General features: G+C 42.5%; 1 protein-coding gene across 3 annotated transcripts; it reads right to left on the bottom strand.

The window, feature by feature from the left end:
- Window positions 1-78,637: 78,637 nt before the first annotated feature.
- On the bottom strand, window positions 78,638-142,853 carry STAC3 (SH3 and cysteine rich domain 3). 3 transcript variants are annotated; one of them, XM_033939716.1, is made up of 13 exons: window positions 142,653-142,853; window positions 128,116-128,182; window positions 121,738-122,027; window positions 120,336-120,600; window positions 118,343-118,440; window positions 112,633-112,714; window positions 112,430-112,527; window positions 112,233-112,296; window positions 99,419-99,468; window positions 96,962-97,053; window positions 95,956-96,007; window positions 95,074-95,211; window positions 78,638-80,178 (listed from the first exon to the last, which is right to left on the bottom strand). In XM_033939716.1, exons 3-13 carry the CDS (start codon window positions 121,738-121,740, stop codon window positions 80,080-80,082), a joined length of 1,041 nt encoding a protein of 346 aa, XP_033795607.1. In that variant the 5' UTR covers window positions 121,741-122,027; window positions 128,116-128,182; window positions 142,653-142,853; the 3' UTR covers window positions 78,638-80,079. The 3 variants fall into 3 exon arrangements, with proteins under 3 accessions (XP_033795607.1, XP_033795606.1, XP_033795605.1); XM_033939715.1 differs by lacking the exon at window positions 121,738-122,027 and having other exon boundaries at window positions 120,336-120,631; XM_033939714.1 differs by lacking the exon at window positions 121,738-122,027.
- Window positions 142,854-144,179: the final 1,326 nt, after the last annotated feature.

The following is a 144,179-nucleotide window of genomic DNA, read 5'->3' as shown; positions in this document are numbered from 1 at the left end:
AAAGAAATTTATGAGGGGTACACACCTTTTAGCAGACTTGCCTAAAGATAAGAAGATAAGGGATCAGAGCTGGGTTACCATGGCAACATGATAATTGATAGCCAGGGATGTTACCCTGAAAGTAAGCACATAAGTTCACAGAATGGAAGCAGTGTAAAGAAAAAGGGCTATTTAAGAGCAGAAGGAATTTTTTTTTATTTGGCCGAAAGAGGCTGGCAGGCTGCTTTTTAAGTCTACATACTTTTCTTTTTGACCCACTTAAGAGTCTTTTTTCTCTGGCCCTCAGGAGCTTTTTTTTTTTTTTTTTGCATGTGCTTACTTTATACACTTCCCTCTCCCTATTCGCGGTTTCGACGTTTGCGGTTTCGATTCTTCACAGAGTTTTTCCTCAATCCCCCCCCCCTAAGAATTGCTTGTTGGCAGCCCGCATTAAAAAAAATGGCCCCGGGATTTGGATCGGGGCGAGGAGGGGGGCGATCGAAAGAGGAGGAGGGGGGCGATCAGAGGAGGCAATCGGAGGCGGAGGGGGGCGATCGGAAGCGGAGGGGGGCAATCGGAGGCAGAGGAGATGAGCAGCTGCCCCAGGAGCATGGATCTTATCTGGTGGTCTAGCGGTGACACGGAGCAGGAGCGATCTTCCTACACTCCTGCCCCGTGCAGAGCCGTGCTGTGAGTTCCTGTGGTCTCACAAGGGAGTTCCTGTTGTAGTCGCGTGAGACCACGGGAACTCAAAGCACGGCTCTGCACGGGGCAGGAGTGTAGGAAGATTGCTCCTGTCCCACGTCACCGCTAGACCAACAGATAAGGTCCGGGGGTGGGTCAGAGCCGGGCCAAAAGTTATTCGCGAATGTTCCCTATTCGCGGGCCGGCGTCTGCCCCTAACCCTCACGAATAGGGAGGGAGAAGTGTATTGCATTTATTTTAAAAGGTACATTTGCATGACTATATTAATTTGTGATTAAGGCCCCCTTTTATCAAGCTTCATTAGAGTTTTTTTAACGCCCACCGCTGTGGTAAAAGCTTCGCTGCTCATGAGCATCGGAGCTTTTACAACAGCAGCCAGCGATAAAAAACCCCTAACACGTCTTGATAAAACGTGGCCTAAGTGATTAATACCACAGTGGCTAGTGATTAAAAAAAGCCCAATGTGGCTTCATAAAAGGGGGAGTGGGGTAAGTGAATAATGTTTGAAAAATACTACAAAATTTAAAATTAAAATTAAATTTTATAAAGCTGATCAATGACCAGTGCAGAGCATCAATAAGCATAATAGACTGATATGAAGTATAGTGCATTACTCCTAATGGTGCAAGAATAACTATACGGAGAGCACATCTGAATGTTTTATATATATTTCTAAGATTGTGATTGGAGGCTACACTAGGGGCTCCTTTTACTAAACTGCGATAGCATTTTTAGCGCATGCAAAATTTTAGCATGCGCTAAACCCGCGCTCCATGGCTAGAACTAACGCCAGCTCAATGCTGGCGTTAAGGTCTAGCGCGCGTGACAATTCAGCGCGTGCTAAAACCGTTATCGCAGCTTAGTAAAAGGAGCCCTAAGAATATTCTTCATATTTTATGTTAAGTGTAACCAGAAATTACAGCCAGTGGAGCAGCCATATATTAATTTGTATTCATTCTAAATGCTGATTTAACAAAGAAAGGTAAAATTTAAAAAAATTATTATTGATAAAAGACTATCATGTGTTTTAAGTTTTATGGGACAAACACTTGTGACCAAAGCAAGATGGTCAATAGCCAGGCCAGAAAGGAGCCTATTTCTACTTACTTTAGGAGTATGTTGCTTCGAAGGGTACCACTATGGCATTAAGGCCGTCCTTTGCTCCTCTTCTTAACTCTTGACCTCTGACAATTCTCTTCCACCCCCTCCCCTCAAGTATTCTCTGGGATATGCCATCTGGTCACTAATCTGTTTATGGATGCCATTGCCAACATCTTATATCCTGCCCTGGGTGGCAGGATATAAGATCTGGGTGGCAGGAAAAAGATAAAAGCCTGTTTTCCCTCCAAAATTCTCATTTACAATGACCTCTGGAACTGCTTAGCAACTCTGCTGGTTTCTCCTTTCAGAGAATCCAGCTACAAAATCCCTGGGTGGGCATATCTTAAGTTATCCTGCTACCAGGGTTTGTAACAACCTGAATGGTCAGTAAAGTGCAAGAAAAATGATCACTTCTAGTGAGTTACTGCCATCTGGATCACAGAACAAAAAAAATGAGACAGGAAGAGAAAAAGAAAGAAAAACAGGAGCAAAAGAGGGAGGGAGACAAAGAAAACTGGCCGAGAGAGAGAGATAAAGCAGTCCCAAAGGACAAAGGTAATCCAAATCCATATCATTTTATGCTGACAGCGAAATCAGACCCAGTCAAACCCCACACAGGCAATAATTGCACTGACAGAACTTGTTATGGGCTGTTGTTCCCTGTGGAGCAAGAGCTGGAGAACTGCAATCTTCAAATCCTTCTTGGCAAGCTTAAAGGGGAGATCTTGACAAAATGTTGGTTTTCCACTGCACAAAGTATACCTGACATTTAAAGAGGATCACCATTACCCTTGTGGCATGTCACATATTTAGATAAGCAAGAGTTTTTAGGGGCATGTATTTTCTAGTGTGAATTTGGATTTATTAGCACACTTTAAAAAATATATATATATTTATTGAAGGAACATTGCACAGAAGAAATATACAAAAGCCATACAAGAAAGATTAGTAGGCAGTACAGCTAACCCACAGTAAACAGTATAGACCAGGGGTGCCCAAATGGTCGATCGCAAAGGCAACGCGAGTCGATCAGGTTGCCTTTGCGATCTTTTTTTCCCTGCTGCTTCCCCAAGCCAGGCCTGGCGCATACAAGCGCTGGACTTACAAAACTTCACCAACGTCGGAGAGGAAGTTCTGGGCCAGCCAATCGCTGCATGGCTGGCCTGGAACTTCCTCTCCAAAGTTAGAATTGATGTCGGAAGTGAAGTCTTGTGGGCCCGGCGCTTGTACGCGCCAGGCCTGGCTCGGGGAAGCAGCAGGGAGAAATCGTGTTGGTGGCTTGGGGGTAGGGAAAGAATCGGGGAATTGGAGAAATTGGCATGATGGCTTGGGGGGGGCAGGGGGAGAGAGAAAGAAAGGTGGGGCCAGGGGGAGAGAAAGAAAGAAAGGCAGAAATAAAGAGGGGGGCCAGGGGGAGAGAGAAAGAAAGGCAGAAATAAAGAGGGAGGCCTCTGATAAAAACACCAAGTACAAATGATAATTAACATTTTCTCTGTGTACAGTGTGCTGTGTGTTTTTTTTTTAATTTTATTGTTGGTAGATCATTTTGACTTGGTCATTTTAAAAGTAGCTCACAAGCCAAAAAAGTGTGGGCACCCCTGGTATAGACAAACTGAGATACAAATGTGAACAACTTCCAGGCAAGGTCCAATATTTAGTAATACGAAATTCCACCGCCCCCCAGACCCCTCCAACTCCCCCCTCCCCCTCTGCAGTATTAATTTGTTGAGGGCCCCTAGGCATACAAATATACTGGGCCCCCCTGTCCCGCCCCACCCCACCATGTGCCCAGGATGAAACAGGAAGCTGTGTCAGAGGGAAGCTTTGGGCAAGCAGCACCGCTTGCACAATTACAGTTATAAGAACATAAGAAGTTGCCTCAACTGGGTCAGACCAGAGGTCCATTGCGCCCAGCGGTCCGCTCCCGCGGCAGCCCATCAGGTCTATGACCTGTGAAGTGTTCCTGACCATTTCTATAACCTACCTCTACTTCTATCTGTACCCCTCAATTCCCTTATCCTTTAGGAATCTATCTAAACCTTCCTTGAACCCCTGTAATGTGCTCTGGCTTATCACAACCTCCGGAAGCGCGTTCCATGTGTCAACCACCCTCTGGGTAAAAGAGAACTTCCTAGCATTTGTTTTAAACCTGTCCCCTCTCAGTTTCTCCGAGTGATCCCTTGTACTTGTGGTTCCCCACAGTCTGAAGAATCTGTCCCTGTCTACCTTCTCTATGCCCTTCAGGATTTTGAAGGTTTCTATCATGTCTCCTCTAAGTCTCCACTTTTCCAGGGAGAACAACCCCAGCATTTTCAACCTGTCAGCGTATGAAAAGTTTTCCATACCTTTTATCAGTTTAGTCGCTCTTCTCTGGACCCCCTCAAGTACTGCCATGTCCTTCTTGAGGTACGGCGACCAGTACTGGACACAGTACTCCAGATGTGGGCGCACCATTGCACGATACAGCGGCATGATGACTTCCTTCGTCCTGGTTGTGATACCCTTTTTAATAATACCCAGCATTCTGTTCGCTTTCTTTGAGGCTGTCGCACACTGTGCTGATGCTTTCAGTGTTGTGTCCACTATCACCCCCAGGTCTCTTTCAAGGTTGCTCACCCCGTTGCCTTTCTTACCCGCGTTGCTTGCTTGTCTTACTTTCCGTCGATGGGGGGGGGGGCCGCGTTGCCGATCGATGCTGGAGGGGCCCATCGCCATTTGGAAAAAACAATGTTGATGCCCTCCTTCATTGGACCCCCCTGACCTTTTCGGGCCCTAGGCACGTGCCTACTTGGCCTATTGGTTAATCCTGCCCTGTCTGCGTCCCAGGACTCTGACCCATTCTAGAAAGAACACCAACACTCTAAATAGGTCGCAGAGTTACAACTAGTCGCACTCTAAAATATTTTAGCGCATGCAAAATGAAGTTAACAAGCGTTAACCTACAAAAACAGTCAAGAGTAATATCAATGTGTGTAACTTAAAACATATCTATTAACATGAATGTGTGAAATAAACCAAAAGGGGGCCTGGAAATTTGGGGGAATTTTTAAAAAACTGTTTTTTTTTCCTTTTCCATATTCCTAGCACTCTCTAAAGTTAAAGGGGGATAGATTCGGTACAAATGTAAGGAAGTTCTTCTTCACCCAGAGAGTGATAGAAAACTGGAACGCTCTTCCGGAGGCTGTTATAGGGGAAAACATCTTCCAGGGATTCAAGACAAAGTTAGACAAGTTCCTGCTGAACCAGAACGTACGCAGGTAAGGCTAGGCTCAATTAGGGCACTGGTCTTTGACCTAAGTGCCGCCTCGTGAGCAGACTGCTGGGCACAATGGACCACTGGTCTGACCCAGCAGCGGCAATTCTTATGTTCTTATGCTTCTGACTCTACACCTTATTTGGTAGTCCGGGGGGGGGGGGGGGGAGGAGGACAAAAATGTAAGGAAGTGGGACCATTTCAGCATTAGCACATACAATGTTTAGAGGGAGGCACTACCCACCCAGAACTACACATCTTTCAGGAACGCGTGTACCTCCAGTCCACCTTGCCCCCAAATATTACAACCCCTCCACACACACACACACATATACACACAAATACAACTGCCATACTACTCAAAACTGTCTCCCTGTAACTGATATCACCGCCCCATAATCAATCCCCCAAAACGACCCACCCACGGCTTTCACTACCCCTGAAAACTGCCTCACCCCAAAAACTATCCCACAACCCTACAAATATTCCCCCTGCAAACTAGCCAACCACCCCACCCCAGCTAACCTTTTCACACACACAAACACATTCATGCCATACATGGAAGGTGTAGGGAAGAGTTAAAGTGGTGATACTAGATGGTGGGGAGAAGGGAGAGAGGGATGAATAATTCCCTAGCTACAATGTACAGCATTTTAAGTTATTCAGATATATATTTCCATTTTTGTTGTTATTTCTGCTGTGAAATTTTTTGACTAAAACGTACTGGGGGTTTTCTGGTTACTATGGGGCTCATTTTCAAAAAAAGATAGATGTCAAAAAGACAGAATAAACCAGCACTTGGATGTCATACTAGTCAAAATGTCCAAGTGGGCATTCTCAAAACAAACTTTCCAGACATCTTTCTGGTTGTTTTGTCCCCCAACGCATCTAAATCTTAAGGGGGGGGTGTTAGAGTCATGTTATGAGTGGGCTTAGGACTTGGATGTCCTGCAGGGACACCATGTAGACGTTTGGGGCAAGACCTGTTTTAAAAATGAATAAGGATCAAAAAAGTGCCCAAACTGATCAGAAGTCAACTGGAGGGATTAAGGCATGCCTCCCCCTTACTCCCTCAGTGGTCACCGACCCCCCTCCCACCACCCAAAAATATTTTTAAAAAACCAAATACTTTCCAGCATGTATGACAGATTCACATGGCTCATATACAACTCCAGAGCAGAGGGGCACTCTAAGGATTACTGCAGTGAATGTCACATTAAAAGTCCCAGACGTCACTATAACTTGTTTATATTGTATGGTGAGCCCTCCAAAACTTACTGTACCTACATAAAGATGACATCTGCAGGCATAAGGGCTATTGTTGTGGTGTACAGGTGGGTACAGTAATTTTTGAGTGGGTTTTGAAGGGTTCACCATACAATATATATAAGCAGTTTATAGTGGCATATGTACCTTGGACTTTTTATGTGACATTCATTACAGTGGAGATATTTTTAGGATTCATTACAGTACCTCTTAAGAGTGCTGCTCTGCTGTGCTCAGCTGTCTATGAACAGTTTGCTAAGAATGCTGGCTGCTTGGACGTTTGAAAAGCTTGCTTTTGTACGTTTTTTCATGTGGACGTCTTTATAGATGTACTAAGGGCCAAAACGTCTAGATAAGCTATTTTTTTAAAAAAAAAGATAGATGTCTTGCAGTTTTGAAAATGAACATTTTCTCTACTAGATTTCTGGACGTCTTTCCCCCAAATGCCCAAACTCAGACTTTGATGTCCTATTGAAAATGACCTCATGTAATATCTGTTACCATGAGCAAGATTAAATTAAGACATGGGTAAACTAATCTCAACCCTCCGGTGGTGAAGCAAGGAATTAAACTTAAATAATTTGATGCTGGATATGTCACATGTTAAGTGGGGTTCCCCAAATAACTTAATACCAACCAGGAAGTTCTGTAAGAAAATGAGTTGTTTTATTAAGTAACAGTAAGTAGAAGGTAATTGCCCCTCACCTGCTTTCCATAGACATTACTCAGAATGGCAGTGGGCCTAAGAAGAGGTCCAGTGAATGGGGGGAGGGGCAAGGAAAGAGTATAATACTGAATGGTGGGGGGAGAGAGACACAGGGGCAATGCTAGATGAAGGGAAACAGAGAAGGAGATAACACCTGGATCTGGAATGTCCCAGTTCCCCCCCCCCCATCTCTTTTTACTCTTCCATCCTCACACCCCATTCTGCACTTGACATTGTAAAAACCTTGGCATACTTTTTAATCAGTTGATTATAGTAAATCAGACAATGGACACTTTTTGATGGCATAAACCAAGCCGTAGCTCTATTTATTAGAAAACACAATTTGTGCAAACATTAACAAAACCACATCTCCCGAGCCACCAACATGTATAATATCAAAGAACCCAAAGTATAGTCCCCTGGCCCCGCCATGTCAGCTAGGACCTCCATGCCCTTTATTAGGATCACCTGACCCAAATTGCCTCTGCTCTGTAAGCTTACATCCAATTAGCTGCTCATCACTTCATGAGCCCAATACCCAGTTGCTCAGGATTACCACCACCACTGTGACAATCTCCAGTCCCCCTATAATCTTAACCAACCTCAATTACCAGGAAGAGAAGGAGGGAAAGCCACCTCCGAGGAACAGGAAAGGGTCCTGTGCCTTGGGGGCAACAACCTTTATATCTCCTCCCATGATCCATTGCTCCCCTGCCTCTGCCCAAACAAATTAAAGTTTGTCAGGCGGAAAGCCACATTTTCCTATAGCCTCCCCCACCTCTACCTGGACTACCTACCCCTTTCAGTCCTCATGCTACTCTCCCTGTTTCTATGCTATCGCCCTCCCCCCCCCCCGAACCTTTCTAGAAAAAGGTATTGAAGGGTGACTAACTTGGGCCCTCTAGCCCATAGTTAAAGTCACCCATCAAGACCAACTCTTGGGCTCAGTCATGCAGGATAGTGGGGGAGAAACAAGGAAAGAGAGATGGGGCAATGCTGGGTCATGCTGGGGTGAAGAGAGAAAAGTAAAGTAGTATTGGATGGTGGGGAGAGAGATCCAAAGGGTGATGCTGGAAAGTGGAGGGATAGAGTCAGGGTAATTCTAGATAATGGGAGGAAAACAGAGACACATGACAATGCTGGATGGTGGTGGAGGAGAAAAGAGAAGAATAGGTGATGCGAGATAAGGGGGAGAAACAAAGGGACAATGCACAATGGTGGTGGAGATAGAAAGATGAATCAAAGCTGAATGGTGTGGATGAAAGTCAAAGTGGTGATGCTACATGTGGGGGGAAAGAGAGAAAAAGAGAGAGACAGAGGGGTAATGGATGGCAGAGAGAGAGAAGGGTGATAGACAGCAGAGAGAGACAGAGAGACTTTGGGGTGATGGATGGCAGAGAGGCAGAGAGATGATGTTTGATGGCAGAGACAGATAGAGGATGATGGATGGCAGAGAGAGTGGTGATATTGGATGGCAGGGAGAGAGACAGGCAGAGGGATGATGTTGGATGGCAGAGACAGGCAGAGGGATGATATTAAATGGCAGGGACAAAAACATATGGTGATGTTGAATGGCAGAAAGAAAGAGAGAGGAGTGATGGATAGTAGTGAGAAAGGAGAGAGAGGCAGAAGGGTGATGGATGGCAGAAGGGAGAGGGAAGAGTTAGTGAAAGGCTGGGGAATATAAGAAGGGGAATGGGAGTGCCTGGGTCAGGGAAGGAGATGGAAAGTAAGTAGATGCAGCAGTAAAAAAGAGGGGATTGAAGATTAGATAGTAAGAATAATGAAGTCTGAGTGGACAGAGGCCGATATATAGAAGAAAGCTGAAAGGAAAAGACCAATGTCAAGGATGGATGAAGAGGTGAAGAAGATATGAGGAGACAGAAGAATGCCAAATAAACAGGAGACCATGGAGAAAGAGTTAAGAGAAGATAAGAAAGCAATAATTGGAGTCTGAGACCAACATGATTAGAAACATGAAATGGCCAGACAACAAAGGTAGAAAACAGAATTTTAATGTAGGGTAAAGTAGTGTTGCAGGAGTCTTAGGGCTCCTTTTACAAAGGTGCGTTAGGGCCTTAATGCGCGGAATAGCGTGTGCTAAATTGCCCCGCACACTAGCCGCTACCGCCTCCTCTTGAGCAGGCGGTAGTTTTTCGGGTAGTGCGCGCTATAGTGCGCGCTAATCCGGTGTGTGTACTAAAAACGCTAGCGCACCTTTGTAAAAGGAGCCCTTAGTCCACTTTAAAGATTAAAAAGAAAACAAGATGATATCTTTATATTGGACTAATTTAATACATTTTTAATTATCTTTAGGAGGCTAAAACATCATTCCTCAGGTTAATTAGCAGATTTAGGCCTCCAAGTAGTCAAATAAAGTATTAACCCCTTCTTTTATAAAGCCCAATAGCACAGGCCACTGCGGTAACTGCCCCCAAATCAATAGGGATTTAAAGGACTTTGGGGCTTATGTTGGACAGCCGACGCTAGCGCAGCTTTGTTAAAGGAGAGGGGGGGATAAATTCGTCCAATAGGTAGTACCTTATTTTCCATTTTTGCTTTCTTTTTATTAACCTGTAAAATGAACTAATGCTCCTACAACACTCCTTTACCCCAAAATGAAAATAAAATTCTATTTTCTACTTTTGCTGTCTGTTTAATTTTTCTAAATCACAGTAACAAAATCCCTAATCCACTCATCTGGAAAAGTGCATTCTATATAGGAAGAAACTTCTCCCCTTATCACAGGAAAGGCCTCAGAAATGGAGCCTACGCATAGTCATAATATCATAGAGTGAGTTGGTCGGCATAGTTTACCAGCTCCTTGCTCCAGTCATTGGCCAAAAACCTGTTTAGTGAAACTCTTCCTTTTAATTCAACTGCTTTTTCAATTCGAAGAGTTCACTCAGACAAACATTACTTTTTCAAAAACTTTTTTCAAACTTTTTCTCACACTTTCTTTAAGTACAGTGTTTAAACTATTAACTTTTCATGATTATGCGTACACTAATCCACTCAACTGAAAAAAGTGACCCCAAAATCATTCTCAATAAAGCGATGTAAAATCTTAGAAAAACGCCACTTATCTGAAAGCAGTTGTAGCCTGGAAAAATGCCGACGCGGTCAGCGTTTCTCGGAAATATATTCTTATCTGTTTCACTAAACAGGTTTTTGGCCAATGACTGGAGCAAGGAGCTGGTAAACTACGCCGACCAACTCAGTCTATGATATTATGACTGTGCGTAGGCTCCATTTCTGAGGCCTTTCTTGTGATAAAGGGGAGAAGTTTCTTCCTATATAGAATGCACTTTTCCAGATGAGTGGATTAGGGATTTTGTTACTGTGATTTGGATCAGAAATACCTCTCGGGATCGTTTATTTAGTGTTTAATTTTACTAATCATGTTGGACTTCTCTCTGGTTACTGCATTCCTGTCTTCTCATAACTCTTCCAACACTACACAATAACTTCCCTATTCCCCAAATTAATCTCTACTATTAACTTGCATCACCCCCAACTATGCCCCCCTCAACAACCCTCCGAACACTCTCTCTACCTTTTTCCCAAAAAAGTACCCCCACCTATTCCACCTCACTACCCAAAAAAATTACTTTACAAAACTAACCCCTTTCACCTCAGTGCTGGAAAGGCGACTAAGATGGTTAAGGGGTTGGAGGAGCTGACGTACGGTGACAGATTAGAGAAACTGGGCCTCTTCTCCCTAGAACAGAGGAGATTGAGAGGGGACATGATCGAAACTGAAGGGGATAGACTTAGTAGATAAGGACAGGTTGTTCACCCTCTCCAAGGTAAGGAGAACAAGAGGGCACTCTTTAAAGTTGAAAGGGGATAGATTCCGTACAAACGTAAGGAAGTTCTTCTTCACCCAGAGAGTGGTGGAAAACTGGAACGCTCTCCCGGAGGCTATCATAGGGGAAAACAATCTCCAGGGATTCAAGACAAAGTTAGACAAGTTCCTACTGAACAAGGTCGTACGCTAGTAAGGCTAGTCTCAGTTAGGGTACTGGACTTTGACAAAAAGGGCCGCCACGTGAGCGGACTGCTGGGCGCGATGGACCACTGGTCTGACCCAGCAGCGGCATCTCTTATGTTCTTATGGTCACTGAAACGATAACTTGTTTACATTTTGGAATATTCCTGGTCCTAAAGAAGCTTTGCTTTTATTATTAATGTAGTTGATGATTCTTTTTATGCGTTTGTTTAAATAATTTGGATGTTTTTATTGTAAGTTGCCTAGGTTTTTAGGCAAATAATAAATATTTTAAATAAAATATAGAAACCTGTGAGCCATATTCCTCATGCTTTTCCAGTTTGTATGTGTATAACTGGGAAGTATACTGTATGTATCTTTGTCATTGTAACACCATTACAGAAGATCATGTAAACCGCTCTGAATTGACTCCCCAGTCATTAGTAGCGGTATAAAAGCTTTCAATAAACATAAACATTTCAACAGTTTCTTGACATTTTCCTAATTAAAATTTAATAAAGTACTAGTGGATTCAGAGACCTATCAAAAGTGAAAGAGGGAGGGAGGTGAGGAAGGACTGAAACAGAATATGCTTGCATAGAGTTACCAGAAGTCCAGGAAAACCTGGACATGTCCTCTTTTTAGAGGACTGTTGGGGCTCCCATACGGACTTTCCAAAACCTGACATTTGTCTGGGTTTTGGAAAGCTCCGATGAGCTCTGGATGCATCTAGAGAACTTCTGAGCATGCTCGGATGATCTCACACACATCCGTGCATGCTCCAGGCCCTCCAGACATGGCTGGAGCTTGTCCAGAAGAAGAGAGGCGGTTTTATGGGGGTGGGGCTTGGGGCAGAACAGGATGGAGCCGGAGGCGGAACTGGGCGGGACCAGAGGTGGAACTGGGCAGGGATGGGACAGAATGGGGTGGAGATGGAACAGGGTAGGGTCATGTGTCCGGGGTTTCCCGGAGAAAAATATGGTAACCCTATGCTTGCATCATGCACATTCTCTTTCTCTCATATACAGGCATTCATTCAGTCGTTCTTTCACATATTGTCTCTCATTTTCCCATATGCTTACATGCTGTCTCTCTCTGTTAACATTCACTGTCAGAGAATGAGTCACATCCTCTCTGTGTAACTTACACAATTCTCCCTGTATTGTGGTTATATTTTTGTAGTTATACAACTACACTCAAAGTAGTTTACATACAGAATTTTCAATCATTTTCCCTATCTGTCCCAATGGGCTCTCAATCTATCTAATGTACCTGGGGCAGTGGAGGATTAAGTGACTTGCCCAGGGTCACAGGGAGCATTGCGGGGTTTGAACCCACAATCTCAGGGTGCTAAGGCTTTAGCTCTAACCACTATGCCACACTCTAAACCAGTGGTCTCAGACTCGCGGCCCGGGAACCACATGTGGCCCGCCAGGTACTATTTTGAGGCCCTCGGTATGTTTATCATAATCACAAAAGTCAAATAAAACAGTTTCTTGATCCTATGTCTCTTTAGCTATAAATTACAATATTATTATTAAGACTTAGCCAAAAGGAAAGATTTATAAACTATAAAGAGTTTTACCTCATGCAAAATTGTCATTTCTTTAAGAAGACATTAACTTTTTTTTTCTGAGGCCCTCCAAGTACCTACAAATCCAAAATGTGGCCCTGCAAAGGGTTTGAGTTTGAGACCACTGCTCTAAACTTGCTCTATCACACAGATTCATGCTGTCTCTCTCCGTGACTCAAACACAGTTTTGCTATTGTGCATGCTGTTTTCCTTTGTGTATGGTAGGAGCTGATGCTGCATCATTCCCCCTTTCCAGGACCTGAGGCCTCACCCACAAGGTCTATGCACAAACCACTAGGGGGAAAGTGGTCAGCTGTGGAGCAGCCACTGACCCCAACACCCTGAGAAAAAAAGGAAGGGGAATTAGCGCTTGGTTTCTTTTCCCTTCCTGTCAATCCAGTGCACAGCAACTGACCGCAGTGCCAAGCCTCTCTAGCCTGCAAAGGCCACTATGCCCTAATTAAAGTGACGATTGGTTCCCTCTAGTGTCAACAGCCCCATAGTGTCTGTGCTGACATTTTGAACAGGGTCAAAGCTTATGCCCCAGTGCTGGTGCCAGTACAGATGCTACAGATCAATTGGTAGAGAAAGAGCAGGCCCCTTTACTCATCTTTGAACCTTAAAGGGATACATTGCCAGATGGCAGGGCAAATTATTTAATTCCCCAGTTGGATTGACGCAACTAGTACACCCTCCGTTTACATTCCTTATCTAATTCTTATCAGTAACTGGTCACCTTCATAGGAGCTAACTCTGTGGGTGCTGTAGGTGCTTGTTGACCAAATTTTTTGACTGTGTGTAGGGAGAGGCAATATCTATTGGGCTTAGCATGTCTAACAATTTTGAAATGCCAGCTCATAGGGTCACCTTCAGGTCCTCGCCCTGGACAACACATAAGAACATAGGAACATAAGAATTGCCGCTGATGGGTCAGACCAGTGGTCCATCGTGCCCAGCAGTCCACTCACGCGGTGGCCCTCTGGTCAAAGACCAGTGCCCTGAGACTAGCCCTACCTGCATATGTTCTGGTTCAGCAGGAACTTGTCTAACTTAGTCTTGAATCCCTGGAGGGTGTTTTCCCCTATGACAGACTCCGGAAGAGCGTTCCAGTTTTCCACTACTCTCTGGGTGAAGAAGAACTTCCTTACGTTTGTACGGAATCTATCCCCTTTCAATTTTAGAGAGTGCCCTCTCATTCTCCCTACCTTGGAGAGGGTGAACAACCTGTCCTTATCTACTAAGTCTATTCCCTTCAGTACCTTGAATGTTTCGATCATGTCCCCTCTCAATCTCCTCTATTCGAGGGAGAAAAGACCCAGTTTCTCTAATCTTTCACTGTACGGCAACTCCTCCAGCCCCTTAACCATGTTAGTCGCTCTTCTCTGGACCCTTTCAAGTAGTACCATGTCCTTCTTCATGTACGGTGACCAGTGCTGGACGCAGTACTCCAGGTGAAGGCGCACCATGGCCCGGTGATATGGCCCATGATAACCTTCTCTGATCTGTTCGTGATCCCCTTCTTTATCATTCCTAGCATTCTGTTCGCCCTTTTCCCCGCTGCCACGCTTTGCATGGATGGCTTCATCGACTTGTCAGTCATAACTCCCAAGTCTCTTTCCTGGGAGGTCTCTCCAAGTACCGCCCCTGACATCCTGAATTTGTGCCTCCTTCAGGGAATCATTCGGAGCCTGCTAACATTCGCTGTCTTAACATCACAAATCATGTTGTCAAGAAGTAGACTTCTGTTTACCTTTGGCAATCTAGTTTCAGGGCTACGAAAGCACAAAAAACCCCAAAACATAAAAGGAAACCTGCCAAATGTTTTCACATACGGACAGAAAATCCAGTTAATATGTGTCATAATTTCCAGAATACAAGGGAAATCTGTCAATCGAGGTGAGGTCTCATGAAAAATAAGAAAAAAAAAAATCAATTAAATACACTGAGTTTGGATTAAAATATTAAGGTTAAATAGATATAAACCTTTGGTTCCCGGCAGCAAGGATCAGGTGGGCTATGCAAATATATTTCTTGGACTGGTTTTAGGCAGAGCTAGGGGGAAAGCTGGCACTCAATCCACACGCTTACCCCCCTCTTTTGCTAGGGCACGGTAGCCTATTTAGCACGTGCTAAAGATTAGCGCACGCTAAATGCTAATGCGTCCATTATATTCTATGGACGCGTTAGCATTTAGCGCGCGCTAATCGTTAGCGTGCACTAAATCGGTTAAAGCACCTTAGTAAGAGGACCCCTTAGTACGCTCTTTACAATCAATAAAGCAGACCGTACAGATATGTTCGACTGAAAAGTTTACTTCTTTAACATGGGACAATTGCTTCAGAGAAACTATTTACATCCCTTGTATATGCCAGTAAGTTTAAGCACTGAAAAATAATAACAGGTACATTCCTCAGTATCCCCCTTTTTCTAGATATAGCCCTTAGCGTAGTGGTGTTCACTCATTTTTATGTTGGGGCCACTTGACATTCAAATCAGCTGAAGGAGAGCCACCAAATATCTCGCTGACCAGTGGCGTAGTGAGAGAGGATGGTGCCCAGGAGAGTTGGACCCAGCATCAATGCGCCATGTGCCCCCTACTCTTACTTGCCGCTTGAGTGCCCCCTCCCCCAGTATTCCCCACTGCTTGAGTGCCCCCTCCCCTGCGTACCTCTTGATATTCGCTGGCATGAACTGAATCTTCCACCTGCTGCTCGGGCTGGCCTCAGCTCCCTTCTGATGTCACGTCCTGGTCCCGCGACCAGGAAGTGATGTCAGAAGGGAGCCGAAGCCGGTGTGAGCTGCAAGTGGAAGATGATGCTCATGCCGATGAACATTTAAAGAGGTATGCGGGGGTGTTGGAGAGGAGGACAGTCATCGGCGCCCCTCGCAAAGATGGTGCCCAGGGCAGTCCATCCCCCCTTTACTACGCCATAGGGTGAGACCCCATTTAGAGTACTGTGTACAATTCTGGAGACTGCACCTTTGAAAGGATATAAATCTACTGCTTTTGGTTTAGAGCACATGTATCAAACACAAGGCCCAGGGGCCGCATCCAACCCACCTCGTCTTTTTATGTGGCCCGTGGCAATGCTCCTGAACTTCCCCTTCTCACAGCCCACCGTGTCTTCCCTCCCGTGCTGGTCTGATGTTGCTGTCACGCTAGAAAGTCTGCTGGCCTCGGCAACGATTCGGCGGTATTGTCCATGGTTCCCCTTCCTGCTTTCCGTCTGCTGTGGTTCCACCCGGGCGGAAACAGGAAGTTGCACGTCATTGGAGATGGACCGTGCAAGGCGAAAAGCAGGAGGGGGAGCCCCGTATAACATTGCTGAATTGCTGAGGCTGGCAGATTTTTCAGCTTGGCGGCAACATTGGACCAGCGCTGGAGGGAAAGGCAAGCTGGGCTGTGAGGAGAGAGAGAGAGAGAGAGAGATAAAGGGAGAGAAGTTGGACCTAGGGTGGTGTGGAGGAAGAGGAGAAAAGATACTTGAAGGGGAACCATTGGGAAGAGAAAGGGAGAAATGGTGGACCAGGTGGGAGGGAGGAAGGTAGGCAGACACGGGGAGAGATGGAATGGGAGGCAGTTGGGAAGAGAAAGGAAGAGAAGTTGGATCTGGAAATGGGAGGGAGAAATGTTAGATGTGGGGGTGGAAGGGAGAGAGATATGAAACATCTCTTATTTTCCCTTCCATCTCATTGTTCAGCATCAAGGGGGGAGGGAAGAAGAGCAACAGAAAAGAGAGGGAGCAAAATGTTGGGCCAGGAGGAGAGATAGAAAGAAATAGAAGGCCGGGAAAGGAGTGAGATGGGAAATGGGAGAGCTACAGAATAAGAGAAGATGGAAAATTGATAGGTAGCTGAAAATTTAAAAAGAAGGATGAGAAAGAGGGTGAGATTTGAGTGGACAGAGGCAGAAAAGAAAAAAGGAGAAAAGTTGAAAGGATAAAATCAATGTTGGAGACAGGGACTGGAGCAAGAGAGAAGAGGAGATAAAAATGGACAGCAGACACTGGAAAGAGAATTAGAAGATAGACAAAATCAGAAAGAGAAACTGGGACCAGAAGCAAAATGACTAGACAACAGAAGGTAGAAAAAATAATTATATTTTCTATTTTATGATTACAATATGTCAGATTTGAAATGGCAGTTAGGGAGGCAAAACTTCGAGTGGAAGAAATTCTGGCAAAAAACATTAAAAAGGGGGACAAATCCTTCTTCAGGTATATTAGTGACAGAAAAAGGAACACAGGCGGGATAGTATGCCTTAGAAGACCAGACGGAAGTTACGTGGAAGCAGATTCCGATAAAGCCAAACTACTGAATGAATACTTCTGCTCAGTCTTCACCTGTGAGACACCGGGACACGGTCCGCAGTTGAAGGCAACACAAAGCACAGAAGACCCGTTTCAGAATTTTGAGTTCACACCAGGTGAAGTTTACAGTGAACTGGCAAGACTCAAGGTGAACAAAGCCATGGGACCAGACAATTTGCACCCAAGAGTGCTCAGAGAATTGAGCGATGTCCTGGCGAAACCATTGGCTGAGCTATTCAATCTCTCCCTAAGTAAGGGGAAAGTTCCCCTGGACTGGAAATTAGCTAATGTCGTTCCTCTGCATAAAAAGGGTTGCAGGGCAGAGGCTGCGAATTATAGACCGGTGAGTCTCACATCAATAGTGTGCAAACTCATGGAAACACTAATTAAAAGCAAATTGGACACGATGAATGAAGGGAATCTTCGGGATCTCAGTCAGCATGGATTCACCAAGGGTAGGTCCTGCCAATCCAATCTCATCAGCTTCTTTGACTGGGTAACAAGAAAGTTGGACTTGGGAGAGTCTTTGGACGTCGTGTACCTGGACTTCAGTAAAGCTTTTGACAGTGTCCCACACCGTAGGCTGCTAAGCAAGATGGAATCGATGGGGTTAGGAGAGACACTAACTGCATGGGTCAATGATTGGCTGAGTGGCAGACTTCAGAGGGTGGTGGTTAATGGTACCCTCTCTAAAACATTGGAGGTGACTAGTGGAGTGCCGCAGGGCTCGGTCCTGGGTCCACTCCTTTTCAACATATTCATAGGGGATCTGACTCAAGGGCTTCAAGGTAAAATAACACTATTCGCCGATGACGCCAAACTATGTAATATAGTAAGTGAATGCAGTTTACAGAATTATATGGCGCAGGACCTGCTTACATTGGAAAGTTGGTGCTTAACCTGGCAGTTAGGCTTCAATGCTAAGAAATGTAAGGTCATACATCTCGGAAGCGGAAATCCATGCAGGACGTACTTCTTGAACGGAGAAACTTTAACTAGGACTTCAGCAGAACGAGATTTAGGAGTAATCATCAGTGCAGACATGAAAACTGCCAATCAAGTGGAGAAGGCTTCATCTAAGGCAAGGCAGATATTGGGTTGTATCAATAGAAGTTTCGTCAGCCGAAAGCCTGAAGTCATAATGCCATTGAACAGGGCCATGGTGAAACCTCATCTGGAGTACTGTGTGCAATTCTGGAGGCCACATTACAGTAAAGATGTGCACAGAATTGAATCGGTTCAGCGGACGGCCACCAGGATGATCTTGGGGCTCAAGGGTCTCTCGTACGAAGAGAGACTGAACAAATTGCAGCTCTACACTCTTGAGGAACGTAGGGAGAGGGGAGACATGATCGAAACATTTAAGTACCTCACGGGACGTGTCGAAGTGGAAGATGATATTTTCTTTCTCAAGGGACCCTCGGCCACAAGAGGGCACCCGCTCAAACTCAGGGGCGGAAAATTTCATGGCGACACCAGAAAGTATTTCTTTACAGAGAGAGTGGTTGATCATTGGAACAAGCTTCCAGTGTAGGTGATCGAGGCAGACAGCGTGCCAGACTTTAAGAATAAATGGGATACCCATGTGGGATCTCTACGAGGGTCAAGATAAGGAAATTGGGTCATTAGGGCATAGACAGGGGGTGGGTAAGCAGAGTGGGCAGACTTGATGGGCTGTAGCCCTTTTCTGCCGTCATCTTCTATGTTTCTATCCTGGCAGAGCTGGTGTTAGACAGCAAGCGTGAACTAGGACCTAAAAGAGAGAGGAAAAGTCTTTTTTATTTATTTTGTATGTAACACATAGCCGGCGTGGGGTTGGAGAAGTTGTATCCCTATACTTCTACTAAGACTAACCCCCTCCTTTCCTGGCATGTAGCATGGGTTTTGGCGTCGCTGCTGGCGTTGATTGATCCGATGCTCATAGAAGTCCTGTGAGTGTCAGAGCAATTGCCACCCACATTGTGCGTTAGTAAAGGAGGGGGTAAGTATCTTAATAATAAAAAAAATTGGCCCCCCTTTAGCCTGTGTTTTAGATTTCGGCCCTTTATGTGTTTTGAGTTTGACACCCCTGCTTTAGAGGTTGACTACAAAAATGGTGCATGGTGTATTGGGACTGAGTTAAGATCTCAATATGTATACTTTGGAAAAAAGATGGGGGAGGAGAGATATGGCAGGAACACTTAAATATCTCCATGGTATAAACACATAGAATGCGAGACTCTGAGCCGAAAGGAAACTCTGGAATGAGGGAGCATAGAATGATGGTGATGGGGGGGAGAGAATTAAGAGTATGTAATTTAAGAAATACTTCCTCACAGAAAGGGTGATGAATGCATGTAGCAGTCTTCTGGTGGAGGTGGAAGAGATGAGGATTTTAACAAGCACAGAGCTCTCTGAGGGCGAGGAAGGGATTAGAGTTTGGTAGCTGGTATGGAAGTGTACAATGGTCTTTATCTGCCATCAATTTCTTTCTTTCTATGTTTTCAAGATTATTGTTTCCATGTCTGCATGAACTGTGAATGTCTCCAGGCTAATGTTTAGAGTAAATGATCCTCTTAAAATCTTTTCTAGCCCCATATTTCTATGATTCAATTTAGATAACATCTCAAGGTCATTTCCAGCCCTGTTTTTCTACGATTCAGTGATCTCCCAGCACTGTTTCACTTAAAGAGACGGCATATCAGCTTCCTTCCAGTATTACTGAAAATGCCTCATTTTTAGTTTCAAGAAAGCATAAAAGGGAGAAGGGAACCCCACAACAACAACAACAACAAAAAATGAGGATAAATAGTGGGGGTGAACAACAGACTTCCAGCTAGACGAGAAAGAAACCCCAGGTGTACCCAGAAACAGTTTATTGCAAAACTCTTCAAACCGATGAGAAGTCCAAACAGTTATCTCAAGAAACACACGTAAAAGACCCGACACGGCACTGTGTTTCTGCGAAAATCGCGCCTGCCGCAGGGATCAAAAACATCTGCATCACAATGTGTCTCTAAATTTAAAAAAAAAAAAAAAATTGCTTAGAAATTTTGAATATGATGTACAAATATAAAAACTGTTTCCGAGTTCAAATTAATCACACAGGTGAAATAAGCCTAAACCAAATTTCTCCCTTAATTTTATCATCTACTGCCCTACTGTGGCTTGTGGGTCTAGGGCAGTGTCTCTCAAACTGTGTGCCCCGTAATCCCGGCAAGAGTCTGTCAATGTTATGAACGTCTGTGTGCATAAGGCTACAACCGCCCAAACAAGCATCGTTCTTTGATGTGATTGGTCTTTGAAAACTAACGGCAAGATTTTTTGTTTGACCAAAAATTATAATTTAATCTATTCCAATTTTTCCAATTATATGTAATTTGTTGAATGGCAACCCCAGTCATTATAAGTAATAATTTGTTATTATTTGTAGATATCTGACTTTTTGCTCTCATTGCCATACCAAACAGCACAGTATCATATGATAATATCAAAGGGTTATCTAATAAACAGTTAATTTGGTCCCATATTTATAAAATGGAGAGACTTATTGCAATACAACAGAGTTGTTTCAGGAAATTTCAAGATATTTGGGAGCCATTATCAAAATATTGTAATGATTAGAAAAATCTTGTTTCCCTTAAATTTACAAGTTCAATTATGGGGTGGGAGGGTATTTTTATTGTTACATGTTGTATAAGTATTGATTATATGATAGATATGGGTGGGGAGGGGGGGAGATAAGAGAATATTATATGTATCATTGTTGATTATTAAGTGATATATTTATGGTTATTTGTATGGATATGTTATCACACTTATTATAAGTTTAAAAATGAATAAAGATTTTTTTAAAAAAAAAAGTTTTTTTGTTTGTTTTTTAATGCAACAGTTATCCTAACATCCTAACTTGAGCAACAAAGCAATCAACGCTTTGTTATTATTTGGATCTTCTTATCTTTGCGAACTTGGATTTTCAGTTCTGACAGAAATTAAATCAAAGAAAGAGAACAACTGCAGATGGTGGATGACGAAATGTGTGTTTGCTTCTAGACCCACACTTTTTTGTCTTGTGAGCTACTTTTAAAATGACCAAGTCAAAATGATCTACCAACAATAAAATTTTAAAAAACACAAAGCACACTGTACGGAGATAAAATGTTAATTATCATTTACATTCTAGGTTTTTTTCAAAAAGGTCAAGGCAGATGACTCTATGCAATGTCACCTCAGTAACAACTATACAAAAATAAACAAATATACCCCCTCCCCTTTTACTAAACCACGATAGCGGTTTTTAGCACAGGGAGCTACACTAAATGCCCCATGCTGTTCCCAACGCTCATAGACTCCCTGCGCTAAAAACCTCTATTGCAGTTTAGTAAAAGGAGGCCATAGTGCATAATATAGACAGCAGATATAAATTCTCAAAACGGACACATTTTAATCACTAAATTGAAAATAAAATCATTTTTCCTACCTTTGTTGTCTAGTGATTTCAAGAGTCTCTGGTTGCACTTCCTTCTGACTGTGCATCCTTTCTTTCTTTCTTTGTTCCTTTCTTTATTTCTTCCTCCTGCATGTTTCCTATCCTCCAGACCTCATTCCATTCCCCAACCAACATCTCTCTCTGTCCTTCCATGACTCCAACTTTTTCTTCCTCTCTCACTGTCCCCTCCCCTTTCTTTCTCTCTCTCTCTCTCCCTGCCCCCTTCTTTCTTTCTTTCTGTCTGTCTCTCTGTCCCCCTTTCTTTCTCCCTGCCCCTTTCTTTCCTGTCTTTCTTTCTTTTTCTCTCCCTGCCCCCCCCTTTCTTTCTGTCATTCTTTCTCTCTCCCTGCCCCCTTTCTTTCTTTCTCTCTCCCTGCCCCCCAAGCCACCGTCACTGATTTCTCCCTGCTTCCCCGATGCCACAAAAGCCAGGCCTCCGCTGGGCCCACAAGCCTCCCCACTCCCGACATCAATTCTGACATCGGAGAGGAAGTTTAGGGCCAGCCAGGCAGCGATTTGCTGGCCCGGAACTTCCTCTCCAATGTCAGAAATGATGTTGGGGAGAAAGAGGCTTGTGGGCACGGCGCGGGCCTGGCTTTTGCAGCATTGGGGAAGCAGGGAGAATGCAAAAGCAACGCGAGTCTTTTGCAGAGCCCAGGATAGGCTCTGCGATCGACTCGCATTTCCCTTGCGATCTACTGGTTGATCGCGATCGACCTTGTGGGCACCCCTGTTCTAAACTATCAAACTGTATTTTGAGTTAATTTGCACTTAAGAACATAAGAATAGCCTTAATGGGTCAGACCAATGGTCCATCATGCCCAGTAGCCTGTTCTCACGGTGGCCAATCCAGGTCACTAGTACCTGGCCAAAACCCAAGGTGTATCAATATTCCATGCTATCAATACAGGGCAAGCAGTGGCTTCCCCTTGTCTTTCTCAATAGCCGACTATAGACTTTTCCTCCAGGAACTTGTCCAAACCTTTCTTAAAATCAGCCACATCCTCTGGCAACGCTTTCCAGAGCTTAACTATTCTCTGAGTGAAAAATATTTCCTCCTATTGGTTTTAAAAGTATTTCCGTATAAATGTTTGTAATTTTTGACGGAGTGAAAAATCGATCCACTTGTACCCGTTCTACTCCACTCAGGATTTTGTAGACTTTAATCATATCTCCCCTCAGCCGTCTCTTTTTCAAGCTGAAGAGACCTAACCCATTTGGCCTTTCCTCATACATGAGGAGTTCCATCCCCTTTACAATCTTGGTCGCTCTTCTATGGCGATACTCGAGAGGGTTCAGAGAAGAGCGACGCGATTGATAAAGGGTATGGAAAACCTATCGTATGCCGAAAGATTGGAGAAACTGGGCCTCTTTTCCCTGGAGAAGCGGAGGCTTAGAGGGGACATGATAGAGACTTACAAGATCATGAAGGGCATGGAGAAAGTGGAGAGGGACAGATTTTTCAAACTTTCGAAAACTACAAGAACGAGAGGGCATTCGAATAAGTTAAGAGGGGACAGATTCAGAACCAATGCTAGGAAGTTCTTCTTCACCCAAAGAGTGGTGGACACCTGGAATGCGCTTCCAGAGGGTGTGATATGACAGAGTACGCTACTGGGTTTCAAGAAGGGATTGGATGATTTCCTGAAGGAAAAGGGGATTGAAGAATACTGATAGAGGATTGCTATGCAGGTCCTGGACCTGATGGGCCGCCAAGTGAGCGGACTGCTGGGCGGGATGGACCTCTGGTCTGACCCAGCAGAGGCACTGCTTATGTCCTTATATATCCCATGACTCTTTAATTTTCTCAGGAGCCTCTCATGAGGAACTTTATCAAAAGCTTTCTGAAAATCTAAATACACTATATCAACCAGCTCACCTTTATCCACGTTTATTCACACCTTCAAAGAAGTCAAGTAAATTGGTGAGGCAAGATCTCCCTTGCCTGAACTCATGCTGACTCCATCTCATTAAATCATGTTTGTCTATATGTTCCACAATTTTATTTTTTATAACCATTTCTACCATTTTGCCCGGCACCAAAGTGAGGTTTACCGGTCTGTAATTTCCCGGATCTCCCCTGGAGCCCTTTTTAAAAATCAGTGTAACATTGGCCATCTCCAATCTTCAGGTACTACAGACAATTTTAGCGACAGGTTACAGATCACTAACAGCAGGTCAGCAATTTTATGTTTGAGTTCTTTTAGTACACTGGGATGTATACCATCCGGTCCTGGTGATTTATCACTTTTTAACTTGTTGATTTGGCTCAGCACATCTTCCAAATTCACCGAGATTTCTTTCAGTTCCTCCGCATCATCACCCCTGAAAACCATTTCTGGTTCAGGTAGATCTCTTACATCTTCTTCCGTAAAGACCGAAGCAAAGAATTCATTCAGTCTTTCCACTATGGCCTTATCCTCCCTGAGCACCCCTTTCACTCCTTGGCCATCCAACGGTCCCACAGATTCCCTCACAGGTTTTCTGCTTTAGGGGTCCTTTTACTAAGGCATGCTAAATGCTAAGGAGCCCATTAGGTTCTATGGGCGCCATAGCATTTAGTGCGCTATAAATCAGTTAGAGCGCCTTAGTAAAAGGACCCCTTAGTTTCACCACTGTTACAATTACCCATACATAGCTTAAAGAACTTTAAACAAGCTCTCAAATTTAATTTTTTGTTGGTTTTGCAATTTTATAATTTCAACTATAATGTGCCATGAAAACATTTGCTCCATTTAGTGTGCTAGAGCTAAAAAGGTTTATGAGACACTGGTTTAGAGGGGTGATTCTTGCTAAGGGTGCAAGATGTCCTAGGTTCACCTCCCGAATGAGCCCTCTTGAGTTTTTAACTGTAAGAGGGGGTTGAAGCTACAGCCTCAGCATCCTGGGGTTGTAGGTTTACTTAATCCCCCCATTGCACCAGGTGCATTAGATAGATTGTAAACCTGCCAGGATATACAGGGAAAAATGCTTGAGTACCTGAATACATTCATATAAACCGTTCTGAGCTCCCCTAGGAGAACAGTATAGAAAATTGAATAAATACATAGTGTGAAATATTTCAGCCTCTGATAACCAGAGCTGGTATTGTGACGTCATAATGCCTCATTCCACCAATAACAGTCAACTTCATCAGTGATGTCACAATGGTTTCATTGTCCTATACTTGGCTTACTTCTGCTACATTATGATTTCTAGAGTAGCACAGTGGTTAAAACTACAGCCTCAGCACCCTGAGGTTGTGGGTTCAAACTCACATTGCTCCTTGTCACTTCATCCTCCCCCCCAATTGCCCCAGGTATATTAGATAGATTGTGAGCCCACTGTTCTGTGCTCCCTCAGGAGAATGGTATAGAAAATTGAATAAATAAATCTGCAGCAACTACTTTTTAAATTCACTAACGTGACTCAGTCCCACTACGCACATCACTCTGGCAGAGGAAGTGCAAGATTGTGGGGTGGGGCACGGACTCTCAGCTCCATCTGGCGCTGTATGCCCCACAGAATTCTGTACGGTTCTCATGATGATTAGTCAAAGCATGAGGATAATAGGTACAGCATGCAGCTCCATTTTAGTAGCTGCCATGCAGACCAAAACCAGTTGATTTATATCCTTTCAAAGGTGATCTTTAAGAGACCATGGCATGGGAGTGAATGTGCAGTACTAGACTTTTTATATCAACCTATACATTAGGGGGCTTATAATCTAAACAGACAAACATCTAAAAACCGTCCTAAATCGGTACTTGGACGATCAATGACACATGTCGTCCAAGTACCGATAATCGAACTTGGTTTTAGACGTATTTAAAAACAACCTAGGCCTTCACAGTGCTGCTGAATGACCAGAGCTAAAAGGAGAGTTTCAAGAGGAGTGTCGAGGGCAGGATTTGGGCGGGTCATGGGCTGTCCTAGACTTAGTCGTACTGCATGTATAACCGAAAGTTTAACAACACTGCCTATACGGAACTTGAGCATTGTGACTTAGGCCATCTAAAACCAGGTCTAAGTCACAAGAAGGTATCCAAAGTGACCAGATAAGCACTGCAGACACAAAGTACAGACCCCCACACACACTACCCCAGTGATCACTGACACCCCCCCATAAAAATCGTAATAACATCTTTACATATCTGCCTCCAAAATATCAGCACCTGGCAGCCTGGCATAGGAAAGCCTAGTAGAGCTGCACAGAGGTGGCTTACGTGGTCTTGGGGGTGGTTTAGTGAACCATGGAGAGGAGGCCCCAGGCCCATAAGCCACTCTAATCACTGCATTTATGGTGAAACATGCGCACCCCCCATAAAACCCCAAACCCTTTTGTACTGCCATATAAGTGGTTCCTGCAGCCATAATGACTATTGGGGTAGTAGATAAGTGGGTCTAGTAGATTCTGGGGGTGTTTTGGGGGGCTCACTATGACCTATAAGGGAGCTGTAGTGAGATGTTTATGTGGGACCCCTTTTGTGAAGTTCACAGCAGTGCCCTTTAAGGTACCCTACTACTCTGGTGCCATGTCTGGGTGTCTAGTCCATCACTTTTCTGGCCCCTCCCATGCCCAAAAGGTCTTTTTCTAGGCGTTTGTGACTTGGACAAATTTTTGGCCAAACATGGGGTATAAAGATGGATGACTTAGCGGTCTGGGCGATCAGACGGCTGGATGTACAGTTGGATGATATTCGAGGAAAAAAAATATGTTGGACATATTTTTCGCAAATGGACCTTTTCCCGTGTCCGACTTTGGGCGACTTGCGACTTGGGCCCAAAATGGACTTAGACATTTCTTTTGATTATGCCCCTCCACTCTTCTATACACAGAATAAATGTCTAAGAGTATAAAGAAAAGTGTATTTTCATATGCAGGTCCCATAGAGTGGAACAAGTTGCCTGTGAATTTACGACATCTGAAAAACTTGCAGGAATTTAAGAAATTGTTAAATAAACATTTGTTTTGCATTATGAAATATGGCATTCGGTGATACTATGCTAGTACAAACTATTGTACAAAATGAGATACGCTCTGCAACACACATCCCCCCCCCCCTCCGCCCCCGTTTATAAAACCATAGCACGGTTTTTTAGCACTAGCCACTGCGGTAACTGCTCCGATGCTCATAGGAATTCTATGAGCATTTGAGCTGTTACCGCCACAGCCGGCGCTAAAAAGCGCACTATGGTTTTGTAAACGGGGAAGGGGTGATGTAAATGAAATATGCTACCTGGTAATATGTTGGGTCTTATGGGTCAGCGGATTTTTGTTATTTGTTTAACCTTATTCAGTGTGCATTCTGTTTTTCTTGTGTACATTTACTTTGTAATCCACTTTGGATAAAGACGGGCTAGAAATAAACTAAACTAAACCATTAGCTTTAGTATTGTTGAAACAATAAAGTTGTAGGCCTCCTTATACAAAGCCATGGTAGAGATATCTACCACAGACTGGTGAGATAAATGCTCCGAAGCTCATAGAAATTCTATGAGTGTCGGAGCTTTACCTCATTGGCCCGCAGTAGAAACCTCTAGTGCAGCTTTGTAAAAGCCAGCGTTAATGATTTTAAGAAAACCGCAGTAAGAGGACTTTTCCTGGTAATTTTCCAGCCAAAGTTCCACAGAACAGATCCAAAATTTTAAAAAAAATCCGTTTCTGGCCCATGAAAACTTGATAATATCCAGTCCTGGTAATGAGACTTTTCACCATCGCCTTGCTTTGTGTTTATGTTATATCTTATTGTTTTCATGGCTTTATTTGTGTATGTTTTTTGTGCACCTGTGGAGGGTTTAATAAATGTATTTATTTTTATCATTTATACACCACCTCAAACCTAGGTGGTTCCAAGTAACAATGCATATTCCATATCACAAACAAAACATTAACCCCCCCCTTTTTACAAAGCGTAGTGCATTTCTTAGCGCCGCCTATGAGTGTCGGAGCTGTTAAGGCTGCGGCCGGCACTAAAAACCGTGTTACACTTTTGTAAAGGGGGGGGCGAAACACAATACACAAAAAAATGGCTATTTTTACATAAATCCTTTTCAGCCTCCTTTATTTATTTTCTCATTGTGGGTTGCTTGTGCTTATCCAGAGCAGGACAGGGGCCCATCTAGCAGTACTCTGTACAAGGGTCTTGGCATCTGCTGTTCTCCTTTGGGGGGTGGGGAAATACTTAATAAATCTAGTATTGCGATGCTTTATGTAGTATACCGCCCAGATTTGTAGATGTGCAGCATATAAGAAATTTTTAAATAAACAGTGCATGATTCTGTATATGACGTCTAATTACTCCCATTTCATACTAAGCTGCTGGAATCAACTTCCCGTACTGGTCAGATCCATCGAAGGGCTTCTGAACTTTAGGAAATCAGTAAAAACTTACCTCTTCACTTAACCCCTTTGCCTAATGTCGAATGATTTAAAACAAAAAAAGGAATGTATACTAACGGCCTCTTTTACTAAGGTGCGCCAGCGTTTTTAGTGCACGCGGCAGCTAACCCCCGTGCTACGCGGCTAGAACTAACGCCAGCTCAATGCTGGCATTAGCGTCTAGCACGCACAGCATCGCTGCGCGTGCTATTCCATGCGTTAATGCCCTAACGCAGCTTAGTAAAAGGAGCCCTAAATGTATGTTGAACTAGATCCCCTGTATATGTCAAGTTAGGATAAACACATTGCATTACAAGTATGTCAGATTGAAACCAGTTCAACCATATATTATCTATATTATCTATGTAACCCGTTCTGAGCTCGTTGGGGAGAACAGGATATAAAACAAATGAAATATATACCTTCTCCACTGGGTATATTATTTGCATAACTGGAACATCATGGCCCCCTTTTTAAGGACGGATGTTTTCTGTTATACTAGGCTAGTGTTGTGGGGGAATTGGATTCATGATCATCCACTGTCTTTTTAGCAGCAGTGTAATCCGTTTTATGCTGTAATGCTATGGGATCAACTAGAGAATGACACGGTGGCAAAATTCATCACCGTCCCCGTCCCCGCGGATAACCGCGGGAAATAATCCCATGCCATTTTCTAGTGTCTATTTCAACCTCAGTCCTTCTACACCAGCATTCTTCAAAGCAAAGCTTGCAGGTCAGTGGTTGTAGCCGTTCATACTCTGGTTCTTATGTGAACCAAGGATAATGAAGCCATTGTGACATCACTGATTTGATTGGCTCTTAGGCACTGGTGGAATGAGGCATTATGACATCACAATATCTGCTTCTACACCAGCATTCTTCAAAGCAAAGCTTGAGGGTCAGTGGTTGTGGCCATTCGTACTCCGATTCTTCCCTCTCTCCTTAAAGAATGACATGAATTTCCCGCGGTTATCCGGGGGGACAGGAACGGTGATGAATTTTGTCACCGTGTCATTCTCTAGGATCAACCCTTGAATTAATAGTCCTCAGTAATACTAGTGCTTAGCCATAATCTTTCAGCTTCACAGAAAATAGCGCCTTAATTGTCAAAGGTCTGGAAAAATAAGAGATCTTTCCCCCAGTTAAATTCTTTTAAGATTGATGCTCTAATGGGAAATAAATGATAAGATGCTATCCTTATGTTTTTCATAGAAAGAACAACTAGGGGATCGTTTTCCGACATAGATTCTATGTTTCGCTATGCTGTACTTAGTCATTTGTTCCAACTATGTGGTGAACATATCTCCAGATATGAAGAAAGTGAAGCCGAAAGTTTATGGCAATTCAGGCATCTGTTACTTTTTAAAAAAAATTATATCTTTAATAATTTTCAACTTAAATTTCAAGTATTAAACTTGTACAGAAAGCAATAATAATACATGTAATTTGATTTTACAAACAAAGAAAATAGTATTTAACTATTTATGCTCAAGTCCTCCTTTGTATCCAAGACTTTAGAAACAGCAAAAATAAGCAAAAGAAAAATACAAAATGTATAATAAAAGGATGCTGTAAGCAATAGCACTGAAAACAAGGTTCCATATTTAAATCAAATTCTATAGGGCTCAAGATTTTTCTCCATCCAGACGAGACATTGCCACAAAAGTTGTCAATTGATATGGTTCAAAGAACACATATTTAACAGCGAGGCATCTGTTTCAACATGGCTATAAAACCAAACTATTTTACTTTAACAGATTTCAAACCTTTACCTCATCCAAATTCAGATTCATTTTTTGTTGTTCTTTTACAAACGTAAGACGTAGCAACTTCTATCCCCCCTCCCCTCTCACCTCACTAACAATTGTTAATTGAATTCCTTTTCTCCTAACACCGTGTAGGGGAGCTCTTGATTCTAGTATCTGCTCTCTGATCCATGTGATAATCCCTTATTTATTTTCTGTCAAGATCTGCCTCCAGCACCTGCATCATTTCTTCTCCAAGGATTCACTTTGTTGACTCAAACATTCGCAGCATTGCAATGGGTCTAACAAAAGGTGGCATGTCCTTTTCCAGAGAGCTTATAACTAAAATTAGGAACGGGGCACAGGGGTGGACACAGGGAGAGCAGCAGATGGCAAATAGCGGGGGGGGGGGGGGGGGCTTTAAGACAGTTTAGTTTCCCATTGTGCATCACCTGTGGTTCTGACCAGGCCGAAACACTTAATGTCATGGCCCGAAAATGGGCTTGTTGTTCAGTCAGGACCTCCAAACAATTTTCAGGTTAATAGTTCAATTTCAGGACCATGTGTGCAGCTACCTCTATGGAAGACGGGGCCCAAGAGAGACCAGCCTTCGCAACCTGCCGTTTGCATCTGCACTGACTGCCAGCCTCCCCTCCAAGGCATGACCACAATGGCCAAAAAAAGGATGAGGAGATGTCACATCAGTTCCCCCAGGAACTGAAACCAAAGATTTAATCTTGAATGGCAACAACTTGTGATTTTATTCTCCATGCTTCTCTATTTTTTTTTTTTTTTTTAGGTCTAATAAAGCATCATCCGAGTTGTCAGCATGGAGACAGCAGCTCCGCTCCGGGCAGATTTATGTAGGGATGGGGAAAGGAGAGAGGAGGAGGAACATGGAGATGGGGGGAGGGGGTTGGTAGTGAAAGTAGAATGCTGCATTGCTTTCTGAAAATTACTTCAGAGCCCCGGAGAGACCGAGAGAGGCCCACATTCCATTTTCTATTCATTTATTACAATGGTGTGTCCAGGAGGCCTCATGCATTCCAGGGAACAGTTTTTATTATTTCAACACCCACCTGCCTGCATGCTTCTCAACCTTCTCTGCCCTCATTCCCACCCCTACTCCCTTGCTACCAGGCCCCTGCAGTTATATTATTGAATAATAATGCACAACACCCTCTCATTCACCCCCGCCTCAACAAGAGCACACACATACACTCAAAATCAGAACAGACTAATCCAGAACAGCCTAATCCAAAATTTGACCCCCATGCCTGTGTAAAATCAACAGCAGAGAGATTAAACACCAGCAAAAGTTATCAAAAGGACTGAGCAGCAATAAATAGCAGAGATACCAAGTTACCCAGTTCCAGGCTGGAGATTTGGGGCCAATCCTGGTTTTGAATTTACAGTCCAAACCAGTATGGAATTTGTAGCACCTGATCCTGCCCATTGAAATCCAGGATGGGGTTGTTGGAAATCCGGGTCTGTCCCAACAGCTCCAGTCTGGAGCTGGGAAACTTGGCATTCCTAAAACAGGAGTGCAGCACCCCAAAATATTAGTTTCATATCATTTCCCATGATGTTTGAGAAATTTATTTTCATTAGTAGAGCAATATCGAAAGAGTGCACTATTTGCAAAAGAGGAACATGCACACACCAATTGAAAAGAGCAGGCCTTCTTTGCTAAAAAACACAAACCAAAAAAAACAACTCTTTTTTGAGAAGAGTGCGAACGACATATTTATGATACATGAAATAACTTGAAATGTCCGGTTTTGTCCTATCATTTCAGGGAAAAAAAAAAAAAATAGCGTGTGAATATTTCCCACGTGATTTCAAAAGAAATGTACATCAACAGCATTAAGCACCTCCTTCTTGGAGGTTTGGTGACATTAATTCCTGTGATACAGGTGACTAAGTAATAGTGGGTTAGGGAGATAGAGAGTATCCTGTTTTTGACAGACACCGGTTACAGAATCCAGCTTTTAGGCGAAGGACTGGCTCCTCCTTCGCCTAAAAGCCCATGTTTTGGGCATTTGAGACTTAGGCTTTTTTAGGTTGATTATATGGTGTTAATGTAGAAGTAGTGGTGGTCTGGGCGTTTAAACAACTGAACGTAGAGGCAGGCCATTATCAAAAAAAACCTCCTTTTTGGATGTTTTTTTTTTTTATAATGGACATTTTCCCTGCTTCTACTTTCAGCATTTAGGGCCTTAGGCCAAAAGGGGACTTAGATATTTTTTTTTATTATGCCCCTCCACGTATTCAGTGCATGAACCATCTTTATTCAAAGCCTTTACAAATTGTTTCATCAGGCCTAGCTTTATATGTAGTGGTGGCAGTATGATTCCATCTCATGCTACTAAAGGTCATTATACTTAAGATAAGTACTTTTTTCTGTCGGTTCTGTGTTCCAAAATGAATTGTTAGGTGATTGATTAGTGAATCTAGCATGAATTAGAAGATTTAAATCAAATGAATTCCAAGTTGAAACATTTTTAAAAATAATAAGTAATGAATTAAATGAATGAATTAAAGTTTTGTAGTTTAAAAGGTAGGGAGGATGGGCTCAAGCCAGTGATGTAGACAGGAGCAAGAGAACAGTGTGGCTTGTCTCTTTGAGAAAACCCAAAATGGGTGTAGCTCCATAATCTGAGGCTTGTTCCCTTATTTACAAAATCTCTTCAGTATCATTGCGGCAACTGCTGGTTTATACATTTTTGAATTTAATTTAAATTCATAAAATTCCCTTTAAAAAAAAGAACGCTTATTATGACATCCTGATTCTGCAGAAGAGATCTTTTAAATAGTGGTAAAAAAAATTAATAAATTCAACCATATCTAAGAAACTAGAGCTGATGTGGTCTATCCAGTGCAATTGCCCCAAATAACCCCAGGAACAGGTCAAAAAAACCCAAGGCACAAAAAAACCCAACCCTCTTTTGTTGGCCTGTGCAATTGGTGTCAATATATGTAACTGCCCAAAGCTGGTATTCTATAAATTGCACACTCAAATTCCAGCTTTAAGGAGGGCCTGGACCTGGGAGGGGCATAGTTGTGTCAGGCAGTTACATCCATACTAGTATTTACATACTAAACTGCCTCTAGTTGGGCATGAGCATTTACCTTAGCCACCGAGCTTGTCAAAGTGCTTGCATCTAAAATTACGCACACAACCACCATTAAAGAATTTGTGCGTGGCACATTTCAGCTCAGCATCTAACCTTAGGCAATCTGTAGAGAATCACCCACATGGTGTAGAAAGAAGAGAGAGAAACAACATACTTGGCAGATGAAGTACCATCTATTGCAGTGTCTTTCAAACTCTGCGAAGCCGCAGCCCATTACACGTGGTAGCCGTAGGTTGAGGGCATCTGGAAGTGTGCGGACGTTGACACGATGATGTCACGTGCATGGGTGACATCATTATGTCGATGTCCATACATGTGTGAAGATCCCTCGCCACCAGGGGGGGGGGGAAAGCTGGAAGAGAAGAAGCGAGGAGAGAAGGAGAGGCCCTGGCTGACTGCCTACAGGATGTGCCTCTCGTCATGAGAGGCACATCCTGTACGCAATCAGCCCGTGCCTCTCTTACTCCCCGGCATCTCACAGCACACCAGGAATCTCAGGCACACAGTTTGTGATACACTGATCTACTGAATGGTTGGCATGTACTTGAGTTTAATAGATATAAGAAGATAAGATTAGCCATACTGGGTCAAACCAATGGTCCCATCTAATCCAGTATCCTGTTTTTACAGTGGCCAATCCAAGTCAGAAATACTTGGCAGAAACCCAAATCCAAAGGCAAGCAGTGGCTTCTCCCCTATGTCTGTCTCAATAGCAGACTATGGACTTTTCTTCCATTCTCGATCATTCCTAACATTCTATTTGCTTTCTTAGCTGTCATCACACACTGAGCTAAAGGTTTCATTATATCCTCAATGATAGCATCCTTTTCTTGGGTGGTGACACCCAGTGGTGTAGTGAGGGTGAGCGGCTGGTGCCCTTCCCCCCCTTCCCCCCCATGCAGTGCGCTCTCCCCCCCCCCCAATAACTTTTTAATTTTGGCACGAGCGTCCACCAACTTACTACCCATGTTGGCTTTGACGCTCTCTCTGACATCACTTCCTAGGCACGGGTCCTGGAAGTGATGTCAGAGAGCGTGCTGAAGCCAACCACGGGCAGTAAATTGGTGGCTGCTCATGCCAAAGTGAAAAAGGTACGGGGAAGGGAAGGAGCGGAGTGGGAAGGGGGGGCTCGAGAGGAGGAGGGGTGCCCCAAACAAGATGGTACCTGGAGTGGACCCCCCCCCTTGCCCCACCTAACGTGAAGCCAAACTATAGCTACACGATTCAGGGTTCCACACTAGGAGTCACCACCCAGGAAAAGGATCTAGGTCTCGTTGTTGGGGGATACGATGAAACACTCAGCTCAATGTGTGGCGGCAGTGACAGCTAAGAAAGCAAAATGTGAGGAATTATCAGGAAAGGAATGGAAAACAAAGATAAATGTTATAATGTCTTTGCGTCGTTCCATGGTGCAGCCGCACTGTGTGCAATTCTGGTCACTGCATCACAAGAAAGATGTAGCAGAATTAGCAAAAGTACAGAGAAGGGCAACAAAAATGTTCAAAGGAATGCCACATCTTCCCTATGAGGAAAGGCTAAAGCAGCTAGGACTCTTCAGCCTGGAGAAGAGCCGGCTCGGGAGATATGTCAGAGGTCTATAAAATTCTAAGTGGAGTGGAGTGGGTAGATGTGAGTCGCTTGTTTATGCTTTCCAAAAACACTAGCACTAGGGGGCATGTAATGAAGCTACTTAGGCCTAGATTCACAAAACTTACCGATCGTGTACCATTGGTTTTGCGATCATTTCCCAGCCCAATTTACTAAACAGCTGTGCGATCAATATCCGATCCACCCATGCAAATTAAGGGAAATGACATGCATAAGTAGGAAGGCAGCGATTCACTAAACAGAAGAAGGAACACCGATTGGGGTTACCAATCCAAACTGAAGCAACTGCTGAGGACCAGTCGCTCATGTCCTTGCTAACTGTCCTGCTCTCTGCCGCCCTGAAATCCCAGCATCAAAATAAAAAATAAAACTGTACATATGCATCTCCCTTTTTATAGATTGTGCAAAAAGCGCAGTGCGAGCCCATGGTTTTAACCCGCGAGTTTAAAGCGGGGCTGCACAAGGCTTGTTCTGTTCCATGTTGTTCCGTAGTGTGGCTGCAAAGTGTGTTCTGTTCCATTCTGGCTGCACAATTTAAAAAAATTGAAAGGATTCCTGAAGTCCACTCGTGGGGCCAGCGAGCGTAGCCACCCCTCCCCCCCTTTAGTTTTGACCTCAAGCTTGTGCGGAGAGCAAGCGCATGCGCGGATCACATCCACAGGCAAAGAGGATGGTCTGTGCATACGTCTGGATCGCTCTGTAGCAATCTGTGGGGTCGCTTTGGGACGTGCGTCCGATCACATAATTTGCATGAGGACTCTGTAGTGAATCGGTCGCCCTGCAAGACTCGGCCACGGATCGCCCAGCAACGTGAGTTAAGTGAATCTAGGCCTAAGTAGTAGATTTAAAACAAACTGTAGAAAATATTTCTTCACTTGTCTGACTCTGCATGTCTCCTGGTACCTGTTTAACCACTCACCCAGCTTGATGTGTATCTTAAATGACATTAGTGTTCTTAATCTCTATTCTTTCAAGCCCTAGAGATGATAGGTTCTGTGACCCTGTGTCTATCCCCTGAGCCATCCAGTCCTCCTGAGATGGTTAATTAATAATTGAGGCTTTGCTTCATTCACTGACCTAAGGCAGTATGCATTAGGTTTACTAATATTACATTTCATAAGGGATACAGCCTGAGGTTATAGCAGGAGTATCAACAGCAGTCATTTGAAATAACATGTCAACTAAGTATCAGACTGTGAGTACACATTATCCAAGCCACCTCAATCTTGTCCCAGAATTCATTTCACCTAATTAAGGATAACCTGTCAATTCTTGGCTGCTGCAATCAATGTGAAAATCCATAGACCAGAGCCAAGCATGGAATGAACATGAGCCTCTATTTATCATTACAGAGAAAGCGATAGGGAAGAGGGAGGAGGAAAAGATATAAAGAGAAACAGGGTAAGAGAAGTGAAACAATAAATGAAGAGGTCGAACAAGCAGAGAGAGAGAAAGGGAGGGAATGTGAATTTGAAAAAAGGGCAATTAGAGCGATGAAAGAAAGGAAAAGCAAATGTTTCAAAATGAGAGGTAAAAATTAAAACTGAAGACTTGATTTGAGCCAGGGTAATTAAAAATTGGTGATTTACAAAAAACAAAACCCCCCAAAAAACATAACAACCCAAAAACAGATTGTTTAAAATTTCACTCAATCAAATTTTTGTGAAACAAACTTACTTCAAAGAAATCACCAATGGTTATTACAACTTCTAATTACTTTCCATAAACATGGAGATAAGGGATCCAAGATGGCCGACGGTCTCGGAGGCTGAGTAGTACGCCGGAGGAGACTGTTTGAAATTTTCCCTGGAGCGGAATTACTTACTTGAAAATGCCGAAGAGGAGAGGCCGCAGCGCCGCTGGAGCCTCGTGGCGTTCAGTGGTCTCCTCTTTCGGCAATATCGAAGAACTCCTGCGTTGGATGCAGGATATCCCGGCAGCGTCGGCACCCCCGCTGGAGACGCCTCAGAGGGGCGGAAATGAGGTGATCTCCTTGGGGCTAGAGACTACGCTGAGCCCTGACGCTAGGGCACCTCCCCCACCTCCTCAGGTTACCAGCTCCCCACGAGTGGAGGAGCTGCCGGAAGAAGGCAAGCACCTATCCTCGGAGGCTAGGAAGAACAGGGAGAGGAGCGAGGAAATGGACTCCCTGAGTTCTCAGGTGAGTCCAAGAAGTACCGAGGACTTGGAAACATCAGGGATTATCCCAACCCAGCAGAAGGATTGCCAGGAACAGCTAACAATTGGTGAGACTATTCAAATTTCTAATCTTTCATATGTTATAGAAAAACCCAGAGAAGTAACACTGGATTCAATTTGGGACCTAGTTGCTGACCTAGCCAAGTCTGTTAAGCCCCAGCTTTTGCAGCTGGAAAATAAAATCATTCTTCAAGAAACTGAGATAAAAAATATAAAGGTTAAAATTGACGAATCCAAGAATTCTATTGTGAATATACAACAGGAGTTAAAAGCATCAAAACAGCTTAGTGATGCATTAGTAAAAGATAACACAAATTTGCACAGAAAACTGGAAACTTTGGAGAACTTTTCTCGTAATAATAATCTCCGACTGATTAATTTTCCTAGGATAGCCTCGGTGACACCTAGGGATATGTTGAAACGTTATATGTTGGAGATTTTAGGTATTCCAGAGGATACATTACCACCACTTACTCAAGTATATTACTTGCCAGTGAAAGTTATTAAATCACCATCTAAACAACTGGAGGATAATCAACCACTTAATGTTTCAGCAATGCTGGAACTTTCGAACAGAGAGGCTGCATCTCCGGCAACATTGCTTCTCACTGTGGCTCTTGCACCAGATAAAAATTGGTTGTTTAGATTGTTCTTTAGAAATAAAATGAAAGAATTTCTTGGATATAAAATATTAATGTTTCCAGATTTGGCACGGGACACTCAAAGAAGAAGGCGAGAATTTCTTTTGATGAAGCCAGGGGTTACATCTCTTGGAGGGACTTTTTTTCTACGACACCCTTGTAAATGTGTAATACAATACCATATGAAAAAATATATATTCTTTGAGCCATTCCAGTTGACAGCCTTTCTGGCAGGAACTCAACTGGATGAAGGGAAATTAAAGTGAAGTGCAATTGAATAAATGATATCCTTCCTCAGCCAAGGGATCTTGTTTTCCTATATATTTTAATTAATATCTGTTAATATTTGTTAATATGTTCGCCTAATCCTTCTTGGATCTAATTAGAGGACTTGAGCTAAATTTAAGCTAAACATTTATTTTATTTGATTATTATGTATTCTACTTTTGAGTATTATTTTCCTGCTTTTCTTCAACTTTCTGTACAAGTGGATACTTGATTTATAAAATGTGAAAACTTGATAAATAAATAATAAAAAAAAAACAAAAAAACATGGAGATAAGAACACACCTGACTAGCCCTTTCAGGAGGTGTATGTTCACACAAACAGCCAAGCATTCACATCTTTCTAAAAATGCACAGAGACGGTCAATGAACAAAACATGCAGGGAGGGGGGGGGGCCTATGCACTGGCGGCAGCAGTAGCCCAAGGAAAGTTCCCTCGATTGCCATGCCACTGTTGCAAGACTTCTTTGGCTGGTGGGGCTTAGGGATACCCACCAGCTATAGCATCAGACACCCAGTGCTGCAATTTTAGGGGCCTGAATCAGTGGCCTAGTGAGGGTAGGGGGCGCCTGGCGCGTTAAGGCTTTAACACACGGAATAACACGCGCTGAATTGCCGCACGCACTAGACTTTAGAAACATAGAAACATAGAAAGATGACGGCAGAAAAGGGCTACAGCCCACCAAGTCTGCCCACTCTACTGACCCACCCCATTAAGCCCGAGTGCTAATGACCCAGCTCCTTAACTCGACCCTCGCAGGGATCCCACGTGGATGTCCCATTTATTCTTAAAGTCGAGCACGCTGGTGGCTCTGATCACCTGCTCCGGAAGTTTGTTCCACTGATCCACCACCCTTTCTGTGAAGAAATACTTCCTGGTGTCACCACTAAATTTCCCTCCTCTAAGTTTGAGCGGGTGCCCCCTTGTGACCGAGGGTCCCTTGGGAAAGAATATGTCATTTTCCACCTCGACACGACCTGTGACGTACTTAAATGAGCTGGCGTTAGTTCTAGAAGCCTAGCGCGGGTTTAGTGCATGCTAAAATCCTGCGTGTGCTAAAAACGATAGCGCACCTTAGTAAAAGGAGCCCTAAATTTGCGAACGAGAAAGGAAATTCTGCTTCACCCTTTTTATGCAATTCTGCACAGTATGGCATATGAGCAAAGTTACAATCTTTCACCTGGCCTTCCAGAAGTATCAGCTTTGCTTTGAATGCCTTGATATGAGTTAACTAGTATTTTAGCCCGTTACATTAACGGGTGCTAGAATATATGTCTGTCTGTCTTTATTTCTGTCTCTCTCTCTCTGTCCCGCTGTCTTTCTTTCTGTCTGTCTCTCACCCTGGCCCCCTCTGTCTTTCTGTGTCTTTCCCTGTCCCTGTGTCTTTGTTCTTTTCTTTCTGTCTCCCTTCCTCCCGGTGGTGCTAGAATATATGTATGTCTTTCTGTTTCACTCCCTACCCCTGTCTTTTTCTTTCTGTCTCTCTTCCTCCTGCTGTCTTTCTTTCTGTCTCTCTCCCTCCCTGGCCCCCTTTGTCTGTCTGTCTTTCTGTCTCTCTCCCTGCCCCTGTCCCTGTGTCTTTCTTCCTATCTCCTTCCCTATTTCCCTGTGCAGCAGCCGCAGCATTCCCTCTCCCTCCCATTTCCCTGTGCATCATCATTTTTCCCCTCAGTCTAGCTTCTCCTGCCCCTCCTACACTCAGTACTTTAAACTTCGGCCCGGCCTGTAAGTCAGGGGTTTCTCGGGCTGACCGCCACCCGCTGCTGGTGGCTCCGTGCTCCGTGCTCGGCCGCCATGGCCTGCAGCCACCGCCAGCCACCGCGACCTACAGTTGCCGGCAGCCGCCGACATCCACCGCGGCCTACAGCCACCGCAGCCTGGAGCCACCGACATCCACCGCGGCCTACAGCCACCGACAGCCGCCGTGGCCGACATCCGCCTCGGGGGGAAGAGAGAAAGAGAGAGAGATTTGCGCGCATGCTCATTCCTACCTGCGGTGCCCTACAGCTCACAGAAAACGGGAGCACGCAGGTGGGAGTGCGCATGCGCGGCTTAGGGTTTTATTATATTAGATAAATCACAAACTAACCCCCTCTTCTACAAAGCCATGCGGTAACAGCCCTGAAATCCATAGAGATTTAAAGGGCTTCGGGGCTATTGCCGCGGGGCAGCCGCTAGCGCGGCTTTGTAGAAGAGGGGGTAAGTTATTTTCACCCTGCAACTTTAAATTAAAATTGTTCATGTGGTTCACCAGATCTGCAAAAAATGCCAATTTCCAAAGCCACTCGGTATCTGATAAAAGTGGTTCATAATAGGTTTTCTCGGTAAGAAATATATCAATTTCATTCATGAGAAGAAAAAAAGCATGAAAGAGCCTTCACATCCATGTTAAAACTGTAAAAGAGAATAAATTTATAAATAATTATGAAATTATTAAAATCCTGAGAACTCCATACAAGCAAATACTTGAATACATGAATACGCATCTTTAAATATAAATTTATGTAATTGCAAATTGAGTATTACACTTCACCACTGCAAGTATTCTTATGGACAATTAACCGTAACAACTAGTAACAAACTTCCAGATTCAATTTAAAGATTAGCCAGCGCCAGAGCTATCTACAACGCCGCCAATCGAGACCATATAAGTACGAAGAAATACCGCAAAGTATACAATTATGATTCAGTATTAAATAAAGTTGTGGATAATATGAATATTAACATAATATGGAATATCAGTATATTTTGAACACAATCTAAATTAATGCATTTGAAATCTATCAACACCATGTGGGTTTTTTTGGTTTATGGGTTTGCGACTTCTCATTGGAAAATTAGTCCAATTGGCACATTTTCACAGAATTCTTCCGCATGCTGGATAAAATCACATCGCGAGCTGGATGTGGCCCACGGGCCGTACTCTGGAGACCCCTGCCATATACAAAAACATTGTAGCCAGAGATACTTAAAAAGGTAAAATTCTCTATATTTGCTTGAGCCGTTGATAGATAAGACAATATAGATAAACACGGTAGCCAGAGATATTTGAGAAAATAAAAATTCTCTTGATGAAAGACTGTTTTATCAACTCTGTAATTAATACATACTTGTTTAATCTAATCTAATCTTCTATTTGTGCGTCGCTCATACCTATACAGGCTCAAGGCGACTGTAAAGAGAGGTAAGAGAGGATAGAAAGAGGAGGGAGAGAGAGGAGGTGGATAGGTAAGAGGGAGAGGAAGGGGAGGGGGAGAGAGGAGGTGGAAAGGTAAGAGGGAGAGGAAAGGTAGGGGGAGAGAGGAGGAAGGGAAAGGGAGAGAAGAGAGGGTAAAAGGAGATTAAGTATCGAAACAGATGGGCTTTCAGTTTTCTTCAGAAGATGATGTGACAAGGTTCAGGTCTGGTCTTTTCTGTAAGGCCATTCCAAGTTTTGACTCCTAGGAAGGCAAGCATGGAGTGAAGATCTTTAGTGGATGGGAGATTTAGTAGCATTCGGTTGAGAGTTCTGCGGGAAGTAGACCATGCCATTGAGAAGAGTTGGATGAGTGTGGTTGCAGAGTTTCCATAAAGTATGCGGTGAATGATGCAAGATATTTTGAATGCTATTCGTGATGGGATGGGTAGCCAGTGCATTTGTTTGATGAAGGTTGTGACTGAGTCGTATTCATTTTATCTCTAGTTGATGTGCACAGTTCCATCCCACACTCTTTTACTATTTGTTAGAACCAGTAGACAACACACAGCTCGTGGGGAGCCTGCTTAGGTGTGGGGCACAGGTCGCTTTGCTGTACAGCAGATGTCACCCCTCCCATACCAGAGTGGAGATGAAGTTGGCTTTGTTGGTTCCTTGGCAAGGGACTAGGGGACACTCGATAAAGTTACAGGGAAATATTTTTAAAACCAATTGGAGGAAATTTTTTTTTCACTCGGAGAATAGTTAAGCTCTGGAACGCGTTGCCAGAGGATGTGATAAGAGCGGATAGTGTAGCTGGTTTTACGAAAGGTTTGGACAAGTTCCTGGAGGAAAAGTCCATAGTCTGTTATTGAGAAAGACACGGAGGAAGCCTCTGCTTGCCCTGGATCAGTAGCATGGAATGGTGCTACTCCTTGGGTTTTGGCCAGGTACTGGTGACCTGGATTGGCCCCCATGAGAACGGGCTACTGGGCTTGATGGACCATTGGTCTGACCCAGTAAAGCGATTCTTATGTTCTTATGATATTTATTTCTTTAATTTGTTTTATATCCCATCCTTCCCAGAGTTTTCAGAATAGGTTACAAGGTAATATACATAACAATTAGTCAAAATGGGTTACAATGACATTCATATTTACCAGTGACATATACCAACTAATATTAACCAGCAATCTAATTTTTTTTGTTCAGTTCAAAAAGTTTAATTGTTTTAGAATAAGAGAACGATATATTATTACGGATAAACAATTGCACACAGTAAGGCTGGTTAGCAATAACCGCAGTAGTAGATGCATCATTCACAAATGAAAGGCATAGATGGATGCAGCATATTGTACAAGATCAATAAATATATATATTAATAGTTGCAATTATCAAAATCTTGTGCATATCAAAGAAGAAGTGCTGCATTAAACATTACAATGAGAGTATAAAGGTGACCATATATGTTGATGCGATGAGAGAGTACCCTTTTCATACTTAGCCGTTAGGCACAAGGTATTCCACCATGTGTTATGATCTGTGTTTGATAAGTTTTTCCAGTTATGTAACACATTTTATAAGGCAAGAGTAAACATTATGCGAAAGAGCTTAGCCCCATGATAGGATAAGGACATGGACTCCTCTGTGCATCCATAAAGGGATTTGGGAATGAACAATATTAGTTTGGATTGAGGACATTAGCTATAGTGGTACAAATACTTTCCCAATAGTTTTGTATTAGAGGACAGAGAAATAACATATGCTCAAGAGAACCCAAATGTAACTTACAAAACCAACATAAAGGAGAGGTGGCAGCACTAATTTTATTCGGAGTGGGGTCCATGTGGCTCTGTGCAGTAAAATAGATCTAAAGGCCTATCTATTTCATATATTTGTTACTAATAATTCCTAAATGTTGTAAACACTAGTTTTTAATTTGTATCACCATGTAAACCGCTGTGAACTTCGTGGAGGTATTGGCGGTATACAAATAAAGATTGTATTTTATTGTATATAATACAGTTTGTTCATCCTAAATTAAACATTCACAGAGAGAAATTAATTCAGCATGCATGTGGTATACCTTTGGTTAGGAATTATAGACTGGATGGTCGTTTAAACTGAAGGAGGAAGATTGGTGGGTTAGATGCTCTGTTAGTCTATTTCCTGACTGGAAGTGCTTTCTGGTTGTCGATGAAGTGTAGTTGGTAGAATACAGTTTTTTCCAGGATCTTGGAAATAAATGGTAAACATAGAAACATGATGGCAGATAAAAGCCAAATGGCCCATCTAGTCTGCCCAACCGCAGTAACCATTATCTCTTTCTCTCTCCGAGAGATCCCACTTGCCTATCCCAGGCCCTTTTGAATTCAGACACAGTCTCTGTCTCCCCCACCTCTTCTGGGAGACTGTTTCATGCATCTATCAATCTTTCTGTAAAAAAGTATTCCCTTAAATTACTCCGGAGCTTATCATCTCTTAACTTCATCCTATGCCCTCTCATTGCAGAGTTTCCTTTCAAATTAAAGAGACTCGACTTATGCGCATTTACATTACGTAGGTATTTAAACGTCTCTATCATATCTCCCCTCTCCCGCCTTTCCTCCAAAGTATACAAATTGAGATCTTTAAGTCTGTCCCCTTACGCCTTATGATGAAGACTACATACTATTTTAGAAGGTTGGAGACAGGCCTAAAGTTGCTAGGCACACCCAGGTCAAGTGTGGGTTTATTTTTTAAAAGTGGTCTGATGATTGCTGATTTCCAGTTTGTAGGTACTGAGCCCATTGGTAAAGAGGCATTGATAAGTGGAAAGATTGAGCATGCAAAAGCTTCTTTTGCAGCAGGGATTCAGGACAAATCTGGAAGGGTGAATGGAGTCTAGAATCTTGGTAAGGTAAGTTTCAGAGTGGGTTAGTGTTTCAGTTGTAGGTTCGAGTGCTCTGTTTGGGTTGTGCGACAGTGTCAAGATGAGATCATATTATGTCTATTTTGTCAGCAAAGAAGTTGGAAAGTGTTTCGCTCTCAAGGTCAGTGTTTAGGATTTGGTTATCTCCTTGTGATGCTGTAAATATCTTTTTAACTAGTGTAAAAAGGTTTTTCGATCTTTTGAAGGTCTTTAGTATATGTTGGGAGTAATAGACCTTTTTGGTGTTAAGAGTAGCTTGTTTGTATTCTTCGTGTAGTTTCTTCCAGCTGGATTTGTACCATTCATTCTGGATTTGTACCATTTCTTTTCCACTCTTAGTTCCCTTAACTTGGTTCTTAGGTTGTCAGTAAACCAGAAAGAGGAGAGATTGCAGGGATGATATTTGATTTCTGTGATTGAGGCTAAGCCTTCGGAGAGGGTTTTTACTTTGGTGTGCCAGGCCATGGCAGCTTTGTGGATGGATTTGGGATTAGAATGTAATATTCTTGCTAAGTTGGAAAAACCTGATGAGAGATCCCCTAGGTCGATTGAGTTGTTGTTGTAAATTTTCTTATGCTGGGGTCGTTTCATGGTTGATGGTTGTTTCATTGTGTAGATGTGGTTGAATGTGATTAGATGGTGGTTGGACCAGGGTACTGGTTTGATGGAGCAACGAAGTAGATGAATCTTTCTGAATGAAGATTAGGGCTAGGACATGGCCCATTGAGTGAGTTGGTAAAGAGACTATTTGGTGGAAGCCCAGGTCTGATAGTGACATGATGAAGGCTGCTGGTGATTCAGTCTCATTTGTTTAGTCTGTGAAATTAAAATCTCCTAGGATAGCGATCTGGTTTAAGTGATAATCACTTTGTCAAGAATGGATAGCAGGTCATCTAAGACAGTCATAGGGGAATGGGGAGCTCTGTATATCAGGGCAATGGTAAGATCTTTTTGTGACCTATTTAGAAGATGAGGCATTCTAGTGCGTTTAGTATGATAGTGTCTATTAATCTTGAGTTGAGGTTGAATTTAATGATGGTGGCTTTACCTCTTCCTCTAGACACAGTGTGTATGCAAGCTAGAGCCTGATAACCGAGAGGGGGGGAAGGGGGCAAAGCATGCCTAGAGTGGCTCCATCGTTGTCTTTAAGCCAAGTTTCAGTCTATAGGAAGATGTCCCAGTTATTGTCTGTGATGAGGTCACTTAGAATGGCATCTTTGTTGTTTATGGATCTTAAATTCACGAGGGCAAGCTTGAGGCTTTTGGGTACGTATGGAAGCGGAGTGGGGGGGGGGGAGAATAGGCCTAAGGTAGTGCGCTATGGATTTTATGTGGGGGGATTTGCTCAGGTTACCATATCTGTCCTGACCTATAATGAATGGGATGGAAGAATGCATGTTGTTGAGGAGAATCATTGTCAAGAAATAGGAAAGCAGGAGCAACAGCATTTGTAATTGTATAAGACTATAGTCAAACCAAGAACAACAAAAATCTCTGCACAAAAGCAAACAGCATAGATGACTGTCCACTGATCGCAGAAAGGATATTTGAGGAAACCAAATGTTTAATGTAAAAGTTTTTATTTGATAAAGTGACTATAGTAGCAGTGTTTAAGTGGGGAGGATGATAACCTCTGAAGTACAATTCTGAGGAATGTGATACACTTCTCCCTCCATATTCGCTGTGATAGGGGATTAACAGAACCGTAAATACAGAAAAAACCACAAATAACTTTTTCATATGTTATTCGCTGTTTTCTATTAAAAACCATCGTGAATATAGTGAAACTGCGAATAACATGGTAGGAGGCCTGGCCTGTTCCTAAAAGAGAGGCAAAACACGGTAATCACTGATTTTCTCTGTAAACGCTTGGAACCAGCGATTTCTCTGTGCAAGCTGATGTAATTTTGGGGGGAGGAGCCAGGAAGCTAAAAACCGTGAATAATCGAAACCGTGAATGCTGAAACCGCGAATACGGAGGGAGAAGTGTAATATTAGACAGTCGCTAATTACAGTATACTGAAAGTCAGCTTCAGAATAGTTTCTTGAGATAGTATGAGAACATAGGTTATCTGGATTCACTACAGGGGATGCAAAAGCACTTTCAGGGGTTACAAACCAATAGACAGGAAATTAACTTTAGATTGTGCTCACCCTCGAATTCTGTGTAGATTGAACTTTGGCATTCTTGTTCAGTGTTGGTTCTGGGAAGATTCAGACATAGTTCCCTACTTGGTCCACACAAAGGTCCCTTTGGGAGGGCCCGCCATGGCATCAGCCCTTTAAAGAGCTAAGTTCACCGCCCAGGTGTCCTTGGGTGGGACTTCCACCCTACCGATGCAGGCCCAGCTGAGGTTCTGATCATGCCGGTGGGGGAGGGGTATGCAGTGAAGGGGCCTTCCTCCTCACCTTGCCGGCATGAAGAAAAGGGTCTCTTTTTCTCTGTCAGCCCTTTAAAGGGCTAGGCTCACCATCCAGGGTCTGTGTCATTACTGAATGGGACAGTTTTCGAAGAAAGAAAATTCCATAATTTGTAATTTCCTAGTAAACCAAAATAGATCCACTCTTGTTTGAAAAACGTTTTATTTTGGGGTAGGAACAAAACTAAATCCCTTCTGCAGAAACTGATTTTGTGTGTTGGTAAATTGAATACATGGATGTCTACCTCACACTGGATGTTGTTCCGTTGGCATTAAGGAGGGCGACGAAAATGATAGGAGGCTTGCGCCAGAAGACGTATGAGGAGAGACTGGAAGCCCTGAATATGTATACCCTAGAGGAAAGGAGAGACAGGGGAGATATGATTCAGACGTTCAAATACTTAAAGGGTATTAACGTAGAACAAAATCTTTTCCAGAGAAAGGAAAATGGTAAAACCAGAGGACATAATTTGAGGTTGAGGGGTGGTAGATTCAGGGGCAATGTTAGGAAATTCTACTTTACGGAGAGGGTGGTGGATGCCTGGAATGCGCTCCCGAGAGAGGTGGTGGAGAGTAAAACTGTGACTGAGTTCAAAGAAGCGTGGGATGAACACAGAAGATTTAGAATCAGAAAATAATATTAAAGATTGAACTAGGCCAGTTACTGGGCAGACTTGTACGGTCTGTGTCTGTGCATGGCCGTTTGGAGGAGGATGGGCAGGGGAGGGCTTCAATGGCTGGGAGGGTGTAGATGGGCTGGAGTAAGTTTTAACAGAGATTTCGGCAGTTGGAACCCAAGCACAGTACCGGTAAAAGCTTTGGATTCTCGCCCAGAAATAGCTAAGAAGAAAAAAAAAAAATTTAAATTGAATCAGGTTGGGCAGACTGGATGGACCATTCGGGTCTTTATCTGCCGTCATCTACTATGTTACTATGTTACTATGTTGTGTGATTGAAATCCATCTCTGTTGTTGTTCTAGTGGTTCATAGGTGTTTTGCTGTTGTTCAAGTGATTCATTGATGTTCTGCCTCCTCCATGCCCCTTTCCTCTTCCTCTTTATATTCTGTTTTGTTGTTGAGAAGTATGATTGTGTACTCTTTTGTAATGGGAATCCTCATTCCAAAGTTTTTCTCAAAAACTGCCCCATCCAATAACAACGCATCTGTTGTCAAAATCCATCTAAATGGATTCCTCCAGATCAAAGGGATGCAATCATTGACAACTTTCATAAATGTGTTGAGTGAGATGTGAAACCCTGGAGCAGAAGAAAAAATGTTTCTTCAATTTAAATAAGGAAGAATATAAGGCTGTTCACTTGTTATCAGAGGATACACAGATAGTGATAAAACCAGTGGACAAAGGAGGTGGGATTATCATGCTTAATTGAAGTGACTATATCAAGGAAGTCAATATACAATTAAATGATAAAGAATCCTATGTTTTGATCCATGACAACCCTACTAAATTGCAAGAAGAAACTAATGAACTAATTGATGTTGCATTTGGTGCTGGTTTCTTAACATCTAAAGAAAAAGATTTCTTAACAGTCAAATATCCAGTTATACCCACGATCCATATTTAATGTAAGATACTCAAATCCTTCAATAATCCTTCAGGTAGGCCTACAGTATCAGCCAATGGTTTGATTCTGGAATCGTTATGTGTCTTTGTGAATTACTTCCTGTGCCCATATATTCCTAAAATTGATTCTTATATCAGAGACTCAAATCATATTATAAATGTCATACAAAAGTTTGATGGAGATCTTACTGATATACTACTAGTTACTGTCGATGCTGACTCCTTGTATATGAACATCCCACAAGCAGAAGCCTTGACAATTATCGAAGACACATTAGTAGGACAGGAGTTAGACAGAAGAATCCCAAATTACCTAATAGTAGCATTTGCAAGCATAGCCTTGACTAATTATTTTGCCTTTGAAGGCATATTTTATCAACAAATAAAGGAAACAGCAAAGGGAGCAGCGACACTGGCCGTGTAGAGTTTGAGTTCATATGAATAAAGACCTATTGAGTGAAACCATCCCTTGTGGAAGCATCTCTTCACGACTTCCGAGTTGTTCTAGGTTCTTTTGTCATGGAGGTGTCCTTTTGGCTCTCCTTGTGGCAGGTACTAATGACAACATTTTCACATGCCCATTAATGGAAAATATAGGGGAAAAGGCCTTACCATGCAGGAAATATCCTGCGCACAAGCCTCAAACACTTATGATTTTAAAGTGTTTGAGACTTGTGCAGATGAGGACGGAGGTTGCAGGAATGGGGCAGGAAAAGAACTCACAGGGATAGGATGGGAAAATGAGTTCCTGCGGGGATGGAGAAAAATTTGTCCCCATGTCATTCTCTACTCTATATCTAAGTACAGCCCAGTAAGTTGTGCCCAAGACACTATTATGATTTGTTTTTTTTCTTTTTATAGACATGTACAAATCCTTTCTGGACAGGACTTTCAAGTTCCAAGCAGGCAGACAGCAGTCCTGGCTGGACAACTACATAAACAGAGCCAGTTTGACCTAAGGTGCATTCCGAAAATCAATCAAAACCATTCTGTTTGACAAATTCATCTCCTAAACAGAAGCCTCTCTCTACCTTGATGTAATTTCACTGTTTTTTTGCAGTTCCTTTATCTAATTCTTATGTAACCCTCTCTTACATCCTGTATTTCGCTGCTTGTCCAGCCTTCATCGACAATGAACTGCCTAGAAGTCTTTCGACTAAGGCGGTATAGAAGAATAAAGTTATTATTATTATTATATTATTTATGCACTTCTATCCCATCTAATCTCTGTAAAGGATCAACATGGGTAACAATAAGTCCCCATAATTGTAAGCCGCTTAGACATTTTATTATAGGCGAGATATTAAGATTGAAAAATAAAAACAAGTAAGCTGTCACAATTTAAAGAATTTCATAGAGAAATGAGCTTTAACATGTTTTCGGAAGCGGAGATAGTCATTATTTTCAGTTACGGATGTGATAGAATGACGCATCTTTACCAACAGAAAAGAAAACCATTTCATAAATAAAGACTAATTGGAAAAATTGGGATAGACTAAATTACACATTTTGGTGGGAATCTCTTTGCTATATTTTTAAAATGGAGCGGTTTATGGCCATTCAGCAGGGAAATTACAAGAAATTCATGGATGTTTGGGAATCGTTAACGAAATAATGTAAGGATTGATTTTTTTAATTGTCCCTTTAACATACATATCGAGGAGGGGGGGTACATTTTGGAATTGGTTTCAGGGGTATGTATTGATTGTTCTTGAAGGTATTTATTTATTAATAGGTGGAAGGGGGGAATTAATTTTTCTTTTTATACATTTTTGTAAGTTAAGGTGCTTTAATTTTAATATTATATGTAAATGTATTAATTATTGTGCACTTCTGTAGTTTAAAAATTAAATAAAGAATTAAAAAAAAAAAAAAGACTAATGGGTCCTTTACAAAGCTGCAGTACTGAACAGTGTACAATACATGCCCAAGTCGCCTGATCTATTGCTTTGGGCGGCTTGGCATTTTTAAACAGTTGAACAGCCAGGATTGGCTCCTGTTTTCTGGCAACATCCTAGATTTTGGAAGGCTTCTGATAAGCCAGTGTGAGTCTATAGTTCAGTAGGGGACTTCTACTACCTGTTTATTCTAGTCACTGCTGTAGTTTTTGCACTGTCCAGTTACACTTTATATGATTGCTCAGTTGTAAGTAGATGTAATCTTTTGTAAACCGCATAGAACTGCAAGGTTATGCAGTCTAGAAGTCGATTTTTATGTTAGGTTATGTTTTTGTTTACCAGTGGTGTTTCACTGTTTTGTGCTGCTGTTAATTTGTAAATGTGAACTGGATATTATGATTTGTAAGTTGTGATTTGCTTGCTATGTCATCAATTGGTCACTATGGAGCTCATAATTGAAACAGAAATACGTCTAAAAATCCACCCAAGTCGGCACTTAGAAGATTAAAAAGACAGGTCATCCAAGTGTTGATAATCGAAACAGTGTCTTAAATGTATCCAGAGACGTTTTAAGCCTCTGAATCCTGCTCTGCGCCCAGAGCAGAAAGGGGTGTTTTTGGAGGAGTGGTTAGGGCGGGATGTGGGCCAACCTAGATAATTGAAAGTTTGACAAGACTGCATAGACAGAACTTTATGTTGTGACTTAGGCAATGTAAAAACAGGTCTAAGTGCCCAAAAGGTATCCAAAGTGGCCAGAGAACCACTGCAGACACAAAGTACAGACCCCCAAACACTCCCCCAGTGATCAATGACACCCCCCCTCACTGCCATGAAAATCAGAATAAAAACATACATACCTGTCTCCAGAACATCAGCACCTGGTATAGAAAAGCCTAGTAGAGCAGCACAGAGGTAGTTTAAGTAATCTGGGGGTGGGGGGGGGGGGCTAATGAACCATAGAGAGGAGACCCAGGCCCATAAGCCACTCTAACCACTGCATTAATGGTGGAAAATGTGAATCTTCCCCCCAAATAAACCCCAAACCCTATTCTATGCTATATAGGTGGCACCTGCAGCCATAAGGGCTATTGAGGTTGTAGACAGGTGGGTATAGTGGGTTTTGGGGGGTGTTTTGGGTGGCTCACCATGACCTATAAGGGAGTTGTGTTGAGATGTTTATGTGGCACACTTTTTGTGAAGTTCACAGCAGTGCCCTGTAAGGTGCCCCACGACTCTGTTGCCATGTCTGGGTGGCCAGTCCATCACTTTGCTGGCTCCTCCCACGTCTAGAAGGTCTTGTTCTAGGTATTTGGAACTTGGATGAGTTTTTTTAATACGAGAATGTAATATAAAGATAGACGTACTAGCAGTCTGGACAATCAAATGGCTGGACATGGAAGTAGACAATTTTCCCCCAAAAAAATTTTGGACGTAATTTTCGAGAATGGACTTTGGACACTAGACTTTGGGCGACTAGTTCCCTAGGCCCAAAATGGACTTAGACATTTGTTTTGATTATGCCCCTCCACGCTCTTATTTTCTCCACACTGTATCTCATCTTGGGTACTTTCATGAAAAGGGTGTGTAATCAAATAATTTAAAATAAATAAAAATTAGGCACTGCTGGCGCTATCCCTTAAGGTGTATAAAAGAAGCTAAGAGGTACTCTGAGGGCCTTCTTCCAGAGCATAGCAAAGTATTTCCCTTATGATCTGTTGAGCCCAGTTCTGGCCAGTGGAAAACACCAGCTCTCTATGCCTAATTCCCCTAGGCCAGGGGTCCTTAACTAGAAGTATAAGGTCAAAATAGGCTGCTTAGTCCCATTAGGGCCTTTCCTCTGATGCGTGACTTCTGTTTGAGGCTGCCTCCTGCTGACCAACTGCGCTCCAGTAAGGAATGGAGCAAGCAAGGGGGTTCGCAGCTCTTGACCGCCACCTGCCTCTGCCACTTTGGGGCTTGAGGGAGGGAGGAGGGCTTTGCGGCTCAGGACCACTGCCAAGCTGGTGCTTCAGGGTGGGAGGGAGGGGAGCAGAATTGGGACTGTGTTAGACAAGGTTTCTAAACACATTCTCAATTAACCAGAAAACCAGTTATCCCATATCCACCAATCCCCCATGGGTGCCGGACAGCTGAGATTCTACTGTATTAGGACAGTTATTGGTAGTATAACTGGGTACTACTGTAATTTTGGCAGCATGTCAGCAGCTGTTAATGACATATGTAACTGTCAGTAGTGACGTGATTTAGGAAGAGGGTGTGAGGATTTAAATAATCAGTTATAGGGGTGAAGGAACAAAAAAAAAAAAAAGATTAAGAACCTCTGCCCAAGGGTGCTTGGGACAGCAAGAGCCGAGAAGCCCTTTGCCATGTTCTTCTAGCTAATTTTCATACTAATTATTTATTTATTTAGTTAATTAGTTGTATATCACATTCTCCCCAGCAAGCACAGAATGGGTTATATGTTAACATTCATAAAATAAAGACAATTGGGTTACAGGTTAATATACATAATATTAAACTTTGCCATACTTATACAGTGTGATCTTCCTAATTTGACATACTGGTACATAGAGGATCTTATTCAACATAAGTGAAGTAAACATTTCTTTTTTTGTTTTTTTTTAAATTATACAGGCATTATGTGGGGGGACTGGGTGAAGAAGCAGGTTTTAATTGCTTTCCTGAAGTTCAGAAGCCCTTCGAGGGATCTGAAGTGTTGGGGGCAGTTGATTCCTCATTTGGATGAGCATCTGTCCCCTTAAGAGAAGCTCACATTTGAACTTTGTTTCCCCTCCAGTTAGAGCAGGGGTGTCCAATGTCGGTCCTCGAGGGCCGCAGTCCAGTCAGGTTTTCAGGATTTCCCCAATGAATATGCATGAGATCTATGTGCATGCACTGCTTTCAATGCATATTCATTAGGGAAATCCTGAAAACCTGACTGGACTGCGGCCCTCGAGGACTGACATTGGACACCCCTGAGTTAGAGGATGTAAACTGAAAAGACACCATCAACACCTTTTCTCACATCAGGCAGCATTATGGGGTAAAGATCTAGAACAATTGCTTACGCCTACCACTTATGGGGAATTTAGGAAACGCCTAAAAACATATCTGTTCATGAAGTATCTAGGCAGCTGACCCGTACAACTCTTTCTCCACAATAGCTGATCCCTAGAGCTGTTAATCACTAGCTTTCAACTGTTAAGCTCACTCAATTTGTACCATCTTTTAATCATTGTAAACTGCATAGAACTTCACGGTCCTGCGGTATATAAACTGTTATTATTATTAACTTTCACACCTGTAGGCAGACAAGGTGGTCACTTTACCATTAATCCAACCATTATATCAATGCTACTTGTGGTAAGACTGGCTTGACTCATCCTTAACTCAGAGGGCTTGGTACAAGCATCTTCTTGTATATAGTGTAGAATGTTGAACAAAGAGAAAAAAAAAAATTACACCACCAAGTCTCAAAACTGCAGATTTTGCTTAATTGTTGTTTAGGAGGGAAGGAGGAGGAAGGAGCACGGCACAGGTTGAGTGTGCTGGTGAAAGTGATGCTGTCTCTGCTCTTTCTGATCCACCTTGCTGCGAGCTGGCAGCAAGTCTCAAGGCAGGTAGGCACAGAGAGCAGATGGTTCCCTTCCACCGTGCCTCCACAATCTCAGCTCCAACATATGTTTGCAGTTCACACAGGATTCTAAAATTAGTGCTGCAGAAGGTTCTTTGGAAAAAAAGAGCACCTCTTCTCCGCTCTCCTCCCCAGTCAGAGAAGCTCAGAGACAGATCAACAACACCTGTCACAGCAGGTCAGCCAAATTACTGGCTCAAGGCCCTCATCTCTGCTGCAAGACCAACCCTGAAAGCAGCACCCATATCACAGCCAATTAAACAATGGTGGGAGCCAGGACAGAATTTCATGCCAGCCTGTAGAAAAATACGTTCTCAGCTTTACCCCTCATTGTCACTAATATGCCCAACTAGGTTGACAGACAAGCCAAGAGTGGCTTGTTGATTTTATAAAGATGCATATGGAGGAACAGGAAGAAAAGACTGAAAGTTACAGCATGGAAGCTTCCAGCAGCACCTCCTCCCCTTTAGAAAAATGCTTAAAAAATTAAAATTAAACAAATATTTGCTATTTAAATCAAGAGAGAGCACTAAGAAACCTAGAGCAGGGGCACAAGCTGCCTACCCTGTTTCCCTGAAAATAAGACCTATCCTGAAAATAAGCCCTAGCATGATTTTTAAAGATGCTCCTAATATAAGCCCTACCCCATAAATAAGCCCTAGTTAAGATAAACCCCCGAAGCCCCTCTCACGATTTGTCAGTTCAGCTATCCCCACCCTGGTGAGACTCGACATACCTCCGCTCTGAGTCCGTCAAAAAGAGCTGCCGTTGCTGCTGTTTTTGGAGGCCTCGGAGTGGAGGTATGTCATTCTCATGGTGGGAGGGTCAGTGGGGTTCTGCTGCACAGGGGGATGGGAGGGAGGGGAGGAAAGATACTGCACATGGGGGGGGGAGAAAGGAAAGAGGAAGACTTGGAGTGGAGGAGAGTAAGGGAGAGATGATTGTTGTACATGAAAAAAAAAAGCCCTAATGCATTTTTTGGACCCCATATTAATATAAGACACTGTCTTATTTTGGGGGGAAATACAGTATTAGAAAAAAATTATATCCTGCTTATTTTATTTATTTCTAAAATTTCTAGACCGCCTATTACTAAGCAATTAACAATTAAAACATTCACAATAGTTCATGGATAATACAGTTACAAAATGTATTCAGTTTATCACACTCACATAGTAATTTAGTCCACTTAAGTTACATCAAAAGCTCAAGAAATTTACATATCATCCATCCCCACTTAATAAGGTGCAGTAATCACAATTAAGATTTCTCATCAAATATGCTTACTAGCAAAGTTTCAGAGGAAAGTCTTCAACATCTTTCTAAACTGTAAGTGGTCAGAACAGGTCCTCAGAATGCCAGGGAGGGAATTCCAGAATTTTACCCCTGCCACAGACAACATTGTCATTCTGGATATGGCATACTGAACAGTTTTCTCCTTCATGCAAGCATTTACAGCAGGGCTGTCCAAGTCCGGTCCTCGAGATCCAGGTTTTCTGGATATTCGCAATGAACATGCATGAGAGAAATTTGTCTACACTGTCTTCTTGGTATACAAATCTCTCTCATGCATGTTCATTGCGGATATCCAGAAAATCTGGCCTGCCAGTAGATCTCGAGGAGCGGACTTGGGCAACCCTGATTTACAAGCATTCAGCATTTAAATTAAGATCACAAAGCGCATAATCATGTTTAAACTGAGCACAATGTTCCTCAGGGTTCCCCCCTTTCCCAATTCTCTTTAATTTATACTTGAAAGACTTAGGTTTATGGTAATTCAGAAGGGAGACGTTGAATAATATTGCTCTAATTTCTCCTGTGTTATCTGATGTGTCATCAATCAAAATCTTGATAAATGTTGTAGTCATGGATGTTTTTCACTGGATGTCCCCGTGTTCTCTGAAGTGAAATCTGGATAAGACAAATGTGATTTGGTTAAAACCACCACGATTAGTATGACAGGGAGGGAAAGAAGATCAAGTCGCCTCCACAGAAGCGGCGAGACGCCATAACACAAATGTTAAACTTAAAAACAAAAATTAAACTCCTGGGGGCTTGGTTAGATGTCGGTTTAAGTATGGAAATTTAGGTTAATAATTTGATTAGAAAAATATGGTAGAAAATTGTTGCTTAGAATAAAACATTTATTATTCAGTCTCTCATATTTTCTTCCTTGGACTATTGTAACATTTGCTGTTAGGTCTTCCTGTTAAACAGATGAAATGACTGCAGATTTTGCAACCAAACTCATACCAGGGGGGAGGGGGGAGGATGGGGACGACAGCAGATACGATCATTCCACCCCGCTTTTATGAGAATTGCATTGGTTGCCAATTGAGGCAAGAATCAAATTCAAAAATTGTTGGTTTTTAAAATGAATAAAGATTTTTTTTTTAAAAAAAAAAGTCTGACGAGGATTCCGGAACTTGAAGCCAGAGAGAATGGCTGGCTAACTGCTGAGCTCCTCCTGAAGGCAGTTTGTAATTAAACTTAAATACTAATTTTCTTCTGAATTTAAAATTAAATTCCTGGGAATGGTTTCAAATAAACAAAAGCTGCAAGAAGCTTCTTCAAAATCTACAGGAAAAACCAAAAGGCTGAAAGAAGACTCACAATCTTACAGTGAGGTTCCCTTACCTATGGACGCATTGGATTTTATTGAAGTTATGGAGGAATTGAGGAAAATTAACACAAATATAATGGAAGTGAAAGAAGAGATGAATCTCATGAACAGCAAATTTGATCTTTTGAACAACAGAATGGATAAGATTGAAAATAAAGTGGAAAAAATTGAAAACATTCAACAGAAATACAAAGAAGATCATAAAATGTTAATGGAGATGAATAAAAAAATGATTGATATGGAGAACAGATCTAGGAATCAGAATTTAAGAATTATTGGTCTAAAAGAGGGAATTGAAGGGAAAGACATGATCTCTTTCCTAGAAGAGTTAATACCAAAAATTCTTCCATTAAAAATAAAAGGATCACTGGAAATTGAAAAAGCACATAGGGTTGGAATGAGGAAAGATCAAAACAGAGAAAAACCAAGAACTGTAATATTCAGACTACTAAAATTCCAACAAGTACTGGATATTATACAAGCTGCAAAGGAAGTTAAAAATCTTGCATATAAAGATTCTAAGTTGATTTTCCTTCAGGATTTTGCTAAAGAAACTGTTCAAATCAGAAAGCAATTTTTACAACTGAGACAACCACTGAGAGAAATAGGTGCTAAATATGGACTATATTACCCTGCATTAATGAGAGTTACGAACAAGGGAAAATTTCATCAGTTTGATGATCCAGGAAAACTTAAAGAATATTTGACATCTCAAGAAGTACCTATGAATTAAGTTTAATTGATTTTGGAAGGATGGAATTGGTGTTTTACTTAAGTTTAATTGGAGAAGAAAAGTTTGGTTTTAGAGGGAATATAAAGAGGAATTTAATTTTTTCCATATACTTTAATAGATACAAAGATGGCTGCTGAAATTGATTTGTTAACTGTTTTGGAATGAATGGAATAGTTTCGAATTAAAATAAATAAAATTCTACAAAAGAATGGAGAAAGCAAACATGCAGTTAATATTCAAACTTACCTGACGTCAAAGGAATGTGAAAGATTGTGGGAGGAGTATTGAATGAGGCCTGCATGGTCATGGTGGCCTTCTCCTGTGGTCGGGGTCGGAAGTTGGCAGCGACTGGGGTTTAGCGGTAAATCGTCTTCATTGTAACAGCAGCAGCCGAGAGACTTCGGTCACCTGAACAGCAGTGCCTGTTGGCCAATCCGGAACATAGCGGCGAGCTGGGGCTGCATGGCTCTAATAGGTTGCTGTCACATCCGACCGAGTCCTCCGCCGCTGTTGCCTAGCTACAGGCTACAGACAAAATTGCTTTAAGGCCCACTGGAAGTCTGTTGCTGAGCTGCGGCGATGGGGGCTTGGGAAGCGCTGGTTTCGGCGGACTGCCGAGACGGGAGATGGTCGGTCCCCCGGCCCTGGGTAGCTCCGCCTCACCCACAATGCTCGGCTTCAGCACCACATAGTCTGTATGAACCTCTTCGCCGCCTCCGCCTGTCTCCAGAGCACCTAACTACAGTGGCAGCGGCCAGACTGGTGTTTCGCCCGGTCCAGAGTCCTATCATCCATCGGCCTGGCTTTTCTCCGGGGTTTCTCACCGGTGTCGCAGGGTCCATGTGGCGTGGTGGGTGCGGTGGTGGCGAAGCAGAGGTCTCCTGTCAGCCCCAGCTCCAGTGGAAACATCACACACCAATAACTGTACCGGATGGCTTTTCGCACAGACTAGGAATTCTTATAATTAACATAGGCCTTGGTGTAGCTGTTCAGGGAATCAGATAGAGCTTGGGCAGTGTGTAGTGGGAAGGAATGCATAGAGGAGATCATCGCAGAGGAGGAGACATGCATCCTGATATTATCAACTAAATCTCTTCCCTGAAGAAGTTTTTTTGTTGTTTTTTTCTGGGAATGTCAGTGCTCCTCCAAAATCTGATTTACTCCATTTCATCACTGATGCTGAAGCCGTGGATTGAAGTCAATGTTTTGATTTTATTTTTATTTTTCTTTCAAGTTTATGATTTACTTTTAATATCATTCATTGTTTTGCCACTTGTTTTGTTTTGTTTATTTCTATCATTTTAAATTTCTCCACAATTATATTGTTCAATGGTTCCTCCCTTCTGCATCTTTTATGTGATGGAGTGAAATTTAATCTGCTTGGCCATTCAGTTTTGTGTAAATGCATGAGAGATTTAATTCTATTCCCATAAATAGTTGTGTTATCTTTTCTGCTAAAGTGTTTCTTTCAATTTTATGCATTGAATGCTAGAGGTTATTTGGAATAGTAAGTGACCTTTCACATAAGGAGGAAGGAGTAATGGAGGATCAGATAAGTGGAATGTCTTATTTAGAAAATTTTTAAACTGCATATTTTATAATTGAGCTAATTGAATTTTTATTTTACTTGGTTTTGATGTATTTGAATATTATAATGCATTTATAGTTTAAAACTAATTTAATGCTGTTAAGGGGAATGATAATGAAAATTATAAAGTTTTTGACATTTAAGATGGAAAAATTTAATATAAAATATTAAAATATACAGTCCTTTCTTGGTATGATTTTAGGTAGAGGTCTGTGTACTAGACTGGGGACATATATAGAGTGGAATTTAAGGGATTTAAATATATGGATGGATCAATGTTTATAATATAGAGGAAACAGTGAAGTAAGATGCTTGGGGGGAGGGTGCTGGCCTGATATTTTGTCTTCAAGTTATCGTATGATTAGAAGGGGACTGTTATGGGAGGGAATAGGGGAGGGTTTTGGGGTTTTTAGTAATATAATCTTTAAGGAATTAAGGGAGGGGAGAGTTGCACCTTAAAGTAAATTAAGGGAATTGAAATATGCGCAGGAAAATTATATGTTGAAGTATTTGTTGAATTTCATAGGTGAAAGGATTATTTATATTAATGGAGCTTAAAATATTTTCACTAAACGTTAATGGTTTAAATCATCCAATAAAAAGAAAGAAAACACTTTTGTTTTTAAAACAACAAAATATTGATATTTGTTATATTCAAGAGACTCACTTGTCAGCCTTAGAGTCTCAAAAACTGAAAGAAAATTGGATTAAACATTGCTTTTATGCCCCAGCTGTAAAGAAGAAAGCAGGTGTTGCAATATTGGTAAATAAGAGATGCAATGCTACATTCAAGTTTATTGCTGCTGATCCTGCAGGAAGGTGGATACATGTGGACATGGTTCTGGGAAATACTACAATGGCGCTTTTCAATGTATACGCACCTAATTCGAATCAAATTGAATTTTTTAAATCTCTACAACAATTGTTGTTACCACTGGCTGCTTCTAATTTAGTTGTGGCTGGGGATTTTAATGCTGTTATAGATCCTATAATGGACAAAAAACCTAGTAGAAGTATGAAATCATTAGGATTGGATAATTTGGTACTAAATTGTGATCTGAAAGATATTTGGTGAATATTTCATTTTGATGATCGGGAATTTTTGTTTTGTTCCCATGTTCATAAATCTTTTTCGAGAATAGATTATATTTTGATTTCAAATTCATTAGTTCAACAAGTAACACAAGCCTCCATAGATCCAATTATTTTGTCTGATCATGGTGGGGTGTGGATTAAAATTAAAATAGTTGATAAAGAAGATAGTAGACCTATATGGAGATTTGATAATGCTTTGCTTGTGGAACCAAATTTTATTGAGGAATTTCAAGTGAAAATGAAGGATTATTTTCAAATTAATAATACGAAGGATATTTCAATAGAAACGTTATGGTATGCTTTTAAAGCAACCATTAGAGGTCAAATTATTTCATTTTCAGCATATCTTAAAACACAAATTAAAGAACAATTTTATATTTGGAAAAAGATATAAAGTTATTGGAATCTAAATTAATTCAAAAATGGGAATATTCTACATTACAAGACCTCTTGAAAGCGAAAGGGAAATATAATGAAATTTCTTCTAAGTTAATTAGGAAAGACTTATTTTCTCAACAAGCATTGTATTATGGAAATTCAAATAAGGCGGGAAGATTACTGGCAAATTATCTAAAAGCTAAAAAAAGAAAAACAAAAATAGCGATGATAAAAGACGAAAAGGGAAATAGTTATTCTCAAACTGGACCGATTTTAAAACAATTTTTAAGTTTTTACAAAAACCTGTATTCTTCTGAGCCTTATTTAGATAAGGAAAGGGATGGTTTAAAATTTTTAGAGTCAATTACGGGATCAAAAATTCCTGAGCATATAAAAGAAAGTTTAGAAAAGCCAATATTAATAAACGAATTGCAAACAGCATTGAAGTCCCTTAGAGTTGGATCCGCTCCAGGTGGAGATGGTTTTACTGTAGAGTTTTATAAATCATTTCAAATTACCCTGTTGCCATATTTATTAAATTTATATCAGACCCAACTTACTAAAGGATATATTATGGGTACCATGGCTGAATCATTAACTATTGTTTTGCCAAAGCCAAATAAAGACCCCACACTGGTTTCAAATTACAGGCCTATTTCTTTAATTAATGTTGATGGGAAAATTTTAGCTAAGATTTTGGCTATACGTTTGGCCAAGGCTCTCCCTTTTATGATTGGTATGCATCAAACAGGTTTCATTGCTCAAAGACATTCTTCTAACAACACTAGGCTTGCATTACATATGTTGAATTTATCCAAAGCCTTAAAAGATCCAGTTTTTTCTGTATCACTTGATGCAGAAAAGGCTTTTGATCGTGTTGAATGGACCTTTATGTATCAAGCGATGGAATGGTTTGGTATTGGCTCGGGATTTATTCAAATGGTTCAAGCATTGTATAACTCCCCTATTGCTAAATTATATATTAATAATAATTTCTCGGAAGGTTTTAGGCTGCAAAGGGGGGTTAGACAAGGTTGTCCCTTATCTCCTTTGCTTTTTGATATTGTATTGGAACCCTTGTTATTAGCCATTCAGCAAACAGAGGAGATACAGGGTATTCCTCATAAAGATAGGGAATATAAGATCTCAGCTTATGCGGATGATATATTGCTCTATTTGAGAAATCCTGAGAAAACCATTCCTTGCTTACTTGAAATTATTGAGAATTTTGGAAAATTTTCAGGATATAAGATAAATTGGAATAAATCAGAAATTCTTCCACTCAATGTTCATTGTACAAAAGGTTTGTTTGATTCTTTTCCCTTCCTTTGGAAAGAGGATGGAATAAAGTATTTAGGCATTTGGATTAAAAATACATTGGATGAAACAATGAAAATAAATGAAAAATCGTTATTACAGAAGGTTACGGAGATGTGTGAGCAATGGAATCCTTTACACCTTTCATGGTGGGGGAGAGTCCAAACTATTAAAATGATGATTTTACCTGTGGTTTGTTATCAGCTGGGAATGTTGCCGGTATATTTTCAAGGGTCCTTTTATAAAAAATTAAATAGCATTCTTTTAAAATTTATTTGGCTGGGTAAAACTCCTAGAGTGGCTTTGGTATCCTTACAAAGATCAATTTTGGAGGGAGGGGTAAATTTTCCAAATTTTTATAGGTATCATCAAGCCTATATTTTGCGCCAAGGTATGTAATGGGTCCTCCCAGAACTCATGGAAAAACTCCCTGACTGGTTGTGGTTAGAATGGCAACTCATGTCTCCTTTGCGTTTGTACCATGTACTCAGTATCAGTAAAGATAATAGTATACTAGTAGATACATGGAAAACATTGCGATATGTAAGCAACCTAACAACTATTCCAATTTATAAATCTACAAAACAGTCTATATGGGTAAACTTCAAGATACAAATTGGCGGGGAGAGACTAGTCTGGAAGCAATGGATGATAGCAGGAATACGAATATTGGATGATGTTATTGCTAATGGTACTATGCTGGAGTTTTCACAGTTGCAACATAAATTTGGTCTCAAAAACTCAGAAAACTTTAGATGGTTGCAGCTCAAGCATGCCATTCAGGCGGGGTTCCCTGAATGGAAATACCTTAATAAACATAATAGTATGGAGTTTATGTGTTTTCAGACAGACTTCTTGGGTCACCAGGCCGCCCAGTGGTACAAAACATTAAGTGGATTTAATAAAAATAATTTAAAAACTGGTCTAAGAGATATTTGGAGTATTGAGATTAAGCATGAAATTACTGCATCTCAATGGCCACGAATTTGGTCTTGGAGGATGAAATGTACGGTGTCAGCATCTATGAGACAAACTTGTTTTTTTCTGTTGCACAGAGCATTATGGACCCCTGTTAGGTTACAAAAAATAGATAGTTCTTTGTCTAATAGATGTTGGCATTGCCATTTAGAGGCAGGAACTTTAGATCATTTATTGTTTCATTGCCCATTTATTATGAATTTTTGGAAATCAATTTGGGACCAAATTAATAATTTATTAGATAACCCGGTGGCATTATCCTATGATACTGTGATATTTGGTATGGAAATGAGAGCCAAAAGTCAGATTTCTGCAAATAACAATAAATTATTACTTATAATGACTGGAGTTGCCATTCAGTAAATCACATTTAATTGGAAGGATTGGAGGAGATTAAATTACAATTTCTGGTGGAACTCTTTATGCCATATATATAAAATATTTATTGCAGCAGGGTTATCTTAAAAAGTTTCAGGATGTGTGGAAACCATTAACGAAATATTGTAAAGATTAATTTAAAATTGGTTCCCTTATATTATTTGTTAATTTAAGGTGCAGGGAGGGGGGTATTTTAATATCACATGTTTTATATGATAATGAAATATATGGGAGGGAGGGTTAGGATAGGGAAGGGTATAAGAATTTGTGAGATGTGTCAATGATTATTTCTAAGTGATGTATTTATTGTTTATGTGATTTAATATATTTTAACACTTAATGTAATCTTGAAAATGAATAAAAAATATTAACAAAAAAAGTCTGACTTTTATTTATTTTTTTTAATATCTTTATTCATTTTAACAAATACATATATCACCCCCTCCCTCATCCATATATCCAAAAATTGCACTCTAATTAAAAGTATCTCCCCCACCCACCCTAGACATGTATTATCAAAGGGGAAAATCAACAATCACTCCTTACTCCTCCTGATTTTTATTTTTAAGATTTAATGTGAGATATGCCTAGGTTATTTGATAACTGTATATCAACCAACTATGTACCGTACTTATGGTCTTCCCCAGAACTGTGGCTGGTAAATGCCATCTTGCAAAGATTGTGTATTGCCTCTTCTAGACAGAGAATGCTCTTAGGCAGAGCTGCAGAGTTCTAGAATACATTAGCCAGTGAACTAAGAAACCTATCTAATATTGGGTTGTATTGGAAGGCAATAAAAACATGGTTATTCCAGAAATATGATTGATTGAGTAGGGTAGACGTTATGGTAATATTGTAAAGTGTATATTAACTGTTGATGTACGCATATTATTACTGTGACCTGCTTGGAACTTTGTGGTTAAGCGGGATATAAATATGGAAATTAAATTTTCTATCTTTGCTGGATTGTTGCCTGCTTCCGAGTCTCCTTTGTCTTCTTTACATCTTTCTCACATATTTATTTGCTGGGTTTGTCTCTTTTCATTCTTTTCTCTTTCATTCTTTGTATTCCTCCATTTGGCTCCAGTGTGCTCTATCATCCTAGCATCTTCTCACTCCATCTCCTTTCTTCCCTCACCCTTGTATATTTCCTCTCTATATCTCTGCTCTTCCACCCCCATCTCCATCCAGCCAATGTCATCAAGGACAAGTAACAGAGACAATAGTCTATGGCACAAGAACAGAACTGTTCCCTATCTGCAGCAGTGAGGTGATCCTGTTGCCATCTGCCTGCCCCCGAAACCTTCTCTCTGGAGCGACTATTTGTTCCTGCATAGATGGGACACTCCAGGGAGGCAGCTTCTGGGGAAGGCTGATGGCAGCAGGTTCACCTCACTGCTGCAGCTGGCCAGCCTGAAGATTACATTTCAGCAGAGATACAGGTAAGGTGGGGGACAGGGGAGAGAAAGAAACACCATTGTGGGTGGGAAGGGGGCTGGAGAGAAGGAGAGAGAAAAAGAAGCACCCACAGGAAGGGGTGGGAGGGAGCGAGAAAAACTTGCAGGGAGGGGCTTTGGAGGGAGGGAAAGAAGTTTTGAAAGTACTGATCATTTTACTACAGGCCTGATATTGAAGAAGTTTTGTACCACTTTGTACCATGCAATATGTGTTTGTTATCTTTGTTATGTGTTTATTCACAAAATTTCAATAAATAATTGAACTTAAGAAGACGGGAAGGTGGGTGAAGAAATGGGTGAAAGGTGAGGCAGGGCATGGGGTGAGACTGATGAAAAAGTGGGGGGGGGGGGGTTTGGGGTGTAGGTGGGGTTGAGGCAGGGTAATGTGTCCTCTTTTCTGACTTCACGAATATAACCCTAACACTGAGTGCAGGTGATATTTAAATTCATGCCCACAGCGCAGCTACTCCTGCCGTGTGTCTCATGGTCTCAGCCAGAAGGATGGGAACCGCCCATGCGTACTCAGCTGGGGCCAATGAGACAGTCAGCAAGCGGAGAGAGGAGTGAGTGGCACATTAGTTCTCTGAGAAGATGGTCAAATTCAAGTTTAAAAACCCTGTCAGCCTGAGTCTCCTAGGATTCAGGCCAGCAAGATTTCTAAACTTGAATTTGACCACTGAATACATTTGTGTTTGGTTGTTAACCCTTGCTGATAGACACAAGCAGGTGAAAGGCATTTTGATCAAACAACATACAGTATATAACATTATTGAGATGGTTTGGGGAAATCCATTGCTTATTCCTAGGATAAGCAGCATAAAATCTTTTTAACTACTTGGGATCTAGCAAGGTACTTGGGACCTGGGTTGGCCACTGCTGGAAACATGATACTGGGCTTGATGGACCTTCGGTCTGTCCAAGTATGCCAATTCTTATGTTCTTATATTTAATAAGATTATGAGGGAGCGAAAGCAAAATTAGGCAAATTTCACACAGACCATGAAACAAGGCTGTAAAGGCTAAAAGAGATATCAACCAAATGTAGAATGCAGAGAAAGGAAAAAGGCAGACATTGAGGTTATGCTGTGTCTGAATGAACATGACTGCTTTTGTCTTCCTGAATCCTTTCACGCTAACACTGGGTGAAGATCCCAGTCCAGAGAATTAAGCTGAAATGCCAAGTCCTACAGTGACATCTAGTGGCCAAACCCCTGATTTGCTCACAGTGCCAGTTTTACAATTTATCATTTTCTATCCCATCCTCCCCAAAAAGCCCAGGACGGTTCACAGGTCAACATATACAATATACAGTTAACAGATTACAATTTGCCATAGTTTTAGTACAAGTGTTTCTTGTACAAGTTTTTAACCTAATTCAACTCATCCTAGGGATCTAGTACAGTAACACCTTGGATTGCGAGTAACTTGATGTGCGAGTGTTTTGCAAGACGAGCAAAACGTTTTAAATTTTAAGTTGATAAACAAGCATGGTCTTGCAATACAAATACATATATGCATGTCACATCATCACAACTGAGCCGATGGCTCTCTCTCTAATGCAGCAAGGTCTTGCAATCTAAGACTTCGCACTTTATACGCATGTCACAAGTACGCACTATATACATGCATCATGTCATCACAACTGAGCCGTTGTTTTTGCTCTCTCGCTCTCTGACACTGCAGGAGTGTAGCGACTGTTCTATAGTATTTTGTATTAAAGTTTTGGGGTTGTGGAACAAATCATCTGAGTTTCCATTATTTCATTTGAATAAACATGGCTCAAGACTGTTTAGTTATGCCGATGACATTACAATTATCATTCCTTGTAATACAGCTATATCTCATATTACCCAAATAATTGAGTCTATACTGAAACTGATGGAATCATGGATGCAAGAATTTAAATTCAAATTAAATCATGATAAGACCAAATTCTATGTTGCGTCTCCACCTATAATTTTACATGAACCATCAATTACTATAGACTCAACCAGTGGCGTACCTAGCATATGTGACACCCGGGGCCCATCATTTTTTGACTATCCCCCCATCTATATGAAAAATATGATTTTTAGTAACAATCTACATATCGCACAAGAGTGTACCTAGGAAAAAGCAGCATCTTAAACACTGCAGTGAGCACTAGAACACCAATACATACATTGTAAAACTAAACAAACCAGATCCTGCACAGTCAATTGATCCAGTACAGTCGATGCTATCAGAAAGCCATGTCCCTTTCATACACACAGACAAATACACCTTTGCCCAATATGGAATAATCACAAACTAAAAATAGAAATATGTAGACAAAAGTTAAACTGAACTGCCAAGAAACCAGACTCTGCATACAATGCAACACCACAACACCACAAAAACAGTAATACATGTCCTCTAATACTGTGCAAAATATAAAGACAGTAGATGTAAATTTGAAAAACTGATATATAACAATCACCACTTTACAAATTAACAAATAAAAATAAAACAAATAATGAGAAATATAAAAATACCATTTTATTGGACTAATCCCCGTAAGCTCGGTCCTCATCCCCACAAACCACCTGATTCCATCCCCACAAGCCTTGAATTGTTTTAGATTAAAGTATAAAAAGAAACAATATTCTGTACAATTGTCAATTTATAAATCAGCGTCTTCTCCCCACTCTCTCTTCCCCATTTCCCTTCAGCGTCCTCAGCTCACTCTCTCTCCACTTTCCTTCAGCGCACGCACATAAAAACAAGCAAGTAATTTTATATCATTTTCATTCTATTCATTCTTAGAAATTAAAGTCCAAATAATGCCAGTCACATAACAAAACATGATTTTACAAAAATAATTCCCTGCAGTCAAGCCTGCAAGGATTACTAGATGTCTTTCAGCAGCTCCCCTCCCTCCCTCCCCGTTACCTTCGTGGCCAAGTCAAAATGATCTACCAACAATAAAATTTTAAAAACACAAAGCACATTGTACGCAGAGAAAATGTTAATTATCATTTATATTCCGCGGGTTTTCAAAGAATGTCAAGGCAGATGACTTTATGCAATGTCACCTCAGTAACAACTATACAAAAATAGACAAATATACCCCCTCCCTTTTTATTAAACTGCGATAGCGTTTTTTAGCGTAGAGAGCTGCGCTGAATGCCCCACGCTACTCTCGACACTCCCTGCGCTAAAAACTGCTATTGCAGTTTAGTAAAAGGGGCCCATAGTGCAAAATATAGACAGCATATATAAATTCTCAAAACGGACACATTTTGATCACTAAATTGAAAATAAAATCATTTTTCTTACCTTTATGTTTGGTAATTTCATCAGTCTCTGGTTGCACTTTATTTTTCTGACTGTGCATCCAATATTTCTTCCCTTCTTTCAGCCTCCTGTATGCTTCCTCTCCTCCAGACTTCATTCCCTCCCCAAACTTTTTCTTTGTTTCATCCTGTCCCCTTCTTTCTTTCTCTCTCCATGCCCCATTTCTTTCTGTATATCTGTCTTTCTCTCTCTCTCTGTGCCCCATTTCTTTCTTTCACCCTGGCCCCTTTCTTTCTTTCTGGATCCCTGTCACCCCCCTTGCATTCTTTCTGGCTCCCTGGCTCCTCCCCCCCTTTCTTTCTTTCTCCCTTTCCTCCCCCATGCCACTGTCGCTGCTGCCACCACCGCCGGGGAAAGGCTGCCACTAGCCATCGGAAACAGGCCGGTGCCGAATTCGCCCTCCTTCTTTTCCCGCGGGCCAACGAACTCTGACTGCCCGACGTCAATTCTAACGTCAGAGAGGACGTTCCGGGCCAGCCAGGCAGCGATTGGCTGGCCCAGAACGTCCTCTCCAACGTCAGAATTGACGTTAGATGGCTAGAGTTGCTCGGCTCGGGGAAGAGAAGCAGCAGGGAGGGAGAATTTGGCGCTGGCTTCTTTCTTTCCCCGGCGGCAGCCTATTCCCCGGTAAGTGGCCAGCTGAACACCCCCTCGGGCGGACCGCCCCCCCCTTGGTACGCCACTGAACTCAACACTCTATAAGAGCAATCCAACGATTAAAATATTGGGAGTTGTTATAGATCACCACTTAACCATGAAAAAACAAGTAGATGCTGTGGTGCAAAAGGGTTATTACACATTGTGGAAGCTGTGTACCATAAAATCATATTTTGAATTTCCGGTCTTTAAAATTTTAGTTCAGTCGTTACTTCTAAGTCTTCTCGACTATTGTAACAGTGTCTATTTGACATTTACCAAGAAAGAGATGGCTAGGCTTAGACTGATTCAAAATACAGGGGTCAAATTAATTTATGACTCCTTTCTACCGTGAGTTGCATTGGCTTCCAGTGGAGACATGTGTTTTGTTTAAGCTGGGTTGTCTCCGTTACAAAGTTGCATATGGTATTGCTCCAAGCTGTATGACCGATAGATTTCTCATAGCATTCCATAAACATAGAAGAGAATCACATGCATTGTTTAATTTTCTGTCTGCTCAAGGTTATAGACAGGCAGCGATTGGCTGGCCCAGAACGTCCTCTCCGACGTCAGAATTGATGTCAGGTGGCAAGAGTTGGTCAGCCCCACGGGGAAGAAAAGCAGGGAGGGAGAACTTGGCGCCGGCTTGTTCCCAATGGCGGCAGTGGCAGTCTATTCTCCGGTGGGTGGCCAGTTGTGCACCACCTTGGGGCATGCACCTGGGGCGGACCGCCCTCCCACCCTTGGTACGCCACTGGGGACAGGGGAGATATGATTCAGACATTCCAATACTTGAAGGGTATTAATGTACAACAAAATCTTTTCCAGAGAAAGGAAAATGGTAAAACCAGAGGCAATAATTTGAGGTTGAGGGGTGGTAGATTCAAGAGCAATGTTAGGAATGCGCTCCCGAGAGAGGTGGTGGAGAGGAAAATGGTGACTGAGTTCAAAGAAGCGTGGGATGAACACAGAGGATCTGGAATCAAAAAATAATATTAAATATTGAACTAAGGCCAGTACTGGGCAGACTTGCACGGTCTGTGTCTGTATATGGCCGTTTGGGGGAGGATGGGCTGAAGAGGGCTTCAATGGCGGGGAGGGTTTAGATGGGATGGAGTAGGTTTTAACGGAGATTTCGGCAGTTGGAACCCAAGCACAGTACCGGATAGAGCTTTGGATTCTTGCCCAGAAATAGCTAAGAAGAAAAACTTTAAAAAAAAATTTAAATTGAATCAGGTTGGGCAGACTGGATGGGCCATTTATCTGCCATCATCTACCATTTATCTTTATCTGCCATCATCTACTATGTTACTATATGTTATGTTATAACCAAATCAGCAAGGTCCCACGATCAATGCTTCTACTGCCTCTGCTCTGGAAGAGGTAAGTGATGTTGGAGGTTGGTGGGCCAGCAGATGCAGGGAGTTGCAGCAAGGTCCCACGGTGACTGCGGCTGCCGGTCCACCCCCTCCGACGTCACTTACCTCTTTCGGAGCAGAGGCGGTAGACGCAGTCATCGTGGGAGCTTCCTGCACTTCAGTGTGACTGCAGCCTCTGCTCCTGAATAAGTATGGCAGCCGCACTGAAGTGCCATTTAGAGCAGCACGGGAGGTTCCGGACCCGGCTGGCTGTGCACCCCCATGGAGTGTTCACCCGGGCGGACCATAACCCCCCTTGGTACACCACTGCTCTGTGTTCATCCCAAGCTTTTTTGAATTTCATCACAGTTTTCCTCTCTACCACCGCTCTTGGGAGGACATTCCAGGCATCCAACAGCCTCCCCGTGAAAAAGAATTTCCTAACATTACTTTTAAGTCTACTTAGGGTTACCAGATGTCAAGGTTTCCCCGGACCTGTCCTCTTTTTGAGGACCCTGTTAGCTATTAAATTACTGTCCTAATACTGCTTCCATGCTGCCTATATCCTTTCAGGAGCATTTTAAAAAAAATCTAATTATTTTATTTTGCTTTTTTCATTTGTGAACCTTTGCAAATTTATATCTTGTACACATTACCTTTAAATCTCACTCTTCTGAGAAGTCCACCCTTGGAATCTCCAGTTTGTATGTGAGGCAATAGAAAGTGAAAATGACTTGTCCAGGTCCCCTGATTCTCAGCTCACTGCTACAGAGCTGCCAAGTTAGCTAGCTCCAGAAGGGAGACTTTGGGCTAGATTCACTAAGCAAACCGGTCGTGTACCGATCGGTTTGCAACCAGATTTCCCTTCGACCCAATTCACTAACCTCTCCTCTGATCCCGATCCGTGCATGCAAATGAGGGGAAACAGCATACAAAGTACGCAGGGACGCAATTCACAAAACTTTTCAGGGAACAGCAACTGGGCTGGCTGTTCCAAAAAGAAGCGACTGCTGAGGACCAGTTGCTCAGGTCCTTTCTGAATGCCCTGCTCTCTGCCCTGCTTCTCTACTTTCAGCCCCAATCTCCTGCCTGCCCCGAATCTCCAGCGTGCCCTGAATCTACTTCTCTCTCCTGCCTGCCCTGACTCTCTTCTGCCCTTCCCCACAGTGCAAGCCCATGGTTTTAACCCACGGTCTTATAGCAGGTTAAAACCACGGGCTCACCAAAAAGTTTGAAACAGTTAAAAAAAAAAGTATCTGCCAGGCTCGGAGGGCCAGTACATGCGCAGACCATGTACAGATGGTCTGCGGATGCGTTGGGATCACTCTCTAGCAATTCGTGCGGTGGGGGGGGGGGTGTCAACGATCGTCCCCATTTGCATGCAGGCCTTTTGTGAATTCGTCGGCCAGCATACAATCGGGCATGGATCGGACACTTTGTGGTGGTCAGTCCTGTTTTTGAACTTACTGTATATCCCAGTTCAGTGACCTATTTGTAGTCTCCAATACCACCAATTGAAATGAGAACTTCATAATGTACCAGAATAGGTTTGCAGAAATCCGAGTCCGAGTTTCCCTTTTGAATTGGGTAACTTGGCTGCTCTCCTGCTCTACCCATTAAGTTTCACCATTCAAAGCATGTGCTTGCATAGTCCCCATGCTCACTCACAAACTATATCTGTGTCGTACCTACAGGTAGGCTCTGCACATTTCCCCAGTGGCATAGTAAGAGGGGGTGGGGACCAGGACATAACATGACATCAGAAGGGGGCCAAGGCCAGCGCAAGCAGGAAGTGGAAGATACTGCTTGCACCTGTGAACATTTCAAGACGTATGCGGGGGTGCTCGAGCAACAGGGAAGATGGGGGGGGCACATGGTAAAACTGGGCGCCATGGTCCTGGGCACCTCCCTCGTTATGCCCCTGCTTTTTCTGCTACTTCTGAAGAGGTGACATAATGGTGGGGGTTGGGAGTCCCTGCTTCTGAGGCCCAGCAATATATGTTTGCCTAGGTCCAAATATAAGACCCTGGCAGCATGTGCCTGAAAACTGTGCTGAAGAAAGGGAAAGGGATTGGGACTTGTATACTGCTTTTTTTGTAGTTTTTCAACCACACTCAAAGCAGTTTACATACAGGTACTTCGAGCATTTTCCCTTCCTGTCCCGGTGGGCTCAAAGTCTATCTAATGTACCTGGGGCAGTAGAGGATTAGGTGACTTGCCCAGGGTCACAGGGAGCAGGCACTGCAACCGAGACACAGTCCGTGTCGAGTCCATGGTTTTCCACATGTTCTTGTGATTGACAAGATTGTCTTTTGGATTTTACCATTGGTTATTAAGAAAGCGGGTCTTTGAAGATCAGGCACGCTCTGCTTTTTCCTTGGATTTGGCTGTTCTTTGTGCAGAATTTACTGTCTCCATTGTATTTGCTCAATATTGACCAGATAGTGTGTATTTTTTTTTTTGCAGGCTGGGCTGCAGGGATCCTTCAGGCCACCAGAGGGAGAGGTAAGAAAGATGGGCAGGACTGGAATTTTTTAAAATCCCCCAGCCAGTATTCTTGGTACAATCTGCCCGAGACCAGCATTAAGGGGCTGCAAACATATCCCAGACGCCTGCATTTGTAACATCCTAAAAGCACCTGCATTTCTAATGCCCTAAAAGCACCTCTTGAGTCAGTTGACATCCTGGCAAAAATTTTGCAATATTAGCTACAGATCCTAAACTATTAGATTAAAGCTTTGTGAAAGACTTCTCATTCTTTACAGAAAAGCAATTGTAAACACTTTATGAATGCAAAACACTCCCCCTTCCCTTCCCCCAACCATCATTCTGAAAGGCGTCATTATATATACAGTAATTCCCTAAGTAGAGAGAGAAGAGGGCCCAAAATGATTTTGAAGCATAACTTTGAGAAAGTCCCTCAGACACAGTGAAATACTGGCAATCAGCTGAGGGCCGGCACAGCGGCTCTAGTGGGTGAGATAGGTCACAGCTGAGGAGACTATAGGGCAGTGTCTCAAGCTTTTATAGCTGCAGTGCACTAAAAGGAGCAAATGTTTTTCGCAGCACATTATATCTGAAATTATAAAATTGCAAAACCAACAAAAAATTAAATTTGAAAGTTAGTTCTTTAAGCTATGTATGAGTAATTGTAACAACGGTGAAATTAAAGTAGATAGAATTGCTAATCAATGCGATGAATGTGCTTGTTTTTTAATGCAAATGAACTCAAAACGTGGCTCGATAGTTGACATGCAAACATGAATTTCATCATCCATCATCTATAGTCGTTCTCTTATTTTTGCTTTAATTTCTGTCAGAACTGAAAATCCAAGTTCGGCAAGATAAGAAGATCTAAGCAGTAACAAAGCCTTGATTGCTTTGTTGCTCAAGTTAGGATAACTACTGCATAAAAAATGAAAATAAGGTCAGAGCTCTTGGGTGGGGGCGGTCCAAGATGGCGGCGTGACTAGCATGTAGCCGGTGAGTCTCTGATTCTTTTTCCTCAACGAAATGCTGCACACCAAAAGGAAGGGCTTAGCTCAGTCTGTTCCCTCACCGGCCGGAACTTCTACGCCCTTGCAACAGACCTTGCTGGACTTTACCGCTAGAATTTCTCTCCAGGGTGGAACGCGAGGCTCGCTTGTGTTGGCGCCTCTCTAGAGCTGGAAGTCTCTCTCTCGCTTCCTGACCCGGTAGTACCTCCATGCTCTGCGACTGAGCCGTCTGTGCAGGAGAAAAGCACCGATGCCAAAGTGGCTGCGGGAGTTGTCTCCAGTGTGGGAAGCAAGACGAAGAAGGAGTCTTGGGGGATAAAATGCAACCTTTGTTGGAAGATAGTCGTTTGACTATCTTGACCCCCTCGGAGGTGACCCTGTTAGATGTTTGGAAAGCGATCCAGAGGATGGACGGAACATTACAAAAAACAGTGCAGGAAACATCTTCCTTAGTGAAAAAGGTAGACTCTTTAGCAAAAACAATTAAATGAAATAAAAATGAAAATGAATTTAAGTTTCAAGTTGTTAATGAAGAAATAAAAGCTCTTAAAGAAGTTAATGCTCAATTGATTAAGGACAAACTTTTGGTACATAAGAAAATAGAGCAATTAGAGAATTACAAGAGATGATTGAACTTGAGACTATTAAATTTCCCAAGGATGACAGAAATTTCTTCTGTTGAATTGTTTAAGAACTATTTGGTTCAAATTCTGGGTTTTGCTCCTGAACTTATTCCTCCTTTGAATAAGATTTATTATTTACCTGGTCCTATTAAGAAATTAGGGAGCGAAACTTCAGTAGTAAATCAAGGACTTTTTCCTCAACCACTCGAATTGGGAAATATCTCAGAAATTTTGGAAACATCTACTACAAAAATTGAGGAAAGAGCTACCTTGCTCATTTCATTTGTGTTTCAGCAAGATCTTAATGCTGTACTGAAGCTTTATTTCCGTAAAACTCAAGCTCCTTTTATGGGACAGCATATATGGATTTACCCCGATGTTAATAAAGAGACACAAGAAAGAAGAAAATTGTTTTTAGTAATGAGGCAAGAAGTGAAAGATCTTGGAGCCACTTTCCAATTGGTTTACCCTTGCAAATGTCTCATTAAATACTTTGGGACGAAATATACCTTTTTTGTTCCAGAACATCTTAGGAGCTTTCTAGACATGAAAAAGATCATCAGGGACTAATGGATGTTATAATATGAGAGGAATATATCCGTTAAAGCCTTTTTGTTGTTGTTATTGTTTCTTGTTGTTTAATTTAAAGTCCCTTTAGGTGGACTTTCCCCCCAAGGTTCTATATTGGGGTCTAAGAAGAAGTTGTATTTTTATTTACTTGTTATTATTCTTCTTTATAAAAATCTTTTCTTCGTATTTTCTTAACAAGTGTAATGCTTAATATTATTTTTAAATTAATAAACAGATAAATTAAAAAAAAAAAGAAAATAAAAAGACTTGCCTTTAGTTTTCAAGGACCATTCACATCAAAGAATGTTGCTTGTCTGGGCAGTTGTATCATTACGCATGCAGACGCTCATAACATTGACAGACACTTGCATATGCAACATCTATTCTAGTGTACACCTATGAAGGGAATTTTTAAAAATAAAGGAAAATTCTGTAATCTCTTCTGGGCACACCATTGTGCAACGGCACACAGTTTTAGAGACACTGCTATAGAAACATAGAAAGATGACGGCAGATAAGGGCTACAGCCCATCAAGTCTGCCCATACCATTGACCCCCTTTTAAGTCTACTGGCCCCCTTAATTCTACTGACCTGCTCTATTAAGTCTATATCCTAGCGACCCTATTCATTGGTATGACTCTCGCAGTGATCCCACATAGGTATCCCATTTATTCTTGAAGTCTGGGATACTGCGGGCCTCGATCACCTGTACTGGAAGCTTGTTCCAATGCTCTATCACTCGTTCCGTGAAGAAGTACTTCCTGACGTCTCCACGAAACTTCCCTCCCCTGAGTTTGAGCGGATGTCCTCTTGTGTTCGAGGGTCCTTTGAGAAGAAAGATATCATCTTCCACCTCGACCCGTCCCGTGATGTACTTAAATGTCTCAATCATGTCTCCCCTCTCCCTACGCTCCTCGAGAGTATAGAGCTGCAATTTGTTCAGTCTCTCTTCGTATGAGAGACCCTTTAGCCCCGAGACCATCCTGGTGGCCATCCGCTGAACCGACTCAATTCTAAGCACATCTTTACGGTAATGTGGCCTCCAAAATTGCACACAGTATTCTAGATGAGGTCTCACCATGGCTCTGTATAATGGCATCATAACCTCAGGCTTCCTGTTGACAAAACTTCTCTTGATACAACCCATCATCTGCCATGCCTTAGATGAAGCCTTCTCCACTTGAGTAGCAGTCTTCATGTCTGCACTGATGATCACTCCCAAGTCTCGTTCAGCTGTAGTCTTGGTCAAAGTTTCGCCATTCAAGGTGTAAGTTCTGCATGGATTTCCATTTCCGTGATGCATGACCTTACAATTCTTGGCGTTGAAGCCCAGCTGCCAGACAGAGGATCAACTTTCTAAAGTACGGAGGTCCTGTTCCATAGTATTCTGCAGATTGTAGGCGTTTATGATATTGCATAGTTTGGCATCATCAGCGAATAAGGTTACCTTACTTTGAAGCCCTTGAGTCAAATCCCTAATGAATATGTTGAAGAGGAGTGGACCCAGGACTGAGCCCTGCGGCACTCCGCTGGTCACTTCCGACGTTTTGGAGAGGGTACCGTTAACCATCACCCTCTGAAGTCTGCCACTTAGCCAATCTTTAACCCATGCTGTTAATGTTATTCCTAACCCCATCGATTCCATCTTGTTCAGCAGTCTGCGGTGTGGGACGCTGTCAAAAGCCTTGCTGAAGTCAAGGTATACGATGTCTAAGGACTCTCCCGAGTCCAGCCTTCTTGTTACCCAGTCAAAGAAGCTGATAAGATTGGACTGGCAGGACCCTTGGTGAATTTATGTTGACTGGGGTCCCGGAGATTCCCCTCATTCAAGACCGTATCTAATTTATGCTTAATTAGTGTTTCCATGAGTTTACACGCTATTGAAGTGAGACTCACCGGTCTATAGTTCGCAGCCTCAGCCTTGCAACCCTTTTTATGCAGAGGAATGACGTTGGCTGTTTTCCAGTCCAATGGAACTTTCCCCGTGCTTAGTGAGAGATTGAAGAGCACTGCCAACGGTTCCGCCAGAACATCTCTCAATTCTCTAAGCACTCTTGGGTGTAAATTGTCCGGTCCCATGGCCTTGTTCTCCTTGAGCCTTGTCAGCTCGCTGTAGACGTCTTCAGGTGTGAACTCAAAATTCTGAAATGGGTCTTCCGCAATTTGTTTTGCCTTCAACTGTGGTCCGTGTCCCGGTGCCTCACAGGTGAAGACTGAGCAGAAATATTAATTTAGTATTTCGGCTTTTTCAGAATCCGCCACTGCGTAGTTTCCGTCCGGTCTTCTAAGGCGTACTATGCCGTCTGTGTTCCTTTTCCTATCACTAATATACCTGAAGAAAGATTTGTCCCCTTTTTTAATGTTTTTTGCCAAAGTTTCTTCCACTCGAAGTTTGGCCTCCCTAACTGCTGTTTTGACCGCTGCGGACCTGGTCTTATATTCTACTTTAGTTTCCCTTCTCTGCGTACGTTTGTAGGAAAGAAATGCTGTTTTCTTCTCCTTAATGAGGTGCGAGATCTCCTCAGTGAACCATTGGGGTTTATTGTTTCTTTGCCGTTTGTCTACCGATTTTATGTAGCGATTAGTAGCTTCGTGTATGGATGATTTCAGGTACGACCACATAGCTTCCACATTACCGGTCTCTGCTTGGTCCTGCAGCGTCTGATGGACGAAATCTCCCATGCGTGTGAAGTCGGTGCCCCGGAAGTTAAGTACCTTTGTTTTTGTGATTGATTTAGGGAATCCTTTCCTAAGGTTGAACCATACCATGTTATGGTCGCTGGAGGCTAGCGTATCTCCTACCAAGACCTCTGAGACGCTTTCCCCATTGGTGAGTACCAGGTCAAGGATCGCCTGGGCCCTAGTGGGCTCCGTTACCATCTGTTTTAGTTGTGCACCATTTATGGAGGCCAAAAGCCTCTTGCTGCTACTGGTGGTTGCTGAAAATGTGTTCCAGTCTGCATCAGGCATGTTGAAGTCCCCAAGCAGTACAGTGTCGCCCCCGTAGAGTGATATTCTCTATGTCCTCAATTAATTCTGTGTCCATGTCTTCCATTTGTCTTGGGGGTCTGTATACCACACCAAGATACAGGCATTTATTGCCACCTCTTGCCAGGTTAACCCAGAGGGACTCCCCGGTGTATTTGACATCTGTGATCCTGGTGGTTTTGATGTCTTCTTTAATGAATAGGGCAACAAGCAACTCAAAGCCTTCAATATCCTCTCCATCAGCTATCCACAAAGAGTAAAATAGTAAGAGAGAGACAATGAGATAAAAAGAGACCGAAGAGATCTTTCTTAAGGGCAGTGATAATTTTTGCCAGATTTTACCCAATGACCAAACAAAATTGTTGTGAAATTAACTACACATTAAGAAGGGGAGAAAGGAGGGAGTTTTGACAGCTGCACCTGTCTATCTCCTCCATACTAGTGTGTCTGGGCTGCTCTCCATTGCTGTTAGAGAAGCATGCTGAGAATGTTCCAGAAATACATCAGTACATACTTACAGGATTCAAGCTGTCTCTAGTTTCTATTCTGCTCTCCTCCCCCACCCCAGAAGCCCATGAGGCAGACTGAAAATTCCACAGGAGCCAGGGAAAGAGGAGAAGAAAGCGGAGAGCAGAGAAAACGAGAGGGTGAGAAATGGACATAGGTCACAGAAACAAAAAAGTGGGGACATAGGAAAGAAGGGGCTGGGGTTGGAGCGTCTCAGAGAAAGTTCAGGAGCCAGCAGTTGAGGGGCAGTTATAGAGTGTCTCAAGTCACAACAGTCAAGAAATCCCTGAAAAAGTCTTAACACCACAAGTACCTTCCTTCTTCCCATCATCTTCCCGACTCCCCAAACCTACCTGATCTACTCTTTACTTTCACTGGAAATGACCAGAGATCTTCTTTTGTAACCCACCTTGTATAACTCTTTTGTAATCCGCCAGGTAATGGCAGAATAGAAATCTCTAATGTAATGTAAGTATAGGAGTTGGTACTGGAGGGGGGTGGTTCCAAGACAGCTCAGGAAGCAACATTACAGGGTTTTATGTTAGAGAGGGAGGAGATGGGAGCCTGAAAGACTTCAGGATCCAGAAGTGAAAGGGCTGGGGCTGAGAATGGCTCCAAGAGGTCAGGGGCAAAACAGGTTGGTACTACCTATTAGGCAGCAATCTGTAATACATCACATAAGCCTTTATTTCACTGCATGCATTGGCCAGTTCTCGCCCCCATCCCAACATAATAGGAGGGCCCTGGCTCTTCCATTACTAGTGCATGCTGCTAGCATTTCCAGAGCCCAATGTAGTTTTAAAGCAGTCTCCCGTGTAGTGTCTATTTCATGACAGGTTTGCACAGGAGCAGCCAGGCTACCACACAGGCACTGTAAAAGCACCTGTTGCCTCATACTCCCCTTCCTACTGAGATATGATGTGCTGGCACCATTTATTGATAGCAGTGGGGTCCAGGAGAGAAGATGCTGAAGGAGCGAGAGGGTATCCAGATTGCAAGCATAGGGCACCATTTTGAAGCTGCTTTGCATTGCAAGATTCTTGCACCAGAAGTTACAAAAAAAAAAAAAAAAAATGTTGGGTGTGTCCAACACATCTACTAAGACCAATGATTGAAAGATTAAACAGGTTTCTTTTCCTGGGATAGCCATGCAGATGGTAACCCGAAATTGGTGGGCAAATCTGTGCTCCAGCTATAGATATGAAAAAATGAATGCCAATAGTTTGGGGCACAGTAATTTATTTAAATTGTTTTGGGGCCCGTTGACATCTTATATTACTTCACTTTAGTAGGTCTTTGATTATGAGTCAGTTTTTGTTTATTTTCGTACACATCCAGGGAGGAGTGGGAGGGGGGGCTATTTCTGTCCAAATTTTGACCTTTGAGTATTTACACTTGGGGTGGGTGGGAGGTTGAGAGGACATTATTAATTTGAATAGGGTAAGGTTATTGGGAAAATTTATGTTTCTGTATTTTATTGAATAATCATTGGGTGAGTGGGAGAAAATGGTTTGTTATGTATATTTGTAAGTTGAAAGTGCTTTATTGACTTATTATATGTTATATATTTGTGTATTGTACTATTGAAGCTCGGAAAATCAATAAAGAATTAAAAAAAAAATAAAAAGAAAGATTAAACAGGTACATTGTGTTGTGCAGGGTTTGAGATTTTATTCTTTTTATCTAAGAAATTAATCTCCTTAGTTAGAAAACACATCAAACAGAATCAAACATTTCACTAAAACTAGATCAAACTTTTCCCTGATGACCACACCCATCAATTCCAAGTCATCAGCATCTTCTATACCCATCCTCACAGGTAGCTTACATTTAGTTAGTTCTAAGATATCAGCTAGAAATAAGCTTCTTTATCCAACACCAAACTGAGAACATTTTCCTTCCCCTGCACTTGCTCTCCATCTGTTGTCCTTATGTTCATATTCTAAGCAGGTTTTCATCGTCAAACAGCACAGCAACACCCTCCTAACTTGTCTACCTGCAAATCTGATGTCGGGGAATCAACTTCTTACTAAAGTCTTGTGTTGCATGATGTTATAGACAGGTATTTTTCCTTCTCATCCATCTAGCAAAAGCAACCCCAAATTGTGGTCCAATTTGCTCTTCAAACATTACAGATCCCAGGCCTCAAATACAGTAGCCCTGGCCCTCTTGGTGGTATCCATCCACCAGTAACAACATGGGTCATAAATACTTTTAGAATATGGATGGTAGAAGAAGAACCAACAACCTGATTGTAAACCATGCCGCATGAAGTGAGACAAAACAAATCCACAGGAAATGCCTCTTGGATTGTTTTGCTAAAGCATTGTTGTGCTCTGATCACACACTGGTGTTGCATTGTCCAGAAACAAAAATCTTTTTGTTACTATAGAAACTCATATTGTGGCTGTTTCCAGTTATTTAACAGTTGCTGTTTTATGTTTATTATTTTATCGCCTTGAGAAGTAATATGAAATGTGTCAATATGTTTCTCACTGATGGTCATGAGTCATAGTGAGGCCTTCTTGAGATATTCTTTAACACTGGAAATGATAGATGCCTTCCTCAACTTCCCACATATCAACCTTCCTACTTTCCAACACTATTTTTTTGATACGTATATACAAATCAAATGTGCAAACAGAAGAGCAGTCCATGAGGAACCAAAGTTCTTTCCATGATAATCCAAGGCATTATATTCTCTTTGCTTTAAGACCCACACAGATTTGGAAATTGACCAAACCACTCAAAATGGTTATGTTTTGGGGCTGTAGGCTTGTTAGAGATGTCAAAGATGACTACAGTCAAGGATATAAATCTACAGCACTATATGGCACCATCAACACTTCTTTCCTTTAACTGACAAATGGTTTGGCCAGAACAACAACAACAAAAAAGTCTGTAGAACTTCATCTTCTGGAGATGGCTCTCTTCCAAAGGCCTTTGGTGATAACCTCCGTTTGACGTCTTTGTCTCTTCAGATTCTTTCTAATAGAAGAAAACGCTCCCTTCTCTTTTCCTCAAGAATTGTTTCATATTCTTTCCTTCTTAACATCTGGTCACTGTTGTCTTTCAAGGGTTTCCTGTCTCAAATCTCCTGCAAGAAGTCAATAGGGAAGAGCCCAACTTTGCGTCCTGTTAGCACTTTAATGTAGCCATTAAGTTCTTCACCTTTCTGCACCACAATCTGTGGGTAGAAAAAAGTCAGCGTTAGCAGATATATTTCTTTTTAAAAATTTATGAATCACTTACATCTAAGCAATGTACAAAAACATTTACATCCACAATTTCAAACACAAACATTGTAAAATGCAATAAACAAATAGGTCAGTCTCCCCCACAAAATGTCCTTAATACAAAATTATTCAAATCTAAAACAAATAACCACTGAGTTAGAGAAAGGTGTCCACAAACAATTGTGTTTTTAACAATTTCTTGAAAGACATATGATCTTTGCAGAATCTCATTATACTTGAAATTGAATTCCAGAGATTCTTACCGGCAATTGAGAAAATAGATATAGATTTTACATAGTGAATCCCACTTTCTTTTAAACTGATGAGCAACATCCCTCTCTCAGGCTGATAGACTTCCCCCATGTTTTGAAAGCAAGTAGCAGAAGAGGAGTACAATATTTAAGATATGGCTCCAGACTGAGTCAATTCGAGTTTGACTTCATCATTCTGTGTACATGTAGAGACCCCCTAGACCAGGGGTGCCCACACTTTTTGGGCTTGCGAGCTACTTTTAAAATGACCAAGTCAAAATTATCTACCAACAATAAAATTTTAAAAAAACACAACGCACACTGTATGCATAGAATTGTTAATTATCATTCCTATTCCGGGGGTTTTTCAAAGAGGTCAAAGCAGATGACTCTATGCACTGTCACCTCAGTAACAACCATACAAAAATAGACAAATACCCACCCCCTCCCTTTTTACTAACCACGATAGCAGTTTTTAGCGCAGGGAGCTGCGCTGAATGCCCAGCGCTGCTTTCGACGCTCATAGGCTCCCTGCGCTAAAAACCTCTATTGCGGTTTAGTAAAAGGGGACCATATTGTAAAATATAGAGAGCAGATATAAATTCAGACACATTTTGATCACTAAATTTAAAATAAAATCATTTTTCCTACCTTGTCTGGTGATTTCATGAGTCTCTGGTTGCACTTTCTTCTTCTGACTGTGCATCCAATCTTTCTTCCCTTCTTTTAGCCTGTATGCTTCCACTCCTCCTGACCTCATTCCCCCCCCCCCCCCCAACATTTTCTTCCTCTCTCCCTGCCCTCTCTTTCTTTCTCTCTTCATGCCCTCTTTCTTTTTTTCTGTTTCTCTTCTTTCCTTCTGTCTCCCTGCCTGCCCTCCTTCACCCCCCTGCCCTCCCCCAAGCCACTGCCACTGCTGCTGCCATCGGATAACAGGCCCCCAAAGCCGCCCGCCGCCGGCCAAGCTCTCCTTGCTTCGGGCCCACCAGCATTCCTCTCCCCGACGTCAATTTTGCCGTCGGAGAGGAAGTTCCGCTGGCCAGAACTTCCTCTCCGACGGCAGAATTGACGTCGGGGAGAGGAAGGCTGATCGGCCCAAGATCGACCTATTGGGAGAAATGCTGCCGGGTCCTGCCTTTGAGGAAACAGAAAGTAGGCAGGACCTGGCAGCAAGAAGAGCAAATCGCAAGCTTCACTGACCGGTCTCCCGCTTTAGCCTGCGAACAGGGCTCTAACATGTGCGTGCCGGCTTCCCTTCTCTCCCCCCCCCCCCCCGGACATAACTTCCGGTTTCAGAGGGAAGAGAAGGGAAGCCGGTACAAGCACACGTTAGCCCCCAGAGCATAAATTCTCCAAGCCGTTTTTTTTTTTTTTTTTATGTTGAGCAGCGGAGGCAGCAGCAGAGAATTCAGGAGCAGGCCAGTCAGGAGGGGAAAAAAAGAGAAGGGAAGAAGGGAACCCGCTCTGCGATCGACTTGAGTCGCCTGAGCGAGCGACCTGTCGATCGCGATCGACGTGTTGGGCACCCCTGCCCTAGACTCTCTTAAGCTATGTGTGTGTCTACATGTTAAAATAAGACTGTTTTCTAGAGTTGGGAAGGTTCCCGTACTATAAAGGTAGAATAGAGGGAGGTAATTTCAAGTTTCTTTATTTTTGATATACCGTTTATCGAGCAGGTATCTAAACAGTTTACAATACAAAATATTAAATATACTGCCCATTCCCTGCAGTATTAAAGGATGAGTCCTTGGGAGAGTCATTAACCAGAGGAGCAGGTGGAGGCTTTGTCCTGTGGTGCTGCCTGGAGGAGAATAGTGTATTTTCCTTATTAGGGGAGTAGGCTTCTTTCTTTCTATCAGCTAGGAGGGACTTTGCCTAGGAGGATGAATATTCCTATGTCTCAGGAACAGGAACTCCTGTCCTTGCAGTAGCATTCATGAACAAAGAATTTTGTCCTGATGTTTCTCTAAAGGATTTCTCTGGCAGTGTTCAAGCCCCAGTTAATAGCCCACCTCTTTAAGGATGCTTTCGACTCCTAACTCCTCTCATCTTGGCTTCTGCATCCCCCAACCCTATATGTCATGTCTGTCTGTTCAAGTTAGATTGTAAGCTCTTCTGAGCAGGGACCGTCTATAAATGTCAAAATGTACAGCACTGCGTATGCCTTTCAGTGCTATTTAAGTGATAATAGTAGTAACTCTCTTGGGAGTGCCAGGAAGTCAAGGTTTTTGCCATTAGTATTCAAGAATTTGAGAGGTACATTTGGAGTGGATTTATGTTTTTCTGCTCAAGATAGAGTAATTTTAGAAAGCCAGAAATGTTTTCCTGTCATTTTCTCTACCTTTTTTACTGCTATCACACTTCAATAGTTTTTTTAATTTTAAGAAATGCTTAGCGTGCAAACTATGGGCTCCTTTTACTAAGGTGCGTTAGGACATTAACACGCTAAATTGCCACACGCGCTAGACCTTAACGCCAGCATTGAGCCGGCATTAATTCGAGCCGCGTAGCACGCGGTAATATCCTGCGTGCACTAAAAACGCTAGCGCGCCTTAGTAAAAGGAGCCCTATGTGTGAATGAGTGCGTGAGCGCCCTATGTGTCTGTAGAGTAGGTGATTTCCCCCCCCCCCCCCCGGGCTCTCCGGCCATTGCTATTCCCCTTTCAAGAGCCAGAGCTCCAGACACCACAGCTTCAGAATGTGGACCCCGTGCCTAGTCAGGAAGCCTCTTACTCTCCACCTACCCTAAGCACACAAAGACCCTCAAGCTGACATTGTCATTCTTCTGCCTTCATGAGCTGAATTGCTATTTAAGTCCTGCCTCTCAGCTCACAGCGGTGGCATCAGCTTTTGTATGCTGCACCTCCTGCATTCGCTGCACTTTAAAGACACTGATCCAGGCTATCATTATTGTTAACCTACTATTTTCCCAGTGTGTGCCAGCCTGATTATCCGACAGCCATTCCAGTACTTTAAAGCCCAAAGCTGCTACACTCCACAGCAGAGGTCTGCACGGGAACGGGGATCGCGGTAATCCCCCCTAACCCATGGGACTCCCATGGGAACCCCCCCTCTGGCCCACAGGACTCCCACGGGGATGGAAGGCTTTGGAAGCAGGGTTCGTCCATATAATATAATGGATACGTCAGCCTTAGTAAAAGAGGGGGTTTATAAGTTAATTACCTGAACAGAAAACAAAAAAAGGGTTCCACCAAAGAGATTCCACAAGGAAAACAGCAGTGGAAACACAAAAGAAACTGTGGAATTGATGATCCTATCAGAAGTAATTGCTGCTTTTTATGAGGACGGGCGGGGATGGAGGTAATTCCTTGCGGAGATGGGTGGGGACGGAGAGGATCCTGACGGGGACGGGTGGGGATGCAGAGGATCCAGGCGGGGACAGGTGGGGACGGAGAGGATCCTGGCAGGGATGGGTGGGGATGGGTGGGATTTCTGTCCCCGTGCAACTCTCTACTCCACAGTCAAGGTGTTTACAAGCCAAGCCCCGGCTACCCCCTGATTTGCAACAGTATCCCAGATACCTTGCCCTTCTCCACGCACTCTTTTTAATGAACCCACACCTCCGAGTCTATTCTTCCAATTTGAACTTTTGATTCCTAGCCTGATTTTTTGGATCAAAGCAGCAGCTACTTTGCACCACTGAGACTTGACTCAACGGCAATAAATCTTGGGCTGTGACCCAGGCATCTCCATCTCTCTGTAGCTGCATGCACAAGCAGGGTGGCAGGGTAGCAGTAATTTATTCCGACTCTCTCTCACTAATCAAGCATTCTCCATGCATGCACCACAGCTCCGAATCACTCTTAATCCAGTTAAATTCAACATCATCAATTTATCTGTTGTTTATCTACCTTCTGCTGTGCATGTTTCAAGCCCTGAATTGACAACTCTGATCATGCAAACAGCCACTTGTCATTCTAATGTATATGGTCCTAGGTGGGATTTTTTTTTTTTTTTTTAAATCAATCTTTATTAATCAAAATAAACCACAACAATCATCATATATAGACAGCATGGGATTGCTCTCACATACCACCTATACAGCAATGCAATTCTTGATACAGCTAACATGCAAATCACTCGATTTTTCCATAACAATTCCTCCTATCTACCTTACACTATACCCCAAACATCAGAAAAGGAGGAGAAATTAAGATGTTTTATCAATGGCTTCAACTTACTAGGGTAATTAAAAAAACCAAAGATTTTACTTACTATCACTAGGGCTGTTCCTTCACTGTTCTCCCTTTTTTCCATGCTGTCACTTAAGGGACATGTAGCATCTAGCATCTAAAAGACGCTTATTAACTTTCAATTCAATACCCAGGTTTCTCTACAAAATTCTAGGGAACTGGACCTTCAGTGTCATATACTGGAAAAAAGTTGGACTCACTTTTGGTCCAGAACCCTTAGATCAATTCCTTTCGCTAACTCATTACAATCTATGTTTTCATGACATCATAGAACGAACTGGACGCCTCAGAAGCTTCACAGAGCTGGACTTCTTTCCTCCAATAAATGCTGGAATTGCAAGTCACTTCCAGGAACCTTATTGCACATGCTATTTGAATGTACTTGCTTAACAGACCTTCTGGAATGATGTATGGTCTGTTATGCGGTCTATTTTTTATTTACACACCAATATATCTAGTAGCATAATTATAATTAAATCAGAGGCTCCTTCTAGTCAGATTCCAGTCTCTCATCATGCTTTGTTTAATACTCTTATTATTATTTCTATGAGACTAGTTTTGTCTATTAGAAAATCCTTTGATTCGCATAATGTGCATTTTTGGTTGCAATCTGTATTACTTCAACATAGACGTGAAGTGTTAATTTCTGCAACTATGCCTTTGAACACCAAAACTGCTAATAAACGGGCCCTCTTTGAAACCTATCTGACTTCTATTTAACCTTGCATTCCATCTTAGCCCTACCCTTTATATATTTTTCAGTATTTTCTACTCTTTTTCGTTAAGGGGCTGGAGGAGTTGCCATACAGTGAGAGATTGAAGAAACTGGGCCTCTTCTCCCTTGAAAAGAGAAGACTGAGAGAAGACTTGATCGAAACGTTCAAAATACTGAAGGGAATAGACTTAGTAGATAAAGATGGACTGTTCACCCTTTCCAAGGTAGGGAGAATGAGAGGGCACTCTCTAAAGTTGAAAGGGGATAGATTCCGTACAAACGTAAGGAAGTTCTTCTTCACCCAGAGAGTGGTGGAAAACTGGAACGCTCTTCCGGAATCTGTTAAAGGGGAAAACACACTTCAGGGTTTCAAAACAAAGTTGGACAAGTTCCTGCTAAACTGGAATGTACGCAGGTGAGGCTGGACTCATTTAGAGCACTGGTCTTTGACCTGAGGGCCACCGCGTGAGCGGACTACTGAGCAGGATGGACTACTGGTCTGACCCAGCAGCGGCAATTCTTATGTTCTTATGTCTTTCCTTTTCTGTTCCCGCCCCTTTCCTGCTTTTCTTCTTATTTAATCTTTCCATCTCCTCTTATAGTTCTTGTATACAGTGTTCCCCCGGTCATTCGCGGTATTCTCCAACCGGGACTTCCTGTGCTAAAGTCGGGCTTTACCAATCAGGAGCTGTGTGTCAAAGCAGCTCCTGATTGGTGAAGCCTGACTTTAGTGCAGGAAGAGGCGGTCGGAGCATACTGCAAGTGATTTCCTTCACTCGCCAGTGCTCCAGCTGCCCTCTCCTGCCTCCCTGTATTTACGGTTTTTCGATATTAAAACCAAAAACTGTCCCATTTTGGCATTATTGTAAGTGGAAAAATTGCGTGAATCATTGTCTGTAAATCTCACTGCCTTTACAACGCAATTGTTTTACTTGATAAATCAAGACTTATGTACTCCTAAAACCTACTAATTTGAGTAATGTAACAGTAGGTTATCTCCTGCTTACCTCTTTTTGTCCCAGAAAGTTTTTCTACTCCTTTTTGGGTCTTCTATTACGATGTATGGGTGGCCCGAGTGCTGGGGAAACGTACGCGCAAACACACACGAACAATGTGCAGGGCGTTTGGATTCCAAAGCAGCATTCGGATTCCGGGGCAAAATTTTCGTTCGGATTCCAAGTTGTACGGGTACTGGGGTGTTCGGATTCCAAGGTATCACTGTATTTTCTTCTTAGGATCAGTACTATGCTGAGATGATCTGGTCATTATTTAGTATCTGCTGGCCTGCTTCTGCTCAAATTACATATCATCTGAGTACAGAACTGGAATATCTAAGTCCGGCCACTTATACCTTATGACGTAGCTCACTAACCATTTTAAGAGTTGGGCCAGAGGGCTACTAAAATGGCTGGTGGTCTATGTCATAAGGCGCATGGGGACAGACTTAAGATCTCAATATGTATACTTTATAGCAGTGGCCTGCAAACTTTCTCAAGCTGCGGCACACAAGGTAGTGGCCGCAGCTTGAGGCACCCGGAAGTGCACGGTCATCACGTCGATGTCCGCACATTCGCATAGGCCCTTCAGACGAGCCCTGAGATGCTAGTGAGGGGTGCCAGTAGGGAAGAGGCCAGAAAAAAGGAGAGGGACTGGCGCTGGCTGATTGCCTCTCATCTGGGCTGGAGTGGAGAGGTTTGGGCACATACAAAGTGGAGGTAAGTTTTCAGCCCATGGAATTTACCCTGTTACCGTATTTTCACGCAGATAATGCGCACCCGTGTAAAATGCGCACACGGGTATAGCGCGCAGAAACCACGATTTTATGTACAAAAACTTTTGTATACCGCGCTCACGGGTATAACGCGCATGCAGCCCGACTGTCCTTTCGCCCGCCCCGACTCTCCTCTGGCCACCCCGACTCTCCTTTTGCCCTCCCCGACTCTCCGTGCGCTGTCCCGACTATCCGTTCACCCTCCCTGACTTTCCGTGCACTGCCCCGCCTCTCCGTGCGCTGTCCCGACTCTCCGTTCAACCTCCCTGACTTTCCGTGCACTGCCCAGCCTCTCCGTGCGCTGTCCCGACTCTCCGTTCACCCTCCCTGACTTTCCGTGCGCTGTCCCGACTCTCCGTTCACCCTCCCTGACTTTCCGTGCACTGCCCCGCCTCTCCGTGCGCTGTCCCGACTCTCCGTTCACCCGCCCTGACTTTCCGTGCACTGCCCCGCCTCTCCGTGCGCCGTCCCGACTCTCCGTTCACCCTCCCTGACTTTCCGTGCACTGCCCCGACTCTCCGTGCGCTGTCCCGACACCCCCCCCCCCCCCGGCAGGACCACTCGCACCCCCACCCCGAAGGACCGCCAACTCCCCGACAATATCGGGCCAGAAGGGAGCCCAAACCCTCCTGGCCATGGCGACCCCCTACCCCCACCCCGCACTACATTACGGGCAGGAGGGATCCCAGGCCCTCCTGCCCTCGACGCAAACCCCCCTCCCTCCAACGACCGCCCCCCCCAAGAACCTCCGACCGCCCCCCCAGCCGACCCGCGACCCCCCTGGCAGACCCCCACGACACCCCCACCCCCCCTTCCCCGTACCTTTGGTAGTTGGCCGGACAGACGGAAGCCAAACCCGCCTGTCCGGCAGGCAGCCAACGACGGAATGAGGCCGGATTGGCCCATCCGTCCCAAAGCTCCGCCTACTGGTGGGGCCTAAGGCGCGTGGGCCAATCAGAATAGGCCCTGGAGCCTTAGGTCCCACCTGGGGGCGCGGCCTGAGGCACATGGGCCCAACCCGACCAGTAGGCGGAGCTTTGGGACGGATGGGCCAATCCGGCCTCATTCCGTCGTTGGCTGCCTGCCGGACAGGCGGGTTTGGCTCCCGTCTGTCCGGCCAACTACCAAAGGTACGGGGAAGGGGGGTGGGGGTGTCGTGGGGGTCGGCCAGGGGGGTCGCGGGTCGGCTGGGGGGGCGGTTGGAGGTTCTTGGGGGGGGCGGTCGTTGGAGGGAGGGGGGTTTGCGTCGAGGGCAGGAGGGCCTGGGATCCCTCCTGCCCGTAATGTAGTGCGGGGTGGGGGTAGGGGGTCGCCGTGGCCAGGAGGGTTTGGGCTCCCTCCTGGCCTGATATTGTCGGGGAGTTGGGGAGTCGGCCGGGCAAGAGGGCTTGGGCTCCCTCTTGCTCCGATCGTGGATGCGGGTGCGGGTGGGAGCGCGTGCGAGCAGTCGTTCGGGGTGGGGGTGCGAGCGATCCTGCTGGGGGGGGTGAATCGGGCGTCGGGCGGGGTGGGAACTATGTAGAAAAACTTTTGTATACCGCGCTCACGCGTATAACGCGCGAGGGGTATGCGCGGTAGGTAAAAACGCGTATAACGCACGCGTTATATGCGTGAAAATACGGTAACTATTAAACTCCTTGGGCAAATTCCTTGAATGCTGTCCTAATTCTCCCTCAAGTTTCATTAAAATTTTGATAAAATGTAAATCAAGATTTCTAAGCATTTTACAATTCGTATTAAAAAGGGGAAGACAATGAACAAATAAGTACCGACTAAATAATACATCACAAACATAAAACAATAGGAAAATGGGGAGAACTACAATTTAAAAGTAAAGAAAACATGAAAGGTAAGCAACAATAAGGAAGCTAGGGAATAAAGATTATTAAATAACCCTGGCTGTTTCCAAATCTGTTCAGCAGTTATATGCATCTCGGAAGAGGTAACACTTAAGATTTCCCTCCACTCTGCCTATATCCTTTCAGAAGCATTTTAAAAAAGCAAAACCTAAATATTTTGCTTTGCTTCTTACATTTGTGAACCTTTTTTCACTTGTAAAACTTTTTAAATTTATATCTTGTACACATTGCCCTTAAATATCACACTTTTGAGCAATTTACCCTTTGTACCAGTCAACGGAGAGTGAAAATAACTTCCCCAGCTTCCCCAATTCTCAGCCCACTGTTGTAGAGCTGCCAAGTAACACATCTCCAAGAGGGAAACTTTTGGCCAGTCCTGTATTTGAACTTACATCCCCAATTAAGTGTTCTATATGTATACTTCCCCCTCCGTATTCGCGGTGATAGGAAACAGCATGGCCGCAAATACAGAAAAAGCACAAATAATTTTTTGTATGCTATTCGCTGCTTTTCTGTTAAAAAAACCTAGAAAAGGCACAAAACTGCAAATAATCTGACCTGTTCCTGTGCAGCGATTTTCTCTGTGTATCGCTTGGGCAAATACCACCGGCTGTAAAGGAAAGTGTGGTCTGAATCCTGAGAACTACTTCCAGAACAGGGCGCAGGGATACACCACTGCGCGAGGGAGAGAGCAATAACCTGCCACCACCCCTCCATCCGTGCGCGCTGGGACCAGCCTGTGGGTTCAATGTGCCTGCTCAGGAGTGGAGAAAGTTGGAAGGGGATTGGCTGCGGGCTGGGAGCAGAAATGACAGGGAGTCGCTTTCGGGGAGTTTGTGCAGCGGCAGCATCAGCTGTGGTTTGGCGGGGGATTTCCGGATCAGACTGCATACCTGGCGCCGGCAAATACCAGGTACAGAGTCGGCGTGTGCCCGCTGAGTTGCAGGCATGTGCACGCTCGGTGGCGGGCCTCTGGGAACAGCGCTGGAATAAGAGGTCTGCACGGGAACGGGGATCGCGGGGATCCCGCGGGTCCCGCGGGGATCCCGCGGGTTCCCCCCCTGGCTCACGGGACTCCCACGGGGACGCCCCCTGGCCCACGGGACTCCCACGGGGATGCCCCCCTGACCCACGGGACTCCCACGGGGACGCCCCCTTGCCCACGGGACTCCCACGGGGATGAAAACAGCCTACCTAAATTCTGGCGATGCAAGATGCAGCTTACAAGTCTGGCGTCGCGTCGGGAAATAGCCATGTTGAGCAGTGAGCTCAGCACGTACACAGATGAAAGCCTTGCTTGCTGATTGGTCCGGCGGCCCCGTCCCACCGTGCCGCCGGACCAATCAGCAAGCAAGGCTTTCATCTGTGTACATGCTGAGCTCACTGCTCAGCATGGCTATTTCCCGACGCGGGCATTAGGCTGTTTTTTTGTCATTTCGGGTGGGGGATGGCAGCGGCAGCAGCAGCCTGAAAAAGAAATCATCCTGGCCGGGTTCGGTGTCATGCTCCGGAGCTTCTACAGCCTTCCTATCTCCCTCTCCCTTCTACCTGCGGCTCTCTTCGGCAACTTAGCAGCAACGATCGACACAAGCTTCTGACGTCAGGGCCTACCCTCTGCGAGTCCCGCTTGTTTCAACTTCCTTTTTCCACAAAGGTGGGACTCGTAGAGGGAAGGCCTCGATGTCGGCAGCTTGTCTTGATCACCGCTGCTGACGAGTTGCTTAAGAGAGCCGCGGAGCAGGGGGGTGTTGCCAGGTGCAGGTAGAAGGGAGAGGGCCAGATGCAGGACTCGTGGGTGAGGGAGGAGAAGAGAGAGGGGAGAGAAACAAAAGGAAATATTTCATACTGGGCTGGGCCGGAGTGGAGAGAGGGTGGAAAGATTCTGGCTACAGGGTGCAGTAACAAAGGAAAAGAGGGGAAAGCTGAAAATGGAGATAGTGACACAAAGAAGAGAAAGGGTAAGCAGGACCTTCTGAATAAGGATAGAGATACAGAGGGGACATGAAGAGGAGGTGAAATAGAGACATAGAAGTAATGCTGAAAAAGTGTGTGTGGGGGGGGAGATAAAGACATTGAAAGGGCAAATGGTGAATATGGGGTAAAGACAAGGACAGAGACAAATGAAGATTCTGAAAAAGTGGTGAGATAGGGATATAGGTGAGATGGACACAAAGAAGGGTGATGCTGGAAAATAGGTGGAATGGTAATTCTGACAGACACAGAAGGGAAATGCTGGATCAAGGAGAGATGGGGCTCAGGCTGGATGGAATGAGGAGAAATGCCTTGTTGGCCCGGAACTTCCTCTCCTACGTCAGAATTGACGTCAGGGAGCGGAATGCTGGTCAGCGCGACGCTTCTGCAGGGAAAGCTTGGGACAGCGGTGGCTTGGGGACTATTCCCCGATGGCGGTGGCAGCAAACCGAGTGGCTTGGGGGAGGGCACGGAGAAAGAAAGAAAGGGGGCAGACAGAGAGACAGAAAGAAGGGGGAACAGGGAGACAGAAAGAAAAAGTTGGGGGAGAGAATGAGGTCTGGAGGAGAGGAAACATACAGGAGGCTGAAAGAAAGGAAGAAAGATTGGATGCACAGTCAGAAGAAGAAAGTGCAACCAGAGACTCATGAAATCACCAAACAGCAAAGATAGGAAAAATGATTTTATTTTCAATTTAGTGATCAAAATGTGTCTGTTTTGAGAATTTATATCTGCTGTCTATATTTTGCACTATGGCTCCCTTTTACTAAACCGCAATATTGTTTTTTAGCGCAGGGAGCCTATGAGCATTGAGAGCAGCGCGAGGCATTCAGCGTAACTCCCTGTGCTAAAACCTACTATTGTGGTTTAGTAAAAAGGGAGGGGGTGTATTTGTCTATTTTTGTATTTTGTTACCGAGGTGACATTGCATAGAGTCATCTGCCTTGGGAAATGTATATGGCAGATATCTTTGTTTTGTGTTCAAAAGAAAAGGAAATGCATTTCTGGTTTTATTTCTACAGTGTTGAAGTACTTGTTGGTCCTTGCTGTGACTGGTGGGGATCCCCAAGCACCGCCAGCAGAGGACCTCCTCTAGAGATGGTCAGAACTCCCCTCCACCAAGCGCAGCAGTCGCTGGCAGCATCCATGAGCCACTGAGGTGCCAGCATCTGTGACTCAGGGACGCTACTGCTGCCTGCCAAGCTTGGCAAAAGGGACCCCAACTGCAAAGGAAGTCCTCAGCTGACAGTTTGTGGGTTCTCATCAGCTGAGTATTTATATTTTATATTTACATTAGAGGTTCTGGTAGAAACCCATTTACAAAGTATGTATTCTTCCCAATTAATATTTCCAAATTAATAGTCTCTTTGCTTATTTGTAAATGGGTCTCTACCAGAGCCTTTAATTCAGTAGCATAATTAAATAAAATAACTATTTCTGAAGTTTATAGGGAAGGATGGTGACGGAGGGGATTCCTCGCGGGGACGGGTGGGGACGGAGGGGATTCCTCGCGGGGACGGGTGGGGACGGAGGGGATTCCTCGCGGGGACGGGTGGGGACGGAGGGATTCCTCACGGGGACGGGTGGGGACGGAGGGATTCCTCACGGGGACGGGTGGGGATGGGTGGGATTTTGGCGGGGACGGGTGGGGACGGGTGGGATTTCTGTCCCCGCGCAACTCTCTACGCTGGATCCTGTCAGTTCAGCGGGCTCCATCTTGGCTGCAGGTTTCGGGTGATTCCTCCCCCAATTTCCTGTGATGTAAATTGGGGGGGAGAAGCCTGCATTCAAAAAACCGCAAATAACCAAAAACCATGGTTAATGAAACCGCAAATACGGAAGTGGAAGTGTAGTTCTTGATACCACCAATTGAAATCAGCACTTCAGGACCCACAATGAACCAGTTTAGGGTTACAGATATCCAGGATTGCGATTCCCTTTTGAACTGGGTAACTTGGCTGTTCTCCAGCTCTACCCATTAAGCTTCTCCATTCAAAGCATGTGTTTGCATAGTCCCCGTTCTCACTCATAAGCTATTACTGCTATCATACCCACAGATAGGCTCTGCACTTTTCCCTGCTACTTCTGGAGAGGTGAATTAATGGTGGCGGAGGGGGGCCGTGGTAGGGGAGCCGACAAATTTATGTTTGCCTAAGGTCCAAAATAATATTAATCCAGCCCTGTACATCCCATTAACTATTATTTCTCCGCCAGTGGAACCAATACAAATTGTACTCCTCTCACACACCTCCCTGGTTTCGCCTAGCCTTTAAATTTCTCTGACTTACACCTATTCCATGACTATTTTTATGATATTGTGAAACCACATTGCCGCTTTAGGGGAAAGGTGGTCCATCATATGAAATGAAATAAACTAAATTTTAGGAAGAAAAAAAAAGGAACCTGAACTACAAATCCCTTCACACATGTGATGAAATCACTGACTCAGCCTGTGTCTGAGGACAAACTAGTAACTCTTAGAGGTTGGAAAATGTGATTTTTTTTTTTTCTGTAGCACATCATAACATTCCTTCATTTCCCTCTCACTGTCTCCCCTCTGAAATTGATTTCTTCTATATCTTCCTTTTGCTACGATTCTCATTGACAGATCTGCTCTCATCTTCCTATTGAGTCCATTAAGAACATCTCCCACCCTATCGTTTCTTACATACTGTTCAGTCCAGCCACTTAAAATGGAGATTTTCAGGCAGAGAGCTCCTTCTCATCTACTACGTGTGACTAATTTCCAGAACTAATTGGCTGTATTATTTAATTTTGATGCCACTGGCAGAACAGTGTACACTAGCTCAAATCCAAAATTCTACCAACGGGCAGAGATTATTATAAGATCTGACATCCTTGTTTGGTCATGATTTGAAATGGCTGACCAAAGCTGAGAATGATTGCCCATATTTTGGTAACAGTTCACAGGGCAGTGACTGTCCCACAGTTTGACCATAGTTTTAGTAGCTTTGCAAGGACAGCACTGTTGATAATCTAATGGTTGGGCCATGCTTTGGGAGACGTGAATGCAATCATGATTGGGAATAATGGCCCACCTTTAACTGATTTAGCTACTGATCGTGGTTTAAACCAACCTTCTGACACCTATGGACCGGCAGAAATAAAATAGTTATTTTGTGGACCGGCACCAGTCCGCAGACTGGCAGTTGAAGAACATTGGGCTAAGTCGTGGGCCAGACCACACCCATCTCCACCCAATCTCTGCCCCAGGCCCCGCTCCTATAAAAGTACTAATTGTAACACCATTTTTTCCATTCATTTTTCATATATACTGTACACACACAAACACACAATATAATTTTATTAACAACACATAATGGTCAACCACAAAATTAAACTATACAAAGCAAACTGTATGCTTCTCAATATTCATTCCTACCAGAACACAGATAACCCCATGCAAATACGGGACCAAAAACTAAAAGTACTAATATATACAAACAAACCCTAAGATGCAAGACTTCGCATACAGTACAACCCCAGAAGAAAAGAAACAAATGCATTTCTTCCTGAACAGACAGCAGATGTAAATCAATCACTAAATTCAAAACTAAAATCATTCCCCCTACCTTTGTTGTCTCCCTCCCTCCATGCTGTGCCTTAACTTCTGGCCTGCTCCTTCCTGGCCATTTTATGCCGCCCCCGGTGTTGTCTTCGGGCCGGCTCCCTCTTCCTCAGTACTGCAGTGTACAAAGACACGGACAGCGGCTCCTCGCGCATCCTGCATCTCATTCGGAAGCCTTCTCTCTGACGTTGCGACGTCAGAGAGAAGGCTTCCGGTTCAGGCGCAGGAAGCGCGTAGGAGCCATTGCCCCTGTCTTTGTGCACTGCAGCACTGAGGAAGAGGGAGCCGGCGCAAAGACAACGCTGCATCGATCGCACCGTGGACCAGCGGCTGAAGAACACTGTCTCGGGTGCAATGCACGTGCCAGCCCTGTGGACCGGCAGGAAATTTCTACAGACTGGTGGTTGAAGAACACTGGTATAAACCAAGGATCTTTTCCATCCAGCACATAAAGTAGGTAACTGGAATATACCCACCTGATCTTTCTTCAGTGTGATCTGTGCAATCTCCTTATTTCCAACAAAAGAACGGGTGACCTTATATACCCGTTCTCCTGCACGGACACGAATTATGAAGTTGGCTGGGAAATATCCTGCCTTCTCTCCAACCTTACCCTAGAACCAAGAGAAGATATCAGAGGGTGAAAACAAGTCACGGGGCTCTTGCTACCCTTAAATTTCTTCGGATTCCAAGTAGAGCAACCCCATGAGAAAATGACTGCCTTCAATATTTACTAAATGTAAGCACAATCTTAAAACCTTTTACTCTCCAATTTAGTAGTTTCAGGAGAGAACAACACTCCATGGCCCGAGTATTAGTGGGGATTATTGCACTTCTCGATTCTTTGAAAGTATTTGAATTGGTGTTTTTCACCTCAAACTGAAAAAGCATAGCATGCCTCACTTAAAATCTTAACTATAGCCTCTCGCAGTGCTCTGGCAAGCCAAAGCTACATCCTGATCAAATGACAAGCTACTTTTGCAAAGACAGAAGGTTGTAGTCATGTGAAAATCTCAGGCAAAATGCACATATAGCGGTTGACACCATGATATCTCAACTGCATGCCAAGCGTATTAGGTAGAACAAATCAAACACATCAGCCTCATCAACATTGTCCCACAGCAGCAGTCACTGTAAAGCATACTGTCCCTGTGACTAAAAGGTCTATATTCTTTCTACATAGGGAGGCTGTCCAGGGGCTGGTAAGTGGGAGTGATTCAACTAGAGATACATCTTTAAACCTTTCAGCTTTGCAACATGACCAGTGTTAAGTTTCATAGCCTGTGCCAGAAGAGGTCAAGCACTGGGATGAGGAGATTGAAAATTGCACCCAGCGACTGCCCTTCTCCAATTCTTACCCTCCACCACTCTTCATTGGAATCATCGATAACTGTAATCCTGTCCCCTGCCCTGAAGGGGTAAAAAGAATAGAAATTTACATTTCATAACTGATGTCCATGTACAGCTGATTTATACAAATCAACCTATTGTATCTCATTTAATTAACTCTACAGCACAATCCATGGCCTTGTTTGTGTATGTGAAGAATAGAATGGTTAGGGTAATGAGCTTAAAAGAATTTACCCTGCACATGTACACCCTCCCTATAAAGTATAAAGCTTGTTGGATACAGGCAAATTAACTGAACAATTTTGTCTGGTTAACTTTATCCAGAGATTCAGCCTGAAACACATTACCATCGTTACCCAAATATCTGGCCAGCCAGTGGTGATCACCAACCAAAGTCGAACTATGCTCTGGGAACATCTCCAACGCTGCCTCTTTGCCCACCTAAATTTTATCCAAGTAACATTCGCTCCAGCCAAAATTTAGCCAGTGGGGGAGAAGAAATGTTACCTTAAAAGTTTATCTACAAAGGAACAAGCCTCAGGTTATGGAGCTTCACCCACTTCGGGTTTTTTTGAGAAGAAATTCCTATTCTCCTGCTCCTCTTAATGAAGTCCATAAAGTCCATAATAAGTTAGTTAATAATGAATTAGAGAGCCTTTTTTTAGATTAACAAGAGATTTAATAAAGATAAAAAATATAGTGAAAAGTAGGTAGGTTGGGTTCAAGCCAGTGATGTAAAGAGGAGCAGGAGAATAGGAATTTCTTTACAAGAAAACCAAAAGTGGGTGAAACTCCATAACCTAAGGCTTGTTCCTTTGTAGATGAAACGCCTTCAGTGTCATTTTGGTTTTTACCAGTGGTTCTGAGTGTTTGATTTAACAAGTTGGTATCCAGATCATTCCCAAATATAGCTGTACACACCTTAAATATTAATGCCTAAATAACAAAGTCATCGGTCATAGCGCCTAGTTTCACATCCAGGGATGGGGGATGCACCAGAAAGTTGTAACTCACTGGAAATCCAAGTCATCCTTCTCCAGAGCTTTAAAGCGGTAAAGTGCCACAAAATAATGAGTCTGCATGAAACCTAGCTGAGTCTTCTTATTCTGCAGAGGAAACAAAGAGACAGATCAAAATTAAAAAGTTGTCCATCTTTTTTTTCTACTTTGTGCTACATTTCTTCTCATTTGTTCTATCATAGTTTGCTGACTTTCTTATGCTATGACTCATTGTTTGTATTCACTGTACATGTGTATTTTCTGTTGTTATCACAAAACTTCAATAAAAATTTTGAACTAAAAAAAACAGAAACATACTGGAACAGAAATACAGAGCCTGTCACCTCCGAGACTGGATGGATCAGGGGATGGGCACAGGGATACTAACTAGAGAAAGACATAGGGACAAAATTTGTCCCAAATCCCCGTCCCTTGCCCATGGGCTCTGTCCCAGTCCCCATCCCATCTCCGTGGACACTGTCCTCGTCTGCACAAGCCTTGAACATTTATGATTTTATATTTAAATCTTTTTATTAAAGTATAGCCAGTCCTTATTCTGTCATGATTTTTCCATGAATGTATGCACTATATACAAATATGAAAGAATAAACACGAAATGTAGGGGATTTAGTAGTGTATTTAATAAAGTTTGGTGCTCATTAACTAAATTTATGGAGATATGATATATTTCTTTAGTTCATTACCTATACACATCCATGGGGGAAGGGGGGAAGGGAGGGAAATAAATAAATACTGATGATGGCATTTAGGTAACTTTAAGATGTATTTAAATCATATATTGTGTTAAAATGTATTATTAATTAATATATGTATTGAAAATCTTGAATGATATATAAGTTACCTGTACAGATAATAGTGCATTGTATGTAATACCTACTATTCTTTATTTGTTTGGCACTGTTTATTAGTTTTAAAATCAATAAAGTTAAAAAAAAAAAGTATAGCCAGTCCCCGGGTTAAGAACAAATTCCTTTTTAAAACTGTTTAAGTCAGATTTGTATGTAACTCAGAACATGTGAGAATCTGTGTGTATTTGGCCTAGTTAGCTTGAAAGAACAGTGGGTAGGAATGTCAGATTTGCAAGGGAAGGAAGACTACAAATCTCTCTGGACTAGCATAGATTTGTGGAAAACTCTTTTTCCTTCCCAAAGTTTGATCCTAGTATTCTTCCCACTTTCTCCACCTCATTGAGGCCCCTCTATAGCACCTGATAGCATCTCCCCATCCATCTCTTCCTCCGTTCCCTCCACCACCATGTCCAACATTCTTCTCTCTTGCATCACAAATCTCCCTCTCATCTCTCTTCCCCATGCATCTCTACCTCACTCCTCTCCAACCATCATGCCAATAATCCATCCCTATGCCCAACAACTATCCTCTTTCTTCCTTCCTCCCTCATGTGCTCTTTCCTTCTCACTGAGAAAGCCATGTCCAACAATGCTCCCTTTCTATTCCCTCCCCATCTCAGCATCTCTTTCCCTCACTCCTTCCATTCTTTTGTCCCAAGTTCATGCTCCCGCCCTTCTGTGTCCCAACACGTCTACTCTCTCACATGTTCCAATGTGCCCCTCTCCCTCCCTTCCTCCATTCTGTGTCCCAAGTTTGTGCTTTTCTCCCGCGCGGGTGTTTATCTTTGTTCTGGCTGCCACCATGCCAGCTCTAAGATGTCCAAGGAGGCCTACTTGAGAGGAGAGGAGCGAAGAAGCTGGACCCGCCTGACCCGCATTTGTAACTACGAGTCCGACATAAGTCGGATGTCTATAACCTGGGGGCTGCCTGTATAAAAAGGACAATAATCTGTACAACTCTTTATAAGTCACAAATAGAGCCTTCCATTTCGATCTGGTTTTGATAGAACTTTCCCAAAGATTCAGTTGCCTGTATTTTACATCATTTGGGAAGATAATTGGGATTGTCTTTCAGACATGGGTGTAGAAGAGAACCAGAAAACAAAAAAGGAGAAAGTATCCCACATAACACACAGCAGAAAGCAAAACAAAGTGGCACATCTGAATGTTCAGGATTCTATATCAACTTTAATCCACTGTAGAAAATAGCACTGTACATAAGAGTGCAATAAATAGCAAAGATAAATAGCAAAGTTCATAAGAGTGCAAACTCAGTCATATAAACATCTTGACATGGCTGTGTTTCAGCAGGTCTGACTTCATCAGAAGGAATATTCCTTAGTATTCTGATGAAATGTTATGAGAAATGCACTTAGGTCAACAAATTAAAGTTAGAAAAATGTACAAAACATGTTACCTGCAGGAATGCAGTGGTGTAGGGAATAGAGAAAACAGAATTTTACAGCTTTAGTTTGTAGTGACAGAGCTGTCAAAGCAGAGCACCTCTAGGGTGTTAAATTCCCAGACAAGGTCCATTAGGGACCGTGTGGGCTTCATAGGTTAAATTAGTCACTGAACTGAACACATCACCACACAACACAAACCTTATCATCAGCAGAACCTTTATCTCCTTTTTTCTCTCCTTCTTGGATCCCTGAGGAAAAAGAACACCGTTAGCAGCTAAGAAATGTCTTCCTGTTTTTCTACCTGCCTACTGTACGTATGTATTGATATTGATATATGGTGCGTTTATATTTTTATTGTAACATAGTAGATGACGGCAGATAAAGACCCAAATAGTCCATCCAGTCTTCTTCTTAGCTATTTCTGGGCAAGAATCCAAAGCTCTACCCGGTACTGTTCTTAGGTTCCAACTACTGAAGTCTCCACCAAAGTTCATTCCAGTCCATCTACACCCTCCCATTCATTGAAGCCCTCCCCAGCCCATCCTCCACCAAACGGCAATATACAGACACAGACTGTGCAAGTCTGCCCAGTACTGGTCTTAGTTCTTCAATATTTACTGTTATTTTCTGATTCTAGATCCTCTATGTTCATCCCACGCTTTTTCTTTCCGTCACTCTCTACCATTATGGTCCCTTAATTTAAGTTTCAGGATTTTATATACCACATTTTCAATTTCACAAGAAATGAGAATTACAATAAGATAAAACAGCATACATGAAAACCATAATACAAAGAAAATTAAGTAGAAACCAGTTCATATGCAGCATCCCATATTCCATCAAAAATCAGAATTATTCTCCAAGGAACTGAACTTATTAATGTAAAGGCCGAATAGGTTCCTTGCCCATGCATGTGTGAATTATACAGTCATTGTGCAGTAATCTGAAAACCACAAACGCCAGGTTTCAGAATCCTACTGAGGCTCCTTGTGATCTTGGGCAAGTTACTTAACTCTCCATTGTCTCGGGTACAACCCATATTGCAAGTCCTGCATATACACGAAAATAACTACTGTACCTAAATTGCTCCCGAGGGAATTCCGTTCAAATGCGCAATGCAGATCTAAACTAAAACTTAAGTATATAGACCGTGTCTTCTCTATATAAATAAAGCTCGACTCAGTTTACAGTAAACAAAAATAGAAAAGAAAAATGGAGGAGAGAAAGATTTTACAATTTGGAAAATAACCAAGTTTTTAGATGTTTACAAAAGATTTGAAGAGAGCCTAAATCTCTCAACCACAGAGGAATATTATTCCATAATTCAGTTATTTTGAAAGAATCCTGCACTTCCCATGCAGAATTTTATACAGGGAACAGCAATTGCTTGGCTTTTCTCTTCTTTCCCTCGCTGCATCCTCCTACGCTGCCATTTTAGTCTTGACCACACAACTATTTGGAGGCCCCATCTGTGGTTTAGCCACAGGTGGGCCCAGGCCCACCCAGTGGCAGCACATCTATAAGGTATCTGGTGGGGATCCCCCAAGCCCCGCCAATTAAAATCACCCCAAAGCTCTCCTTCTGCGTACCTTTAAAGAGACAACCTTCACTGGCAGTGAGCAGCATGATTGATGCATGCTGCTCGCGCTGGCCCCAGTCTTCCTTCTGACGCAATTTCCTGTTTCCGCAGAGGCAGAGTGGAAGAATGTGTGGTTGGTGTGAGCAGTGTGCATCAGTCAGGTTGTTTGCTGCCAGTGAAGATCAGCTCTTTGAATGGTAGGCAGCAGGGGGAAAGGTCGGATCGTCTCACCTTGGTGGGAGAGGGAGAGATGAAATCTTCTGCTCACCTAAATGGGGTCCAGGCCTGCCCAAATCTGGGTGTCATGCTACGCTCCTGGGACAAGGAACAGTCGGGCCAAAAAAGACACTAGAGGGGGAAGGGCTGGCCAAAGGTGGAGGGTTTGAGGGAAAAGAAGGGGGTTGTTGTGCCTTGATGCACAGAACTGCGTCTTTCTGAGAGGGAGAGAGAGAATGAGGTGGGCATGAATCAGGGGTGTAAACAGACACCCAATTGTAGGTGGGTCTGGACCCAAGTCAGGTGTGTAGATTTCTCCCTCTTCTGGCTCTGGCACTTCATTGTCTCAGCCTCCCCTCCCCCCTCCACCCCCCCCCCCCAAGCATTCCAGTGTTTCAAGCCCACTTCTGCATACCTTTAAGAGAGCCAATCTTCGCTGGCAGCGAGCAGTGTGACTGATGTACGCTGCTCATGCCAACCCCACAGCTTTCCTTCTGATGTACTCTGCCTCTCTGGAACAAGAAGTTGCATCAGAAGAAAGACTGTGGGGTCAGAGCAAGCAGTGTGCCAGTGAAGATCGGCTTTCTAAAAGGTACATGGTAGGAGATTTCAACGTTTTTACATGGCGAGGCCTGGGGATCTCTACCACCTACACGTAGATGTGCTGCTACTAGGTAGTCCTGAGGCAAAAGTGGGTGGGCATGGGTGGGCCTGAACCCACCCATGGCTATAGCACTGGCATGAATGCTTACGGTTTGGGGAAAAAAACTGCTAGAAAGGAGAGAACAAATGAACAGAGAGGAAGGAGAATAAGAAAGAAAACTGGAAGGTAATCACCCTGGAGAAATGGTAGAGAAAGCTGAAGGCTCATCTTACCAGGGGAGGGGAAAGGACACAAGCTAAGAGAGTTGGAGAAGGTGGAACCTAAGGAAGAAGAAAGCTGTGGGGAAAGGGGGGACCCCATCTATTCCTAAACTCTCCTAGGAACTCCATTCATCAAATCAGTCACTTTTATCTGTACCCTTCTCCTCCTCTGCCACCTCTGAACTGTTCCTTTCACTTTGTTATGCCATAAATCATTCTAGAACAGACTTCCTGACATCTAAGCTATACATCAAGAACAGACTTCGGTATATATCATTCTCCATCTCTGGCCCTATTCAAATCCAGATTAAAACCCAACTTTTGGAGGCTTATTTAGCTCTTAACCCCTTATTCACCTGTTTAAGACCCATATTGCTTTAATCATTCCAATAATAAGCAAAAACCCCTAATTTTTTTTTATTTGTTCTGTTTGTTGGTCTTCGATAGACTGACTGTAAGCTCTGTCAAGCAGGAACTGTCTCTAATGTCCATGTACAACACTCCATGGGCCCAATATTCAGTTCGCAGGAGGCAGGCGGGCTACCTCCCATGAGCCATGATGATCCTGGATATTCAATGCATAATCCTTTCTTTTCTTTGACTATTTTCCCCTGATATGTCATCTCTACACTGTGAAGATCTAGTCACAATTTCTGTAGGCCAGACCCTTCATTGCCTCCTCCCTATACACAGGAGGTTAGAGAATGCTATGAATACTGACCATCTGAAACCAGAAGCTGTGTGAGCTGATCATTTTGCTGCTGGCATCATATTAAAAGTATCTATTGTATCCTACTTCCTGGGCGAATGGACCATACAGATCTTTATCTGCCATCATTTACTATCCCTCTCAGGAGAAGATTCTCAAATGTTTGTGATAAAATCTGTCAGGTCACTGTCATGACCGCTGTTGTAACAATTTCAAAAAGACAAGTCATTCTTAAAAAACCACACATGCAAATGAGGCTTGCCGAGGGTTGCTAAATTTGCATGTGCCGATCGCTGGTGAGAGCAATTGGCACATGCGCAGAATACACCCACAAATTTTAAAAAAGACCCCAAGTCGAAGATTGACAGGAGGGATACCCACTACCTCCTGTCATTGCCATCAAGCAACCCACTTGATAAGCCCCCACTGGCAGCAGGAGGGATACCCATTCTCCCCCCCTTCTGCCACTGCTGTCAAGCAAACCTCCTAACACATATGCATTCCCCCCACCCCACCCCCACAGCAGAAGGGATACCAACTCCCTACCACTGCCGCTGTGCCTCCGATGACCCCACGCATATACACACACCTTGCCTCCAACAACTCCCGCCCCCCATACCTTGTTCACAAAGGCCAGCCAGAGGGATGCCTACTATCTCCTGCCAGCAGGTCCAAGTCTTCAAATGGCGAGCCACGATACGCTGGAGAGGAGCCTAAGCCTCTGAATGACCCTATTGGAGGGGTCTTAAGCAACCTGGGTCATTAAGAGCCCCTCAACAGTGCATCCCAGGATGTAGTGGGAAGGGGAAGGCCCGCCATTTTGAAGAGGCAGGCCTGCTGACCGGAGGGAGTAGGCATCTCTCCGGCCAGACTTTGTGAACAAGCTGGGGGGGATGGGGTTACCAGGAGCATGATGGCTGTGGTAGCGGAGGGAGTGGGCATCTCTCCTGATGCTTCAGGGGGGTGCATTTGTGTCGGGGGGAGTTGCTTTGCAGTGGCGGTGGGAGGGAGTGGACACATAAGACACGCCTATAATACACAAACACAAGAAGTGAGCTTTTGTTCCTCCCATCCCAAAAAAATTACTATTGTGTGAATCTTGGAATTATTTTTTTTTTTCATGAACCACAGTCAAAACATACGCTAGAGATGCTGCTGGATCAGTTGCTGATATCTGGTTGCCAAAGGTTGAATCGCCCAGAGTGATCGTTTAAATATTGTTTAAATATTGATGAGCCCATTTGCATGGCAGAATCAGAGACTGCTAGTATGCTCGGAAAAGACCACGATAAACCGTTTTGATAATCCTCCACTAAACTATATGCACGATAAACCGGCTGGAGCAGGTATGGTGACTGCATTAAAGGCAACGTTAAGTTATGAGAATCTTCTCCTCATTCCCAAATTTAACCATCTACCAAAAGAATAGCATGGCTGAACAGGTATCAAACATTAAGCAAGTTTGCTCCGTATTTTCAATGAACACAGAAGAGAATTCCATTGCTGATAATTAAAATCTCTGATCTGGACTGAAACAGTGTTAATGACTATAATGCAGTACAAGTTTTTTTAAACATTCTAAATTTTTGTCCACACTACTAGTTCAGTTAATTTACTTAAAAAATGCAAAACAGAAATAGGATAGTTATTATTTAAGTCAGTCAAACCTGATGTTAATTTCCTAGAAATTGGACATACAAGTATACTTGTAGTCCCAGCAGTAAAAAAAAATAAATCTGATATTCTATACATTTATGAAGGGGAGATATGATCTAAGTCTACAAAATCCTGAGTGGTATAGAATGGGTACAAATGGATTGATTTTTTTTTTTTACTGCATCAAGATTTACAAGACTAGGGGACACTCAAAGTTACAGAGTAATACTTTTATAACCAATAGGAGGAAATATTCTTTCACTGGAATACGTTGCCAGAAAATGTGGTACGAGCAGTTAAAGTAGCTGGTTTTAAAAGAGTTTTGGACAAGTTCCTAGAGGAAAAGTCCATAAACTGATGTTGAGATAGACATGGGAGAAGTCACTGCTTGCCCTGGATTGTTGACATGGAATGCTGCTACTATTTGGGGTTTTGCCATGTATTTGTAACTTAGATCGGCATCCGTGAAGATGGGATACTTGGCCAGATGGACCATTGGTCTGATCCAGTAAGGCTATTCTTATGTACTTAGGGTAAAGGGTCATGGATATGTTATATTACTTTTCTTTGGTACAAGCAAACATATATGCAGGCATTTTCTCTGTTCCTAGTAGGCTCATAATCTAAGATTATGTACCTGGGGCAATGGAGGATTAAATGCACAATGACCACCTCAACTCCCTGGTAAAATCATGCTTCTTCAGCCTCCACATGCTGAGGAAAGTGAGATCCTGCTTCCGCCAACAACACTTTGCCGTCCTTGTTCAATCCATCATCCTTTCCAAACTAGATTACTGCAATTCCATCTACCTTAGTCTAACAAAAAAGAGTCTTCATAGACTTAACTAATTCAGAACACCGTGGCCAAGCTGATCTTCGCAAAATGTAAATTTGACCATGTCTCTCCACTTTTGTCCAAACTCCACTGGCTCCCAATAATCGCCAGGGTTCATTTTAAATGTTCCTGCCTAGCTTTTAAAATCCTACATGACATCCTCCCTCCTCTAATCCCTCTATCTTGGAACTCCCCGAGTCTCAACAATACCAGGCCCACCCAAAAACTTAAACTTTCCTTCCCCTCACTAAAAGGTATCCTCTATGCGGGAAAATTGGGAAAATCTCTCTTTTTCAGAATTACAGGATTTTGGAATAACCTTACTACCTCACTGCGGACTCAGGTCTCCTTCCAACTATTCCGTAAGCATCTGAAAACCAGTCTTTTCACAAAAACATAACGCTCTCCTCCCCCCCCCCCCCTATTCTCAATCCACCAAACTCAATGTGCTGTTCTCTTCCTTTATTAAACTTTTGTAAACCGTGCCGAGCTCTATATTCATAGAGAGGATGCGGTATATAAACTTAAGGTTTAGTTTAATTTAGTTTAAATGCAAAGTCACAAAAAACTACACTGGTAATCAAACTCTGTTCCAAAAATACCTCTCTTTTGTGTGTTGTAGATATACTCTTTATCAGGGAGAAAATGGTGGCAAAAATATCTTCTTCCTCACCCTGTCTTTAATGTGTATTAATGTATATAGTGTTGCAAAAAGAGGAAGGAACCTCAGATCCCTGTGCGTTGTGAAGTGTGTTAACTGAACAACCACACTAGAAAGGGAAAACTCTTCACTGGCTCCACCCCCCTCCTGCCTAATATCATTGTTCAATGCTAGCTCACACTTTAGTAAGTTAATGTGTGTCTTTCTTCTTCAAAACTTCTGCAGACAATGACAAGAGGAAAATGCAAAGAACTTAGCTTAGGCAGGGCAAATGAACTGTAGGCAGCCCAGTGCACTAAATTATGTTCTTAAAGTTTCCCAGCCTTACCTAACAGCCTTTCCACAATACAGCTTGATGACAATATGTTAGCCCTAAATGTGGCCTAAACAAAAACAATGTTGTTCCCTTGGAAAGGGGGAGTGAATCTATGCAGCCCAATCTGCATTAAAAACAACCCTTTACAACAAGTAACTTAAGTAAAAATTCTAGGAGTCATCTTTGATATGAAACTTTCATTCCACGAGCACATTAGCAATGTAGTGAAATCCTGTTTTTATAGACTCCGAATGATTCGGTCAATATCAAAAATCCTGGAAACAAAATCTCTGAATATATTAATCCATGCATCAGTAATTTCAAAATCAGATTACTGCAATTCATTGCTTAAAGGGATAACTCAAAAAGAAATAAAGCGCCTTCAAATAATTTAAAACTCGGCAATAAAACTCATCTCAATGTGAAAAAATTTGATCATGTATCACCGCTCTTGAAGAAAGCTCATTGGCTCCCAGTTGTTCACAGGATCGCTTATAAGATAATATTGTTACCATTTAAAATGATTAATTAAAAAACACCTGAATTTATAATCTGTTAATTCCATATGCACCGTTGCACACACCTAGATCCGTCAATCAGCAATTATTAAGCATGCCCTCTTTAAAAATAATATGTACAAGATGATTAGAAATATTCTCCGTCATAGCTCAGCTGTGGAATGCTCTACCCCTAGAATTAAGGGAAGAAAAATTACTTGACCACTTTAAAGGGAAACTGAAAAGCCACTTGTTTAAAGATACATTTTCATTATAGCTTTAAAGATGCCTTCTCATTATAGCTCTAATTTTACTAAACACTGATCTCTAATTAAAACTCTCTTTTAATTTTTCCCTTACAATTTTTCCCTTTTGTACTTACCTTAATTGTTTATCCTACAACGAATGTAGTTCCTCCCCCCCCCCCTTCCCTCCATGTTCCAGTATGTCTAGTTAATTTGGCATTATGTCTATGTACTTTTAACATTGCAAAATTTTTATGTTTGTATTTTGCCTAGAAATTTTTTAATAGGCGACTACGGCTCACAAAAATGTTAAAAAGACATGGCTAAGAACTGATCCTTGCATCACACTACTGGTAGCCCAAATTATGTACACTCCTCTCTCTGTATTCACGGTTTTAGTATCTGCGGATTCAGTTATTCGTGTTTTCTTGGCCCACGACCCCCCCCCCTAGTGAATCTCTCCATCCTCGACCTCCATGGGAGCGATTTTCCTACACGGACAAGCTCGGGCAGTGATCAAAGTTACAGGAGGATCTGGAGGAGAAGGTGCCCTGTTCCTCACCCCAGCCCTGCGCCTTTCTGCCGTGGCTCCGCACCTTAAGCCCGAAGCAAGCCAGTCCGTGATGGTAGAGGAGAGCCTGTGGACCTGTGGATGCAGCTCTGGTTGCCCCCGTACTTCAAACCTCTGTACTACAACCTACTCGTCATCCCCTTCCTGGGCAACTTCAGCTTCTGTGGCGATCTAAAAGTGCAGGTGGAAGTCTGCAATGCCACTCGCCACATTGTGCTGCACGCCGACCACTGGCCATGCATGGACTTTACCTGGTGAGCTAGCGGTGACGTGGGGCAGAAGCAATCTTCCTACACTCCTGCCCCGTGCAAAGCCATCATCAAAATGGCTGCCGTGAGTTCCCGTTGTAGACTACAACGGGAATTCATGGCAGCCATTATGATGACGGCTCTGTACGGGGCAGGAGTGTAGTAAGATTGCTCCTGCCCCATTTCACCACTAGACCACCAGATAAGGTCCGGGAGGTAGGAGGGAGGCAGGGGTGGGTCAGAGTCGGCCCAAAAGTTATTTGCGAATTTTCCATATTCGCGGGCCGGCTTTGCCCCTAACCCCTGCGAATACAGAGGGAGGAGTGTATATTTAAAGGTATTTTGGTTTATTAACAATGTCATATATCACCCTTCCTGAACACATAACAGGGTAGTTTACAATTAAAAGAATTAACACAAAAGAAAGGAACTCCATTAAATTGAAAGAAAAGTAAACCACCCATACTAGAAGCAAAGATAAAAGAGGAAAGGGCAAACAGAACAAATTCAGAATTTGGTAAGTGAATCCACATCACAGGATCACAATTTGCTACCATCATTCCAAAAGCTTTTTGAAACGGATATGTCAAAGGCAGCATGGAACTTTGGCTAGAAGAGACAAACATTAGGGGAGAGAGCATTTCACAATGAGGGGGCAGTATCATAAAATATGCATCTGCTAGTAGACTAACATGGGGAAGGGATATGTAAACAAAAATAATTTTGAGAACGGAGGGTTTGCTGAAGTATGTAGGGTAAAGCAATGGATTACAAAGAAACGTATAATGCTACTAGATCCTCGGTACGTGTCACGTTAGGATAAAAACTTGCATTGTAAAAATAGCATATTGTAACCTTTAAACTGTATATTATGTATATTGGTATTAGATCCCTAGTATGTGTCAAGTTAGGTTAAAAACTTGTACAGTATTGAAAAATCTTGTACTCTAACTATGGCAAATTATAACCCGTTAACTGTATATTATGTACTAGTATTTAAGCCCGTTACACTAACGGGTGCTAGATGTCTGTAGTCTGTTTTTATTTTTTTTTTGTCTCTCTCTCTTCAAGAATGACGCTGTCTGTCTGTCATTCTTTGTGTCTGTGTCTCTCCCTGGTCCCCTGTCTGTGCGTCTTTCTTTCTGTCTGACTCCCTGGCCCCCCTGCTTGCCAAAGCAGCCCCCTTTCCCTCTCCCCCTGTTGTACAATGTCTGCCTGCTTCGTGGCCCCCCTTCTGTTCCTCCCTCCCCCCAATTGCTGTCTGCCCCCAGCACACCCCTCCCCCAAAAGCAGCCCCCTTTCCCTCTCCCTCTGGCCCCCTGTTGTGCCATGCCTGCCTGCTCCGTGGCCACCTTCTGTTACCCCCACCCCCCATGATTGCTGTCTGCACTCAGCACAACCCTCCCACCAAAACAGCCCCCTTTCCTGCCTGCTCCATAGCTCTTCTTTTTTCGCTTCCCCTCCCGTTCTTCCCCTCCCTCCACCCATCCATGGTTCCTGCCGCCACTGCTGCTCCTGTTCAAAGCGGCCTGCTTAGGTTCGTGGCTGGCTGTAGCGAACCTCGCAGGCTGCTCTCCATATGGTAGCATGTTCCCTCTGATGCGATCGCGTCAGACGGAACGTGCTCCATGTGGAGAGTGGCCTGTGAGGTTCGCTACAGCCGGCCTTGAACCTCAGCAGGCCATTTCAAACAGGAGCGGCAGCAGTTGGAGCGGGAGGGGGGAGTCGTCGACGTGTTCCCTACTGGACACTGCCGCCGCCTGCTGTCTGATGCGCCAAGCCGGCGCATGCGTTTAAGCCTCCGAATACGGCCACAGACGGACACAGCACATGTCAGGTACCCACAGCCTCCTAAGTGCGCATGTGCGCTTAGAGAATTATTATTATTATAGATGCTGACCTGTAACCTGTTCTGAGCTCATTGGGGAGAGCAGGATAGAAAACAATTTTTTAAAAAAATAAACAAGCAATATATGAAGGTGATCCCCAGTGGAGAGCCTTAAACTTAAGACTCAGATCTTAACTTGCACAGTATTGGGTGTGGTTTTAGGTGTGTCTTTAGTTATGGATGCCCAGGTCAGCGATAATATAAGGGAAACTTACATGTCTGTCTGTCTTTCTTTCTGTCTCTCTCTCTCCTTGGCCCCTGTGTCTGTCTGTCTTTCTTTCTTTCTGTCTCTCTCCTTGGCTGCTGTCTGTTATTTTTTCTGTCTCTATCTCTCCTTGGCCGCTTTCTATCTGTTTGTCATTCTTTCTGTCTGTGTCTCTCCCTGGCCCCCTATCTGTTTGTCTTTCTTTCTTTCTCTCTCCTTGGCCGCTGTCTGTCTGTCTTTTTTTTCTTTGTCTCTATCTCTTTGGCTGCTGGCTAGCTGGCTGTCTCTCTGGCTCCCTGTCTGTTTGTCATTCTTTCTGTCTGTCTCTTTCCCTGGCTCCCTGGCTTTCTCTGTTGCGCCATGCCTGCCTGTTTCTCCGTGGCCCCCTTCTGTTTCCCCCCATGAGCAAATCAAGATTGATGCCTGTCCCCCAGCACACCCCTCTCCCCAAAGCAGCCCCCTTTCCCTCTCCCCCTCCACTTCCCTGTGCAGCAGTAGCAGCCGGACGCCTCACAGCACCCGCACCCTGTCCATCTCGTCCAGGCCGAAGAACACCCTCCTGCAGTTGCTCTCGGCGGTGAACCCTCCTGCTGTTGCTCTCGCTGCCACATATCACCACCGCCACACCGCAGGAGACAAACTGCCACTCAAAGCGCTGCATGCGTCGCAAATCGCTGCACGCGCTGCAAATCGAGCACGGAGGCACAAATCACGAAGGCAGGGATTCACGCCGTTGTAAGTGCACATGAGCACTTAGAGTTTTATTATAGAGGATTCTTTACCTGATGATGTCTAGTTGACCACTGTCTTAAACAACATAAACCAGTTGCTACAAATTAATTGGGAAAGGATATAAATGGGAGCAGGCAACCCCTTTTGTGATACAGCTATATTGGCTGCCCTTTCAGGTTAAAATCTTGTTTAAAACTTTATACATTTTGTTTTTAAAATCTTATACAGTATGTGTAACCCTATGAGCATCAGGGTGAGTTACTATAAGAGATTTTTGATTAACATTTGAAGGTTAAGGCCGGAACTAGTTAAGCTGGGATGCTGGCTGGCACTTAATCCACTAATTCAGCACACTTCTATCAGTCAAATTAGCCCACGTGTGGTTACAAAATCCAAACTATGAAGGGTTTCTGCAACGTGAAGTTTAGATGAGTTAGAATTAATTACCTGTAACAGAGGTTCTTAGTTCAAAGGGCAGCTACAAAAATGGTCAGTGGTCATCATAAACCATAGGGGGTCAGACTTAATGATCTCAATATGTATACTTTGGAAGAAAGATGGGAGAGGGGAACACATGATAAAGAAGTCCAAATACCTCCACTGAAAGTCTCTTTCAATTGAAACGAAGCTCTGGAATGAAAGCATACAGAATGAAGATGAAGCGGTTAAACTCAGGAGTAATCTAAGGAAATACTTCATTATGGAAAGTATGGTGGATGGATAGGATGGTCTCCCGGTGGAGATGAAAACTGTAGCTGAATTCAAGAAAGCATGAGTCAGGTATATTGAGATCTCTAAGGGAAAGGAAAGGATAGTAGATGGCAGTGGCATAGCGAGGGTGAGAGGCACCCCTCCCCCTCATTTCTGCCCCCCTGCTCCTTCCCTGATCCCGCCTGCCATACGTGTCTCCCGCCCTTCCTCTGTGTCTCTAGTTTAAGTTGTTGCTCACGGCAGTCAACAGTGTGCTCCTCGGGACCCTGTCGGCTCTCCCTCTGATGTCAACAAGAGAGCCAATGGGGTCGCAAAGAGCATGTTGTTGAACGCTGCGAAAAACAACTTCAACTAGAGATATGGGAGAAGGTAAAGGGGACACGTGAGGGGAGGAATGGGAAGAGGCAGGGTGGTGAGGAGGAGGGGTGCCAGCGCCCTCACCAACATGGTGCCCAGGGTGGACTTCACCCCCCCTCCATTACTACTCCACTGGTAGATGGTATAGATAGGCAGACTGGATAAGCCATATGATCTTTATCTGCTGCCATATTCTTTGTTTCTCTAACATGATTTGCACCAATTGCTAGAGGCACAGAGAGAGAAAGTAATATTTCCTTCTTTAGGACTCCTTCACATAGAACCATACAACCAAGGAGATATAGATTTGGTTTATCTTGGAAGGACTGGAGGGGGGAGTACGAGGGAATGAGAACTACCAGTCCAGTTATGCAATGGGCTGTAAAATCAGTGCTGAATTAGTCTGAGAGAAAAAAATCCCGAGACCATTGGCAACTTCAAGCAAAGAGCTCAGAGCTTCAAGCCATGGAGACTAGTTTAATATATATTCCCAGGTTCCAGGTCTAGTTCCAGACCTTCTGCTGCGTTCAACCTGCTCGATGGCTGCTGAAACACCCTTTGATGGTCACTTCTCTACTGTTTTCTCCACTAAAGATTTGAAACAGATTCAGGTTCTGTGGACAGTGTGAAGATTAAGAATTTGCACCCTCCTCAAGAGATGAGGGTGTGAATTGTATCAGAGCTCACCATTTAGCCCCCCTCCCCTCTCCTGCCCTTCTCACCTCCCTCTTCCTTCCCTTCTTCAACTTTGGGCACTTCTGGCTCTTCTTCTATCATTGCCATAGGCTGCAAAAGAGAGGAGATCCCACACCAGTTTCCAAATGGATCAGCACAATAAGTATTACAGAAATGCACATGAAGAAAGGATGTGGACCTGTAAACACATAGAGATACATTCACATGCTGATATGACACTCACATTCTTTTTGTCATCCTGTCCTTTCTTCCTTTCCTTGTTTGCCATAATGACCCCTGTTCTGAGTGTGTCAAAGACAGGATCCGATCGGTTGGCTGCCGCTAGGCCACAAGACGAGACACAGAAAGGAAAAAGAGAGGATACGCATGAGTGGGCAATTTCTGAGTAACACCAACTACTGCCAAATCAGCAGAGAAAATACTCACAGAAGGGCAGCAATTCTTTCACACAGGCATACTGCTGATTACTGTACAGAGGGGAGCTGTATGCCCTCCGGAACCCAGGGGGCTGTAAAACAAAGCAATAATAGCCGGAAAATCCACCAATTCATTACAAACTGTTCTCCAAATATGAAGCAGGGCTTGCTGATGTTGACTGTTTCAAGATTTTGTTGTAAACGTTTTTGTTTTGGGAGGTATATCAAGGCTGATTTCCTATATGTATATTTTTTCCATTAAGTGTTTTGAAGCTTATTAAGTAATTGTTGTTTTAATGTATTTGTTATAAATTATATATGTTTGTTGGATTCTGCCTAGAAATGTTGATAGAGTGAAATATAATTTTTTTAAATAAATAAGTAGTATGAGCAAATTATTGCTTGCTAGATTGATTTACATAGATTTAGATAATTAATGAAGGCCACCAGGCATGGCATTCTCTCTTTCTGCTTCTGGAAGAAACTCTTTTTTTGTGACTTGTCTCCATCTCCCTTTTTCTCTTGTAGTTCTTGTAGTTCTGGCTGCTAATTGCTCCCTCCTGGAAGCAAACAGTCAGGTTTTCAGGATTAATATGATGAATATGCATGATACAAAACAAGCCACTCAAAAATTAATGGAAAATCCACAAACCCAAAAATATATATACAAAACTGTGAGCTTCAATACCACAATCAGAAAAAGAGAGTAACAATTGTCTTGGGTGGAGGAAAAGACCTCTCAAAAGCTCAGTGAAACAGAACTGCGAAACTCACTGAGCTCTTGAGGTCTTTTCCTCCACCCAAAACAATTGTTACTCTCTTTTTCTGATTGTGGTATTGGAGCTCACAGTTTTTCTTATTTTTTTTGGTTTGTGAATATGCATGACATACATTTGCATACATTGGAGACCCAGTATAGGCAAATCTCTTCCATATTCATTGTAACTGTTCCGAAAACTTAACTGCTTAGGTGCACTGCCAGGTTGAGAAGTTTAGTATAGCGGATTACTGCTACTGGATATCTGGCTCTGTCCATACCCCTCCCTGGAGATGACATTTCTTGAAGCCTCTTAAGCCTTAAAATGGCACCCGCTGAAAGCATGCACCAAAAGAACAGATATTCTTCTTAATTTGTCTCCACCAGACATCCCTCCATCATTCTATGTACCTACACTCCATATGTATTCCTCTCATCCTTGTTTTTCCTTTATCTGGTCTTGTGCTATGCTCTTCACACTATGCCTCCAGGCCATTTTTTCCAGTTATGCATATTCATATATTGTTCTCCAAGACCTTCCTACCTTGCTATAATTCCACCCTCTATACCATTGGGCTCATCATCACACTGGCAAGGTAGGTTTGTTTACTGTAAGTTACGTTAAACATAAGTCTCAGTCTATGACTTTATCCTACAGCACAGTCTGTAAATTCTCTGCCTTAAGAATTCTATGTTATTTCTTATAACTGGGCTTTTCTACCTGGTTACTCTCCATATTGATTTCTTATCAGAAAGGGGGATCAAGTTACAGTTGTCTTCTCTACAAAGTTTCAACTATTTCAGCTTGAGATTTCTTCACCTAATTACCTTTCAGGCTATTGAGAAACCCTTCCACTGACTTCATCACATACCTCCCTCCCACCTCCCATCAATCCTCACTTGATGGGATGTGTCAAAGTGGAAGATGATATTTTCTTTCTCAAGGGACCCTTGGCCACAAGAGGGCACCCGCTCAAACTCAAGGGCGGAAAATTTCATGGCGACACCAGAAAGTATTTCTTCACAGAGAGAGTGGTTGATCATTGGAACAAGCTTCCAGACTTTAAGAATAAATAGGATACCCATGTGGGATCCCTACGAGGGTCAAGATAAGGAAATTGGGTCATTAGGGCATAGACACGGGGTGGATAAGCAGAGTGGGCAGACTTGATGGGCTGTAGCCCTTTTCTGCCGTCATCTTCTATGTTTCTATGTTCTCAGTTGTCTTCCTCATCTTACCTTGTCCTCAAAACTTCTCATTTCGGGTAATATTAACATTCATACAGATAAATTCTGTCAAAGCATTATTTCACATCGGATTGTGGGTTCTCCTAGTTACTACATAAAACTTTGCACAAGCTGAAACACAAGTTCTTTTACCAGATTCTGTTACTACTATTCCTATTTCCCAGTCTGATTGCATTTTAATTGGGTTCACCTTAACTAACCTCAGCTCACAAAAACGTCCTTGGACTCATTTATAGGTCCAAAAAGCCACATCAGAGGCTGAAATGCCTTTACAAATAATCTAATTTCTCCCTCTGGCTACTTTGGCCTTATCTTGGAATTACGCTCAAGAAGGAAGAGAGTGCGGTGTAGTGGTTAAAATGATAGCCTCAGCCCCCTGAGGTAATGAGTTCAAACCCTTGTGACCCTGGGCAAGTCACTTAATCCGCCCCCCATTGCCCCAGGTACATTAGATATTGTGAGCACACTGGAACAGACAGGGAAAAATGTTTGAGGACCTGAATAAATTCATGTAAACCATTCTGAGCTCCCCTGGGAGAACAGTCTAGAAAATTGAATAAATAAATAAGAAGAGGTCTTAGAAAAGGTAGCCCCATTTAAAGTCCATACTGTTAAATCCAACAAGGATCGTCTGTGGTATTCTCCAAAATTGTGTTTAAAACCAAAACAAAAAAAAAAGTCATTCATTTTAAAAGGCATGGGAGACGGGGCAAAAACATAGCAAACACTATACAAGGTTCTCTAAGCTTGAAGTTAAGCCCCTACTGAAAGGATAACCTCACCAGGATAATCATCCTTCTAACTTTTTTAGATTTCTAAAACATACTTCTCCCTATGCATCCTTTTTGTCTGACCATAATTATAACCTTACTTCAATACATTTTGCATCATTCTTTATAAACAATGCACAAACCAATCAGGTATTAGGCCCCTAATTCCATCCCAATAAGATTCTTGTGTTTCTTCCCGATATATTCCCCAGAAATTTCTCTCCACATTCACCTACCCACAAGCATTCACTACCTTTATTCTTCCCACCAGGCTGATCCTCGTTTGCTAACCTTATTTCATCTAAAGTGGTCAAGAAATAAGAAAGGGAGCCATACCTACATTTTATGATTTCATTTCACAAAAATATCACAAAGTTTAATGACTGTATCCTGGTGGGGGATATAAATAAAGCTACTTTTGGAAGACAGAGAGAATGATATATTAGATTGCATTGTGTGTGTTTTTTTAGATTTAAAAAGATCAGTTAGATTTGTTCACTACTCAGATAATGGTATTTTAACCCTTGTAATCTTGTTTTGTCTGTAATGATTATGTATGTTTATATGCTGCAAGTGGGGTGTAAATATTTTAAATAAATAGATGAACCAGAGTACCTTGGTCAAATCTCTATCAACTGGGCCTGCTGAGTGAAACATGCTGCCAGACTACATCAAACAAGAAAAAGATTTGTGCAAATTTATAAAATTGTTAAAGCGTCATCTGTTTTATATGATGAAGTATGATGGTTGATGCCTTTTATATGAATTGGCAACTCTATTGATTTTTGACATGTTTATTTTGTTTTGTTATTTTTTAATTGTGTATGTTTGGTTGTAATCTGCCTCGTGTAAAGGCAGAATATAAAAATTATAAACTATTAAACTCAAAGCTGGGAGCCACATATCTAGAGGGAAAATTAGCCCCATTCAATTATGGTCCAAAATTGATCCACATTTATAAAAAACTAATATTGTATATACCTACAAGAGATAATAAAACATTGGGCAAATCTAGTCCAAGATTCTATGGATCTAATTGCTTCATTACAGAAGCAGTCAGTCTGTGGAACAGTGGTTAAAGCTACAGCTTCAGCATCCTGAGGTTGTGGGTTCAAACCCACCCTGTTCCTTATGACCCTGGGCAAGTCACTTAATCCCCTCATTGTCACAGGTAAAAATGATGAAAATTGAAATATGAACATACCGAGTAGGTGATATGTTTTGGAGCTTACTAGTTCAATGCATCGATGAAGAAAATTTGCTATGAACCATGACATATCATCTACTGGGTATGCAATAGTTTCTTCTTATATACTTCATTGCACACCCTTATTCATATGTTCATATTTCAATTTTCATCATTTTTAAGTCTTTTACAGTTTTATATTATTTTATCTATTTTTTTTAACAGGTTTTGTTTTTTAAGCATTTGTTTTAGTTATTTGCATTTATTATTCTGTTTTGTTGTTCTGTTGTTATACTGTACTATATATGTTCTCATTGATACTTTATATCTTGTATGTTTTTTCCTTAGACAATATATGTAACCCTAAGGCAGGATCTTTGAGCCGAAACATGAACCCTGTCAGGTCTATTTATATCAATTAAACACATTTAGAAGAATCTCATCATTTTAAAGCTTTAATTCTGGGTATAAATCCCTGGTTGTCGTGCACTGTTCCACCCCCATTCTGTTTTGGACTGTGTTAAATGACTTTCCCAGAGTCACAAGGAACTGCAGTGGATATCAAACTCACAACCTCGCTGAGGCACCTGCTCTAACCACTAGGCTAAACTTGCATTCCTTTACCCCATTCCTAGTGAACTAAACTGTCATTTTCCACAGTTTTGCTCTCAAAATGCCCTTCTTCCTTTCGTGTAATATCTCAAACTTCAATTTTCAAAGTCCACTAGGGCAGGGATTTCAAAGTCCCTCCTCGAGGACCAAAATCCAGTCGGGTTTTCAGGATTTCCCCAATGAATATGCATGAGATCTATTAGCATACAATGAAAACAGTGCATGCAAATAGATCTCATGCATATTCATTGGGGAAATCCTGAAAACCCGACTGGATTGCGGCCCTCAAGGAGGGACTTTGACACCCCTGCACTAGGGTCTCCAGAAGACACTTGGAGCCAGAATGAGAATTTTAGCACTCAATGGCATCTTTCAAGTGTGAGTGGTAGGGAGGGAAGGGGTCATTCTTTGGACTGCCTACCCTTACACTTAGTGATGTAGTAAGGGTGAGCGGTGCCCCTCCTCTGCCCTCTTCCCCACCCCCCACCCCCCCCCCTGCCACACGTGCGCACCTTCCCTTTACCCACACCTTTTTAAACTCTCCGGCATAAGTAGCATGCCCACATCAGTGTCAGCTCGCCCTTTGATGTCACTTCCTAGGCATGGGTCCCAGAAGTGACATCAGAGAGAGTGCCAAAGCAGACTCAGGCAGCAACCTTGTGCTGGGGAAGTGAAAAAGGTATGGGGGGAAGGCAAGGGGTACATGGCACGGAGAAGAGGAGGTTGGGGGGGGGGGGTGCTGAGAGGAGGAGGAGGAATGCCGTAACCTTAGGAAGACTATGCTTGGGGCAGACCGCACCCCCGTAACCCCTAGTACTGTCACTGCCCCTGAGTAAGAACGACTGTCAAGATCTATCATTTTGTTTTTGATTACAGTTGCTCTTTGCCAGTACTCCAGAAGCTGCCACCATAGGCAACCTCCTAGTTTGCCTAAAGGTTAGGATGGTTCTGTATGAAATTATTTATTGGGACTTATTACCTGCCTTTATGAAGAGATTCACCCAAGGCAGTTGTCTTATTGTTCCTGATTGCCTTCAGAAACCTGAAGCACAATTCCAAAAATTCAATGGGCATAATACCAGAACCACCCAGAGCATCATCGCATTAACCCTTTGTGTTACCTCCCCCTCTGAGTTTCCATACTTACGATCTTGCCAAAGCAGCGCTGGAATTCCACATAGGACTGGCAGTGGTGATGAATGTTGGTCTTACAGTTTTTACACCTCAGTCCAAATTTGTTGTTGACTGAAAAATAAGGGAAAAAAAAGGCACTTGACCTGCATGGTGCTGGTCAACATACAGGAAGCCCAGAACTTCCTCTCACCATCATAGGAAGAATATTGATAGGTGGGAGAGAACAAAGATCTTATTCAAGTCTAAATTGGGGAAACCACAAACAATTAAATGTAGTCACAGTTATGTATTCTTACACTGGTTCTTGTGATGTCAAGTTTAAAAACAAAAATAAATATTTGTGAACTTATTAAGTCAGAAATACTATATCTCATTTTGTAAGTCAAATGAATCTTCACTTTTCCTATGTAAAATGTCTCTTTAAAGATTAAACCAATGCCTAGAAATGTACGACATGTACTACTGATGTAAAACTTGGGTTTTGCAATAAAACAAACAAACAAAAAATTGGAAAGTTTCGATGCTTCCCAGAGGCTTCTGTTGTCTTTAAACTAGTTTTGGCTTTCTAACCAAATTCACTATGCCTCCTAATGCATTCTGGGAGTTGTCGTAATTTGAAAGTGGAAGCAGTAGTAGGGTTACCATATTTAGTGATGTAAAATCCCAGACATGTGGTCCTGCCCCGTTCCACCCCTGCCCCCACAAAGCCTCATCTCTTCTTTCCCGAGCTCTGGTCACATCTGGAGGGCCTCCAAGCATGTGTGGATGCATGTGATGTCATCCGCGCATGCTCAGAGGCCCTCTAGACGCAGCCAGAGCTCAAGGCTGTCTAAAGCCCAGATAAACTGCCAGGTTTTGGAAAGTCCATCTTAGCACCAGGATAGTTCTCTACAAAGGGAGCATGTCCGGGAGCTCAAGGCTTAGTTCCAAACCAGAACTGAAGCAGTCCCCACCCCCCACCTACCCCCAGCAGAAATTGGATAACTTGACTGTGTTGACATATATCTCACTCACAGCAGAAGCTGGTTTGAACTACAGGTTTTCAAAGAAGTTTGGCTTAGTGGCTCATTGTTAGCAGTGCACAACTCTAAGTGGCAACACTAGATTTCAGTTCCCAACTCTATTCCTCTACTCCCCAGATCAACTGGGGCTTTAGATGCTGGGAAAAGGCGAGGGAGAGAAGGATGTTACAGAGTCTGTCATTGTGCAATAGTGACACCTAGTGGCTGGATTTAAGACTCAAAATTTGCTTGCAAGCCCCCCTTTCCCCCAAAAGTGTCATCACTGTAATGACTAGCTTGAATTAAGCTGGGGAAGGATATAGAATAGGGGAAATATTCCCAGGGTAATTGTAAATGAAGCCTTGTAGCACTGAAACTCAACCCCAAATTTCAACTAAACTAAAAGCCTAGAAGAGCAGAAAAACTGCAGGGTGAAAACAATTTAAAGATATCAAATACATACTCCATCTGTTCACTCTGCCAAAGTGTCCTTAAGTGAGCAAGAAGTGATACTGAGGCTACAATAGCAGACTTTACCATTAATAGGGAAATCATGATTTATCCCACTGTATCCATGAACTTACCATTCTGACATCTTTTAGACAGGACTTCCCAAATATGTCTTGCTTGTCCCATTAGGTTATCAAGATATTCACAGTAAGCATGCATAAAGTAATTTGCATTTACTGGGTTTCCAATATATGCAAATTTCTCATGCATAATCCTTATGGATATTCTGAGAACCTGCCTGGCTGTGAGTCTCCCCCACCCCATGATAGGTTTGGGAAGACTTGGCTTAAATCAATCCAAGCATACTGCTCTAGTGCTAGTGTTCCTTCATCGCATGCAAACAGTTGCATTTCTGATGTCCTTATGTGAAGTGGAAAGTACTTCTCCCTTGCATGCAATGGAGCAAAGCCAGAACTAGATGTGTTTAGGTTGACCCCAGCAAAATGGTAAACGCAGCAAGGTTCTTAGCTACACAGAAGAGAAGGTGGGACTTACGCACGATCATACGGGCGCAGACATCACAGAACTTGGGCTTCTTCAAATAATGATCTTTGAACTTGTGGGGCTTATCATTGACAGGCTTGGGGGGCTCTGGAGGTGGCTCCTCATTCTCCTCCTCCTCCTCCTCATCCTCTTCATAAATGTAGTAGATGATGGGTCCAGAGTGTGCTAGTTCTCCATTAGGCTGGGCTTCTGGCAGGATCTCCTCTTGATTCTCCTTCCGTCCGGCTTTGTGGAAGATCTTCTTCAGCTTTTGCAGCTGAGGGAAAGGGGCACGCATCAGAAGGGAGCTGGGTATGGGCACACAATACTACGCTGCAGTGACCAGGAGGTTAACATCACAAACTTAACCAGCTAGAAATTGTTAAACTGGTGAAGAGGAGTACAAGGAAGACTTATCAACAGTAACCACTTCTTTCTGCCACATTCACTGCTATGGTGATCAAGGACCCCATCCCCCCAACAAGAGAGTCTCCCCCTTTTAATATAGCAGTTTCTTCCTCTAGAACAGTGTCTCTCAAACTGTGTGCCCCAAAGAGATTCTGGGTGTGCCGTGAGAGATTCCAGAATTTTACTTTGTTTTTAAAAATTCCCTTCATAAGTATACACTGGAATAGATGACATGTACGTCACACATGTAAGAGTCTGTCAATGTTATGAACATCTGCATGTGTAAGGATACAACCATCCATACAAGCATTATTCTTTGGTCCTTGCAAACTAACGGCAAGTAATTTCAGTTTTATTTTTTACGCAGTAGTTATCCTAACTTGAACAACAAAGCAATCAAGGCTTTGTTAGCCATTTGGATCTTCTTTGTGAAGCTGGATTTTCAGCTCTGACAGAAATTCAATTGAAAAAAAGAGAGCGACTGCTGATGGTGGATGATGAAAATGTGTTTGCTTGTCGACTATTGAGCCGCATTTTGAGTTAATTTACACTCAAAAACAAGCACATTCATCGCATTGATTAGCAATTCTATTCTATCTACTTTAGTTTCACCATCGTTACAATTACCCATATATAGTTTAAAGAACTTTTAAATAAATGACTCTCAAATTTAATTTTTTGTTGGTTTTGCTCTAGAAACATAACAAAGACCTCCAGGCCTATCAAAGCATCTGCCCATTCTTCCTCCCTGCAGCAACACAACAGATCTCACCTTGTCTCCAGCTTTACCCTTCAAGAAAGTGCAACAGGCAGAAAATATTCTCAGCAATGGGAAAGCAAATTCCAGTACAGTCATACCTCACCACCTGTTTCAAGCATCCACTGCCCTGTGTTTGCAGAAATAATTCCTTGCTTTTCTCCTAAGTCTATGCCCTTCCAGAGTCTATGCAGATGGAGTGAATCTCCCTTCCCCATACCCATAAGGGGAAAAAAACCCCCAGCTTACCATGTCGTTGACAGAACTGTTCAAGCAGGCAAGTGAAGTCCAAACCCCACTTTGGCAGGAAGGTCCCAATCAGTTACTCTTCTGAACCACCTCAAATGCCTAATCCAAAACCTTCCCAAAAAGTCCCTTTTACAAACTCTTGAAAGGTTCACTGAAGAGTAAATGAACTCTGACTGGAATAGCAGCACTTTTCCTACTAAAAGGTGTCCTTGCCCCGTCTATAAGGTAGGTGGGTAGGACGACAAGAGGTGGAGTTTGGAAAAATCAATCTAGTCAGATCATAGATGTCTCTAAAAATAAAACAAAAGGTGTTTGGCTCGTTAATGATCCATCGTGGAAAGAGTTGGTCGTTGATACTAAATATATCTTTGTTCCATCTCTCCCTCATCCCCCTGGGAAACTAGCATGAAAGGATGGCATGGCTGCAGGATTATCTGTGGTAACTAGCATGAAAGCTTCCTTCGTTAAGAATGCAAGAAGGCAAATTTTCTATTCAAAACTTTGACGCTGTATACTAAATATAATCTGAAGATGGAATGATGTTTGATTGCTTACGGCATTCCAGAGACATTTTTCTGTGTAGGTTTGTTTGTATCTGTGATTTATATTATGTATAGTTATTTGTAAACCACCCAGGTTTAGGCAGTGTATACATTTAGTTAAAATAAATAAATAAATGTGGATTTTGAACTGTACAAAGATATACTAATGTGCAATTTCAAGACATGCAGAAGCACACCCACAGAAAAACAGGTGCATTGAAGATCCACACACAACCTTAATTTTTTTTGGGGGGGAAAAAAGGTAGAGATGCAAACAGTATGGGGTAAAACTTACATGCGCATATATAAGTTCTATAGCAACCCCAACCCCAGCCTCAAAGACACCTTGTGGGTAGATCTTAGTCTCAAACTCAATCTGGTTTTGTGCATGGATACAATATGCATAGTTCTGCAGGTAGGCAGAATACTGGCAATTTACCTCAAGTCATCTCAAAGTGTCACACAGGGCATTTATCACAAAACAAGCCCAGCATGGTTTCATCAATGTGTGTTTTGAACATCTGCATCATTTAATTTCCTAAACAAAAGAACTAACATGACTACATCCTAGGACTCCATAATTGTGGTTTTGAGTAGAGTGTGAGATATCAAATGTGTGAAGATGAAGGGAAGTACATATGGGGCTGAGGGGTTATATGGGCGAGGAAGGAAGTGTGCACTGCAAATGAGGGGAGAGGCCATGCAGCTGTGTGTGTATATACAGTATATTTAGACATAGAAGCCAATTATTTTAGAATGGCTAGGGGTGCTAAACCTATCACACATTTAGCTTTCCTTGGACAAACTGAAAGCATTTACTCAATACTGGGAGTGCTCCAGCACCCATGGAAATGGGTTGGTATTTGGGAAGAGTGAGCGTGTATGTATGTATATGAGGTGAGGCAGGTGACTGGTATATGCTGCTACAAATGGAAATACTTAATATGAACCTAAGAATAGCTTTACTGTGCCAGATCAATGGTCCATCTAGCCCAGTAGCATGTCCTCACGGTGGCCAATCCAGGTCACCAGTACCTGGCAAAAATCCAAAGAGTGTGTGGCACAGTGGTTAGAGCTACAGCCTCAGCACCCTGAGGTTGTGGGTTCAAATCCCATGCTGCGCCTTGTGACCCTGGGCAAGTCACTTAATCCATGTGAAAAACTACAAATCCACAAACTCAGGGGAACCAAATAATTAACTCTGCAAAAAACCCCTGTAGAATTTACAAACCTTTCTGTCAAAAGGATTGCTCTAAACACATTCAGCTCACAACCGACTGGGTTTGTTTTAAGAAGGAGGAAAAAGCCTCAGACTCAAGCTTACTGCTAGCAAGTTAACATGCAGGCAAGCAATATACAAGGAGATACCTCATTGGCATAAAAAACTTCCTCCTAACCAAATACCTTTAATTGTGAGCAAACTTAATTGTGTTTTGCTATATGCAGCAATCTATGTGCTGCCTCTTTAACTATTCTTTAAGTTTTGACAATGGCCAGCCAACATTTCACTGAAGCTCCGTCAGGGCATTCCAGGCTTCATTCGGCACCTTCACTCTGTGCTCACTGGCATTGCTCATCATCAGAATTTAAATCGGTAAGTCACTTGTCCCTCCTTTGTCTCAGGTACAAACTCTCAAACAATAAAATAAAAACAATCCCTTGGGGGTCTAATGGCCCCTTCCCTCAACTTAGAAAATTCCCTTATTTGACAGACTAACCCTGGCCAGAGCATCCCAGGATGCACCATATAAGGTTGGGTACCACCATTTTCCAAGATGGCAGCAACAAATGTTGGAGTGAGTGAACATCATATCTGCCTTCTGTTAAAGCATAGCTTGGTGGGGGGAAAGGGTAACCTAATTATCAAGAACTTGAATTTTTTTTAAGTCAGTGAAAAGGGGGGTTGGAGAGAAGGCAACAGTATAATAATGGATGATTTCAAATTACCCCAACATTGACTGGTTAAATGTTACATCAGGAAGAGCTAGGGAGTTAAAATTCCTAGACATCATAAATGACTGCTTCTTGAAGTAACTGGTCCGGGAACCGGCAAGAGGAGGAGCTATTTTAGATTTGGTCCTCAGTGGAATGCAAAGCATAGTACAAGAGTTAACTGTGCTGGGTCTGCTGGGAAACAGTGATCAAATTTGAGCTGATACATGGAGTGATGTCACAAAAGAAATCTACTGTAGAAGCATTTCATTTTTCAAAGGGCGGCTATGATAAAATGAGGAAAATGGTTAAAAGAAGCTAAAAGGATCAGTTGCAAAGATTAGGACTGTACACAAGGCGTGGATGTTATTTAAAAATACTATCATGGAAGCCCAGATATGATGAAGTCCACGTATCAGCAAAGGTGGAAAGAGGAGGAAATGACCAGGAAACAGCATTACTAACATTTTCGGAGGTGACACGGACACGGGGTCATAGCCTGAAACTGAGTGGCAGCAGGTTTAGGACAAATGTTAGGAAGTTCTGTTTCACATAGCGAGTGGTTGGCACTTGGAATGCTCTCCCAGAGGAGGTTGTGGCGGAGACTACTGTTCCGAGTTTTAAGCGCAAGTTGGATGCACACCTTCTTGCAAATCATATTGAGGGATACGGGAAATCCGGGTCTCCAAAAAGGAGTACCTAAATGGGCCTCCGCGTGCGCGGATCGCTGGACAAGATGGACCTCGGTCTGATCTGGTGAAGGCATTTCTTATGTTCTTATGTTCTTATGAGATCTGGCATAGTTAAAAGGTGAAGTGAAAGAGGCTATTAGAACCAAAAATACATCCTTTAAAGAATGGAAAAAGGATCCGAATGAATAAAATAAGAAGTGACACAAGCACTGGCATGTTAGATGCAAAGCATTGATAAATAAAGCTAATAGAGAATATGAAGAGAAACTTGCCAAAGAGGCAAAAACTCATAACAATTTTTTTAGGTACATCAGAAGCAGAAAACCTGTAAGGGAATATGTGGGACCGTTGGATGATGAAGGAGCAAAAGGGATGCTCAGGGAGGATAAGGCCATAGTGGAGAGACTGAATGAATTATTTGCTTTGGTCTTTATGGAAGAAGATATAAGAGATCTACCTGAACCGGAAATATTTTTCAAGAGTGATGATGCGGAGGAACTGAAAGAAATCTTGATGATGCGGAGGAACTGAAAGAAATCTTGGTGAATCTGGAAGATGTACTATGTCAAATCAACAAGTTAAAAAGTGATAAGTCGCCTTGACTGGATGGTATACATCCCAAGGTACTAAAAGAACTCAAACATGAAATTGCTGACCTGCTGTTAGTGATCTGTAACCTGTCGTTATAATTGTCTGTAGTACCTGAAGATTGGAGAATGACCATTGTTTTGCCGATTTTTGAAAAGGGTTCCAGGGGAGATTCGGAAAATTACAGATCGGTAAGCCTCACTTTAGTGATGGGCAAAATGGTAGAACCAATCATAAAAAATAAAAAATTGTGGAACATGTAGACAAACATAATTTAATGAGACAGAGTCAGCATGGGTTCAACCGAGGGAGATCTTGCCTCACCATTTTGCTTGACTTTTTTGAAGGTGTGAATAAACATGTGGATAAGGTGAGCTAGTTGATGTAGTGTATCTAGATTTTCCAGGAAGCTTTTGACAAAATTCCTCATGAGAGGCTCCTGAGAAAATTAAAGAGTCATGCGATAGGTAGCAAAGTTCAGTTGTGGATTAGGAATTGGTTATCAGATAGAAAACAGAGGGTAGGGTTAAATGGTCCTGTTTCTCAATGGAGAAGAGTAAACAGTGGAGTGCTGCAAGGATCTGTACTTGGATTGGTGCTATTTAACTTATTTATAAATGATCTGGAAATTGGAACAACGAGTGAGGTGATTAAATTAGTGGATGACACTAAACCAGACATGGGCAACTCCGGTCCTCGAGGGCCAGAATCCAATTGGGTTTTCAGGATTTCCCCAATGACTATGCATTGAAAGCAGTACATGCAAATAGATCTCATGCATAGTCATTGTGGAAATCCTGATAACCCAATTGGATTCCGGCCTTCGAGGACCGGAGTTGCCCATGTCTGCACTAAATTGTTCAAAGTTGTCAAAAAGCATGCAGATTGTGAAAAATTGCAGGCAGACCTTAGTAAATTGTAAGACTGGGCATCTAAGTGGAAGATAAAATTTAATGTAGACAAATGAAAAGTGATGCACATTGGGAAGAATAACCCGAATCACAGTTACCGGACAATACGATGCAACCTTCTGATCAATTGTGGGCAGCGGACAAAAAAGCAAACAGGAAGCTAGGAATAATTTAAAAACGGATGGTTAAAAAGACAAAGAATGTTATAATGCCCCTGTATCATTCCATGGTGCGACCTCACCTGGAATATTGTGTTTAGTTCTGGTTTCCTTATCTCAATAAAGATATAACAGCACTAGAAAAGGTTCAAAGAAAAGCGACCAAGATGATAAAGGGGATGGAACTCCTCTCGTATGAGTAAAGACTAAAAGGATTAGGGATCTTCAGTTTGGAAAAGAGATGGCTGAGGGGAGATATGATTGAAGTCTACAAAATCCTGAGTGGAGTAGAACGGGTACAAAGACTAGGGGACACTCGGTGAAGTTACAGAGAAATACTTTTAAAACCAATAGGAGGAAATATTTTTTCACTCAGAGAGTAGTTAAGATCTGGAACGCATTGCCAGAGGTTGTGGTAAGAGTGGATAGTGTAGCTGGTTTTAAGAAAGGCTTGGACAATTTCCTGGAGGAAAAGTCCATAGTTTATTATTGAAAAAAGACATGGGGGAAGCCACTGCTTGCCCTGGATCGGTAGCATGAAATGTTGCTACTCCTTGGGTTTTGGCCAGGTACTAGGGACCTGGATTGGCCACTGTGAGAATGGGCTACTGGGCTTGATGGACAATTGGTCTGACCCGGTAAGGCTATTCTTATGTTCTTAAGAGAAGGAGACAACTATACTGCAAGGAAATATTATTTTTAATTTTGGACAGGGGTTAGGTCAGATTGGGGGGTCCACTAGATAACAGGGACCAATACAGAAAGCTATCAGAGATGGGGCAGGGGGTGTTGGGTTGAGAAGAGAAAGGGGGTACCACTAAACTAAGTCCTCTCATCCCAGCCTTCTCTATTTTGCCCCTGACCTCATTGTGAAAACAATTTTTTTGCCTCCATTCGTGTGGAATTGGTAATGACCACATTTGCATATATTTAATCACATGCACAGTTAATACTTATACTGAACCCCTTTTTACATTGCTTGCCCATTACCTTTCACCCTGCAATCGACTCGTGGTAGTTTCCTTCATTGGTCCCAGAATAGGCCAAGAGGATTTTATATGAATACAGCTACTACTTAGTGTTACGTTAAAGCAAAATATTCCAGTAGTATCAGCTTGAACTTTTCATTCAGTATACTCAGACTTTTTAAAGAAAGTGTGCATTTAGAACAGTTGTCTGAAAAAGTCCATTGACATTAGGTTTGAATGAAAATTTAGAAGTTTCTCAGTAGGTACAGGTGATAAAATGAGCCAGGAAGGACGGGGGCAGGGGGTAAAGAGAAAGAGGAAACCTAAAGAGTGGAAAGGATGGCATGTAAAAGGCCAGACGGAGGTTTCAGAGAATCATTATAAGTCTCAGCACCACATACGTACTAGCCCTGTCTGATGCACCTGGAGCTAAACATTTCTTAAAAATAAGAACTTAAATCTGCCTCTTTAATCATCTGTTATTTACTGCTCTCCATTAATGTGAACTGTTTGGGGGGGGGGGGATTTCTCTGTAATATGTTTTGTCTTATTACATAAATAAAGATTATTGGAAAAAAAGAACTTACTGTGTTTCCTTCATTTTCAGCTGGTACTGGGGAAGCGGGTGGATCTAAAGTCTCTTTCTCTGTCATGCTGAAAGCAAGAGAATTTCAATTAAGCACTATCTTGGGCAGATTCTGGCAGCCATTAAAGCAAGACTGGCTTTCCAGGTTCACTGAAGCTATATGAGCAGTCCATCTTTATTTTTGAGAGCAAACGGCTCTTTAAAAATGGAAGTTGTGGCCTGAGGTTTAAAACAAGCTACAGTGCGAGCGCTCTTGAAACTGGTCCTTGGGTCAGGGGGACACATTTTCTTTCTCTCTCTGACCTTGCACAACTTACTTTACCTCCTTGTTGCCTAATAAGAAGTGGTATCAACACTCAACATCATAATAATCTATTCCTTTGTGCCAGTTCTCACCACATTATACTCAATTTTTCTACTACTACTATTAATTATTGCTATAGTGCTACTAGATGTATGCAGAGCTGTACAGAGTCACAAAGAAGACAGTCCCTGCTCGAAAGAGCTTACAGTTGAAACAGACAAGACAAACAGGATGTCATGAATACAGTTAAAGGGAACGGTTAATCTGCTGACTAGATTGGTGGGCAGTGGGGAATTGGAGAAGTAAATAGTCTGAACATTTTTTCATCATGTTTAAAACATTTTCTCTACCTGAAATAGGGGTTGCTTTCCAGTTCATTCTGATTGGGCTGGTAGGGATGTCTGATGGCATCCCTACAAGCCCAGTAGCACAAATACATTTGTTTGAGTAGGGTTCTAGTTGTCATATTTGTTCTGGGGGAAAAAAAACAACTAAATCCTCTGCAGGCTGACACTTTTTATTGAACCAGCATAAATGATGCCATATAGAACCAAAATGGAATTTAGTGCAAATACATTTGCTCTGCATTCTGCTGCAAAAAATGTGCTCTGCATTCTCCGACAACTTATCATTCCTCGGGGAGAGAGCTGGTATAAGGATGGGGCCCATCTAATCTTATTCTTCACTCTGTGGCCAGTTGAATGGATGTTACCTACATATCATAACTCCCCACACACACACACAACTATCATGAGCAATTGATATATTTTTTTGTACTTTTAGACAAATATAATCTTTGGTTTTATTTTTACTATATGATTTGAATACATTTTTATTTTGAAATGGTTCCTCTGACATCCAGAGGCAATTGTCCCATCTTGTTTTGCTTTGGACAAACTTCGTATACATTTTAATCAGGCTGGTTCATAAAGCAATGTTGCTTACCTGTAACAGATGTCTTCCATAAACAACAGGATTTATAAGGCACACAAGTGGATGATGTCATCTAGTGGTACCAGGATGGAACTACTCTCCCATAGTTAGAATAGAATATAAAGTTCTAAGCATGTGCAGCCTTTCCTGCACATAGTTGTCTCCTCAGCAACTCAGTAGAAGAAAAAAAACAACCCAGCTACAGGTGAGCAACATTGATTTTTCTGTCAACACAGAAACATGATGGCAGAAAGAGGCCAAATGGCCCATCCACTATTTCCTCCTCTCCCTAAGAGATCTCACATGCCTGTCCCACACTTTCTTGAATTCAGACACAGTCTTTGTCTCCACCACCTCTGCTGGGAGACTATGCCATTCATCTACCACCCTTTCAGTAAAAAAGGATTTCCTTAGATTATTCCTGAGCCTATCACTTCTTAACCTCATTTTATGTCCTCTCACTCTGGAGTTTCCTTTCATTTGAAAAAGAGACTTGCCTCATGTATATTTATTTTTAAAAAAACAACAACAAAAAAAACCCCCCAAAACTAAAAAGAAGCAAAAAAGTAATCCACAAAATATATGACAAAAATAACTAGGAAGTGGATCATACAAATGGACTGGATTCAATTTAATCACAAATGAATGTAAATCAATAGAAAATACCAATACATATCACATATAGGATCTCTTGATCAATGCCAAAGTCCTCTTTAAAAGTCTCCCATAGCAAACAATATCCATAAGATCTCAAAATCATTGACGAAATTCTCTGACTCATGCAATAGGTTTTCTTACATTTCTCAACACGGCCATGTTTTGGCACATATGCCTTTTTCAGGAGAGAATATCAAACTTACCATGCATATAAAGGAAACAATTTTATTTATGCCACATAGATATTTAAACGTCTCATCTCTCTCCTCTCCCAGCTTTCCAACCCCTAACCCTAACCCTCTCCCAGCTTTCCATCTTAAAGTTTACATATTGAGATCTTTAAGTCTGTCCCCATATGCCTTATGATGAAGACCACTGACCATTTTAGAAGCCCTCCTCTGGACCGACTCCATCCTGTGTATATCTTTTTGAAGGTGTGGTCTCCAGAACTGTTCACAATATTCTAAATGATATCTTACCACCATATTATACAGGGGCATCAATATCCCCTTTTTCCTACTGGCTCTTTGCACCCTAGCATCCTTTTAGCTTTTGCCGTCAGCTTTTCAACCTGTTTGATCACCTTAAGATCATCACATACTATCACACCCAAGTACCATTCCTCTTTCATGCACAGAAGTTCCTCACCCCCTAAACTGTACCGTTCCCTCGGGTTTTTGCAGCTCAAATGCATGACCTTGCATTTCTTAGCATGAAATCTTAGCTGCCAAATTTCAGACCATTCATCAAGCTTCACTAGGTCCTTCCTTATGTTATTCACACCATCAGGGGTGTGTGCTTTATTGCCGATTTTGGTATCATCCACAAAGAAGCAAATCTTACCTGACATCCCTTCAGCAATATCGCATACAAAAATGTTAAAAATAACAGGCCTAAGAACCGAACTTTGAGACACACCACTGGTAACATCCCTTTCCTCAGAGAGATATCCACTGACCACTACCCTCTGTTGCCTTCCACTCAACTAAGTCCTGACCCAGTCTGTCACTTTGGGAACCGTACTGAGGGCACTCCATTTATTTATTAGACGCCTGTGTGGAACACTGTCAAAGGCCTTGCTAAAATCTAAAAACACAATATCTAGCGTACTCCCTCTAATTCTTTGGCCACCCAAAGAAACTAGTTAGATTTGTTTGACAAGACCTGCCTCTAGAGATTCCATGTTGCGTCAGGTCCTATAATCCACTGGGTTTCAGAAACTGCATTATTCTCTGTTTTAAAAGCATTTCCATTAATTTACTTACAACAGAAATCAGACTTACCGGCCTGAAGTTCCCTTCTTCCTTACTTCAACAAGCAGGATTGAATCAGGCACACAAGGCGGAGGCGGTGACTTCCTCCTTAAGGTTGCCCAGTGCCTTATAGTATTCAGTGCAGCCCAGTGTCAGAAAGTGAGAGCTGTTTGCCAACAGGGACAGATTAGTTCTTCATAGCTGAAGGGAGAGTGGTGTGCTGAAATAATATTCCCAAAGAGAAATGTGAATGGCTTTATATGAGGGTGAATCAAAAATTAAAGATATTTGTTAAATTATGCAGTAACCGGAACAGAGCTAGTGAAATGCAACATATATACTCATATATTGCCTGTTGGATAGTTCATCCATGCGCATTGCAGCGCTTGGCCTTTAGTCATGTGGCAGCCATGAGGTCAGAAACGTGGACACTCCATTGGAAGATTGCACCATCGAACAATGTGCAGTAGTGCTACCACTAACCGGTCTGTCGTCAGACTTTATTAATCTCCTAACCAATACCCTAAATCAAATAGAGCTTTGGATAAAGGCCTTCAAACTAAAAATGAACACAGAAAAAACTAAATTTTTTCTGGCATCTCCCAATGAAAAGATAAAAGACAGCACGATTCACGTGAATGGCCGAGATTACGAAATTGACCAAACTATAAAAATACTAGGAGTTACCCTTGACAAACTCTGAAAAAGCATACGGATCTAATGTTCAAAAAAAGTATATGAGCCCTATGGAAGCTCCGCACCATCAAAAAATACTTCGATGAATCATCCTTTCGATTACTTGTACAATCATCCATCTTGAGTACGCTGGATTACTGCAACATTATATATCTGGGAGCTTATAAGAAGACACTTCACAAGCTAAGATTAATTCAAAACACTGCAGTCCGACTCATCTTTGGATTAAAAAAATGGGAACATATCATCCCTTACTTCCAGATACTCCACTGGTTGCCGGTGGAAACTCTTCAAGTTTGCCTGCCTCAGCTACAAAGCGGTCTTTGGGATGCTACCAACTTACCTCGCCTCTCAATTCATCCTCAACTGCTCTAATAAGAGCTCTCGCAGAATAAATCTCTTTAATTACCCATCTCTGAAATCATGTCACTACAAGAAGTTCCTTGACAGAATGTTATCATTCCAGGCACCCAAACTGAACACATGGCTCGTAAAACCCATACTCGAGGCCGCTTCATATGCTGACTTCAGAAAATCACTGAAGACTCATCTCTTTAACACAATTTTAGTCTCTTCCATTTGTAATTTTGTATCCCTGAAAGTTCTTTTCTCTTCCCATTACTCCTCTTACCCCCATTGCATGTATCTTCTTGTAAACCGCTCTGAACTTATGTATCTTGTTGTAAACCGCTCTGAACTTATGTATCTTGTTGTAAACATGTTTCTTGTTGCAAACATCTCTTACTTTCATTGCATGTATCTTCTTGCAAACCACTCTGAACTTATGTATCTTGTTGTAAACATCGCATACTCTCATTGCATGTATCTTGTAAACAGCTTTGAACTTATGGTATAGCAGTATATAAGAAATAAAATTATTATTATTATTAGTGCGTTTTTTATGGGCAGAGGAAGTGAAACCTGTGGAAATTCACCATCGGATATTGACTCATTATGGACATAGCACCATGAATCAACAAAAGGTTTATGAGTGGGTAAAAAGGTTTAAAGCAGGAATAATAGGTGTAACCAACAAAGGTCATTCTGCTCGCCCATCAACATCATTCACACAAGAGCACATTGACAGGGCAGATGCTTTGATTAGAGAAAACCGATGGATAATGGTGTCTCAGCTATGGATCTGCATTTGCCATAATGCACGATGACAGGAAAGTCTGCGCATGATGGGTTCCCAAACTGCTTACTGATATGCACAAGCAACAGTGTGTGGAGGATGTGACCCAGTACCCAAGATGGAAAGACAATCCGAGTATTCTTGAGAGAACTGTCACCGGTGACGAGACATGGGTGCATCATTGCAACCCAGAGATCAAAAGACAAAGCATGATGAAGTAAAGGAAGTGGTTCTCACCTGGCTTTGAGAGCAGCCAAAAACTTCTCTGCAGGAATGCAGAAGCTAGTTGAACAATACAACAAATGTGTCGTCTTGCATGGGGCTATGTGGAAATGTGATATGTTCAATTGCTCTGATACTTCTATTAAAGCTGTTAAATGAATTTTGCCTTTACTTTTTGATTTACCCTTGTATGTTGACCAAATGCCCTGCAAATGGTTGTGGAGGTAAGCGCCCCATGCTCAGTTTGAGCCCAAGGCATCTGTAATCAGTAGAAACTGATGCTGCCATAATGCAAAAAGGGCAGTAACGGCTAAGCTGGGCAATGCCACCAATGTAATATTAGACACAGTTGAAGGGGAGAGGGCAGAATATCAAAGGAAAAAAGATAGGAAGGCTTTAGTGGAATTCGAGATACTGTTTTGGATACCTCACTCTTAAATGGGTAATAATGAATAGCGCTTTTTTGAGCACTGGCTATGACACTGAACGATGACAGAATGGCCAAATCCATGTCATCATACCTAGTTCTGCCTTCTGGAAAGAAAAGGTTTTGACTTTAAAAGTGTCTAAGACTAGTATAAAGGAAATGAGGTTGGTTGAATGTAGGGTACACTCATGCAATGAGTATGCATGCGATCTATTACCGTCCTTTGTCTCTATTGTATGTAAATAGGTCTCATGCATATTCATTGTTGAAATCCTGAATAACTAGATTGGGTTGTGAGCCTCAAAAAGATTCATATTTAGCACCCCTGTGGTAGAGCTAAATTGTCATCTATCAGGCCAGAATGAACAGATGATGAAATGTTAACAAATGGATAGATTAGTCCTGCATGTATTATTGAAAACAGAAATCATGATTATGGAGAAGCAAAAGAATGAAACATGGCCTGAGTTTGTGAATGCTGGAGATGTGGTCCTTCCTATACAGAGACAGATGAAATTATTAGGTGTCCTCTTTGATTCTCACCTTACCATGCTAGAACAGAGAGTTCAGGTAGTGCGGTCTTCATTTCTTTCAACTTTGACTGCTGAGTAAAGTCTATCTTGTCTGAGAATGATTTTAGGAGTGTAGTTCAGAGTAGAGAATGACACGGGGACAAATTTGTCCCCGCGAGTTTTGTCACTATCCCATTCCTGTAAACTCTGCCTTAATCGCACAAACCTCGAACACTTAGGATTTTTAAGTTTTTGAGGCTTGTGCAGATGAGAACAGAGCTTGTAGGAATGGGGCAGGGAAAGAACTTGCGGAGATGGGACTGGAAAATAAGTTCATATGAGGAAGGGAAAAATTTGTCCCCATGTCATTCTCTAGTTCAGAGCTTAGTGTTATCCAAGGTGGACTACTGTGATGCTTTGTATCTTGTGTGTGTGTGTGTGTGGGGTGGGGGGGGGGGGTTACAGCTTCCCAATGTAAAGCATTCAAAATGTGGCAGCCAGGTTGGTGATGGGAGTATCAAAATGTACCTGCCTTGCTGCCTGTGGGATTTTGGATAGAAGGTTTTGTGTTTGATTTATCAGACACTGCATACAATGGCTCCCTGATATTTTTCTCAAATTCTGTTAGTGTATCATCCAGAGAGGTGGTTGAGATCAGAGACCCTATATGTGGACTATAAATGTTTAAAATAACTAAGGGAAACTAGCAAATTTGGAAACAATAGGTGATTTCAAGTACCAGAAAATCAATAAGCAAGCCCACATATAAAAATTGTATTGCGAGATTTTTTTTTTTTTTTTTTAAAGCTATTCAATAACGTACTCAAAAAGTGGAGAAAAAAAGTATTTGGTTAAGGAGCCACTAAGAACCTCTAATTAGGCTCATAAGAACATAAGAAATGCCTTCGCCGGATCAGATCCTAGGTCCATCAAGTCCGGCGACCCGCACACGCGGAGGCTAAGCTAGGTGTTCCCTGATGAAGACCTTTTATTGGATAAAAAGACCTCTACTGGTTTATACTTGTGAAAAAGTTATCTTCAGTGCCAATATAAATATCAACAATCATATTTCTCTTATTTAAATGTCCATTACCACCACCAAAATTGAAATACTTATTTAATTAATTTGATTTATATCCCATCCTCCCCAAGGAGCTCAGTACAGGTTACATGGTAACATACATAAGAGTTAGCAAACAAGGCACATATACATAATTAACAAGGCACAGAAGACTAAGGCAATATGGGTATAGTGAGATGCATCTAGTTCAATTGTTCTGGATTAGCAGACACTTGGAGCCTGAAGCATGCACAGGGAGAGAGTCAGTTGAAGATCTATTAAGAGTACAGTGGTTTGGGAGTAACAGTTTGAATGCTAGCTTGTCCTGAGCAGTCAGGTGAAGAGGTAGGTTTTTATTGCTTTTCTAAAGCTCAAAAGTTCATCAAGGGAATTATTAGTTTCCTATAAGCCTTCTCGTTGTCTGCGTTCATTGACTGCTCACCCACTTGCTTTACCTGCTTGTTCATTTGGTACATCTAGCATCTACGCAGAAGTCTGCCTTTTTTTTGCAGCAGTTCCTTGCCTGTGGAATTCCCTCCCAGTCATAATTTGTTCAGAATGATCTTATGTAAAATTCAGATCAATGGTTAAGACGCATCTTTTTGGTTTAGCGTTTTTATGAGAGGATTGGTGACTTGGGATCCTGTTTCTTTTTGACAACTATTTAAACAAGATTTAAACAAAAATTGTTTTTTAGGTTTTTTTTAGATTTATAGATTACTTGGATTTAATTTCCTTTTCTTGTCTTTTTCTCTTCTTTGCTTTCCTATTTTAAATGACGTTCTTTTCATTTCTTGTTTTTATATATTTTGTACACCGTGCTGTTGATAAATCAAAGTGCGGATAAAACTTTTAATAAACATTTTAGGAAGAAGTCGATTCCAGTGCTTTGGTAACAAGTGAGAGTATGACCTTCGTCTGACACTTTCTAGTTGGAGACTCCGACCAGGGGTAATTGAAGACGTGTTTCTTTCTGGGAGCGAAGGGGTCTGTTTGGGATGTACGGTGGGAGTTTGGCTGATATGTAGCTGGGTGCCATGTTGTGGAAGGACTTGAATGCAAGTACTAAGCCTTTGAAGATGCAGCATTTGACTATGGGTGGGCTGATGCTAGTGCTTGGGATACTGAATCGTGGGTGCAAAGGTTCTTCAGTAGTCTGATTACTGTGTTTTGTACACCTTGGAGACGCTTAATATTTTTTGCTGTCAGTCCATTGAATAACGCATTGCAGTAGTCCATGCAGGAGAGGACGAAGGCATAGAGAAGTTGTGTAAAGTCTGGTTCAGAGAAATAGTTTATTTTCCATAGTTGTCGTAGAAAATAGAATGAAGATGAGATCACTTATGAGATATGGTCTGTAAGTGATAAGTTATCGAGAGGAAAGAGTCGAGAGTACCCCTAGGCTGCGAACTTGGTCTTTGGCAGTTATGGTAGATGATTCCCAAAGGAGAGAGAGGTAGTTGTAGGTGCAATGCTCTTTGTGGATCCACAGGAGTTCAGTTTTTGAGGTGTTCTGGAAGCTAGAAATGAATCATGAAGGACTGAGTGAAATTATCAAATTTGCAGATAAAACAAAACTATTCAAAGTTGTTAATCTCATGCAGATTGTGAGAAATTGGAAAACTGGACATCCAAATGTCTGATAAAATTTAATGTGGACAAGCGAAATAGAGATAGAGCAATTGTGAACAACTTAATGTGGAGAAGTGTAAAGTGCATAGACACGAAGCATTACAGTACACAATTACTACCACTAGAATGGAGGTATTCCTCTAAAAGTGCTCTTCCAGTAATGTTAAGGCCATGTCTTGCAAAAATGTATATGTTTAGTATAAATTTACAACATTCAGAAGTGACCCATACAGGTCAGCCACACAGGCATTAACCAGATACCCCAGTGTAGCATGAGAGAGAAGGAAAAGTATCTAGGCGTCATAATTGAGGATATACTGAAACCCTCAGCTCAATGTGCGGTGGTGGCTAAGAAAGCAAACAGAATGTTAGGAATTATCAGGAAAGGAATGGAAAACAAAGATGAAAATGTTATAATGCCCTTGTATTGCTCTATGGTACAGCCGCACCTCAAATACTGTGTGCAGTTCTGGTTGCCGTATCTCAAAAAAGATATAGCGGGATTAGAAAAGGTAGAGAGAAGGGCAACGAAAATAATAAAAGGGATAGGGTGACTTTCCCTAAGAGAAAAGGCGAAAGCAGCTAGGGCTTTTCAGCTTGGAGAAGAGACAGTTCAGGGGTGATATGATAGAGATCTATAAAATAATGAGTGGACTGGAAAGGGTAGATGTGAATCGCTTGTTTACTCTTTCCAAAAATACTAGGAGGCATGCAATGAAGCTACTAAGTAGTAGATTTAAAATAAACTGGAGAAAATATTTCTTCAGACAACGTATAAACTCTGGAATTTGTTGCCGGAGAATGTGGTGAAATCAGTTAGCTTAGCAGGGTTTACAAAAGGTTTGGATAATTTCCTAAGAGAGAAGTTCATAGGCCATTATTGAGATGGCTTGGGGAAATCCACTGCTTATTCCTAGGATAAGCAGCGTCAAATCTGTTTTGCTACTTGAAACTTGGGTTGGCCACTGTTGGAAACAGGATACTGGGCTTGTTGGACCTTCGGTCTGTCCCAGTAAGGCAATTCTTATGTTCTTATGACTTTTATACAGGACACTGCAAAATGAAAATATGCAGTGACTCAGTGCAAGGCTGAAGTTGAACATTTCTTCAAAGGTCAGTTGAAGGGATACAGTCCTTGATTCAGTGCTGTTGTGCTGATGAGATGTTTGGACTGTTGCTTCTATATAATGCTGCTGGCATGGAGAATATGCGGATCCTGTCACAAAAGGAACTCTACAGGTTCAGAGAAATCCTGAGCATAAAAATGAATGGCCTGGGAACCTCTAAAGAAGCTCCTCTGTTTCTGGATCTCTTGGCCCACTGCATATATGGATAGTATTCACCTCTAGCGGCATATTGAGCCTACATGGAGATTGAGATGACCCTTACACAAGTTGAAAGGTCTTGTGAACCATGCCTGTAGAAATGAAGTCCTTGAGCTAGTGTAGAGACGCCGACACGTTCACAAGCACTAATCGCAGTGCATTGCAAGTTCACTATTGTCCCCTGAGGAAGGTGAAGTGGTCGCTGAAACTTGGATCCTAGTCGGGACTTTTGTTGTTTCATATATTTTTTAGATGTTTTATCTTTAATAAAAGACTCGTAACCATCAGATGGTTCTGACATCTCCAGTGCCTCTCATTGTTGTTTGATCATGTCTATAGCCCATTGAAATAATGGAATTGAAGAGCATTGTTATCATCTTGACCAGCTTGTGCATGTCCTATATTGGAATAAGCAAGACTTTTTTACATCACTGACTTCTTGTGGACTGCTCATTGTCCATTCCCACTGTCTCTTTTACAACTACTTCAAATTACATTTAAAACAAAAATAAAATTCATTTAGTTTTCGACTGAGATTTTTATGAGTTCTGATTTTTCTGTTACATTAACCCCCCCCCCCAAGCCTCAGTATAACACTACCTTTCTCCGTTTCACAAACTTAAGAAAGTAGCCTGCTTAACCATTTATTAGATGAGGAAGTCACTCTTATCAGAGGAGTGAACCCTTGTTTGGTATTACCATGCCTTAAGACTCATAAGGAAGAGTAAGAAAGATGTTAAGCACAAATTATTCCATTTAAAAAGTCACTCCAACCCTAGCCCCTTTTCTTTTCTTGCTGACTTCATTCACATCATTCTAGGAGGCAAGACTACTCGCAAAACAACAAGAGAAAATGCAGGATGCAGGGCAACGGCTCTAGTATTACCGCAAAAGGCAGGGTCTATATTATCACACAGTGCATTTGAAATCATGTTAAGTAACATTACAACCTTGCTGACTGAAAAATAATTTTAAAATAAAGCAGAATGAGATGAGTCTATTTAGTAAGTACTCTTGCTATTCTGACATCTTCAGCAGGTTAGTGCTGTACTGTTCATCATCAGAAACCTATGTCAGGCCAGCTTTATGTATCTAAAATGCAAGCAGCTGAAGAGAGATCTCGTAGAAAGCAAGTGTACACATCTTTTGTGGTCTAAGAACACAGCAAAATTGATAAAGTCTTTTGAAAAAATAAAAAGAGGAGAAATATAAAGAACCGAGTTACAGCAATTTTTATCAGTCTTAATCCTCTTTGGAGTGGAGGAATCATCTAATGGTTAGTGTAGTGGCCTGAAAACCATGGGAACTGGGGTTGATTCCCACTGCAGTTTTTTGTGATGCTAGACAAGTTATGTAATCCTCTATTATCCCAGGTACAAAACAAGTAGCTGTACGTAAAATGTAAACTGCTTTGATTGCACTGCACAACAAAGTTTTTGCTTCCTGAACACTGCTGGGTGTTTCTTATAGAATTTTGGGTGCTGATCATGAATATTACATCAAAAATTACCCATCACGTACCATTTCAGAGAAATCTTCAATTTTGTCGTGATTTTTTCTTATATTTGGATGCAAACAATTTTTTCTCCCATAAGTGTCTTATCAACAACGGTTTGTGCCGCCTGGGTATGTCCATGCATAAAATCTAGCCAGGTTGGAAGCTGTTTTATGGAAGATGACATCCTGGGCATGTCTGGGCAGGTCTGAACGAGCTTGCGCTGTCTCACCATGCTATAATGGTGGCTTCCATACACCGATCCTGCTCATTTGGTTAATATAGATAGTCCGTGTGTGTATATAGTATCAGTATAGTAAAGTATAGTAGTATAGTAGCTGTAGCAATATAACAGTAAGTAAGCTTGATGCTATAGACGTTTTGGTGTCGGGCAATATGTCTCGTCGGTGTCGTAACAGCCGCGACACATTCTGCTATATCTGTGGGGAATATACACTTACGCCTCAGAGACGTTCGATGACTGCCCTTGTAAAGAAAGCCTATCATCTGTATTTTGGCTGCAAAATAGGTGATCAAGACAAGCAATGGGCGCCTCACATTTGCTGTGCGACATGTGCTGTTAGTCTGAGAGCCTGGCTCAGAGGTACTCGAAAGACGATGCCATTTGCTGTTCCGATGATATGGCGAGAACAGAAAGACCATGTGACGGACTGTTATTTCTGTTTGACTAATGTGTCTGGTTTCTCTGCCAAAAACAAGAAGTCAATTGAATATCCTAATCTGCCTTCAGCAATGAGACCCATGCCACATGATGACAGTCTTCCAGTTCCGAAACCACCAGAGGATTGGACCTTAGACGAACCAGATGAAGAAACTGCAGTGCAGGGTTCTAACAGTGACATTGACCCGGATTTTGAACCATCCTCATCAGGCGATCCACATCTGATAACACAGTCCGAATTGAACGATTTGGTCAGAGATTTGGGTCTGTCAAAAGCAAAAGCTGAGCTGCTAGGTTCGAGACTGCAGGAATGGTGTTTGCTATCACCAGGTACGAAAATTTCTGTGTTTCGAGACCGGCATCATGATATAACCAAATTTTTTGCACAAGTCGACAGTCTCTGTTTCTGTTGTGACATTGAAGGATTGTTCTCGGTCTTTGGTTGTGATCACAACCCGGAAGAGTGGCGTCTTTTCATTGATTCGTCAATGTTAAGCCTGAAAGCTGTTCTGTTGCACAATGGCAACGTTTATCCTTCAGTACCTGTTGGCTATGCAGCACATATGAAAGAAACATATGAGAATATGGAAATGTTACTAAAGTATGTCCAGTATACCAGGTATAACTGGAATATCTGTGGAGACCTCAAAGTCGTTGCTCTGTTACTAGGACTGCAGCTTGGCTATACAAAGTACTGCTGTTTCATCTGCGAATGGGACAGCCGAGACAGAGAGTCGCACTATTCTAGAAAGAACTGGCCACTCCGTAAAAAGTTAGTTCCAGGACAGAAAAATGTAGCACATGAATCGCTTGTTGACCCGACAAAGATATTTTTGCCTCCTCTTCACATTAAACTGGGACTCATGAAGAATTTTGTGAAAGCAATGAACAAGGAAGGGGAAGGTTTTCGTTATTTAAGACAGATGTTCCCAAGAATAACTGATGCCAAGATCAAAGAGGGTATTTTTGTTGGCCCCCAGATCAGACATGTTATGAGTGACAAGCGATTTGAAGATCTGTTAGTTGGGCCGGAAAAAATTGGCTGGAAAGCCTTGAAAGACGTTGTTGACAATTTTCTGGGCAATTACAGAGCCCCAAACTACATTCAGCTGGTAGACAAACTTCTCAAAGCATACAAGAGAATGAAGTGCAATATGTCACTCAAGATTCATTTCCTCCATTCACACTTGGACTTCTTCCCCGCAAATCTCGGTGCTGTGAGTGACGAGCACGGTGAAAGGTTTCATCAAGACATAGCTACGATGGAGAAACGATACCAGGGCAATTGGAATCCGTCAATGCTTGCCGACTATTGTTGGATGCTACAACGTGATGCACCAGACACTGAATATAAAAGAAACTCGGGAGCAAAACACTTTTAATTCTGTTTCATTTAGTCGCTTGTGCGAAACGTAAACTTGACTATATATTTTATTGTCAGTAAACATAAAAATGTCTATTTCTCATAGTTCTTACGTGATGCAGTAAAACCAAAACCATATTTGAGCATACCAAGTTGGTACCTGTCATAATCACCAAAAACTTTTCAGGAATCAAGACTTAACCAAAAAATTGTTGTGCAGTGTTGTAACCACAGAAAGGTGGTATTTTCAAGTATCAAATCCCTCCCCCTTTACCTTTCTCCTCTTATATACACACAGTCTCAACCAAAAGACTATGAAGGGGTTATCATCAGCTCAGGGACCAGACCTGAACCCTAATCAACAGGCCAGTTATTCAGACTTGGGAGATTGCTTCTCAACCTCTTCCGAGAATCACAAAATAATAATTCAAAACTCTGCTTCTTTAAATTTCAATCCATTTGTTCTGCATTCCATCATAGCATTCAGTTTAGGGTCTCTCACTATTTTAGCTTGTTGGCAGGAGTTTGTCACAGGACTAAAAACAGACTGTGACACCGACATAGACGGGATGGCAATCCTGGAGTTTAAAAAGCTGAAAGTTACTTTTCAGATCTTTTCACTATGTCTCATGAAGGCATTAAAAAAAAAAAAAAAATGATGGGCTGTATGAAAGAGACAGACACTCATGTATCTTAAACCCATTTACCTTCTAAAACAGATCAAGAAAAGAAAAAAAAAGTTATCCCATCAATCTTTGTACAGGTCATTCCACTAGAATTAGCACTTTAAAAAACGTTATAGGAATGCTACTATGTGAAAACAGGCACAACATTGTACTTACCTCTAAATATTATTTTTAGGAGCTGATTAAATCCAAAGCTTATAAAAATCTGTATCCCCAAAATATTAATTTTTCCTTCTTTGTAGTTGCTGCTTTCAAGATGATAAAGTACCCTCCAAAGTATCTAGATAATTGTGTCTTCCTCTTTTGCTGTAAGGCACTTCTTAGAAGCTTCTGAACCTAATGTTGGAAGTGACAGGGTTGGAGGGAAAGAAACAGCTGATCCCCTGGGGCTGACAGTGAGAAATCAGATACTTCACAAGGACCACCAGCACATTTCATCATTCCAGGCTGAGAAAAGATAACGCCCACAAGGCAAACAAGGAGGGAGAAAGCACAGTTACTTACCGTAACAGGTGTTATCCAGGGATAGCAGGCAGATAATCTCACAAATGGGTGACGTCATTGACGGAGCCCTGGTATGGACTACAGGGACTTCAGGGACCAGACGGACTCCATCTGACCAGCAGAGGTAAGTTCGTCTTCGGACACCGACTAGCCCGCCTGCTTCGCAGGGCTTTAAACTAGGTAAGTCGGGGGAGGGTACCCACTCACATACCAGTGCAGTAAAGAACTATCCTGATGAGGTGAGTCGAAACTCCGAGGTAAGTACCCACACTGCAAACGGTTCTCTAGGGCAGTGGTTCCCAACCCTGTCCTGGAGGAACACCAGGCCAATTGGGTTTTCAGGCTAGCCCTAATGAATATGCATGAAGCAAATTTGCATGCCTATCACTTCCATCATATGCAAATCTCTCTCATGCATATTCATTAGGGCTAGCCTGAAAACCCGATTGGCCTGGTGTTCCTCCAGGACAGGGTTGGGAATCACTGCTCTAGGGGTCACACCAACTCAGGTAGAAAAAGTATCAAAGGGACTTAGCAAACATAAGGAGTGGAGGGCTATGTATGTTAATGCACACAGTTTAGGCAATAAAATTCTAGAATTGGAGACTGAAATAAGGAATGCTGACCTAGACGTGGTGGCGATATCCGAAACTTGGCTAACGGACTCTCATGGGTGGGATATGGCTATACCGGGTTACAACTTACTTCGTCGGGACAGAGAGGGCAGGTTAGGTGGCGGGGTAGCACTATACATTAAAGAGGACATCAAAACCATCAGGATTACAGATGTCAAGTACACAGGGGAATCCCTCTGGGTAAACCTGGCAAGAGGCAGAGAAAAGTGCCTGTATCTTGGTGTGGTATACAGACCCCCTAGACAACTGGATGACATGGACACAGACTTAATTGAAGACATTGAGAATATCACTCTACGGGGAGACACTGTACTACTTGGGGACTTCAATATGCCTGATGCAGACTGGAACACACTTTCAGCGACAACCAGCACTAGCAGGAGGCTATTAAACTCCATAAAGGGAGCCCATCTCAAACAAATGGTAATGGAACCCACTAGGGCCCAGGCGATCCTTGACCTGGTACTCACCAACGGTGAAAGCGTCTCAGAGATCTCAGTAGGAGATACGCTAGCCTCCAGCGACCACAACATGGTATGGTTCA

This window comes from Geotrypetes seraphini, chromosome 3 (genome assembly GCF_902459505.1).
Source record: "Geotrypetes seraphini chromosome 3, aGeoSer1.1, whole genome shotgun sequence".
Classification (NCBI taxonomy): domain Eukaryota; kingdom Metazoa; phylum Chordata; class Amphibia; order Gymnophiona; family Dermophiidae; genus Geotrypetes; species Geotrypetes seraphini.
This window is presented reverse-complemented; position numbering and strand designations above follow the sequence as displayed.

Bases quoted from the DNA above. Each gene is read 5' to 3' on its own strand.
- STAC3 (XM_033939714.1), bottom strand. From the start codon at position 128,181: ATGACAGAGAAAGAGACTTTAGATCCACCCGCTTCCCCAGTACCAGCT. The intron at 112,528-112,632 runs GTGAGTATTTTC...CTTGTGGCCTAG, and splicing joins GAAAGAATTGCTGCCCTTCT to CGGCAGCCAACCGATCGGAT. The intron at 97,054-99,418 runs GTTTGTGTTGTG...TTTCCTCTGCAG, and splicing joins AAGGTTCTGCTGATGATAAG to AATAAGAAGACTCAGCTAGG.